The 131,544-nt window shown below is 38.4% G+C and overlaps 5 protein-coding genes across 5 annotated transcripts; 2 read left to right on the top strand and 3 right to left on the bottom strand.

Moving 5' to 3' along the window:
* Positions 1–2,858: 2,858 nt before the first annotated feature.
* psmb7 (proteasome 20S subunit beta 7) lies at positions 2,859–11,174 on the bottom strand. Its single transcript, XM_071541184.1, has 8 exons — positions 11,102–11,174; positions 8,797–8,890; positions 7,628–7,725; positions 7,318–7,458; positions 6,935–7,050; positions 6,007–6,065; positions 5,320–5,471; positions 2,859–3,094 (listed from the first exon to the last, which is right to left on the bottom strand). The coding sequence occupies exons 1-8, from the start codon at positions 11,161–11,163 to the stop codon at positions 2,983–2,985; spliced, it is 834 nt and encodes a 277-aa protein (XP_071397285.1). The 5' UTR covers positions 11,164–11,174; the 3' UTR covers positions 2,859–2,982.
* Positions 11,175–21,076: 9,902 nt separating this feature from the next.
* LOC139662496 (nuclear receptor subfamily 5 group A member 2-like) lies at positions 21,077–32,766 on the bottom strand. The gene is made up of 6 exons (XM_071541186.1): positions 32,665–32,766; positions 32,302–32,443; positions 28,895–29,532; positions 23,080–23,199; positions 22,137–22,284; positions 21,077–21,330 (listed from the first exon to the last, which is right to left on the bottom strand). The coding sequence occupies exons 1-6, from the start codon at positions 32,764–32,766 to the stop codon at positions 21,077–21,079; spliced, it is 1,404 nt and encodes a 467-aa protein (XP_071397287.1).
* A 4,054-nt stretch (positions 32,767–36,820) lies between these two features.
* slc27a6 (solute carrier family 27 member 6) lies at positions 36,821–76,647 on the bottom strand. Its single transcript, XM_071541189.1, has 10 exons — positions 76,161–76,647; positions 72,541–72,750; positions 68,990–69,148; positions 65,187–65,311; positions 61,045–61,239; positions 43,678–43,768; positions 43,350–43,548; positions 41,303–41,400; positions 40,980–41,110; positions 36,821–40,223 (listed from the first exon to the last, which is right to left on the bottom strand). Exons 1-10 carry the CDS (start codon positions 76,645–76,647, stop codon positions 40,047–40,049), a joined length of 1,872 nt encoding a protein of 623 aa, XP_071397290.1. The 3' UTR covers positions 36,821–40,046.
* A 10,913-nt stretch (positions 76,648–87,560) lies between these two features.
* LOC139662499 (long-chain fatty acid transport protein 6) lies at positions 87,561–103,706 on the top strand. Its single transcript, XM_071541190.1, has 10 exons — positions 87,561–88,079; positions 91,485–91,688; positions 92,043–92,201; positions 94,833–94,957; positions 96,821–97,015; positions 97,490–97,580; positions 97,871–98,069; positions 102,430–102,527; positions 102,614–102,744; positions 102,837–103,706. Exons 1-10 carry the CDS (start codon positions 87,602–87,604, stop codon positions 103,011–103,013), a joined length of 1,857 nt encoding a protein of 618 aa, XP_071397291.1. The 5' UTR covers positions 87,561–87,601; the 3' UTR covers positions 103,014–103,706.
* A 2,054-nt stretch (positions 103,707–105,760) lies between these two features.
* Positions 105,761–129,058, top strand: LOC139662500 (fibrillin-2-like; the record flags this gene model as incomplete). Its single annotated transcript, XM_071541191.1, has 6 exons — positions 105,761–105,876; positions 108,015–108,097; positions 111,350–111,448; positions 112,168–112,263; positions 119,015–119,110; positions 128,861–129,058. Coding segments are annotated over exons 1-6 (688 nt in total), but the record flags the coding sequence as incomplete, so codon positions are not given.
* Between the last annotated feature and the right edge of the window lie 2,486 nt (positions 129,059–131,544).

A 131,544-nucleotide genomic window follows, 5' to 3' on the forward strand; every position in this document is an offset into this window, starting at 1 on the left:
AAATACCATATGCACAGTTTTTGAGATCACTTTGATATGATACTACAGAACATGCATCTCAAGATTAACCACAATTTCTCCTATAATCCGTTCCCTTAATCTAGGAAAAGTGTGAGAAGCAGCATTTTACCCCCTCCCCAACCCCATGAACAGTTTTCAATCTGTCCTCCGTGCTCTGCTCCGCCAAAAACCAGCTCTGCTGTGTGTGCGCACGCGCTAACCTGTAGTCTGCGGGTGTCTAGCAACTGTTGCTAGACGTGAACAGGGCTAGTTAGTTGGTCAAATGCTTATGAGGCTGATAACGTTAATTGCAAATGTCGCCTATTTTTAATTACTGGCTCGTTTTAATTAGTAACGTTAATACGTGAAATGTTGGCTAATCAGAAAAATAGCTAACTAGCTAAAGTTAGCTGATATTATTAGCACCATGTACGAGTTAGCTAAGTTAGCTAACGTTAGTAGACTAGACGAAAATGTTTGCAATGATGGAATTATTGGATATCAACTGCACTAATAAAACATACGCACATTGGCAAGTTATATAGGATGAGTGCAGATGTAACTTACCGGTCACAATCCAGTCCGCGGGCTGCTCTGAGGTGAGATGGCAGACAGGTGGAGAGAATTCTGATGTCACTTCCGCTTGTAAACGCTTTCATTTCCCGAAATATATATGTAAACCAATCTCATACATTTTAACTAATTGAATCTTGCTTGTTCCACAGCTAGCCATATTTAAACAATGTTCATATGTTTTAACTGATTAAATTTAATTGTTTTCACAATTAACAGATTTATGCTTATTCTAAGGAATTTGAATAAATACATTTTGAAAATATCATTATTTAAATAAAATCAAATAGATGCAAATACTTAATAATAAACTATGCCATGATTCATTTTTTTGAGTGTAGTTTATTCGATTTATATACTTAGCGTATTCATACCACTCTGTTCATTCTGTTAATACTGTTCATACTGTATATACACCATACTGCATATACTATATATATTACTACATATATCTTACATACTCATATCCACTGTTCATACTGTTAATACTGTGCATACTGTATATATCTTAGCACATTCATACTACCCTTACAGCTTATTCTATTTATATATTATACATATGTACATTACATTGCACTGCACTTTTACTGCTTCTTTTGCACTTCTGGTTAGATGCTAAACTGCATTTTGTTGTTTTAGTACTTGTACTCTGTGCAATGACAATAAAGTTGAATCTAATCTAATTCTAACACTTTCATTTCGGTCCATATCTCCTTGCTCATTTGAGGTGGATTTTTCAAAATCTGGTGTAAACTTCTTACATCTGTCTGTTACAAAACTGAGGAGATTCAACATCTCCAAGGTACACAGAACAAGCACAGATCCTGTGCAGACGCATAGGCTGCCCTCTAGAGGCCACCTGACGAAGTGCAGGCTCCATGCAAACTGTCCCTGAGTGAGTGAGTGTCCGTGGGAAAAAAAAGAGTCATTCTGTCTCAAAGACAGGGAGAGAAATGTTACATTCCACCCCACATCCTGGGTTAGTTGTAACAACACTTGGGGTAAAATGTAAGGTAACACTTTATAATAACCATAATTAATAAATGGTAAATTGATAGTTAATTAAACATTAGTTAATAGTTATTTTACTGTTAACAAACAATGAAATGATCATTAATAATGTTTACTAATTATTAGTAATGCTATAATTTGTTATTTTATCATTCGTTTGTGTAATATAAAATCATTTGTTTATAAATTATATATTGTATCATAGGTTTTTACCCTTTTTACCGTCTCTTATCAGCTATGATACAATATATAATTTATAAACAAATGATTTTATATTACACAAACTAATGATAAAATAACATAAATTATAGCATTACTAATAATTAGTAAACATTATTAATGATTTGTTAACAGTAAAATAACTATTAACTAAAGTTTAATTAACTATCAATTTACCATTTATTAATGATGGTTATTATAAAGTGTTACCAAATGTAACTCCTTTTGTAAAACCATAAACTGGATCCAAACCACGTCATCAAAATGTGTCTTCTTTTCTTTTCATATATGGGCCTAGGAATTCAAAGTGTTGCAACTATACCCAGTCTACCCAAAATGGCTAAAATCTTCTTATGTAATGAACAGGGGCGGTCTTACCATTAGGCAAAGGTAGGCGACTGGCTTGGGCCCCGGCACCCAGAGGGTCCCCAAAAGAGACAAGAATAGAACTAATGTAAACTTATTTTTAATCAATATAAAATAAATGTACTTTTTGTTACAATAGGCTAAATTATTTCAATCTTCAGTCATGGTCACCCACCGTAATCAGTCAGGCTATAGTGGGTTATTCCACTTCTTTGCTACTTTTCTACTATTTTGTTACTATTTTGGTACTTCGGCAAATTTTTCTTGCCACTGCATCAGTAGCTGAGAGAGAAGTAATACCCAAAACATTACATTACATTTTCATCATAAAAAAAGTGCAACTCCCGCATTTTGTAATAACCACCGCAATATGTAATAATTTCTTACAAAATGCGAGGAAATTTACTACATATTGCGTTCAGGCTGTGTATTACAAAATGCGGGTGTTATTACATTATGAAGTGAAAATTTATTACATTTTGTCGAGTTATTACATAATGCGGTGTTAGTACATAATGTGTTGTTACACACCTCAACGACCCTTCCAGATAAATCTGACTCTGGGACAGGCAGCAAAAAGCTTTTTACAGAAGTGGTCCATTACCTTTTCCTGATTGAACTGTTGTATTCATAGACCAACATGTCAGTTTAAGGCGTCTTCAAACATAAAAATGGTCATTGACGAAACATGCTTACCAACTCAAACTGTTTATTGAAAACCATGGAAAAACATGCTAGTTCTGCTAAGGAATTATGGGGGAGCGGGGGAGGGGAAAGTTACAGCGAGAAAAAAACAAAACAAATGTAGTGCTTTTAGGAGGTATCCATGGTCTGTACAGTTTCCTCCACCACCTCCAGGTTCAATGGGGTTGTAGCCTTCGTCAAGACGGCGGTTGTTCCTCTTTTGTACTTGTAGTCACCGGTTCTGCATGGGGGAGAAATATAAGACATGAGACCATAAGTTTCAATTAAACTGAGAGTTACCCCGTGGGATTTAACAAGCCCTTGTTGGGTTAACGGATTCCAAACATCTAAGAGATTCAACTACATTTTCACAGCAAGCCAGTCTGGACACGTTTACAACAGAAACAGCCATGCAATCTAGGTAAGCTGTGTGGTGTGAAATTCAGCAGAAAGAAAACGCATCAGCCAAAATAACAGAAAACAACTGAGTGAAGTGGGTTAGTAGTCAAATAAGTCACACTGTCAAGAGGCGGCGGGTGGACACTGCTGTTAGGTCTGCATTCTACACACACACTTCTTTACTCACGGGTGCAAGGCTTCAAGCTCAGTTACTCTTCTATCAAAACAGGCAACAAGACCAAAAAAAAAAAAAAAAAATCATCATCCACCATGTCATTAATTGGTCATTCAGTCAATAAAGATAAGTAAATAAGTCTTTCCAAGTTTGAGATCGTGATCATGCCGTCACAACATGCACTGGAAAAACGTGAGATGAGATGGTGAACTCTGCTCCCGAAGACATGTCCTACTGCACTGTAATAGCTATGAAAAAAAAAAGAAGAGAAACCTATCTACTTCCATTCTTTATATTTACTAATTTCCCCAATTGCGAAATGACAATGTATTCTAGGAGAAACAGAGGGTGCCTCACTAGCAGCAAAGTATTAAGCGGTCACAACTTCAAACAGAGAGGACATTCACTAAAAAGATATAAGATGTATACTGTATGTCCTTCGCTAAACTTGTCTATTGATTTAGTGATAGTTTAGTACAGTGGTTCTCAACGTGGGGTCCGGGGACCACCAGGGGTCCTTAAGGGGGTTCCAGGGGGTCCCCAGCAAATTGATGAATTGTTAAACTTCACCATTATATATTTACAAGAAGTTAACACAATTACAGAATGTAGAAGAATTACTTTTTTTTTTAATCATAGTTTCTCTGTTATCTCTCTAACTACAGTATAGACAGTCATGGAATTCTGGACAAAATCATATCTGACAATAAAAATATTCTCAGATTTGGGTCCGAGAGACAAATGGGGGTCCATGGCCCTAATGTGGACTAACTTAGGGGTCCTTGATATGAAAAAGGTTGAGAATCACTGGTTTAGTATATTAAACAACTGTTTGTCATTTTTGTCACACTGGCATGGTTGATTTCTGAATCTGGTTATAATCTGTTATCATTCTGGCTTTGACAATAAGTACCTTTATATTTCATGCCAATAAAGCACCTCTGAATTGAGCTGAATTAGTTTTTAAACAAAAACAGGGATGGTTTCAGAGCATATGGCACTCTCTGGCGTTGCTGCAGAATGAAGCTCCGGCCCCAAATTATACAAAGCAATTTAACTGCTACGGCACTTGTAAATAGCACAAAAATGTTTAGTTAGTGCTTTTCTTTAAGAAGCTGTTAAAAACAGCTGCTCACATCAGCATTTAGCAAAGCTAAAAGATGGGAGTCAAACTCATTGGTAAGCAAGTCTGCCACTATGATTGGCATGTTAGGCGATGGATTTCCAAGAGCGGTGTGTACCAAATGTGGCAAGTCTTTTAATAAAATATTATGTAAGTACCAGATGATGGGACAGGATAAGAGCCTTAAAGTTTATTAATGAAAATGCGAATACAAATGTGGAAACTTGTTCCACATAGGTAGAAAATACAAAACTCAGAGCCAATCAGTACACTGTTTTACTTAGCAAGGTCTCCTTATTGCACGTTTTCTGATGAGAATTTCCCCAGACCTCTGCCGTTTGAGAGGGAGGTTTGACTATGTGAGATTATATGTCCATAAACGTTCAGTTGATCAAAATGTAATGTCCAACAAACTATTTTTTGTCATAATGAATATCGAAGTATTATTTAAACTTTGAAGGTTATTGTACTTAGGTCTGGAGATCTGTTATGGTTTAGAATATAGGCCAAAATCTGTTTAATCAACTAACATAAGGACTATTAATCCCTTTTGAGAAATATAGGTTAAAACACTGTGTGGTGGTTTGAAAACTGGCAAAGCTCTCATGCATTCTCTGCAAAACTCAGTAGATCACCATTTGGGCACCAAATCACGAGACACATTGAGACCGCTGGAACATGCTAGGAACCACAGCAAAACGTTGTGGAGCATTACGATCCGGCAAAAGAAGAAAACACTACTGCTAACGTCACTGGCTTAGTTCCTTACCTGACACCCTTCTTGTTGGCCTCGTCATGGGGCCTGAGGTAGTCCACCTTGCCCTTGGTGATAACACACAGGTCGATGTTGCTGCCAGAGCCCAGATCGTTGAAGATACCTGCCGCAATGGCGTCACGCACGAGCCGCTTGGCGTCTTCCTCCTTTGAGGAAAGAAACAAAGCGGTCATTGGCAAATTCCCACATGAAAAATACTGTTCTCACCTGGCCAAATGAACCCAACTATAAACCCTACAGAGTTAGAATAGGCTTCCCAAAGATGCTTGGTGTGAACGAGCCCTTAGTGTGACACAAGTGTTAGACCCGCAAACGTAACAACATCCCACAAACGTAATACAAATCTGCAGCTTTTAATATAATAATCCCACTAACGTAATAAGTTTCCCACGAACGTAATAGCAGTTGCCTACCACAAACGTTAACACGTCATTTCCCGCAAAGGTAATAACTATTACGTTTGCAGGGATTTGTCACGTTTGCGGGAAGGTGAAGATCTTCAGCTTTCAAAATTGTAATAACTTCCCACAAATGTAATAAATCACTAATATAATCAAAATCTGCAGCTTATACAGGTTGCTAACTCTAAATGTCTTCAACAGCCAATGACATTTTCTTCCCATACATTCTTGTCCTTTAGGTTCTTGCCTGTAATTGTATTTGAGTGGCAGGTAAACTCACCTCCATGTCAGGCTTGTAGCGGTCCTCAAACACCGCCATGGCAGCAAGGGACCCAGAGCCTTTACAAAAAAAAAAAAAAGAAAAAAAGAAAATAACTGGTTACTTGGATTATTGGCATTACATTAACACAGTGTTCCCTTTCAGTTAGGGGACACAACTTATGCACTTGGGTTCCTATTCAGAGATTTATCCGCAAAATTGTGCATGTCGGCATTCAGACTTCATCCTTGTCCGCACACCGCAGGTCTCGCTAGGCGCCTCTGGAGCAGCTGTGTGTGTGTGTGGGGCGGAGTTTCCCCCAAAAAGAGCTGTTCCCGACATCGCCAGGATTCTCACTTGTGTGTTTTTGATTAGGCTTGCATTCAGTACGCACTATAAAAAGACAACAGCTTCATTTTATTTAGTCTGATATTATATTCAATATAGGAAAAGTCTTAGGCCTCATGTCATTTCCAAATGACAGCACTTGATATTGAAACCATATTAGCTTTTAGACCCATTTGATCTATGCCATGCTTCTCTTTAGGTCTTCAGAGTTTAATTTCTCAACAATAAAGACGAGTGCTTCTCTTAAAGGGAATGTGACTGGCCTGGTGACATCATCAATCTTCAAAAACTCATTAAAACTAACTAATGTCAGAAACCTGACAACCCAGTAGGTAGGTAGTTTTTGTCTTGACTGAAGGACACATGACATGAGTGTGCCAAGTCAGAGCCAATGGGATTATATTAACTTTCTGTGATGTATTACAAACATGGCTGAAGGGCAGCTGTACACATCTCAATTTGTAGGCTTAAGAAACCTTAAATACTGCCATAGTCAAATCCATAATCAGTTGACCTCTAATTGAAATATGAGAAAGTTGTAGAAAACACTGATATGTAGAGAGATTTGTGTTGACTGTTTGGTGCGAGGCAGCGGACTCACCCATGGTGACGTAGGGCAACTTGTCAGTGGAGCCGTGGGGGTAAATGCTGTAAAGGTGCGGACCCACACAGTCCACTCCACCCAGAACCAGAGCAGCACCAATGTAGCCTTGGTACCTGAGGAAATACAGAGGACACTACTGTTAATTTACATTTTCACAATGTTTCATTGAAACATTACAACCAAATTAAAGAAACAAAGCTGGCAAAACCAGACCATTTCTGAATGAACCTAGGTAATAAAAGTTACTTATTGACTTTCCCCACCCACAGTTTCCCAGCCAGCCATTTGAACCTGTGTCCCTTTTATTCTCACACTGCGATAAGATGGGGCAGTCAGAAGTTTCTTGCATGAGGTCATACGGCTCACGAGGCGAGCCTTACCTGAAGAGCATCTGCTTGAGCATGCGGTTGGCGGTGGCCACACGGGGCAGTCTGCCCGTGGAGAGAGAGTGCAGCTCCAGGTTGGAGGAGATAATCTGAGTGGTCATCTCTGTATCTGCAGCTGTGCCTGCTCCACAACAACTGGAGACAGACAGATCACAGTAAAAGTGTTTTGAATCAGGCAACATCCTGGGTCTAACAAATAAAGCTTATTCAAGATATATGGTCTTATATATGGTCTGAATTGGCATGTAACTACCACCCTAAATAACTAAACAACTGCAGTAAAACCTGAGCAACTGTCACTTACTAAATGTTGGGGGAAATGTAGTGGATCTTGGAGCAGTTCTTGTCTGCCACGATCATGCCCTCAGTCGCTCTTGTGTCGGCTCCAAGGACGATGCCATCCTTCAGAAGGAAAGACAAAGACGATTAGAGTAAACGTACCATTTAAGCCCAACAAAATATATATATATTGACTAGGGCTGGGCATCAATGGTCAGTGCATTTCAGATACCGACCAAATTGCGTCAATACTACTGATAAATCTAAATACATTGAGTGCCAATACTCTCCTTTTTTCTGAAAAACAGATGAGAAATCCAGTTTTTCTTTCCTCTCACAGCCAATCACAGCCCCCATTTATGCAGTTAGCTATATTTGTGAATGGCAAAGCAGCAACATATGAGAGCTGTTGGGTTCAGGCCAGACACAACTCAACAGATCAAAACCACAATGTGTTTTTGTTTTGTTTTTTCCCCCCACAAAGAGGAGACCCCTCGGACCACACATTTTAGAACAGTTGATACACAAGAGAAAACAAATCAAAAAAGTTTGAGACAGCCCAATGTAGTTGACTTAAAATTGTAACCATTCTGCATAATGAATAGAATCCCCTCTTGGGATGGGTCATGAAAAAAATATTAGCAGGTCTTAAACTGCTGAGTAAGAGCTATGGCGTGGAGCAGCCACTAGAGGGCGTCTGGTGTCATTTAAAACCCCTCCATCTCTCTCTGGTGTTGTTTTGTTCTCATCCTCCACTAACTGCTTTCACTGGCAGTGTTATGTTTTTTATTAAAACACAAGCTTCTCCAAATGAAAGGCCAGCCTGGTTCAGTGGAAGGCAGCATGGCTCCATTCATCTTTTTCTACCAGCCAGGAAGATGGAGCGAGCCAAACTAGCATGACAACTTTTGAACTGAGACAAACTCTGCTCTCACTGATAACATGATGGGTAAAGATAGGAACCAAACAGAACCATAGACAGTGATGGAAGTGGAGCTTTTTTGTCCATAATCTGCTATAGCTTTTGGAAATTTCAGCACACACACACTATTCAAATATTAATTTAGACCACTCACTGAATAGTCGACCATGAGAAAATGGACTTGTGCACAACCCTAAGCCCCTCAGATGTTCACATCACAGTTTTTTCTCCCTCATTACTCCCAGTAGTTGGACTGAGTTTCAGCTACTTACCTTGAAAACAACGCCACAGATAGTGGTGCCTGTTTTGCGAGCTGCAGGCAAGCTGCATCCCAATTTGTTAACTTCAGCTTGCAAAGCTGCATTTCTGCAAAACAAAACAAAAAAAGCCACTTGTATAAGTGTAATTGAAAAAAAACAAAAAACAAAGTTGTGTTCTATAAACACAAATAATTTTTGGAACTTTACATATAGCCTATAACGGGGTTGCAATGAATTTTGATAAGATAAGATGATAAGATAAAGGAGAAACAGAAGTCAGCAGATAACTGTAAAACAGACTGTCAAACTGTTCAGTTCACAGTCATTTGTCTACAATTTAACAATATCCATATAATATGCAGGTGGTGTAGCTAATTCTATTATCAAAGAGTCAAATTCAGGTCAACCATTCAAGTGTCCTCTATACTTGCACTGTTCATTAGCCTAACTATGAAGTTTGTCCAGTGGAGAGGCAATATATCACCATGCAATACTGGAATGACAATACTTCTGTCTCATTTTCTTTTTGGCAATAAAAAGGTAGGCTAGTACTAATTATATCGTGAAATCAAGCAGATTGGTGCCTGTCTGTTTTTACCGCAATACATAGTAATACCAGTTATTGTCCCATCCCTAGTGTATAGGCAATGAATGCCTGCCTGTCATGATAATCTCATGTTCATGAAAGGGAAAACGATTAAAAGAATTCATAAATAAGCTTATTTTATTCTTGTTTGGCTAATTAGAGAGTTGTTGGGATTAACATCAGACTGTAAAAACAGGGTTTTCAGTGATATCCATGTTATTTTTATGAATAGATGACAGGGTTAGTATGCTATGATACATAATGATGGTGATTGCTCAAACATGATCATGTCTAAAAAATATAAAAGCATTTTAAAAGTTTTATTATTTATTTTTGTATGGGATACTTTATTAACCTAAAAAAATAACGTTTCGGCCTTTGTCACATCTTTTTAACAATAGGTCATGATCACATTTATCTTAACATTTGACTTATTACTATACTGCATTATGTAATTTGCCTCAATGCTATATGATGCACGATGTATTATTGGCCTAAAAATGTGCCTAATTAATAATTGGGCTGTCTCCCAACCTGATTGGAAGTTGCAGTGGTGGTGTATCGACTTAAAATGGTCCCTCATTTTGTCAAATAACTTGGTTTATTAATAAAAGTATCCTATGCAAGTGTAGAGAAAAATGTTCAGGAGTTTTTTTTCTTACCTACAGATTTCTCCTACATACCTGCCACCTGCTTCTCAGGTGTGTAGAAGCTTATTTTTTTATAAAACCCAAGAGTTTTTATAGAAATTGTGTCTTAAATGTTTATTCAGTTTTTTTTCTACATTAGTGTGTCAGTAGACTGCTCTTTATAGTACATTTCTTGATATTTAGAAACCTTTCATTTAATTCTTTTTGAAAGCATCTTCGCTTTACTTTTTTTCTTTTACATGTGCGGAAGACTTTTGCACAGTACTGTATGTGAGATATAGCCTACTCCAGACATTAAATATCCCACAATTAGAGAATTACCCACACGTTATTAGCACCAAATGAAAATATTAATGCCACCAGTGCCAGAACTCAATGGCAACAACAACCGTAAAGCCAAACTACTTCTGTTCACCAAGGCATAAGAATACAGTAACGGCTTTTACTTTATTAAGCTATTGTTGACTATATTGCAGAAAAAGAACTGGGAAACACACGTGTGTGTTGTTAGATACGATTGCAACATTAACATAGTCTTCATGCAATTTCACGTCACCATAGTTAGCAGTAATTAAATATGAATTACTGATAATGGTGACGTGCTAGAAAAATCTGAGTAGCTGTCATTATATGAGCTCGCGCAAATAAACAACAGTAACCGTTATTTTAAACGTCTACTCAGTGTAAATCCGTGCCATATATTCTTAGCAACAGCTAACGTTAACATGGCTAATTTAACTGTTAGCAGGCTCCTTTTCCAGCGGGGCACGGCTCCTTTGCTTTGTCGTTGCGTTTTCACCGTCAAAACTGATTTTAAACCTCCGTCTAGGTTAAAGAAAATAACAATTTCTTACAATATCAGAAGAAGCGAATTAGCTAACCGTTACATGCCCCATGCTCAATAACGATGCTGCTCTCTGCTAGCGTGGCTAAATCCCTGAGTCACTGTGTGGAAGCCGGCAGAGTTATCATCACCTGAACTACCGCAAAATACATTTATTTTAAATATTCCCCACGTTTGAAAGCTTGTTTCACGCAGAGGAGCATCTTGCCATGATTTAAATCCTCTCTGAGCGCTTACCTCTTGCAATTTTCGAAACTGAAACCCGCGACTGGTGGCTGGCTCACTGACAACGTCGCCATTTTGCCGAATGAAAGTTTGTTTTCCGGGAAGTGAGGCGACAAGCGCGTATATGGCAGAAGATGCTGCCTTCAAGTGCTCTTCGTAAATCCAATAAACTCCTAAATCGTATTGTAGCGCAGTGATTCTTACCTTTTTTTTTATATCAAGGACCCCAAATGTAGTACATATTAGAGCCACGGACCCCCATTTGATGAGATTTTGTCTCTCGGACTCAAATCTGAGAATATTTTTATTGTCAGATATGATTTTGTCCAGAATTCCACGACTATCTGTATTGTAGAGAGATAACAGTAAAGCTATGATCAAAACAGTCATTCTTCTACATTCTCTAATTGTGTTAACTTCTTGTAAATTAAATAATGCCGAAGTTTAACAATTCATCAATTTGCTGGGGGACCCCCTGGAACCCTCTCAAGTAGCTACCCCTGGTGGTCCTCGGACCCCAAGTTGAGAACCACTGTTGTAGCGCATTCAAATGCAAAAATGTAGATTCCCCCAACAAAAGTTACTTGAAGATGCTATGTTATTTTTACAAATATATGTGCTACAGCAGCAGATTTTATGTCATATCGCCATAACCTGTTGACAAGGGGTCCATGCCCTCCACCACACATCTCAGCAACTCTCCTACCTTATGCTGCATTCAAGTGACATGGGGAATACGCTCAATACGAGAAAATGACTGAATTCAGTGTAAAACATTTTTTACATGCATGGAGCTCTATTTCATTGTAGTGCTACCAGTTATGAAGCGTATGGGTCCCTATCAATATTAAATCACTCTGGGTTCTGAGTCCACAATGCCAATCTTCCATTCACTATCAATGGAGGAGCCTAAACAAAGGAGGCCTGAGAGGCTGCAATGCCTTAATGAAGCATCAGGGGGCGCTGTTGTCTTTGTTGCTATCAACCTCTTTCCCTTTGGAATATCCCACTACTATAATTGGAGAGGAGAGGAGAGGAGAGGAGACAAGGAGAGGAGAGGAGGAGAGGAGACAAGGAGAGGAGAGGAGGAGAGGAGACAAGGAGAGGAGAGGAGGAGAGGAGAGGAGAGAGGAGAGGAGACAAGGAGAGGAGAGGAGAGGAGACAAGGAGAGGAGAGGAGAGGAGAGGAGGAGAGGAGACAAGGAGAGGAGAGGAGAGGAGAGGAGGAGAGGAGAGAGGAGAGGAGAGGAGACAAGGAGAGGAGAGGAGGAGAGGAGACAAGGAGGAGAGGAGGAGGTTATAAATTCTAGTTTTAGTGAATGTGTATCCATCTCTATTTGTCTCTGTTGCTTTAATGGCATGATAAGACAAAGCAGTCTACAGCAGCATTCACACCAACACTAATAACACTGACATAAATGGCAGCTTAAATGGAATACTGTTAATATCAGTCAAAGCCATTTACCCTTATAGGAAGGAATTTAGGTCAGTTGAGGACTATTAATACTTACTGCTGCAAATTTCCCCACATGGATTATTAGCATTTCATCTATGGAAATATCATCCTTCAAGATTTAATTACTTGAGAGTCAGAGCACGGCAATTACATTTTTACAACATATGTGTATTAAATACACGTGTGTTTGCTTTTTCCTTTGTATGTTAAATGGTTGACATTCTGAGTCAAATCTAATTGAATCTCTCTATTTGTATCTTACCATATTGTATATTGTGTGCCGTGTCGTAGCCTATTGTTTTGTATCATATCCAATTGTATTGTTTTGTATCATATCGTGTTGCATATTGTATAATATTTTATTGCATCGTATTGTGTTGAAATTATACTGAGTAAAAAGATACTTTTACCGGACACATATTGGTGTGGGGTCATTTTATAAACCAAACTGACAAAAAAAATATTTCATGCTGTTGGAAGGTCTAGGTTTTACCCTTTAAGGCTTGGGAAGGTCCAAATTATAGAAGAGAGAGAGAGAGAGAATAAAGAAGAAGGGAGAATAAAGGCTCTATGACATCAGAGATGGATGCAGGGCAAAGGCCATCTGATGCATAGGCAGGGTCATATGTTGTATCGATATGGTTGAAATCGATATGGTTGAAATCAATATCACGATAATCATAAGGGTTTTTCTCTATATCAATATATATCACGATATGGTTCACGTATGCGAAATCACGTTAAATAATCAAATTCATGTTCATCTCATTGAACCGAATGGTGATGTTAGGTGTCAATATTTAGGTTAGGTGTCAAACAAAACAGAAATATTCAAATAATATTCCTACCATACCTCATTTTATGAGAGTTTTTAAGTAAAATTTGCTTGTCATCATCAATTCAGACAGCAGAAATGTGTGTCACGATATTAAAATATCTTCATATCATCACCATATGATTCCACTGAAAGACGATAAACGATAATATTGAATTATCGCCCAGCCCTACCTCTGACCTAGTCTTACATCTTAAAGTGCACCGGTTGTGTATGGCAGTCATTCTCAACCTTTTTCATATCAAGGACCCCTAATTTAGGACACATTCGGGCCACAGACCCTTATTTGATGAGATTTTCTCTCTTGAATCCAAATCTGAAAATATTTCTATTGTTAGATATGATTTTGTCCAGATTTTACTCAAATGAAATAATGGTGAAGTTTAACACTTCATCAGTTTGCTTGGGACCCCCTGGAACACCCTCAAGGACCCCCCGGTGGTCCCCGGCCCCCACGTTGAGAACCACTGGTGTACGGGATAGGGCCAACGTGACAGAGATAGAGAAAACCAAAGCAACTCAGTGTTGTCATAGAAAGAGAGTAGTCTTGTTGGCCTTGGCCAGGCTAGGAAGGCTGATGCTAGTTACAAGGCTGTTCTCTCTCTTGATGCATTGAAATCAATAAACTTCTTGATATGCAGTTGTTGTTGCCTACTCTTTAGTTCTGCACCTTCAAGACTTAAATAAATCGCGACAGAGAGAGTTTGGTCTGAGCAAAGAAATTATAATTCCATGTAAAAAATATCCTATGGAGGATATTTAAATGACAAAGTTAGTATTTGACAAGAACTGATATCGTCAAAGCTGTATTTACTCAGAGACTCACTGATATACAGACATACATTTCTAAAAATGAAAGAACAATTTGAATGTAAGTAGGACTAGGTGGGGTCCGGGGACCACCAGGGGTCCTTGATTTAAATTAAATTAAATTAAATTAAATTAAATTAAATTAAATTAAATTAAATTAAATTAAATTAAATTAAAGTGTTAAACTTCATCATTATTTCATTTACAAGAAGTTAACACAATTAGAGAATGTAGAAGAATGACTGTAGTTTCTCTGTTATCTCTCTACCTATAATACAGATAGTCATGGGATTCTGGACAAAATCATATCTAACAATAAAAATATTCTCAGATTTGGGTCCGAGAGACAAAATCTCATCAAACTGAATTAACGGTCCTGATTGCAGACTGATTACAGGGCATTGACCATATATCAACCAGTAATAACTACATGTACTCTATCAACGGCCTTTTGGCCATAAACACACTATAAAAAGCCCTAATAATCAGTATAACTCACTACATAAATATGTAGTATGTTGGGTTTTTCAAAGAGATTTGGAACACCCCTACTGCACCCTAATTATTTGTTCACATTTATATAAAATAAATATAATTCCTCAGCAGTGCACGAGAGATGATATGAAACAGTACATTATTTAATTTAGCCAAGCTGAAACAAATTTTCCCTCAATGCAACAAACTTTTAGACTCTGATTTCATGTGCTATTTACAATATATACCCTATGAAAATGAAGGCACCCAATAATAAAGTAAACTTGAGCTACTGATGATAAGCATAATTTGACTTAAGTTTTGACTAAAGTATTATAATAGAACAGAATGATTGCCAGAAAGTGAAAGCAGATGAAGTGTATGCAGTTGTCCTGGTTTAACTCTTGCCATGTTTTGGTCCTGGAATGGGACGGATGCCAACCTGATACCAGCTGGATGGCGAGGTCGAGCGGAGAAAAGGGCTCCGGCGAGGCAAACAAGATCAGATAGGGCTTCTCTGCAAAACAAGTCGAGTGCATTACGCTGATTAAGCAGTTCACTAAAGGCAGAGTGGGCAAAACAGATGGTTTAAGGTGTAATCGGCGGGATCTCCGCGTGGGATAAGAAAGGTTTTTTATCGTGTTCTGACTTCAACCGGGCAAGTCTCACCGAAGGGATGTTTTCCCAGCATCCCTTGTTTTTCGTGTATCCAGCGCATCATCTTATGCTCATTAGACGACGTTCAAGCATCAGAGCATGTATATTCTTACGTGATATGCCGCAGAGATTTGAGAGAGAGCGTGGAGTTTTGTTTCCAAAAAGCCAAAATGTGCCCGCTGACAATAGCACCTTCTCCTACGCTTTACTTCCATAATCCAGCTTTACTCCATTAATTGCGGTTGAGTAATGATTGCTTTTTGTTTATGGTGTTTCAGATGTGATGACTGGGCCCATGCGGGGGCGGTCTTACCATTAGGCAAAGGTAGGCGACTGGCTTGGGCCCCCGCAGCCAGAGGGCCCCCAAAAGAGACAAGAATAGAACTAATGTAAACTTATTTTTAATCAATATAAAATAAATGTACTTTTTGTTACAATAAATTATTTCAATCTTCAGTCATGGTCACCCACCCTAATCAGTCAGGCTATAATGGGTTATTCCACTTCTAGTGCAATTTTGCTACTTTTCCACTTTTTTGTTACTATTTCGGTACTTAAGCAAATTTTTCTTGCCACTGCATCAGTAGCTGAGATATAGAAGTAACGCCCAAAACAAAAAAAGCAAGCTACACAAATGTTGCAGAAAAACAACAAAAAGTGCCCTTGCATGCATAGTTTTCTCAGCCCCAACTTGATGGTAATATGTAGAAAGGATGGATTAAAAAGGGAGAGGGTTGGGATTCAGGGGGCCCCATGCTTGCCTTTGCCTAGGGCCCCCAAATCACTAAGTCCGCCCCTGGGCCCATGCATACATGTCTATTACACTGTGGTAGAAGTTGCTGGTTTCTCAGAAGTTAGAGAAATGTATAGTTTCAGTTAAATGGAAAATAGAAAAATAGTGTTTGGGCATTTTTTCCCATTATTAAACTCATTTTATAACTATGAAAAAGCAGAGAGCCACAAATAAAAAGGACTAAGAGAACAAAACAAGAACAAATCGTACAGCTTTGAATGTGTATTTATTTATTATTCATTTAAATAGCTTTGTTTGATTTCAAAATACAATTACTCACAGATAGATACACAGATAAAATATTACACAGTCCAGTGTGACACAATGCTATTATGATCTTTGGATCAACAATGAGGTTCAAAGATTCATCCTCTTGGCAAGAAAAAAATGAAGGAAAAATCAGTCCAGAAAATAAAACCAATATTGTAAAATTATAAAATATAATTCAAAATGAGAATGTAAAACCTGCTACTATTTCCATCTACAATAAGTGATGTTCATGTAGTGTAAACATGCGCATCAGGCACGTCCGGGTTCGTTTTGACCGCTAACTTAAAACTGGCATAAAAGCAAAATGACTTGAAAAATTTTGAGTTTGGGGTTGCAAATGGATTGGGATCCAGAATCCAGGCAAGAGTCCACAGAAAGAACAGGCAAAAAGCAGAGGTCTAGGTGAAAAAATTCAAGTGAGAATAGACCCAGAGCAATAAAGTGATGAGTTTGCTGAAGGGGCTGATTCATGTTGGAACTGGGAAAAGGCTAACCTGTAGATTAGAATCTGCAGAAGACAGTTTGATAATTAATAAGATAATCTACTGTTTCTCACAAATTGTAGCTGAGAGGAATGAGGAGAAATATGACTCACATTAGCTTCCATATTAACTGAATGCCACCTAACCTAATTTATATGGCTAGCTGACAAAACTTTTTAGTAGCCATCCATTTAGGTTAGATGCAGTGGTGGAAGAAGTACTCTGATCCTTTACTTAAGTAAAAGTACAGATACAGCAGTGTAAAAATCCTACTTAAGTAAAAGTACATAAGTATTAGCAGCAAAATGTAGTTAAAGTATTCAAGTAAAAGTAGTGGTTTGGTCCCTCTGACTGATATTTTATTATATATGACATCATTAGATTATTAATACTGAAGCATCAGTGTGTAAGCAGCATGTTACTGTTGTAGCTGCTGGAGGTGGAGCTAGTTTGAACTACTTTATATACAGTTAGCTAGTTTAGTCCAGTGGTTCCCAACCTCGGGGTCGGGCCCCTCCAAAGGGTCACCAGATAAATCTGAGGGGTCGTGAGATGATTAATGGGAGAGGAAAGAAGAAAAAACAAAGTTATATGATACACAAATCTGTTTTCAGTTTTTGGACTTTTTCTCTAATCTTTGATTTTTGCTGAAATATTGGATCATTTGAACATTTATTGAAATGAAACCATGTGAGGTTTAGAGGGAAAAATCACTATTTGGTGGAGCTGTTAACAACTCATAGACATCTGAAATGTGACCCGACTACACACTGCTTTTTGTAAGACGTCAAAAGCCAAAAAGGTTGGAAACCACTGGTTTCATCTTTAACAATGTGTTGTATTTTAAAAGCTTGTTATATTATCCATTGTGTCAAATCTCCATCTGAAAAGTAACTAAAGCTGTCAAATAAATGTAGTGGAGTAGAAAGTACAATATTTCCCTCTGAAATGTAGTGGAGTAGAAGTATAAAGTAGCATCAAATGGAAATACTCAAGTAAAGTACAAGTATCTCAAAATTACAAGTACAGTACTTGAGTAAATGTACTTAGTTATTTTCCACCACTAGTTGCCATTCATCTCTTCAACAAACTTAGCAAAGGAGCAGCAGCACCTTTGCTCCAGGTCCTCCTGTCCCTTTCATTTCTTCAGACTCAGAATCAGAATCCTTTTATTGGCCAAATATATTTGCCCATACACAGAATTTAGCTTAGTAGTTGCTTGTGTACTTGTTAAAGACAGAATGAATAAAACACAATATGAAGCAATAAAAACAGTATATAAAAAAGAGAAACCGTATATATATATACATATATATATATATGTACATATATATATATATATATATATATATATATATATGTATATAAATATATGAATGAAATAGTATGTAAACCACCCAAAAACAAATAGAACAGTAGAAGAAAGATTCTTCACTCTGGAGGTTTTTTTGACCAGTCAAACAACTTTCCTGATTGAAACCGGAAGAATCCCAATCTGTTTCCCCTTGTAAACCTTTGTTTGCACCCCCGAACTCAACATTTTGTTTAGTCATTTTGCTCCAAAATAGATTTATGTCGGTTTCAGATTTGCAATCAAAAAGAACCTGATAGTGCTTGATGCGCAGTTGTTTACAATACATGAACATCACATATACACAGTTCTGAGTCTATGGTACAATACTGTATCCCATGATAGGATATAGCTTAATCCTTTGTTGACAACATTACCCATAACAACAAAAATACAAATAGTTTACTTTTAAATCATAAAATAAGTGGAGGTACAACTTTCATGAAGGTGATGAGTCACATTTTTTTTGTTTTGGTTTTATCAGCTTCAGCAACAGCAGGGATCAGCTTGTACATGTAAAAAAAAAGTGCACCTGGGTCTGCACACACACACACACACACACACACACATAGATGCTTTATTTGAATCCACAAAAAAAAAATACTGTGTATAATTATAATGCTACAACTGTTAATGTAGTAACCCTCCCATGAGCATCATAAACCATTAATGTAATACACATTTTCAGCTAGTAGTGTAATAATCCTATTAACGTGATACATTTCCCCTTAATGTAATAAAGGTTACCTACCATTACTGTAATCAATTATTTTATTACATTAACAGGCAGGTTGAAATGTTTGAAATGTAATCCACTTGCAATAATCACAAAAACCTCTTCCATACATATGTATCCCTTTTTTATATGTAGCCATATAACCAAATACGTGAATGGGTGACAGCTGTGTATTGAATCTTGACTATTATTACATTATCAGTTAATTTATTACATTTTTGAAACGTGAAAATTTTAGCCTTGTGGGTAATGCAATAAAACCCAATAAGGTAATAATTAATACATTAACAGGAAAAAAGTTATTGCATTGTTAGGTAACTTACATTAATGGGAATTTATTACACTATTATCTACAGTAGGCTACAAGTTGTTATTACGTTAATGGTGTATTATGGTAACCCTAGAATGCATGACTGTCCCATAGGAATGTATTCAAAAACAGTGGAAGTCAATGGCAAAACTAAATACTTATTATTTTCTCTCTCTTTCACTCAGAAATGCAAAGCCCAAAACACATGAAAATTTGCACAGACATACTCACACATCCTAAGCACAAATAGTCAGTGTGTCCATATGACACAACACACACTAGCCATATATCTGGTGTTTTACAGTGTTGTACATTAAAATGAACGAGGATCATTTCAAAACTTGGGGTACTAATACAAAAACAATTTTCTGAAAATGTACTAAAGATAAATATAAAATTAAAAATATAACACACAACATTTTTGAGGAATACTCCATGTGGGTGAAATCAGCTTTCCTTCAAGTTTCCTTAAAAGCTGAAAAACTGTTGGCTACTGTATAAAAATACTGAAACAAATGTACACACACTTACACAAACACAAATTTTCAATTACCCTCGTACTGGACACACAATGGAACAATAAACAGCAGTGGCAAAAACAATTTTCGTTTTCAGTTTGCTTTGTGTTGGTTTGGTTTTATATTTTGTCCAGGTTTTCAGCAGATTCAGGTATGTCCCTTTCATTTAACTCATTTGTGCAACATAAGCTATATGTGATATGTACCTTCATGGACCACGTTGTTGTAATCTTATTACAAATGAGTATAGCAGGTCACGGGAGGTCCCACTTTTCCCCTGTTCATGTAACAAGCAAATAGTAAACATGTTGTCCCCCACCAGTGATGTAGTTCCACCCTTGGGTCAGTCAGTGATTGCTGATTGAACTTGAAATATGAGTGAAATTGTATAAGCATTTTCGTATGGGACAATGAAAGGACAGACTGACCATATATTTCTGTTGCCTACTCTCCTCAGAATTAGGCTTACAAGTTATATCTTGAAATTTAGTAACTGTAATTGCCCTGTTTTTACTCAATACAGCACAAAATATAAGAACTACAATACGCAATAAATACAATCCCTACATTACACAATGTACACTACAATACAATTTATGATACAATATACAATATAACATACAACACCAGGAGCGTGAGTGTTATGAATAATATAAATGCTAAATGATAAGTGATATATGGTATTGCACAGTAGGTAAGTGGTAATATGATATAAGTAGTCAACACTGACGGCACAGTGCTAGTGCAGTGATGAGTGCAATGACATTACAACAGTCCAACAACTGGACAATAACTACAGTGTCTTGTGGTTAGAGGTTTGCCCAAAAATTCTCCATTGACTCTCACTTCAACACATCAACCCAGACTGATGTCTAGCGTGTAGCATGTGTAGACTATTATGTTACCTGTGATAACTTTAACTGTATTGCTTTACCACTGAGTCCCCATTCACTGTCCCCCACATTGTATGATAACTTTAACTGTATGACCTGCTTTACCACTGAGTCCCCATTCGTTGTCAATGCCACCCACTAGTGGCACAAAGTCAACGTTACAGTGTGACTAACTAACGAACGAATGAACGAACGAAAGAACGAATGGATGGACGGAGACCGATCCATAGTCCCCCCTTTGGTGGGGGACAAAAATATGAAGTACTGGAACTCAAATAGATATTATGAACACCTGAAAAACAGCATCAGTTCTTGTTCAGGTACAACAAATGAGATTTAAACCAGGTTTCAAGTAAAATGTTACCAGTCAGAGTACTAGCAAAGTCGAAACCATCTCAGCCTTCACACGCGGGTGCGTTTGGCGTGCAGCATCTCGACGAGCAGGTTGCTGCGGGGAACCTCGTCGCTAAGGTGCTTGCAACACAGGTAGTCCTCGGCGACGGTGCTCAGAGAGCGCAGTTCAGACAAACACAGCAACAGGTGACCAAACCTGTCCAGGTACTGAGGATAAGTGCACAGCGTGTACTCCAGCAGGGCTCCATGAACTTGCTCTTGGACACTCTCCACGAATGGCTGGTTTTCAAGCAGTTTCACATCTGGAGAGTTAGGGTTGGGGTGGGGGGGTTAAAGAAACCAACGGAGTTACCATAGAGCACAGTTTGTCAAACCTTTTCACATCATGGACCAATAAACAGCTTTACTCTACTAATTGTAGTTGAGTAATGATTGCTTTTTGTTTATGGTGTTTCAGATGTGATGACTGCAACACATGCATACATGTCTATTACACTGTGGTAGAAGTTGCTGGTTTCTCAGAAGTTAGAGAAATTTATAGTTTCAGTTAAATGGAAAATAGAAAAATAGTGTTTGGTAGTAGTGTTTAATAGTGTTTATTAAACTAATTTGTTAACTATGAAAAAGCGGAGAGTCACAAATAAAAAGGACTAAGAGAACAAAACAAAAACAAATATTCAGCTTTGAATGTGTATTTATTTATTATTCATTTAAATAGCTTTCCTTGATTTAAAAATACAATTACTTACAGTGGGAAGCACTGTAATAAGAAAAGATATTGACAGAGAGATACACAGATAAAATATTTTTCTTACTGTGTCGGGAATTACACAGTCCAGTGTGACACAATGCTATTTCAATCTATGTATCAACAATGAGGTTCAAAGTTCATCCTCTTAGCAAGAAAAAAATGAGGGAAAAATCAGTCCAGAAAATAAAACCAATATTGTAAAATTATAAAATATAATTCAAAATGAGAATGTAAAACCGGCTACTATTTCCATCTACAATAAGTGATGTTCACATGTAAACATGCGCATCAGGCACTTCCGGGTTTGTTCTGACCGCTAACTTGAAACTGGCATTATCTTATCCATTTGCCACTCACCCGGGTTGAAGAGGACGAGGAACTTGATACAGGCAATCTCTTGGCGGTCTGCCTGTAGGCTCTGGAGCTTCTCCACCAGCTCCTGTCCTCTCTGGACCAGGTTGGCCAGAGTGGGACCTGCGTAGGAAGCTATGGCCGACAGCTCCACCTGTGCCAAAGAAAACCATGCTGACGTGAGGAACATACAGGGGTGTTCTTATGCACCCCAAAAGTTTCACATACATCTAGCATTTTTTCTATACTTTCTCCCTTTTTTGAGCAGTGGGATTTTGAAACTAATGAGCTTTGAAATAAACTGTGAAAAGGCTTGTCATACATGAACATGGACATTTAATAGACCTTGTATATTGTGGGATCAGCAGCCTATGATTTGTCATATGACTACATTCTTCCACTTATGTGAATACATGCATCAACCAGAATCCCCTTCCCTTGCCCTTAAAATGTATTTGGTAACACTTTACAATAATGGTACACTAAGTTAAGGGTTAGTTAATGCTTAATAAGGGTTAGTTAATGCTTAATAAGCATTAACTAACCCTTAATTAACAGTTAACTAATGTATAATTTACTAATGGTGTTCATGTTAACTAAGGTATTAATTTATACATTATTTAATAGTTTATAAAGATGACTATTAAATAATGTATAAAGTAATGCCTTAGTTAACATGAACACCATTAGTAAATGATTACCAGACACATTAGTTAACTGTTAATTAAGGGTTAGTTAAGATGATTAAGCATTAACTAACCCTTAATTATTGAAAAGTGTTACCATTTATTTTTGATTGAATTCACAATTCAGCCGAATCGAACTTATCCACCAGACACCCAAACAACCTGCACCTTCACAGATTCTGGTCAGTTCTCTATATCATGTAGTGGATTTCCACTGTGGAATAATAGGGACCTTGTGACTGAAGGGATACTGGATCACTCACCTCCTGTCCAGTGACCAGGAGCAGACTACCCTCTTTGCTGTGCTGGACCTGCCTGGAGACAATGTCCAGGACCAGCAGTTCACTCCAGCAGCTGTGAAGCAGCTTCATCTGGTCACTCACCTGGTAGCAGAAACCAAAAGGCAAAATCATCCAAATGCATGTTTAATCCCGCCCATCAATCTGCCAATTTGCATTTTAAGATTAGACCCTTTCACCTAATGAAATCTGAAATCTAAAAGCAATGATGAGTGTGCTTGTTGATGAGTTTTTGCCTGGGTCTTTGTTTATATTTGCTCTCTTGATGTGCATTTGCATATTGAATTTGTTTTATCCCCCATGCATGGACTATATTTGTCTTGTTCCTCCAGCATATGGTCACACCAGTATAATTTCTAATACTGGTAATCCAATGTTCATCAAGTGTGATGTAATCTGTGGTGAGTGTGGGTCTTGGGGACTACTACTGCATTTTCATCAGAAGCAGGTAGGACTATTTAAATTAACTCTGTACAACTGCCTTCATAAAAATTGTTATTATGCATGTCTTAAAAAAATAGTACCATTGCACAAAACAATTACCCAAGATTGTAGGAGTCTGTCTAAATTAGCCCATACTCCAAGAATAAACAAAAACACAATATAGGAAATATAGGTAACACTTTACAATAAGGGTCACTAAGTTAAGGGTTAGTTAATGCTTAATACATATTAACTAACCCTTAATTAACAGTTAACTAATGTGTAATTTACTAATAGTGTTCATGTTAACTAAGGTATTAATTTATACATTATTTAATAGTTTATAAAGATGACTATTAAATAATGTATAGATTAATACTTTAGTTAACATGAACACCATTAGTAAATGATCACCAGACACATTAGTTAACTGTTAATTAAGGGTTAGTGATGTACCCTTATTGTAAAGTGTTACCGAATTATATCATCTACAATTCATCACATCAAAGCACACTAGTAATAAATTGGCTAACATTGTCCAAAAGCTGGAGGTAAAATATCAGCAGTTAAATGGGCAGGCATCTTTTTATATTATTATATATATATATATATTATTATTATATTTTATTTACTTTATTTATATGTATTGTCCCGTATACTCACACACATATACAGTATATGAAACGCACATATGTATGATAATGCACATATACATTATCATACATATGTACCTGAAACACTTGCATATACATTGGTGAAACACTTGTGCATACTGTACATAACTGAAACTACTGCATATAAATACATAACACACCCCTGCATGCATAGGTTAAACACTTGTACATGAACGTGTAAATTAAAAGTATACATATATGTACAAGTATTTTATTTACGTATGAGTGTTATTATTGCATTATTTAAATTTTCTTGTCTATTCCTTTCATGATCGCAGTAACATAAAACAACTTCCTTAACGATTTAGCGTATTTTGTCTATGTAAACAGAGCTGTCATTATTACACCTGGGAAATGATGCATGTTGCTGGTTGCTTCCTGAACTCATTCGGAAGTGAAAGATGAACACACACCTGTCTGAAAAACAGAGACAAAAGCCTGGAAACTAGCCATCAACGAGTGTTGAAAAGAGTCAACAGAGTGTCCCATCCAGCGTTAAAACGTACATGTAATGTAAACATAACCCAGCTCATTGTCGACATGGATAAAAAAACGGCAACACACATGCATGTTGGAACTATATTTTGTTAGGGGATACCGTAAGTAGTGGTTGGGGGGTTGCATTGCACTCCTTAAAGGATTAGGCTGGTGTTTTTTAATACATTTCTTACCGTCAACAAATCCTATGAAAATAACAACATCAGCAATGATTTTGTTTTGCTAACAAGTCTCGTCCATGTAGCCGATGCCCAGTGCAGCCATGTCCCAGCAGCCATAGAACTCCATTGTATTAAAAAAACAATTAAAAACCCGTCACAGAGCCATGCTGCTGCTCTGGCAGTATATTTCATCATCGTGATGCCCCGGGCCGGCCGACTTTTTCCTCAAACAACTTAATAAGCCGGCTATAAACACGTTTGCGATCTCAGGAAAGTAGTTCCGTAGCACAGAAAATAGTCCCTGGCTTAATGAAGAATTTGTTCCCATTTGAATTTGATTTGGTAATAACTACAACAGCCTGACTTTTCATGGTAACAGTTAGCGATTTTTAAAATGGAAACTATGTCTTTGTGAGCTGTATTTAAAGGTTTTTAGCTTGATGGCTAAAAACGCTACGTGGGAAGTCAGAAAGTAACGGGAGTAGTGTTATTTTCATAGGATTTGTTGACGGTAAGCAATGCATTAAAAAACACCAGCCTTATCCTTTAAATGGAGTGCATGACGTGTGTGTGTGCCCGCATGTGTGTGTGTATAGGTGTGCAGGTGTGTCGTGTTCCTCTCTCCTGGCCTCCTGCCTGCTGTGTCTCTCTTAATCTCTCTCTGGGTCACATCCACGCATCGACTCACTGTTGACCCTATGACCAAACCCATAACACAGCCAGCGTCAGAAACAGCGGACCCTAGCTGGTCCCGTGCAGCCCGTGGCACCTAGCCCAGTTTGCGTGTGTGTCGAAGTCTGCATTGACACAGCTGCCATCAAGCTGAAAGGAGAAAATACAGGCCTCCCACACAAAAAGACACAGCCGATGAAAAGAAAGACATCCATTTCTTTGGCTATAGGGAGAGCGCCATGATGTAAAGACATAATGTAGAAGAGGAGTGCTGAGAATTTGCGTCTAAATTGAAACAAGAAAGAGATGTAGTGTGGCATTTCAAGCAGTCAACGCACATTACCACAATTCCTGTTGTCTGTGGGGTTTTGGGACATATTGCAGGTAAGGAGTCGCTATTTTGTGTGTGTAGTAACACCGCTTCCCCAGCACATAAATGGGCCAGTCCGTTAAAATTCGAGCTGTTTAGAGGATTATATACATGCTGGATTTACCAGAACACCCTACCGATTAGCAGAGGTGGAAAGTAACTAAGTACATACTTCCTAAGTACTTACTTTCCACTACTGCTAATCGGCAGGGTGTTCTGTTAACTAAGTACATTTGCTCAAGTACTGTACTTAAGTACAATTTTGAGATACTTGTACTTTACTTGAGTATTTCCATTTGATGCTACTTTATACTTCCACTCCACTACATTTCAGAGGGAAATATTGTACTTTCTACTCCACTACATTTATTTGACAGCTTTAGTTACTTTTCAGATGGAGATTTGACACAATGGATAATATAACAAGCTTTTAAAATACAACACATTGTTAAAGATTACTGATTTCTTGTGTGACTGTGTGTGTAAGAGATCACTGTGTGTGTGTGTGTGTGTGTGTGTATGTTGTGTGCGTGTACGTGTGCGTGCTCATATGTGTTTATAGCATTTAAAAGTTTCGTGGTATCTCGTTATAACAAGAACATTTTCTCATTATAATAAGATATGTTGATATGTCATTATAACGAGAAACCTTTCTCGTTCTCGAGAAACCTTTCTCGTTATAATGAGATAAGTTGGTATGTCGTAATCGTAATAACGAGAAAAGATGTCAGTATAACGAGAAAAAGATCTTGTTATAACGAGAAAGGTTTCTCGTTATAACGAGATACTGAGCCAAATTTTTTTTCCCACTGTGGCATCAATACGCTGTCGTAAGTTCTATCATAGACCCAAGCAGAAGGCCTCTTTGAGTTTACGAGGGAAATGACAAAAAAAACGTAAAGTTTTTTGATGACGGTAGATCTAGAGGTATGGCAGTAGCCTAGAGGTTAGAGAAGCAGGCTTGTGACCAGAAGGTTGCTTGTTTGAATTACTGGACCTTGGTCCAAAACAAAGATAAAAAAAAAAAAAAAGATAAGCTGTTTCTATTTTATTTTGAACAACTGCCATTTAAGCATCTTTTGCTGTAAATCAACCAAGTTGTACATTGCACTTTGACTACATTAGTGCTGCTACACTGGTAAGAAAATAGGGAATGTATTTGATTATGTACTACATAGTGTGTTTATTAATGGTCTATCATACAGTAAGTCTTGTCTACATTATAAGTGAGGTCCTGTTATGTTTTGTCCCATATAGTAAGTCAGTCCTGCATTATGTGTCTGCCAATTAACAAGGTCAAATTAATTGTGCATCCATTGTACTTGGTTAATTAAAATAATTCTGACTCTGACTTAGCATTCCTAGCTTTTACAAACATTCTGAATTTCCCCAAGTTAATATATAGAGACCTACCATAGAATATGCAGTCCAAAGTGTCAAGCCGTGATGATTATACCATGCTGAAATTTTATTTTAATGTGGGTAATATGGCAATATTTTAAATTATCCAGTATATTTAGTTGTTCAGGACATCTAAATTAGCTTGATTCTGGCAGCATAGTACAATAATAGCTTCCTGAAAAACAATGTCAGTCTTTCAGTCACTTCTCTCAGTCCTGGTTCTACTCATGTGAAACCTTACAGGTGTACTTTATCCTGTCAGCATGTCCTCATCACAGGGAACACTTTTGAGCTTGGAAGCGCAAAACAAACACAAGAGTGGTTGTTGCTACAACCAATGCTGTGTGTGGGTGTCTGTGTTTGTTTGTGTGCTTGTGTGTGCAGGTGCAAGTGAGCCCGTGCTCATGCTCATGTAGCTGAGAGTTGACACTGACCATTTTGCTATGTAGTGTTGAAACTATATTCATCCCCCTTTTCTCTAACATGTAAGCTAAGTTTCTATTGTACGCAGGCATATTCACCCCAGTGTAATAGTACATGGAATAGTTATAACAGATCCTTAGGATTTATAAATGTGTCATCCACCTTCATCTAGTGATTGTCATGAATTGGAGCAGGCTAGAAAGCTGGACTACGCTTTGTGGAAGTGTTATGAAGTTGCAGCCTCATCCACGATCAGTTTAGCCAGGGACTTAGGGATGCGTGGTCAGGGTTTAAGTCAGGCCATAATGTCAGTTTCAGCAGGAGCTAGCAGCCATTGGCTCTGGATGAAAACAGGACACTAGTTTGGGCTTGAATTGTGTCAAGCTATTTCATGACTAAGATAGGAGCCTCAATTCATTTCTAGAATGGCATAATTACAGTTGCAGAAGCAGATGGTCATGCAATGTCCACGGCCTTTTCAAGCCACAAAGGCCATCCGTTCCATCAGTCTATCAGTGTTGATATCAGTGGTGCGCTTTTGGTCTAGCAGACGTAATATGGAAGACACTGACACTGGAAGACTCACATGAAGGCATTCCTGATACATATGCACTGGATCACCTTCCTTACCTTCAAGGAACTGCGATTATATCCACAACCTTATGTCTTACAAAATAGAAAGTAGTGACACTAGAAAGACATGACAATAAGATATGTGCAATAAAATACAGAAGGACTAAATGAAACATTTAATGAACTAGTGCAGTGCCCGTTCAAAACATGCCTGTTCGGAACGGGCCTCCGCTATTGCTGCTTGCCATTTTCTCGAGAACCGCTCATCCGAACGACTTCACACTCGACACTGCGCTTCCAGTCGCTTGCTTTGAGCCCAGCTGCCGCACAGAGCACTGTTTGCTTGTTTATTCAAAGTTTACACTGCACATCCTCGGGTCCCCAGCAATACACCCGCCGAGTGCGAAGTAGATCGGACGAACGGTTCTCGAGATATGCGACGGACACACATACAGACAGAGATTCCTTGCTTTATAGTATGATTTGCATGTGCTATAAACCTGAAATGGGATGGTGGAATGAGTGACATGGTCTCCACTAGTTTGCAGGTGCACAAAAAGCACAAACAACGGATGGGGTCTTACCTTAAGCTCTTTGAAGAAGATGCACCTGCGAGCCCACTCCACGATGGAGAAGAGCGTCTGGTCCGCCATGAGGCACATGAGGCTAAACGTGGTGGGCTTCTCCTGCTTCCCCCAGCCACTCTGCTCCTGCTGGAGGTGGGCGACGATCTTTCTCCGCATCTGCAGCTCATCCGGATCACAGCGCAGGAACTCCATCACCAGCTGAGGCATCCGGGGAACTTGCGGAGAGAAAGGCCCCGAGTAAAGATCTTCGGAGCAGACGTAGCTCCCCGCGACGGAGGCCGGCGAACTTGCGTGGCGGTCCGTGTGCTCCGACTTGATGGCCCGGTTGGGGAAGGAGGCGTACTGGTACTGGGTGGATATAGGTGTGTTGGAGGACATCGGTGTGTTCAGCGATGGCGGTCCGTAGTGTGTTGCGCTTAGAGGGGCGGTTTGAATGATGGGAACCGGGTGGAGGCCGGGGAGGCTGCCGGTAAAAGCAGAGTCTGCTTGGTTTGAGGCGAGAAGAAACGGACTGGTCTCTATTTTGAATCCACCAGCCCTCATCAAAGCCTTTTTCTGCTGCTTGAGGGCCCGGTCACGCTTGTACATGGGGCCAAATTTGTTCCTGCCACCTCGCATCCGATCCGCTCGAACAGCTGAGGAGAATAGTGCAAGGAATGAGTGGAGTTTTTCTTTCTTATTATCATTTTATGCACACACCGATCTCGTTTTATGGGTCTATGAGAGAACTTTTCCCACTCAGATAAAATGAGTACCCCATCACTTTTGAATCCCTGGATCCCTACTAGCTATTTCACTCGTACACTTGCTGTAACGACCCCTTAGTTGAAATCTAAGCAGTGGCTGATCCCTATATGATCCCCGGGCGACACCCAAGACACATCTCCTGGTCCCTCAGATTATGAAGGGACCAGGCCTGGGTATAAACCTGGTATTGCCTCTTGGAATCTGCCCTTGCTGCTAGTTGCATTACGTGCAGCCTTGTTCAAGACTCAGAGGGCCTGGATATCTTGCTCTGTATCTTATTGTATATACCCTTGGCTTTCTTACCTATGGAAGCCCATTTCCGCCAGTGTGATGAAAAAAACGGTCCTGTAAGTCATTATAATGAGACATTTTCTCAAAATAATGAGAAACTTTCTCAAAATAATGACTTAGTATCTCAAAATAATGAGTTGCTTCTGTTGCTTTGGCACATAGGAAACAACACGTAGTTTCTTATTATTTTGAGATACTAACTCATTGTTTTGAGACACTAACTCATTATTTTGAGAAAGTTTCTCATTATTTTGAGATACTAACTCATTATTTTGCGAAAGTTTCTCATTATAATGACTTACAGGATGTTTTTTTTTCATCACACTGGCGGAAATGGGCTTCCATACTTACCGGCCAAAAAGGTAGGTGACTTACTGTACATGCACAATCAGTTCACCTCTCCTGTATCATCTTTGCTCCAGTCACTTTGTGCCCATACCCACTACATACTGCATTCCTGCAGTTCCCCACCTCTGTAGCAGTAAGGCGGCTTCATGCCCTACAGTATATACCATGTCCATGCTTTGTGCTTCTACACGGCCTACACCTTGGCTTTGTTCTTATACAACCATCTGCTTGTCTGCATTGCTAACCATGCACAGGGGCAAGCCACTTTCTTAGCAGTAGCCTATTCATCCCATTGAATTGTTGTGACTATTAGAAAAGTCAATAATGCAAAATGGGTTGAATTGCCCAGCATCATTGTGCCCATTTGACAAGGACAAGGGTCATTACTTTAAAGCCCTTAAAGCCAAAAATCGCACGCTGTATGCACAAAAAATTTAAATGAATGAATTAAATGTTTGCCTTTTAGGTTTTTGATGTATTATATTAATGGTAGCAAGGTGAAAACTGAACAATAATATAATGAAGATAGGGGATAAAGTGACACAAGAGTGGCATATTGGTTTGCACATTATAAAATATTTTGTACAAAGCATATATATTTCATTTTGTCTGTTTTTGTCCTTTTATAGCATAAATTTGTTGAAACCATGATTCAAATTTAAAGTCATGATAAATTACACCAAAATGTTTAATTAGAGGTCAGTTTGTTCCCAGTTCCCATGCTTTTAATGTTCTACAATATGAAAATATTAATTGCTGTTCAGAAGCGGGTATATTAACAATAAATTCCTCATGACTTTAAGAGATTTTAGCCTATTAATGTCCAAACTGTGTCAAAGAAAATGCAGTGCCTTTCCCATAATTTAGGAATTAAAAAAACATAAGGCAGTGGTTGCATATGTCTTAAACTTTATTTGGTTGGTGTTACAGGGGAATGAACAGTGATTTTAGGCCATTTGCCCTTAATTAGATTCAGGTTGACATTTTTGTTTTTAGCATTTTACAATTTTAAAATAATATTCTATTATTTATGTGGTTAATTAAGTTAGGTTGGTTAAGTTATATGCATTCTGGAAATCTGGATGAAGTTGGTGTTGCAACTTTGCCAACCAAGAAGTTAAAGGATAAGGCTGGTGTTTTTTGAAGCATAACAAAATCATTGCTGATTTTGTTATTTTCATAGGATTTGTTAACAGTAAGCAATGCATTAAAAAAACACCAGCCTTATCCTTTTAAGCTACCTTCTTAAAAAAACAAAAAAAAAACATAATTTGTCATGACTGTGTGTTTTCATTTTGTAAGAGTAGGAGTCACTTGGGCTCCTTTTGGGGAAAAACTCACAACCTAATGTATTAAAGCTGCAAGTATTAATATGTTATTTTTCTTAAATCAAGTGAAAAAGTCTGCCAGTGGAGTGAGATAATTCAACTTTTTTCCAAAGCAAATCAACTTGTTTCAACAATTTTCAGGAATGAATTGATACTAGTGGAGTGTCATGCCTTTTGCTTTGTTTCAAGATATTTACACCTTTATAATAGGCTATATAAAAAAAATAATAATAAATTGCTGAAACAAATACAACTGCATTCGAACTGCATTGGTTTTAATGCTGAACATGAGACTAAATGACTTTTTTAAGATATGTTTGCAGTGTATGAACACTTTTGAAATGTATGAAGCTGGCCATTCCCAGCAATGTAATTTTGGAGAAGATTTTATTTTTAATTTTTTTTTAAAAGAGGGAATTTATCATTACTGGCCTTTAGTATAGCCTACCAATGAAACTAAGACTGTTAGAATAGGGCTTTAAAATGCACGAAATTATACTTATTGGGTCGTTTGTTGCAGTCTATAAATGTGACATTAACAATAAATGTTAGTCTACAATTATTAGCCAATATGACCATGCAAGCTTTTCCTTCCATCCAAACAGCAATTCATTTCACTAACTGGCAAAAGATGAATTTACACCACTAGGTTAGAACAACAAACAGATTTTAAAAAATCGCCCTTCTTACCTTCCAGTCGCATCCCAACATTAAGACACTTCTGAAATCTGCAAAACGGACACCGTTTCCTGTGGGTTTTGTCGATTTTGCAATCCTGGTTTTCAGCACAAATATACTTCTTGTTGTTTTGAACCGTTCTTTTGAAAAATCCCTGTGTGTTAAAGGAGAGAAAGTATTAAAACTAATTAAGAAGCCAAACCGATTTTTGTCACTATTTAATTCTTGTGATAAAAGCAATTGGGTTGATAACGAGTCAATTTACAATATGAAATAGACCTAGAAGCTGTCCTATAAACAGCCAACAGACAATGCCGATATAACAACAATAATATTGCCAAAAAACAAAAAAAAAACACAAAAAAAAATCCATACCTTACAGCTTTCACACGTCAGTAGACCGTAGTGGTACCCAGACACTTTATCTCCACAAACGGGACAGAGCTCTTCCAAATCCACATCATATCTGCACTCCATCCTGGAGGGAAAAAAAGCAACATTAGGCTATAGCGGTTCTCTTTTTTTTTTTTATTAAATGTAAAGTGATAAATGAAATGAACACACTAACCCAGATAAATCAGCAAATAAATCATTGGCAAATATACCCGCTGAACTGAATCCACACACAGCTGGCAGCAAGCCTATCAAATGCTCAATGCTTATTTGGTGCATAACTTAAAAAAAATACATACAGGCCTAAAAAACACAATAGTAATATATAGTTTCTTAGAAGTTGCCTAGTTTTGTTCATTGTTTTGTTTTCGATCTAGATAATAGAAATCCATAATAAATTCACACATACACACCTATTGCTTCATTCAGAAACCCATACAATGCGCTGCTGAATCCTACCTGGATCACTGTATTTCCCCTTTGGTGAATGCTGTATACTGTCCGGCTGAATATGCATCCATAAAAACTGAGTAAAAAAAAAAAGGCTGAATAACTCTTAGCGTTACTCTTGGAGTCTGTTGTCGGTTGTCTGTTGATGTGAAGGGGACTCCGCTGATCCAGGCTCCCAGTGTAGGAGGTACAGACATGAGTCGGAGGGTGTGGAGAGCAGGACCGGTGAGTGATGGGAGAGGAACCTACATGGGTGTCAACTGGGTGGTACTGTCGATAACTTAATTAGCCTCATATTGTCTGACTCGCTGATCATTTAAAAAAAAAAAAAACCGTCTTAAGACTTATTTGTATTCCCTTGCTTTCAATGGCTCATGGTATTTTTGCTGTTATGTTGTCTCAAAATTGTGTCTTTTTTTGTCTATGTGATCTTATGTTTTTAATTCTTGTTTTTATTGTGACGCGCTTTGTAACCTTGGTTTTAAAAGGTCTAGGCTATATAAATAAAGTAACTGAGATCAAATTTGATCTTGTTTTATCATTATGATGGAGAGCAGAGATCAAACAAAAATCACTAGATGTCTATTTGGAAAAACAGATCTAAAATAAATCACACAAGGGACTGGAGCAATCAGGTCCAAGGTGCTATCCGAGCCAGGGATGGGAGGATATACGATTTTATATTTATCGCGATAAAAACACTCAAGATAATTTTATCTTGGTGAATTTCCATTATCGGGATAATCGTGAATATCCTCACATGAGCGTGAATATCCTCAAAACAAGTTATTCATTTACTGTGCATTTACAACACATAACTAATTGAACCATGTGAATGCTTGGATATCAAGTTGATTGGTAGATTATTTTTATTAATGGATTTTTTTCTCTCATTGTGATTACCTGCTGGGTAATCACAGATATGATGATATGTGTCCTATGATCCAATAAAAATATTTGTTTGTAAGGTAAAGTGATTTGAGTATGTTTTAGTGCCATTTTAAGCGTTTTAAGCACATTTTGATGATTATCGGGATAATATCGTGAATCGAAAATATTTAATATTATCCCATGCCTAATCTGAGTTGATAATTTGGTGACCTACTACTAAAAATCTTGGACTTTTTTTTTAATTATTATTTTTTTATTGTTTTGTTCCCCCACAAAAAAACAACAACATCCTATATTCCAACAATGTGCACAATATATTTACATTCAACACTTCTTTTCAACCCACCCAATCCAACCTTCCCGATACCCCAACCAGACATAATAGGCTATTTCAAATAAATAAATAAATAAATACAAACATACAGTACATAAATAAATCAATAAATCAATAAATCAACCAACAAAACCTAGAATAAGATGAATCAACACAATATTACAAAATAAAACATAAACAGAATAAGATCAAAAACACAGGTGTGCACGTGTGTGTCACACAACTAATGCACGTGCAATGGTTTCAGCATCAGCCATATTTCACATTTTTTGCGATATTGCGAAGGTGGAAAAATTCTATTTTTGTGATATCTTTAATGTGTGAGTCGGGCGAGACAGTTGAATCAAATGCAACGCCAGGACTTTTAGATGTCATAGTATGTCATTTTGAACAAAAGGAAGATGACAGAACAATTTTTGAAAGATGATGATGAGGAGAATTTATATGATTTATAATTGATAACTTTCCAGATTCTCCATATGACTTTTATGCAAGTGAGGCTGGATGTGCCCATCCAACACATTGCCCATCTCTTTCGTGTAGAAATAATAGTATAGTAATAGTAGTAGTAACACTATAGTATGTTTCACCAGTTTGTAATGGCATTTGTAGACAGTGCTGACGTCCTTATCAGTTGGATTCAAAGGATGTGGAGGAAACCACAAACAAATATCTCTCAACTTGTCTTGTAAATTGTGATCATACAATGATTTGTAGCCTACAAATGGATATATATGTGTGAGTTTTCCCTTTTGTACATACAGTGTAATAAGCATTCTCAAATGTGAGATTGTGATGTGAGAAATTGGCTTGCGAAGTGTTGAATCTGCATTTGTGGATCAAGTGACACACGACATTCAGTTTGAGACTTCCCTCTTTTATTTTATTTTTTTATTTTGAGGCTATCCTGCTCAATCCACACACAAATAGCTATTGATCCACACACAAATGTGGCTACCTCCTGTGTGTGCCCAACGCAAGCAAGCCAACCACAGCTAGGTGGCAGTCTTCCTCTTATTTATGGATGATTATACACAAATTTGTCAATAGTTTTGAGTCCCATCTCTCTCCATAGTGGTCTTGCTGGCACAGGCACTTGCTGGTCCTTATGCCAGACCTGTCGCCACTCAACAGTCTATCCAGTGTCTTCTTCTTGGCAGCAGCAGAAGTGTAGTCAAGCCCATATACCCCATCTCTGCATGTACCTTGTCTACATTGCTTGGTATCATCCAGTATGCAGGTATGGAATCCAGGAAATCATCTGCCTCGGCTGCCAAAAGGGCCAGAACTGCCACTGTCCTAAGCAGTAGATGGCGATAGTGAGTGAGGTTTTTACTACCCCATAGCACAAAATGACCATAATATTTCTGTGGGGCTTGATAGGATTGTTGATCAGTACCAATGACTTGGGCAGGTGCTGAGATTTCTGGCTTTCAAAACTCACTTTCTGGCCCGTATACTTTGTTCTTCTATGACCACAGTACTCCCCAAAGGTTAGAGAAAGACATATTTTGCTATTGAAAATGGGTGGCATTCCCCTTTAACCCTCATCCTACCAACATATTTAACATACAAGGACTAGCGACTGGCGTCCCTGGGGACCCCAAGAATAAACTACTGAAAGAAACAACCATCGTAGCAAAATGTTAACTTATTGTTTCTCAAAACATTATTAGTTATGTAATTAATGTCATCTGAAAAAAAAAATTATGTATTGTATTTGTGACTTTGAACATCATCTTACCTCAGGAAGAACAGTATTTAGGGTCGTCACAGAGCACATGAGGAAATCTGTGTCTGCTGCATCTGTGTCTGTCTCCTTCAAAATGACTGACAGAGGGCCCCTACCCCCCCTGATAGTGTGTGATACTTTAAATTAGGACCCATGGCAAACATGAACTCAATAAATAGTTCCATCTATTAAAACTGCGTAGGCGGAATTAGGTGCTTTTGACTGGGGTCCCCCAGGACCCCAATACATTGGTATTTTTAAAAAGCACTAACTAAAACAGAAACAGAAAACAATGATATGAAGTCATTAGGAACAAATTGATTGACAAAGTCATGAAAAATTGGAATGATAGAATAAAGCACCTGTGAGATATGACAAAAAGTATAGCTCTGGGGTCTGCGGGTACCCCAGTCGGTAGGATGAGGGTTAAGGGGACAGGAGGGGTAGGAGATTGGTTCTATCAATGTTGTTGCAATTCCTATTGGTCCCCAATAGATTTTCCCCTTTACAAGTGCACTCACAAGGGGTTTGGTTTTTGGTTTATGTCTGAGTTGTTATACCATAAACTTTTCTCAGTACTTTTATTAATGGTAGTGCAGTGACCTGTATTGCATGTATGTTTTGCCTTGGCTTGGCTGGGTTAGTCATGTAATTGTTCTTCTTTTTCCCAAAATCATAACCCATTTAAATGAAATTAAAGAATCCAAGTTATCAATTCCAACATCATTTATTCGTTCTGGTATTTATTGTTCACAATGGCATTGGACTACATCCAGATCGGTCAGGCTAGACACCGTTAGAGACTGGTTTAATGATAACAGTGGAGGAAAACAGAAACATACCATGTGATAGCAGTGTGCAAAGTCCTGCCAGTGCATTAAGGTTAAATACCCAGAGAGACTAACTGCAATAGTCGGAAGACATTGAGTATGTACTGCAACTATCGCCTCAGTAATTACCAGAGGAAAATGTACTAACGTATTCCATTACAGATCTGCTTTAGGGTGATAAGGAAAAATTTTAAGAAAAAAATGTCCCGTTAACTGCTGAAATTTGCATATTTGAGATTCTGTAAATATCCAACATTTGTGAAATTTGTGAAAACAAATCAAAACCAATTAACAATTAACTGCTGTTGACATATGGATGGATATTACACCTTTCCAAGTAAAAAGAAATAAAAAAATTAAAATAGGCTAAGAAAAAAAAAAAAGGGGGGGGGGGGGGAGCAGAGCATGAGGCTTTAATAAACCATGACACATTATTCTGACATTTCTCTAACACAAAAAATGACCGATTCAATAAGCATTTGATGCTGAGAATTTGTTTTAAAAAATGACTATCGAAGAATCCTTCATAATGCTAGCAAAACATGAGGTGAAATTGACATTGACCGTAACATTTCTCACATTGTATAGTGCATTCTTCAAATAATCAAATCATAGCTGAATAAATGTCAAAATAATGACATTTGCGACAAAGGCCTAACTTCAATCACAACTGTTGATGTAGTATCTGTAGTGCAGCTACAGTGAACCGAATTTTTGAAACAACAGTATTTACTGCTGACCACCAAAACATATTATAGTACCCAAACTTTGCGGTTTACTACACAGAAACTACAAATCTGTTCTTCAATAAAATGCTGACATGCTGCTTTGCTGTCAGTTGGCATAGTAAATATAATTCACATATTTGCATCACAAATCAACGTAAGATGGGAATAGTTTAACAGACTGTCCCCGCAAGATGCAACAATTAAATTAAAACTTCTTGTCAAGACACAACAGTGTCATGACTTCATTATTGCTACAAATCCACATTCAGTCATTCATAGCAAAGCATGGTACCATCAATCATCTGTTCTATTTCAAACATATGGACCATTGTTCTGTATTATATATATAGAACGGTCCATGCATATATAATACAGAACAATGTATTATATATATTTATTATTAGTGTATCTGTCAGATGTAATCTCAAATTGCATATTGAGACCACCTTGTCATAACCACCTTGTCATAATGTGTGATATCATAGGAATTTAAGGAGTAAACACTTGAGTCGTACATCGAACAAAAACATCAAACAAAACGAGTAACAGTGAAAGTGATAATTGTTGATAAGTGTTTTGTTTCTGGCTCAGCTTGGTCATCTCAGCTTCACACGCATGACAGTATAGACATTGGAGGAAAGTGAAACCCTTGTTTATATGTACCAAGTTTATAAAAGGCTGGTGAGTAGATCATGACAAAAACTTTTGGGGTGAACTATTCCTTTAAGTCCATGCCAGAGATCGGAGACATCAGTGAGAGAATCAAGTTTTTTGACAACACCACCTAATGCAAATGACCTGTGAGGAGGTGTCTATCCCTGGATCCAACTTGGCACTTTTGAAGGGCTTAACCAACACACCAGCACATCCTTCCACCAGGGAGCGCTGTTACGTCGCTTTACAAAATGACCATGTGTCTAATACCTGGCTGTGGGCAAATGTGGAGTTAGTATCTTATGGCAAATGTTCCCAGATGTATGTATGCTGTTTGACAATGAAGCAAAAAATGATGATATGAAGATGCCATGAATCAAGGAGGCACAGGACTTGGTGGTAGACAGAGAAACGGTATCTCCAAATGATTTTAGACTCTGAAAAAGTCAGATTGAAGATTTTGAAAGTTGGAAGAGAGAAATTCTTGGATGAAAAACGCTTTTCCTTTATTGCCTGAGTTGCTTGGGTCTGCTGCGCAAAATCTAACTTATCGCCACCAGATCTCATATGAGCTGATATTAAATATTAGTGAATTACCTCTAATATGCATGGCCTTTCCCGAGTCATCGTGTGTCCGAAAAAACCTAGATTTGCATATACATGAATATCACAGGGGCAACAGGGCTGTATTTTTCGGCCGGGGACAGAAAGTGGCAAAGTCAGGTCACTCAGTCACTCACTCAGTCACTCACTCATGGATGGTTTGCACGGAGCCTGCACTTCATCAGATGGCCTCTAGATGGCGCGCCGTGGGTCTGCACAGGATCTGTACTTGTTCTTCCAGCATTATTCAGTGATTTCCCCTCACGGTTGAGGAATAACATGGCATTCTAATTTGGTCATTTTAACAAAACGGCATGCAGCCCTGATTCATTGCTCCAGCCAGGTCATCAATGTGTTTACGTGCACACAGCATTCTGGCTAATAGTTATGTTTAAGGTCTTATTCAGCACTTCTGTTTGTATGCATCTTCATATCCCAGTCACAAATATCGCTATATGCACAAGTTAACAGAATATTCTGAATATTAGCAAATACAACTTGTGTAAACCCCAAAAACCAACAGTAAACGGTATAAGGTGCGTACATACTGTATATCCAAGTCATTACTGAGTGTGCTTACATGCACAGAGTATTACAGATGCTAGCTCATATCCCAGTTATGTCATAGCCAAGATATGCTGTTCATAACATCTCAAATAGCCCTGTGTACGCACATGAACCGAACATTCTGGATATTATGAAGGTGGTGGTAAAAGTGAGCTTATGACTGGATGATTGTGGTTGCCAGTTTGAATCCCAGTTTGGGAAATGTGGACAACAGAAGTGCATGAGATGTGCTCTCCCCTCTTTCTACATTTACTGTGAAGATGCTCTTGAAAAAAAAGCACTTAACCTCCAGTGTAGTCAACTGTAAAACACACTGGAACGCTCTGATATATAGTATATCTGTAGCTATCCTGCCTGGGCAAACAAAAGTAAAAAAAAATATATATCAAGGAATGAGAATTTACACAGACTAAAAAAAACACAGAATCCTCTGATTCATTATTAACTTGATTCTTGGCTCTCGGGTTTCCCCATCAAATATAAAACACTGCAAATAGGCGGACCCATTTTCTTCTTTAGAAAAGCACCATGATCTAGCTGTCTCATCACACCCATATTTGTGGTTTTGTTAGTGCCTATAGCTTCCGTTCCCCAGCAAGGATGCTCTGGTAGATACTGTCCGTCAGAGGAATGTAGCTCTTCTGTGAGTAGTCCAAACAATAGAGAGGCTCAGAGATTGTTGAGGGGTTGAAGCCACTCTGCACTAACTGGAATTTCTGCTGCTTAAAGGTGCCGGTCATATCCATGAACTCCTGCAAAAAAGACATGATGATATGAGTGATGGGATGCAATGTCATTTCAGGGTATCTGCAGATCTGCAGAGACTAATTTAAAAGACTTTTTAAAGGATAATTCCACTTATTTTCATCCTGGGCCTTACTCGTTTTTGCCATCATGACGAATAATTACTTCAAGAGCTTTCATACCACCAGTTTGCTGGTAGCGCTGCTGTCCAATACACATAGATAGGGAAATCTCCAATAGTTGAACCCAAAAAGTGATTAAAATATAATTGATTTTGGTTTGGTTACAGATGTAGACATTGTAGATGTCAGTCCTTTATCAAAAACTCAAAATGTTGTGCAGTTATTAACTTATTCAGTGAATACCTTAGCGTTCAAATTCAAATACAAAGCAAACATCTAACCTACAGTAACATAGCCAATAAAGTATAAAAATCAAATGTTCAAAATCAACAATCTCGGGAATACATTATACAGAAGCTAAGAAGAAAAGAGAACTGAGTACTGTACAATTTAAATTCCCCTTTAAACACTGTTGAACATTTGTGTTTGCTTATAGTGGTGCAAGCACACATTTCACCACTTGGGGGCAGTAGTGTCAAAGTGTTACAGCATTACTTCGGGAAAGCCTCCCTTTTAACTGGTCACTGATCTATTAAGCGTGATTACTCCCCTGCTGATTAAATGTGGACCCCACAGTCATCCTGGTAAGATCGTTGTTCATCTGAACAAATTAAAGCTGTAAATATACTTTGTGCTCCTTACCTGAAGCCTTATGAAGAGGGGGCGAGCATAAGCTGGTAGATTCTTCAACACGTGGTCAAACAGTTTCTTCCCATCAAACGCATGGCCTGGTCCTACAATTACAGCAGCCATTCCTGCTCTCCCCTCATTTCCTATAGACAAAATGGTTTCCAGTTACTTTTAACATCACTCTCCAGTTTCACTGCAGTTCATTACTGGGTGGTTCATTATCAAGATGACATGGAAAGGTATTCATTTTCTTGTGACTGAAAATCATTAATATATGGATTGTAGAGGCAAACATGTACAGACACACACACACACACACACACACACACAAGTACCTGGAATTTCCACACCATATACATTGGCCTCTTGGATGAAGTCCACCAGCCCGAGTGTTTCTGTCACCTCTGTCGTTGCCACATTTTCGCCCTTCCACCTGAAATCAGTGAATAATTTGCCTTCAATCAAACTGCCATTAACACTGCAATGAAGCCTGGAATAACATAAAAGTACCTTCACTGGATAGGATGTTGATTATAGGCCAATCTCTAACTTGTGTGCTACAGTAATTACAGAAATTGTCTTAAGACTGACATAATACCTTTTATGCTCATACATTTCACCTCCTATTCAGCAAGTGTCATTAATTTTCCTTGAGACACTGTCAAGTCTGTACGTTCATCATTGGATCATCATTGATAGTCTAATATGTACATCACATTATATTGATAACAAATTGAGTCAAAACGATTTAATTCAAAGGGATTTGAGGGAAATTTAAGGACATTTTAAATCCATTTAAAACATGAGTAATTTTGTTTAATGTATCGATACGAGGGGCTGGAAAATCGATACAGTATCATGGAAAAACATATTGCAATACTCAGCTGTATCGATTTTTTTGCACAGCCCTAGTTTCTATCCATAACTATGATGTTTCTACCTGTGGTGATGATGTTTCTACCCACAGCTATGATGTTTCTACCTGTGGTGATGATGTTTCTACCCACAGCTATGATGTTTCTACCTGTGGTAACGATGTTTCTACCCATAGATATGATGTTTCTATCTGTGGTAATGACGTTTCTACCGACAGCTATGATATTTCTACCTGTGGTGATGACATTTCTACCCATAGCTATGATGTTTCTACCCATAACTATGATGTTTCTATCCAGAGCTATGCCGTTTCTACCCACAGCTATGATGTTTCTACCTGTGGTGATGATGTTTCTACCCACAGCTATGATGTTTCTACCTGTGTTAACGATGTTTCTACCCATAGATATGATGTTTCTACCTGTGGTAATGACGTTTCTACCCACAGCTATGATATTTCTACCTGTGGTGATGATGTTTCTACCCATAGCTATGATGTTTCTACCCATAACTATGATGTTTCTACCCACAGCTATGATGTTTCTAACTGTGGTGATGTTTCTACCCATAGCTATGATGTTTCTACCTGTGGTGATGATGTTTCCACCCACAGCTATGATGTTTCTACCTGTGGTGATGACGTTTCTACCCACAGCTATGATGTTTCTACCTGTGGTAACGATGTTTCTACCCATAGATATGATGTTTCTACCTGTGGTAATGACGTTTCTACCCACAGCTATGATATTTCTACCTGTGGTGATGATGTTTCTACCCATAGCTATGATGTTTCTACCCATAACTATGATGTTTCTACCCACAGCTATGATGTTTCTAACTGTGGTGATGTTTCTACCCATAGCTATGATGTTTCTACCTGTGGTGATGATGTTTCCACCCACAGCTATGATGTTTCTACCTGTGGTGATGACGTTTCTACCCACAGCTATGATGTTTCTACCTGTGGTGATGACGTTTCTACCCACAGCTATGATGTTTCTACCCATAGCTGTGATGTTTCTACCTGTGGTGATGACGTTTCTACCCACAGCTATGCTGTTTCTACCCACAGCTATGATGTTTCTACCTGTGGTGATGATGTTTCTACCCATAGATATGATGTTTCTACCTGTGGTGATGACGTTTCTACCCACACCTATGATGTTTCTATCTGTGGTGATGACGTTTCTACCCACACCTATGATGTTTCTACCTGTGGTGATGACATTTCCACCCACAGCTATGATGTTTCTACCTGTGGTGATGTTTCTACTCAACATCTCTACTTGTGGGATGATATTTCTATCCTCAGGGATGACATTTCTACCTGTTGGAATGACAATTGTACCTGCAGCTGCAGCAATGGCGTTTCTACCCATGGAAGGACATGACCCCCATCAAGGGTGATGACGTTTCAACAAACTGGGGGTATCCTTTCTCACTAATACATTTTAATTGCAGGAGTAAATGGGGTCCCAGTGCTGTAAACATCTAATTCAGCTGTACCTAAAGGTGTCTCCCACTCTGTCTTTGAAAGAGATGAAGTCTTCCAGGTCTTCAGCCATCAGGTCACCTGTGTTGAAGTAGGCATCACCCTTCACAAATACATTTCTTATCAGCTTCTTCTCGGTCAACTGTTTGCTTCCGGCATAGCCAAAGAAAGGGCTGGTGGCGCTCACCTTGGACAGTAAAAGCCCTGTCTCACCTGAGGAGAAACATGAGAAGGGATGTGTGACATCTTTGCAAATGCTCTTTTCCATTCCAATAATGTAAAATACCTTTTACATCATTTACAGGTGAATACAAGAAAGAAATATTTGAGTCGTACTCTCACCCTTTTCCACTCGTTGACAGAAACCATGCTCATCTTTTACAGGTTCATCTTTCACCATGTCATACTTCACCAGATCATACTTGAAAAGGAGCTACACAAAAGGCAAAAACAGAAAGAAAGTCAACTTACATTTCAAACTACTTTAAATTGTAGACTCAACATTTTGTTTGACTCAGAAAAAATGTCACTGCGTTTTGAGCTATATTGCAAGGTTCTGTACACTTCATTGAAATAATTAATTGATTTGAGTGAATAAGCTACTGTATGTTCAATGGAGCTGTGTGTCTCCATACTGTGAATCAACACAGGGCCATTGCACAAGTCCATCTGCCTTAGAGAGGGAGTAGCTGCACTAGTTGGAGGGAGCTATTGCACAATGTGCTGTGGCAGCACATAGTGAGGCCTGTTTACATAGAACTGTTCATCATAAATCACTTCACTTAAGTGCACAGGGAATTACTGTATTATGTGGGAATGATCTCAATTAACTATTGAAACACCAGTGTGCAAACAAAACCCACCTAGAGTGACTGTTATACTAAAGACAATTAACGTAGACATCAAAGATTCAACAAAGACACTGCACACAAGTTGTCTGATCACACCAAAGTATGATGGCTGGGAAACAGCCTAAACCGGTTTAAATGTTTCACATTCAGAAAAACTGACAAGTAATTTACATGGAGTATGCTCAGATCCACTGACAAACTGCATCACCAGCCTGTCAGGGAACTATGTGCTGTCAACACTTTCCGGATAGGTGTCTTTGTGCATCTGCTGAATATACAGTATGTGGCCTCATTCTTACAGCAGCAACAGACTGGTGCAAATTACCACAGTATAACATGACCTCAAGTATGTTATTGCTTTTCTACAACATTTACAACATTTTAACAATAGTATCAAACATTAAACAAAGATACAAGCTTTGGGTTTTAATTTAATACTTTTATTTTGTCCGTTCAGCAACAGAAAATTTGTTCCCTGATGGAGAAGCAATAAACATCCTTGGTCGGAAACAAATGTTGCATAAATGCAAACAAGGCGGAGTGATACTGTCCAAGTTTTGATGTACAACTTGGTATACCGCAGCTATAAGCTGTCATGGAATGCCCCTCATCCAATCAATGGGTGCAAACAAATTGTTGAGACATACAGGGGACATTTGAACAAACTGTGTAGTGTAACCCTGTTTCAGAGCAGCAGCCCAGTGTGGAAAAACAAGGAAGAGATCCTCTAAGCTGACAGCAGTGAGAGACTTAATGTGGGGGTCTAAGTGACAGCAAGGTGATCACTTTATTTATTATTACCCCTTGAGATGTCATGGGGTTGCGATAGGTTGGGCTAAACAGGCAGACTCTATGACAGAGGCACTGGAGGCAGTCAATTGGGGAAACTCCACAGTCACACTCATAAGTGACTGTGGAGTTTCCCCAACTACCGTAGGCCGGCATGCACGTCAGGGGGAAAATGGAATTAATCTGTGGTTCCTAGCTGCATGACCCGTGATCCCTGTTGCTTCTGATGATAGTTAGGAAAAGCCCAGAGTCTTCATGGCTATAAGACATTTGGTTCATGCGTCACACGGAAACGAACATGACGGAGTGTGTGCTGCAAAAACGGACGCAATTGCAGCCAAAATGTTTGGCCGCATTGGAGTCACGCACAAGATCGTGCACCGCCTAAAATTTGAAACAACACAGATGGCACTGCACCTCCGTCCAGGATTGGCTGAACAAAGAGAAACCGGAACTACTGGCAGATTCCGGTTATTATTCTGGCTATTTTTTCATGTTGGGAGATGTGGAGAGTTGCATTTTCCTACAGCAACCCAAAAGAACTGGAGTTTTCAAGCATGGTTGGTTTTGTCATGATAAATGCAAGAAGCATGACTGCTGAAGGTACATGGAGGTTTGCGGCTCCCATGCATGTAGCCACACGGAAGACATGATCCAAGTCTGCTGTAGGTCTGTTTGCAGTCACTATGGAGAAGAAGTGGGTGTATAGTGCCTGCAAAAAGACCCCTCTTCCTCCACAGTGTCTCCTCCCTCGTGCCTGGAGGTGGGTCTTGTACACTACGCTCCGAACTCATCACTATCTGTATCCCGGGTTTTTCCATAGTTTCCAAGGATGAGGACAACAGGTCCATAATGCCCATAACGAGTTCCTGGTGCCATCGAAATGACTTTACCTCCACAGCAAAGGGGGTAGGGGAGAAGGATAAGGGGGTGTCAGAATACTGCAGCGGCCATATCTTCTGTGCAGTAGCAGCAATGGGAGCACTAGCCTAGAGGTTAAAGGAATAGTTCACCCAAAAATGAGCAAAAAACGAGCAAGCCAGGAATCCTAACCTTACTGTATTCTGACCTGAACTTGCTCCTAATATAAACGGACACATGATTATTTGAGGTTGCCAGCACAACTCCATAGCAGCCTTCTCCAAAACAACTGAAGTCAGCGGGGACCAGTTCTTCAGAGTTCCAAAAAGACCTACAGTATATTTACACCATCATTTAGTGCAAATCTTAACTACAGCTGATTGATTTGCAACAAATGGTGTATAGGTCTTTCTATTTACAGTGTGATTGTTTGGCTGTTTCTGCTTTGGAACTCTAAAGAACAGGTCCCCATTGACTTCAGTTGTTTTGGAGAAGGCTGCTACCAAGTTGTGCTGGCAACCTCCCTGTGTGTTATATGGACTAACAAATTTCACCTGTGTTTCATTTGGCATGAGGGTGAGTAGATGATGACAGAATTTTCATTTTTGGGTGAACTATTCCTTTAAAATAGGTGGCTAGTGACCAAAAGTTTGCTGATTTAAATCCCTGGACCGGCTGAGAAAATGTGGGTGGGGAAAGTGAATGAGTAATGCTACTACCTAAACTACTGTTACAGTGCTCTTGAGCAAGGCACTGAACCTCCAACTGTAGAACTGCTCAGTGGCCACCAGTAAAAGACTATGGTTGTACTGGGCAGCTCCCAGGTGTGAATATGTGTGAACTGCATGTGAAGCAGGCCAGGGTGTTGCTGGAAGAATATGGAGCTCAGGCTAAAAGGCTAAAGAGGCTGCAGAGAGCCATAAAGACAGTGTGTGTCATCATAGGAGTGGAATTTACATCCTTGCTGAGAACATACTTAGCTAACTAGTGACCTGGCTAGTGAAGCAAGACAAGTTACCTGATAGCTTAGCAGCCAACAATAGCCGGTAGTTTAGTGAAAACAAAACCCAACTAACAGAAAGTCTTTCCCAAGGTAAAGAAAATGTATTTCTATAAATGTGACACAAGGTCTGCAAAGCAAAGTGCATGAGAATGAGGGGAAATGAGAGCCAAAATGTCAAATACGACTAACGGAAAGGATGCACTCATTCACCCTTTGGTTGTACCATACCAGTGTTGCATGAGTGAAATAACAACTTACGCGGTTTGTTTGGCAGAAAAGTGGCAAAACGTAAAGACATAAAATGAACTTAGCAATGGTAACCTACAAACCACTGACCCTAATTAGTTCCTTGGAAGTCCAAATCAGATTAATCTAAGGCTTTTCCTCACAATAAGCCCATGAACAAACTGTATTTTGTAAAACTGAAAATCCTATCCTGTTCTCAGTGACTGTGTGCAAACAAGCTCACACCCACTGGATGGATACATAGAATACCAGAACACACACGCGCACACACACACACACACACACACACACACTTCAGGCATGCTGTATTTCCATGGGGCACAGACTACATGAAGTTGCTTCATTCTTGAATGCCATCAACCACTCAAACGACTCCAGAACAACCTCCTCCTGTGCTGTCTACGTCGTGCCAGATAATATAACATATTCATAGTTACTGTTTGTGTATTGTGCCTTGTTTCTCTTGCTCTGTTAAGCACTTTGTAAACTCTGTTTTTAGGAAAGTGAAAAAAGTTGTTTATTATTATTATTTTTTGCACTTGCTTCACACTTATGCACTGCTGCACTTCTTTTAAAATGTTGTATTTTACTTGATATTATGCATTCTATGTACTCTATTTCTTAACTTTATTTTTATTATTATTCAGCGGGTTTTATTTTCTATCTTATGTTATGCTCATTCTATGTCTATTTTCATGCATGTGATTTCTTTGTTGTAAAGCACTTTGAGCTGCATTTCTTGTATGAAAGGTGCTATACAAATAAAGTTTATTATTTTTATTATTATTATTATTATTATTATTATTATTACTTTTTTTTGTCAATTTGAGGTGTTCCTAACTACTGCAACTGCTATCTATTTTGGCTATAAAAGGAAATTAGAGAATTGCATTTTCATCCTTTTATTCATTCATTTATTTAGCCTATTTAGTTAGTTAATTCAAATCTTTTTTTTATAGCTTTTTTAACCCTCCACCTCCCTGTTTTTCTTTTATCCTGACTGCTGTGGAAGCCCGATGTATTACCATTGTATCCATCCGGCTCCCTACTGTAAATGTATTAAATGACACTGCAGATGTAGATATGGTAGTTTTATTGTAGTTCAACATCTAGCTATGTAAAGTAACTGGTAGCTTGTAAAACTATAGACTTTCAAAGTAGCTGTCGCAACACTGATGCCTGGACATCAACAGTTGGCTAGGAGCTGCAGTTTGCTGACATTAGACACTGTTATTAGATGCCAGCCGCAGATTCATTGAGATATTTATTTGGACTAAAAGTCATCAGAGCTCAAGTTCTTCCTCTTCTACAGCTGAAGACATTATATTACTAGCACTACTACTAGTAACATGCAAAAACTTTCAACGTCCACATTGTTCCAGTATAAATAAAATAAAATAAACTTAAATTAAAGTAAATTTAAAAGTTTTGATAACAAGCAAGTAGTGAACATGTTGTCCCCCACCAGTGATGTAGTTCAATGTAGTTTGTATAAGCATTTTTGTATGGGACAATGAAAGGACAGATTGACCATATATTTCTGTTGCCTACTCTCCTCAGAATTAAGCTTACAAGTTATATCTTGAAATGTAGTAACTGTAATTGTCCTGTTTTTACTCAATACAGTACAAAATATAAGAACTACAATACGCAATGAATACACTCCGTACATTACACAATGTACACTACAATACAAGTTATAATACAATATACAATATAACATACAACACCAGGAGCGTGAGTGTTATGAATAATATAAATACTAAATGATAAGTGATATATGGTATTGCACAGTAGGTAAGTGGTAATATGATATAAGTAGTGAACACTGAGGCACAGTGGTAGTGCAGTGATGATGCAATAACAGTACAACAGTCCAACAACTGGACAATAACTACAGTGTCTTGTGGTTAGAGGTTTGCCCAAAAATTCTCCATTGACTCTCACTTCAACACATCAACCCAGTCTGATGTCTCCAAGTGTGTAGCGTGTGTAGACTATGATGACTTTAACTGTATTGCTTTACCACTGAGTCCCCATTCATTGCCCCCCACATTGTATGATAACTTTAATTGTATTGCTTTACCACTGAGTCCCCATTCATTGTCCCCCACATTGTATGATAACTTTAACTGTATGACCTGCTTTACCACTGAGTCCCCATTCATTGTCAATGCTAAGTCAACATTACAGTGTGACTAACAAACGAACGAACGAGCTAACGGACGGAGACCGATCCATAGTCCCCCCTTTGGTGGGGGACAATTATGTGGAAGTTATGATTTAAGCACAATCGTCAAACTCTCTCCAACTTTTCATTTCCTCCTCTGACTGAGTTCAGGAGGGCAGAGAAACACCGCAGGCAAACAAACTCCGCAACACTTCCTCGGTCACAACAAAGACTACACTGTGCCATACACGTCTATTTTAATAGCCTTGCACCCCTCTGGGACTGTCCTGGGTTAGCTTACAAAAGCAAACAGCTAGTGAGCATACACTAGCCGTATACATTGCTTCAGCTGTTAATGGTAGCTGAGACTGCTAAGGCCCAGTTGCCACAAACATATTCTGTAGTGTATGTTTCTTGGTGGATATTTTCAGTTCCCAACAGATATCCTCTTGGTGACAGCGCCTTATAGGCAGTTAAAAAGTTGGGTAGATGCAGCACTACTGAAATTGTGATGACCTCTTGTGTCTGGTATAGCTCACAGGAAGTGATGCATTTTATGTTTCTGGTTTGTTTGGAATAAACAGAAGTGGTATAAATAGAACGGGGTAGTTAGTGTGAGCAGCGATAGCCACCATGGCTGAACAGACAGAGAAAAGAGAAACTTCGTTTTGACTTTTTTGTTTTCAATTTCAGTTTAGTTTTAATTAGTTTTTAAAGCGGGTTTGCTAGTTTAGTTTTTATTTTTTGAAAATGCTTAGTTTTAGTTTAGTTTTTATTAGTTTCAGTGTTAGTTTTAGTCTTTTTTTGTAATATGGGGTATTTGTTAGGGGCGAGATTCAAAAATTCAAAACACTAGGCTTATGTATGAAATAAATTGACAAAGACGAAAACTAAAGACATTTTCTCTATAATTTTTGTTTATTTTAGTTAGATTTGTAAACACACAATACAGTTTCAGTTAGTTATCATTTTTTTGTAAAGCCTCGTTATTATTTTTATTTCAGTTAACGAAAATGTTTTTTCACACCTAGTTTTCGTTATTTCGTTGGTTTTCCTTAACGATAATAACCTTGTGCTGGACACGCTGTTTGATTGACAGGTGATCTCTGGGAAGACACGCAATAACGCTTAGCACCAAAGATGGAGACAAAATAAAACGACAACAAAAAAAAGCACATCATGGGCACAAACATGGGCATTTAATTCAGTCATTTGTTTCAGTTAATTTTCTTCGCTAAGCACTCAGAACATGAGGAAATTTCTGAAAATGTCCATGGCCTGCTATCTGCAAACTAACACTGAGTGCCATGTTTCATTCCAACCACACACTATAGCAGCTGATTTCACTGATTAGCACACTTTCAACCAGAGAGGAGGAACTAATGCGTGTTTGGTTGGAATGCAAACCTGCAGACTAAAATGTAAAATTCCCTTTAACTGTTCACAAGAAGCTGATTATACTACTGTCTGTGACTTGTTAGAGTAGGATAGCTGTTGGAAATGTGAGTGGACTTGGTGAGTTGGGAGACTCTATGAACCAGTAATCCCTTAAAATAACCTTACATTTTCATTCATCACATTAATTCGCCCCTTAATTCATGCAAAATCCACTTACAATTAATTAAGGGAGTGATTTATGTAGGAGATCCCATCAAACTCTCTTTAAACACCCCCTTAATCTTGACTCTTTACTTTCTAATTTAATGAAAAATTCAGAGACAGGAAGTTTTCCATTAATTTCCACTTCATAACCCTGTAAACCTGCACAAAAGACATGAAAAATCCCTTAATTACTAGTGTCTCTGTGAATCAACCCATGAATAAATCCCTTATAAACCCATCATACTACCCTTACTTTATTAAAGCTATGTTATTTTTAATGGATAATTAATGTTTATGTAATGGAGAAATTAAGGACATTTCAGGGATAAAATGAAGGGTTTTGGTCTCATAGTGAGATGGAGGCATAAGTCATTATATTAAAGCACAAGATTTTGGTTGGGTCGTTTATACATGCCAAGCTATAATCACCTATCTCTCTATTTTTACTGAATAAAGACAGTCATGTAACAAATCTGCCTCACCACTTCAGAGTCGACACCTTGTGTAATGATCATGACCTTGTATAATGATGTTAAAATGAAAGGCATAGTGAAAATAATCAAACACAATAGCATAAATCACAACTATATCCAAGAAGACCCCATTTCCTGTGGGTTTTTTTGTTTTTTTTTACCGAACAGACAATCTTGTTAGATAAATTAGGATATGTCACTAGGTCACATCATCATGTTCAATGTTTTACAACTTCTGTTTCTGGGCCAGGAGGCTTTAGCAGCAAGACATGTCTAAGAATAGCTAAGGTAAGAGATTATGCCTAAATACTCTTACCCACTCTTTTCTAACCCCACTGATTAACAGCAACTTCAGAGACTACTATTAGGATGGCTGATACCTGCTGCAGCCACAAAGGAGACCCACTTTAGTATTGACATTCAGTCCTTATCCTCCCTGACTGTCTAAATTGCTTTACAATTTAGTCATTAGTACTAATTATGCAGGTTGGCATTCTTGGCCCTACTCGTTTCAAGTTCAAGCAGCAGAATAAAGTTAATATCCTAATATTGATTACCCTAACAAGCACTTAGGTTTAGTCCCTGCTTGCAGATCCCGGTATTAACCCTGCACAGATCACTGTACTGTGCATCAGCTCAACTGTGTTTTAATGTCTTTCTGACGATCATCCATCAAGTTGTAGATATTAGAAAACAGGCACCTGGTGTTCTTATTCACTCACAAATACCTGGGTTAGTCAAAGTCTGATATAGCTTGACCCCGTGACCCCGTGACCTGTGAGATGGAGGAAACTTACTATAGCAGCCCGGCTAATGCGTGACCTCACGTTGCTCCAGCCGGTCAGCTATTCTAAGCCGTCTCCCCCTCCCCACTCCACTCAGGCAATCAGTTAAGTAGCCAGGTGCTCTTCTCTTAGCGGTGGTCCTTGGTCACTGCTTCTGCTGCAGCTGACCGGAAGAGTCTAGGGATTTAGATTCAGTGGCAGTGCTACAACATGTGAGGCAAATGTTTGGATGGGTTGCTACTGCTTAAAGGAATAGTTCACCCAAAAATGAAAATTCTGTCATCATCTACTCACCCTCATGCCAAATGAAACGCAGGTGAAATTAGTTAGTCCATATAACACACAGGGAGGCTGCCAGCACAACTTGGTAGCAGCCTTCTCCAAAACAACTGAAGTCAATGGGGACCTGTTCCCTTTCCTTCATTTTCAACAGTGATACTAAGTAATATAATAGTATACTGTAATAATATAATTGTGATTACTGATTTGTAATGATTTCCGCCTTAAAAAGAAGACAGTAGCGTTTCTGATTGGTGGAAACTCGCTAAAGCTTGTGGGTAGTGCAGTTAGATAAAAATAAAAGTTTGATAAAAATGATTTCTTAACACTGAAGCTGAAATCAGATTGACATCTTCTGCAGGAACATATAGTCGTTTCACAATCCGATCGCAAATTACATAAAGTCATGGTGAATCATCAAATTCCCTCTGGGTAAAATATAACAGAAAATATGCTTATACTTCTTACTTCTTAGCTCTGTTGGCGGTCAAAAACTAAATTGATCTATGTTAGTGTCGGACCCATTTCAGGCCAGGCTCAAGGGGAAATGCTGCAAAAGTGAAGGGACACATTACATGACTGTGTCTGCCTGGTGAAGTCATTCAGAAGGCTCTCTGTCTCCGCTGGCACTACAAGGAATTAAGGCAGCTTTGAGAGGTTAGGAATGATGTCAAGCATTGACTCTGGGTAACCTCCGGGTAAACTGTGATCCCAGTTGGACTCATTTCAAGATGACATTGCTGAAACGCTCTCACGAGTATATGCTTAGAAACAACACTGCGCACTTGCAGACAGAGATACACAGACACGCCCTGATCTAAATAGGATAGAGCCAGAGGCACACTAAATATAACTCCATTAGAGAGATGTATTTGAATAGATTTCAGGTTTGGATTCCTGGCTTTTCTGCTCTCACCCAAGAAGAAAAGCAACACGATGCGCTTGGAGAAGATGATAAAACTGCAACTCTTTCCGCTACATTTGTAACTGCTTGCCACATGACTAGAGAAATAAGTTCAGTCAATTAAAGACATTATACTGTACAGAGCCCCTAAAGTCCCGACAAGTTATTATCTTGTGCGCACACAAGGTGATATTTTTTTTATCTTGTGCGCACAAGATAGTAACTTGTCGGGACTTTAGGGGCTCTGTACAGTATAATGTCTTTATAAATAGATAAAAAATGTGCACAAGATAATAACTTGTTCCCACAAGATAATTAACTTGTGCGCACAAGATAAAAAAATATCACCTTTCGGGACTTTAGGGGCTCCATAATACTGCAATTTGTCACATACCCTGTCTTTAATGAATATTATTTAGTATCTGATAATTCTATGTGTTCAATATGTATGTGTATATGGATATGTGTATGTACAGACTTATGCTTTGTTGTATGTAATATGTCCATAGTATGTACATGTATGTCATGCCAATAAAAGCTCATTGAATTGAAATTGATATACTTTTTTACACTTAGTCTCAGTCTCTCTCTCTCTCTCTCTCTATCTCTCTCTCTCTTTTTTTTTTTTTAAACATCTCTTTATTGAATTTTCAAAGGGTTCTGGTATACATAATACAAGATCATCATATAAAATACAAAATATAAAACTGCCCTCCCCTTTCCCAACCCCCTGATCTCTCCTACTCATCCTCCCAATCCACCCCACCACCCAGTCCTACCCCCAGTCCCAACCCAGTGGGCTACAACTGTCCACTACTGACATAAAAATAAAATAAAATAAATAAAATAATAATAATAATAACAATGGCAATAATAAAGGAAATTACACAGATGTATAAGATGTATAACTAGAGAGAAAAAAAAAAAGAAAGAGAATGGAATCATGCATACAGCTACACACAGTGATCCACACGTTCTTGCATTACTACATAAAGAGAGCACTATGAGTCATTCCAATTTGATATCCCAGTAACAGTAGTGAAATAAGACATAAATGGGGTCCACGTTTTCCTGAACTCAGCCTTTTTCCCCCTTAGGGTAAATTTAATCTTTTCTAGTTTTAAATGGAACATAACGTCCTTCAGCCACCTGGCATGGGAAGGGGGTTTAGGATCTTTCCAGTTAAACAGGATAATTCGGCGAGCTAGCAAGCAAGTAAAGGCTACTACATCATAAATATGTCTTGACCAGGTAGCATTCTCTGGTTTCACACTAAAAATGGCGGTCAGAGGATCTGGTTCAATTAATATGTTATAGGCTTCACTCAGGGACTTAAAAATTGAATCCCAAAATGCATGCAGACAAAGGCATGACCAAAACATGTGAATTAAAGTGGCCGGCGCAGATTTACATTTATCACAGGTGGGGTCCAGATTTGGATAAATTTTAGCTAATTTGGCCTTTGTAAAGTGGATACGATGCACAATCTTAAATTGTATGAGCCCATGTCTGCTGCAAGGAGATGAAGCATGTATCTGCTCAAGAATTGCATTCCAAGTCTCGTTTAGAAGTGGAGGGCCTAAGTCCTGTTCCCATTGTGTTCTAAGTATATCTACTGACTGGGGGTTCATCTCACCAATGATTCCATAAATCCGGGAGATTATTCCCTTTTTATCCGTGTCGAGAGACAGCAAATTATCAACTGGGGTAGTTGGAGGCTTGTTGGGAAAGGAAGTATATTGTTTCTTAACAAAGTTCCTCAATTGTAAATATCGAAAGAAGTGGGCACGTCGTAGTTCATATTTCGTTGCTAGCTGTTCGAAGGATGCAAATATTCCATCCACATAAAGATCCTTAATAAACCGTATCCCGTTCCCATGCCAGGCGCGAAAGGCCATATCTATCATAGCTGGTGTAAAGAGGTGGTTAGACATAATAGGTGCCATAACAGAAGGGCTTTGCAAACCAAAATGCTTCCTGAATTGCAACCAGATTTTAAGTGTATGGGATGTCACAGGATTGTTGGCTGAGCTGCCTGTAGAGACTTGTAAGGCAGAGGAGACTAGGGAGTGAATAGGAAGGTTATAAGACTCTGCTGCAACCCAGTCTGGCATATTGTCATCAGAGCGACCCTTGACCCAAAAGATAACTTTTTGGATATTACTTGCCCAATAATAATGCAAAAGGTTGGGCATGGCCATTCCTCCCTCCATCTTGTGTCTCTCCAAGAAGCGCCTGCTGACGCGCGGCTGTTTATTGTTCCATATAAATTTTGAGAGAACTCTATCAATTAGGGCAAATTGTTTCTTTGGAATAAATATCGGAATGGTTTGGAAGAGATATAGGAATCTAGGAACTATGTTCATTTTAATCAAATTGATGCGACCTGCCATTGATAAGGGTAGGGTGCGCCATCGTTCTAAATCCTGTTTACATTTATCTATCAAAGGTGTTAGGTTAAGTTTAAGAAGACGGTTAAAGGATCTAGGAACCACTATGCCGAGGTACTTAAAGTGAGAGCTCACTCTCCTGAAAGGGAAGGCAGAATAAGGCATATTTTGAGCAGCAGAGTTGACAGGGTATAATTCGCTTTTCTCCAGATTCAATTTGTAGCCAGACAATTTCCCAAATTGATCTAATTTAGACAGGATGGACGGTATTGATGACATTGGATTGCTGACGAACAGAAGAAGGTCATCTGCATATAACGCTATCTTATATACAGTATTCCCTCGATTTATCCCCTCAAACGTATGGCACTGTCGCAGTGAAATAGCAAGCGGTTCGATTGCCAGATCGAAAAGCAACGGGGAGAGGGGGCATCCCTGTCTTGTTCCTCTTTGAAGAGGGAAATACTTTGATTGCACATCATTTGTGCGAACGCATGCCAAAGGAGCCGTGTACAGCAGTTTCACCCAGGAAATAAAATTTTGGCCGAAGCCGAATTTCTCCAGAGTCTTAAAGAGGAAGCCCCACTCTACCCGATCGAACGCTTTTTCTGCGTCCAAGGATAGGATAAGTTCAGGGACAGCTCGTTGAAGGTCAGTATATACGATATTAAAAAGCTTGCGAGTATTAAAAAAGGAGTATCTCCCTTGGACGAATCCTGTCTGATCTGGGGATATAATGCGTGGAAGCACTTTTTCTAAACGTTTAGCAAGACATTTTGCCAGAACTTTGTAATCTCCGTTGAGGAGTGAAATTGGCCTATGTGACTCACGGAGCAACAGGTCCTTGCCTTTTTTAGGTAGAAGACATATTGAGGCTTGTCTCAAAGTGGGAGGTAACTGACCTTCTGATAGTGCCTCCGAGTACATAGCGAGGAGCAAGGGCGCAAGGTCATTCGAAAACGTCTTATAAAATTCTGTTACAAATCCGTCAGGGCCGGGGGTCTTGCCTGATTGCATACTTCTTATAGCTTCTTGAACCTCCTCAATCGATAGGGGACTATCAAGGTTGGCTATTTCAGCTTCATCTAATTGAGGTATATTTAGACCTTCAAAAAAGGAATCAGTCATGCTTAAATTGTTTTCACATTCTGAGGTATACAGTTTCGTGTAAAATTCAGAGAATGCATCATTAATCTGTTCATGGTCAGAGACTATGAAACCCGAAGAGGTCTTAATTTGCATTATTTGCCTTGAGACAAAGGACTGGCGTGCCTGATGAGCAAGCAGTTTGCCGGATTTATCACCATGTTCATAAATCAGATGGCGAGCCTTAAGGATTAGTTGCTCTGCTTTAGCTGTAGAGGCCAAATCAAATTCTGTTTGAAGGCTGATTCTTTTTTGATGGAGCTCGGCGGTTGGGGATGTAGCATACTGTCTATCTACCTCTGCTATACCATCAGAGAGCTCCTTCAGTTTAGCAGTACTCTCTTTTTTACTATTTGCTCCGTAGCTGATAGCATGGCCACGCAAGAATGCTTTCAGAGTTTCCCATAAGACACTCTGGGACATTTCTGGAGAGGCATTAGTTTCAATAAAAAGCTTGATTTGACTGCTCATAAATTTAACAAATGTAGGTTCTGAAAGTAGAAGAGGGTTCAAGCGCCATGATCTAAAAGGGGTGGGCTGGTTAGGAAAAATCAATTCAAGGGACAGGGGTGCATGATCAGATATTACTATGCTGTGGTATGTAACCTGATTGATGAGGGGAATAAATCTAATGTCAATGAGGAAATAATCAATTCGGGAGAACGTGTGGTGTACAGGAGAGAAGAAGGAATAAGCCCTACTATTTGGATATTTGAACCTCCAGGGGTCACACAAGCCAAACTGTGCAGTGAAACTGTTTAAGGCAGTGGCCATTTTTAATGGTTGGGCAGGTCTGGTCGACGAGCGATCCAGTTCAGGATTTAGAGTACAGTTTATATCTCCCCCAATTATAAGTGAGTGGCTGTCTACATTTGGTAGGGTGGAGAACAAGGAATAAATAAAAGCTTCATCATCCCAGTTGGGAGCGTAGATACTTGCCAGAGTCACAGGTTTGTTAAAAAGTTGCCCTGAGGCAATGATATATCTACCATTTGAATCTGCAATAGTTTCACTAATTTCAAAGGGAATGTCTTTATGGATAAGTATTGCTGTGCCTCTGGCTTTAGAATCAAATCTAGAATGAAAGATTTTCCCTACCCAACTCCTATGAATCTTGTTGACATCTGCATTGCGAAGATGCGTTTCTTGTAAAAACGCTATGCCTACATTAAGCTGCGAAAGGTGAGCTAAAATTTGGTTCCGTTTACGAGGATGATTTGCCCCTTTCACGTTCCACGATATATAGGTTACTTTTCTGTTATTAAGCCTATTCATGAGTAAGAAAGGTGGAGTAGTATAAGGCAAATGTCAAGTTTTGTATTACTATCTGCTTAAATAAAAAGTGAATGTGAACGTTGTAGCTGCAATAAGCAAGAAACGTAGTTAAACAAAAAAAACACTGACAAATACGCCAGAAAAACATTGATGTAGCCCTCCCACCCCTCAATCCCCCGCACTTACCCAAACTAAGTGCAACATAGCCCAACCGTTTACAAAAGCGCGAAGGGTGCATTAATCCTCAAACTCACACGCCTTGGCGTTCCTCTTTGACTCAAAAGGATAGAGGTATTCAATTAGTAAAGAAAATAACAATATTTGTGGAATTACACTCAAAAGTAGGCCTAGATAAATTAGAAAGAAAAGAAAAGAAGAAAAAAAATATTTTAAGGAAACTGAACATGGTATTATCCGTCCCGAAAACATGGGGTTTAAAAGAAGAGTGGAGACAACAGAATAGTGCAAAAAAAAAAAAAAAGGGTATTAATTCACCTTGTATGGGTTACACAATATCCTGAGTCTCGCCCCCTGTCTGACTGGCAGATATACTCCAGGGCCAAATTTAGTACCCATATGTTATAGCAAGAGCAGCTGTAATCCAAGCATGGGTTTCTCTATTATACGTCCATCCGACAGACAATGGGAGAGAAGTCAACTTTTAAACTTGGTTAATATCCCCGAGTGCAGAGCAGCAGTTTACCAGCATGTTGGCAGAGCCAACTAGTAGAATCTTACTCCTCCACGGTCACTCCTCCAATGGCGGCATACCTTCAGGCTCGGTATCCGTTGTGGGAGCTGCTGCTGCCGCTGCTGCTGCTGTGGCATGTAGCGAGTAACAAAGGCAGACGCATCCTCCGGGGACTTGAACTCGTGTCTGGATTCATTGAAGGAGAAGCGGAGCGTAGCAGGATGGGCGAGAGAAAACTTCACACCGGCCTGGTGAAGTTGCTTCTTCACTGGGTTGAATTCAGTTCTTCTCCGCAGTAGATCGGCGCTGAGATCAGGGAAGAAACTGACCTTGTATCCTCTGTAGGTAAGCTGACCCGCTCGCTCATAAGACAGCTTCAGAACCAATTCCCTCGTCTTGTAGTGATGCAGGCGAGCTATCATGGCTCTCGGGGGGGCGTTTGGTGGCGGCGGTGGGCGCAGAGTACGATGTGCGCGATCAACCTCTGGTTTGCGGGGGAAACTGCCCTCTCCAAAAACCTCAAGAAGAACGGATTCCATGAAAATAGTAGGATTGCCTTTTTCAAGTTTTTCTGGAAGTCCCACCACCCTTATGTTCTGACGCCTAGACCTATTTTCCTGATCATCCACGCGAGCTTGTAAACGTGTTTTCTCGGCTTGCAGCGAGGCTACTGCCCCCCGGAGCTCTGATACCGTAGTATCAAGCGTAGTCAGAGATGATTCCATCTCCTCAATTTTCTGTTCGTTGTTAGACACTTTGGTCTGCAGTTGGGTAATGGAACTCTGTAACTCGGCCAAAATCTCTTTGCGCATAGATGAGACATCAGAACGGATACCGTCAATCAACTCTTTCATATAGCCTGGGGTGACCACGTCGGAGCTAGCATGATCTTGAGGGCTAACGTTACTTTGGCTAGCTGTCTCTTTCGGTTTAGCATTTCTAGACGACTTGCTGGCCATCTTTCGAGACTGGCGGTATAAAAACTCAAACACGTAATATTTAGATGCTGTAAGAGTGTATTCCTTATAAGTTACCTCACACTTAAATTATATAAATCTTTGATAATACGAGGAGCGCATGTGGAAACGTCCTCACACCGCCATGACACCGGAAGCCTCTATCTCTCTCTCTCTTAACATGGATTTTAATATATCGTTGTTATGGCTGGTCGTGGTATTACTGTCTTATCTGCTTTCTTTCTTTCTAGATGTTCGGTAAGGCTTGAAGAATGGCATGAGAAATATGTACAAGTCATAATTTTCTTCACTAAAATCAACAACAATCAACAATCAAAAATAGAAGTGGTTGTTGGGGTTTTTATTTATCAAAAATAACACAGATAACACAGACTCACCCAGGTTAATGGTGAAGAATGAATGAGTCATGCATTGAATGTAATTAACGGATGTATATTGGAGTGATAAGAAAAACTTGTAGTTGAGCCATGATGAGCCTTTTTCTTTTTTACTATTCTTAGTATAAAATGCTGGGTCATTGGCATAGAAGGTCATTCCTGTGCTGGACTTTTTTGGTTTTTGAAATTTAATGTACTTTTTAATGTAACTTTATGTAATGGTTTTAACCATTTTATTGCTTAATCAACCTATTTTATGTAACACACTTTGAGTTGCAGGGTTAGAACAGGGTTAGTTTTAAAACTACTATTATCACCATTATCATTACCACAAAAAAATATTGTACTGTACACTGTAATGCTGAAGCGTTCTGTTGCTTGTCTCTATTCACTATCATTCTCACATGTAGTTGTGATGCATCATATTAGGGCTGGGCGATAATTCAATATTATCGTTTATCAGTCTTTCAGTGGAATCATATTGTGATGATATGAAGATATTTTAATATCGTGACACACATTTCTGCTGTCTAAATTGATGATGACAAGCAAATATTACTTAAAAACTCTCATAAAATGAGGTTTGACACCACACCTAACATTACCATTTGGTTCAATGAGATGAACATTAATTTGATTATTTAACATGATTTACATTAACCGTATCGTGATATATAGTGATATCGAGAAAAATCCTTATGATTATCATGATATTGCTTTCAACCATATCGCCCAGCCCTACATCATATACACTTGGCGTTTTAACATCAGTTAACTGCCTATATCCATGTGTACATTCTGTGTGGAATTCCAAAAATGTTCATGATTTTCATGAAAAAAAAGGTTGCAATTTTTGGCAACATTTTGATACAAGGATACCAGACGCTCACCTTGTAGAAGAAGTTGGAGCGCCCCACAGCTCCAATCTTGCCAATGTGGTTCATGAAGCAAAGGTTGCCCTCGGTCGAACCGTAGATCTCGCACATGCTCACTTCGCCGAAACGATTATGAAACTCCCGCCAGACGTCCTGCCGTAGCCCGTTCCCGACGCCCATGCGGACCTTGTGAACCTTGTCCACCTCCGCCTGTTGGAAAGAGTTGTGATGTGTTAGACGCCAGCAGAAAATTAGGTGTGACATGAGTGATTGCTTGCTTATGATCATTTTTCAGTGATAGGCTGTCTAAATGCTTATCCTTTAAAAAAAATATGAATGTAAATGAATTAAGCACATACAGTAGGGTGACACACTGGACATACAGAAAAGTTTCAGTGATGCAATGTGTTTTGAACCAGCAACCACAGTGGGCAAACAGACCAGTTTCACCACTCATTGTCAAAAATAGTTTGATAGTGTGTGTGTGTGTGTGTGTATGTCACAAAGAAAGAAAGGAATACTGTGAATGCATATGGGTGTGAATGTACTGACAGAGTAAATGTGTCCCAACAAAGGCAGCCTTTTACACCATCACATTCATACAAACACGTAGGCACACACACACACACACACACACTATTGCACACACAATATTTCCTCCAGACTCCAGACTGGGGAAACACTTAAGAGGACTGAATAATATGACATTAATCATTTGTATCATTTGTAGTAAACTAAACCCAAATATGACAATATAGCCGCAAGTAGCCATTGTGTGGTGCATGGCATTTTAGACCAGTTTGAGCTGCATTGCATTCACGCCCCTTGTGTAGTTCATTTGCTGCTGGTGGCCATAATGTTTATCCGATTTTGCTGAAAAATGGTTGCAAAGTGTATCTCACTGCTCTTTGGCTGTATACCAAGTTTGGTAGCGATAGGTCAAAAATGCAAAAAAAAATATTTCTTTGTTCCACAATATTCAAATGGCGGAAAATTTTCATGCTGGATTTCGGTGGTCCCAAGGCAGATTCATAAAGCTAGGACAAGTGGATAATTTTACCAAGTTTGGTGTAAACCGGACTTAAATTCTGTGACATGCAGCCTTTTTAAATTTCAATATGTCACTACAGCGCCCCCTTTTGGCCGATTTGCATGAAGTTTGGTACGCCTGTTTGAAATACCTTTCCACATAATACTGCCAAGTTTGGTATTGATTGTCCAAATTTACTTTGATTTACAAGGTATTACATGGTTATTACATCATAGGCCATCTAATTTCACCAAAGGGATTAGGAGATACAGTTTTTTGGCCTTTGTGGCGCCCCCTATTGTTTGATTTGAAAATGCCATTGTAGACATGCTTCTTGTCCTCCCATGAATAAATTCACCAAGTTTTGTGTTGGGCCACGGCCATTGCGAAGTTCATTTGCTCATGGCAACCATATTGGTTGTCAGATCTCGCTGAAAAATGGTTACCAAGTGTATCTCAAGGCTCTTTAACTATGTACCAAGTTTGGTGTTGATAGGTGAAAAACTGAAAAAGCCTTAAGGAAAAAAGATTTTGACCTTTAATTATTGCGCCCCCTTCAGGGCGATGTTGAAAAGCATTTGATAAGATAAGATAAGATAAGATAAGATAAGATAAGATAAGATAAGATAAGATAAGATAAGATAAGATAAGATAAGATAAGATAAGATAAGATAAGATAAGATAAGATAGCACTTTATTAATCCCCTTGGGTAAATTCAGGTGCCACAGCAGCAACTGGCAGAACAGAACCAAGGAAAACAAGTACAGGAAGATAATAAAAGAGAAGAGGTAATAAGATAAAATAAAATGCACACCATTTCCAATCACTGTGCCAAATTTCAAGTTTGTACCATGTAGCATCTCATGGTAAATTGTGACACGGATGAAGGAAAAACAATAGTGGTTCAGCACTATGTGCTGAACGTGCTTGAACCACTAATTAAATACATAAAAATGGGAACATCCACAGAAAATGTCTGTGTCAGTGTGCCAAGTGCATGTGTGTGTGTCCTCAGTTTGTATAACTTCATGTTTCTGATCAATTGTGCAATGAACTGATGCCAATGTGTTATGAGTGCGCACACGTCTCCAGTGAGTCATACTGTGTATGAACATTGTACATTATGCAATCTATATGCCCATAGATAGCGCACATAATTAGGGCTCAAGCCTGTGCGCACATACTGGACTTCTGAATAAGTGCTTGTGTGCTATGTGCACATCTTTAATGAGTCAACCTTTGCCCATCAGTGGCGAGTGCTGTGCCACGGTCAGCCTTTCACCCGCATGCATTAGGGCGAGAGTAACGGAGGGAGAGTGGACAAAGAGTACTTTGAGTCCAGCCTCAGCAAGGGGATTGCTCTGCCCTCATACTGTGTATTTGTGTGTGCGTGTGTGTGTGTATTTGTGCCTACGTCCACCATGGCAAGACGCAAACACCAAAACAAAGGCCCTGCTTGTCTCTCAGCCATGAAAATGCAACACAGTTGTGCACAATGTTTTTTGGATGATTTGGACGTAGCTGTGACCGCAAAGGACTCTTTCCTCAGAGAAAAAAAGTCTGGTAGCTGGAACAATTTGTATGGGCTACAACACTTTTTTCCTTTGCTCGTTAAAGGAAAAATCCACCCTGAAACTCTTTAACACTGTTAAAAAAATCAGCTATTGGTAATATTTTTTGCATTTCTGGGTCCGTTTTGTTGTGGTATATTTTTCCTAATCCCATGGATAACTAGCTAAACATAGACGACGTGATGTCATGCTGAGATATAGCCTACCAAGGTTGAAGCCGTCAGAAGTCTGCGGCCATATTAGTATGCCCAATCAATAAGCTAATATTACAAGATGTGCAGCGTACGATTGCAAAACCACATGTGGCAAAACAATCCACAGGTGATAGCAATGTTAGGAAAAAGCTATATGAGATTGTAGGCTACATTAGTCTAAGTGGTGCTGTCAAACAGTAACGGTATCTTGCAGAATGTCTGATTCATTTATAAACCTAATTAAGCTAGCTTAATTTAGCTTGCTTGCTAACAGCTATTGGGCTGTTGCATTAAGATACTTTAGAATAGACTAGTTGTCAAAAACAGTGGTTATCATCTATCTCATTATCTGATAAAGGTTACAGATTGTCTGAATCTTAAAACAATCTTGCTATCTCATAGCATTAAGTTGGCAGCTAGTCTAGCTAGCTAGGCTAACAACCAATGAGCTTGTTTGTTTCATTTTTCCCTCCAGTAAGGCTCATACCTGACAGCCTGTCTGAATCATGATTAGGAAGTAATTTAAAGGGGAAAAGGTCAAGTTTAGTTGATAGAGCTAAAGATGAAAGATTTAATGATTTAGCGCCTCTATTATTAGTTATAAATTGTTACAATTTTACTACTACACAGAGGCTATGAGTAGATTATATCTTTCTCATTCTCTCATTTTTAAAGGCTTCTTTTTACCTTTTTGTTAAAAGTAAAAAGCCAGTTATACTTTTTAACTCTCATTCAAAGATATTTTAACCCAGGTGAACTCTTTTTAGCACTCAAGGAAATGAAATACACTCAAGTCTTCTGTTACAGTTCATTCCAGATCAGTTGGCCATTCTCGTTCTAAAGAAAAGATGGGCTTACGGGGGGGCTTTGCATATTATTACGTAATCGTCAATCCAGCTTTTATGATAGATCTGTGGTTCACGTCCTTTCTCTGGTGGCTGTCAAAAGGCATTCTGGGAAACGTAGTAAATCACTAACTGAAGTAAGTAGATGAGGCAGGTTGAGGGAAAGTGGGTTCACCAAAAAAGTAAATCACAACACTTCATCACAAAACAACTCCTAGAATCTCCTAGAGTACCTGGGGGTATTTTTCTAAGTCCTATTTGATGACAGTGTATTTTTGTATGTGACACATTGAGAAATAGTGATGAGACTTTCTTGGAGACAAACCAAAATTTTATATGATAACCAATTTATATCAAAATGTACAAGAAGTATGCATACTTTTTGTGCTGCAAATACCCTGACTTAAGACGTGCATTATCAGTATGCCCATGTACGGATATGCTTGATGTTATCTTTCCAGAAAATAGGCTCTGAATAAACCACTGCCAAATGCCATGATAAAACATGAAGATTACCTTAGGCTGGTTGCAGAGGTATCTGCAGAGTTCACCGATATACTGGAAGACGGTCACATCATATTTTCTACAGTCATTCCAGAACTGGGAGGCTGAGAACTTCTTCTTCAGGATGCAGGTCGCGCCTAGCATGGTACAGACAAAATCACATTCACACTTAAATATCCAAACATCAATAAATGAAGTGATGCAATGTATCCAATGTATCAAGCTTTTTAATACATTCTTTTACACAAATATTAAAAGGAGAAATCCCCCCTCAGATCCTCTGACATGGTTCTATCAATATGTTCAATATATCCCAGGAGTTATTTCATGATAAAGTGTTGTAATTGACTTTTTTTGGTGAACCCACTTTCCCTCAACCTGCCTCGTCCACTTCTACTTAAGTTTGTGATTTACTACATTTCCCAGAATGCCTTTCCACAACCTCCAGAGAAGGGCCGTGAACTTGTTGCCTTCAATCAATGGTGGATGCTTGGACAAATAAATAGCTACCATGCCCTATTACTCCAAAGACAACATGTCCTAACCCGCAGGCCAACATGTGCTGAAAAATATCTATATCGAGTTACAATGAAGAATAATGACAATATCTGGGACACATCTCATTTACTAAGTTCTCTGAATGGATGCACTAACTAACAGAGGAGGAATTAGGACAAAAGGCCATCTGAGTCCCTCATCTAGCCTTTGGTATGCCTGACCCAGAACACACAGTGCCTCGCTAAAGTCCTTTGTAGATCGACTGAGGTACAAACTATCAAGTGTTGCGTTCTCTTTGGCACACTACGCAAATGCAGTGCAAATAAAAACACGCAGATAAGTACTGTCTGTGTTATCAATTAAAAGAGCTGAAATCGTCGGTCCAATGACCTCCCCAAGGTTTGTTGATACAGCATGTCCAGTATGTTGGTCACTGACGCTACAGGACTTTGGCAACAGTTGGAACAATTGTGAGAACCCAAACATAAGATACACGTGTAGGACAGCTGATTGAAAATTGTTGCTTTTCCAAAGACATGTTCTGCAGGTACACTCTGTAACACGACTTGTACGTTTCTGTTACAGCTGGAAAGACACACCGGGTTCTAGGGCTGGGCGATATGGACAAAAAAATCATATCTCAGTATTTTTAGGCTGAATACACAATATATATCTCGGTATTTTCTACGAAGTGGGCTAAATGTTCAGTTGTAAGTAGGGCTGGGCAATATGGACAAAATCAAATATCACAATATTGTTGACCAAATACCTCGATATTGCGACAATATTGTAGGGATGACTATTGGTGCTTTCACAAAATATTTACACAATGAGATTTTTGATAAATAATCATCAGTAATGTGGATATAATGACTAAGTGGGTAGAGGCAAATAATAGAACAGCTAGAACAGTCTGGTAAGTTCAGAAAATGACATCACTTTACTGTAATGCAGCCTTTAAAACCAGGAAAAGACACTTATGCCATATCACCATATTACGATACTAAGACGATATCTAGTCTCATATCACGATATCGATATAATATTGATATATTGCCCAGCCCTACCAGGTTCAACTCAACTCCAACTCCAACTCCACTTTATTTATATAGCACCTTTCATTCATGACATAGCAAAATTACAACAATAAAACAATAAAATGTAAAAAAAAAAAAAAATCAATAAATAAGAGTCAATAAAATAAAATAAAAATACAATAAAATAAACCGGGGATAAAAATAAAGTAAAACCAATGAAACTAAGGCTATAACATTACTCCAAATTAAAAGCCAGATTAAAAAGATAGGTCTTTAATTTACTTTTAAAAATACAGAGAGAGCTTGCCATTGTAATATCCAGAGGCAGTGAGTTCCACAGTTTAGGGGCATAAAAACAGAAGGCACTCTCACCGGTACTTTTATGGGACACATAAGGAACATTTAAAAGAAAAGTGGTGGAGGACCTTAGTGATCTGGCTGGAACATAAAATGAAAGAACATCTCTGATGTAGGGAGGAGCAAGGTCATTTAAAGCTTTATAAACAAGTAAAAGAACTTTAAAATCAATTCTAAAAGATACAGGTAGCCAGTGCAGTGTCTTAAGCAGTGGGGTCATGTGATCCATTGTCTTTGTTTTGGTTAAGACCAAGGTTATTATCGTTAATGAAAACTAACAAAATATCGAAAACTAGGCGTGAAAAAACATTTTCGTTAACTGAAATAAAAATAAAAACGAGGCTTTACAAAAAAACGATAACTAACTGAAACTGTATTGTGTGTTTACAAAACAAACTAAAATAAACTAAAATTATAGAGAAAATGTCTAGTTTTCGTCTTTGTCAATTTATTTCATACATAAACCTAGTATTTTGGGTGGATATGAAATCTATCTTCCAATTTTTTTTTTTTTCAATTTTTTTTTACCTTTTTGAATCTCGCCCCTGACAAATACCCTATATTACAAAAAAAGACTAAAACTATCACTGAAACTAATAAAAACTAAACTAAAACTAAGCATTTTCAAAAAATAAAAACTAAACTAGCAAACCCGCTTTAAAAACGAATTAAAATTAAACTGAAATTGAAAACAAATAGTCAAAACAAAATAAAAATAAAAACTAATGAAAAATGCCAAACTATAATAACCTTGGTTAAGACTCTGGCCGCAGCATTCTGAACCAGCTGTAGTTATCTTATAGACTTTTTAGGTAATCCAGTAAAAAGGGAATTACAATAGTCTAAATGGCTAGTAATAAAAGCGTGAGTGAGGTTCAGTTGGACACTTCCAACCACTTACATAAAGTAGGGAGGGAGAGTGATGGGCAACAACATAATAATAATAATAATAATAGCCTCCAGTGTCATGTGCTTGCTCTTCCTGCTCTGAAGCCAGTAATTAAGCTGCTAACTGAAGTGAAACAAAGGGTCCACAAAGGGCTTGTTCTGTTTTCCAGCTACACTTGGGCCATTGAACGCTGTCTACAGTCCTGTTTGCTGACCCTTCCATTGATTCTATACCTACCAAAGCATAGGAATGGTATACGCATGTGCCTTTAGACCAAGACTGTGCTTTTAAATATGGACAAGCATATACTGGAAAGCACAGAGCATGAGAAAACTCTCTTGATGTAGAGATATTATTACTTACTAGCATCGGCATTCATGATGAGTGTGAGAACGAAATCAGTAACTGCACACCTTTGAATATAATGTATGTGATAAATACTTATAGAAGCAGTCATTCTGTTCTACTTGGGTTTCAGAGTTAGACATAGAAACACTTCCTGCAAAGGCAACAGAAGTAGATTAATGAAATATCCAATTGTAAATTGAAAAACGGCAAATTGATTTATCATACCAATGTTCAAATTTGAACAGCTCACATATATCTGGCACTGCTTGTTGTCTCAGTGTGTGGGGCCTCAAACTGTCTGAGTGCTGTCAGGGCACTGGTTGAGATACAGCTTTAATAAATAATTTCAGGAGCTGGTTATTGTTTTTATTGCTAAATTCATATCTTACTGACAGCCAAAGAGGATAGAAATAAATTTGACTTTGTTTCCTCCTACTTGTGACATGATGAGACTTTGGATGTGAGACGTGAGTTGAGCCTTTAACTTTTGGACTTGGGACTTGTTTGAGATTTGAATCCCATGACTTTTTGTTCACAGGAATTATACTAATGTCTTAAAATGAATGTGGTAATCATTTATTGATTTTAAAACGCTAAACATAGCACCTTTAAGCTAGGAGATAAAGGAGGTCCTTACAACATATACTACCAAAAAAATATTCACATAGTAATATTTTGAGGCCTACCCAACTCTATTGTTCCTCCGATACCAATCATGGAGCCCGCACTGTGGTAGAGTGGCAGAGGTATGTACACCACATCATCTTCTGTCCCACCAAAGGCCCAGAACCCTGCTGCTGCCTTCAAAGTCTGGAGGTGGGTAATCACTGCAGCCTTAGGGAGACCTGGAAAATTGTAAAAGAGATTGTAGAAATTGTAAAAAAAAAAATACGAAAAAAAAAATATCACACAGTCACCTGTTTAATAAGAACTCTTTTTGATGCACAACACACAACTTTCACTATTTATCCTTTAACACTACTGTACACATTAGGGCTGAACAATTAATCAAAATTTTATCGAAATCGCAATATGGCCTACTGCAATTTTCACATCGCAGGAGGCGCAATATTTGTTAAAGGTGAAATGTGTCAAAATAGCATTTTAAAGTAAATATTGTGGTGCTGCAGAGATGTCCTGGCCTACACATCATATTCTACAGACTCAAGAAAACATCTTTGTTTGGTACAGATCCCCGCAAAAATCACACCATAATCATTTGAATACGTTTTTCAATGAAAATGAGAAGAATGATGTAAAAATTATCATTCCCTCTAATATCGTGAATCATATCGCAATTGCAATATCAGTCAAAATAATCGCAATTAGATATTTTTTCAAAATCGTTCAGCCCTAGTACAAATTATTAAAGCCTTCCTGACCAAGCATATCCCAACTTGAGATAAGATGAGATCTCAGTGAAGAATACAATTATTGCCATTTTCACCTAGTCATAGCAGTCGATTACATACCCAACCATACCATCTTGGCAAAAACAACAGATGTTAAATGTTAATAGCGATGTGCCACATTCTTGCTGTATCCTACAATCTTTCTGGATGATTTTGTGTTCTTCAAAAAACTAAATATGATTATCAGTTTAAATAAAGAAATGATATCTCATGCGCAGCACAGAATAACAAAACAGGTCACTGCTTTTGTAGTTGGACTACTGTCTCTCAGACAGTTACTGTAGGCTTATTAAGAGAGATATAGATGGTGACCAGTTGGGAAATGGCTCTTTCTCTTTCTCCTACCGTCTTCTCATATTCTACTTTTTATAACCACAGTTTTTTGGGGGTTTTTTAACTTCCATTTGAATTTTTTTTTTCCCACTTTTTCTAAGGAGCTGAATGACGTCTCTCCAGACTGACAGGAAGCTGTCTGTACAAAGCTCTTCAAACAAGGCTAACACCAGTAGCATCAGCTGAGAGTGGCGAGCTAGCATAATCAATTCACCCTTGGAGAAGAGAACAAGGAGAAGCTTTATTCAGAAAGATTTTAACACTTGAGCTGCCTATGTCCTGCCATAATCATGATATATTAAACATAACCAGTTGTGCTAACTGAACTAATTAATGCATTCATTAGTAAATGTTTCATTGTTAACATACTTGTCTTCACATAACATGCATTAATATGAATCCTGTCTGGACAGGGAACTTGTCACGTAAATATGAAGTTTCTGTCATGGATTGTCCTTGACTTATTTTGTTCTCAAGAATGTGTCTATACACAGATAGGCAGACAGATGTCACCATGACAAAATAATGTCCCACATACCATGTACCATGGTGGAAGGGCATAGAAAATGGAGACATTTGTCACAACAGACATCGTAACTTAAAACAAACTGTTTTTGGTTAGCTCCCTAAAGCCATCAAAAATACTGGCAAGCTGGTTTCTATTGAGACTACACCCCGTCTTCATCCTCTTAGACCTATCTGCTGTTTTCTTCAGTCTTCTCGTAAGTCCTCATCCTCTTAGACCTATCAGTTACCTTTGACACTGAACCACCAGATGCTCCCAACTACCCTTGCTGACCTGGGAATCCCTGGATTTGCCTCCTTGGGGTTTACCTCCTACGTGACTGACCACTCCTATTGTTTTTGCTGAATACCCTCTACACTGGGGTTCCCCAGGGCTCAGTACTGGGCCACCTGTTTTTGTGGATTTGGGGCTACCTGGGACTGATTTTTTGTCATTTATTGTACAGTTCAAAGTAGAGAGAGGTGGTCTCATGTCTCACTAAAAGAAGCTAGCAAATGAGACAACTACACTTAATAGGCCTCTAGCCAAAAGGTAATAACCAATGTCTGAGCCTTTTCCTATACTTACTGTTACTTATTTTACTAAGCCATAAATATAGCCACTCTAAATAATAGTTTCAAATTGTGTTCTAGATCAGTGGTTCTCAACGTGGGGTCTGGGGACCACCAGGGGTCCCTGAGGGGCTTCCAGGGGGTCCCCAGCAAATTGATGAATTGATGAATTGTTAACCTTCACCATTATTTAATTAACAAGAAGTGAACACAATTAGAGAATGTAGAAGAATGACTATATGATCATAGCTTCACTGTCATCTCTCTACCTACAATACAGACAGTCATGGGATTCTGGACAAAATCATATCTAACAATAAAAATATTCTCAGATTTGGGTCCGAGAGATAAAATCTCATCAAATGGGGGTCCATGGCTCTAATGTGGACTAAATTAAGTCCTTGATATGAAAAAGGTTGAGAATCACTGTTCTAGATGGTACTATGTACTAGGTAGTACCATGGATTGCAACTAGGGAGGAAAATCACCCTTTTATGCTTGTTTACATTGCGTTGCTAGGTAGACCCTATTGAAAAGTTCGTAAATAAGAAATCAAGAGAAGTTCATAAGGCACTAATCTTAACAAAATATCGGGGAATTGCACTTAAGAGCCTTCTTAAGAACTAAACTTTTCTAAAGTAATTTCTTAAGATCTATCTGAATCTGGCCCCTGGACATCTTTCACCATTATCCAGCCATCTCACCTCCTCTCTTCTGTTTTCTGTCTCTGAGACAGAGCCAGCACCAGGAAGTACCTTAGATTCAGTAACTACTTCTACCCCTTCCTTGTACATTTTAATAAAAAATGATCTTTGTTTCAAACTCTGGGTCAATGTATAAAACAATGTATAAAACCTCTCAAAATGTTGCTTAAATTTGGTCTCAAACTTAGACTTAAGAGTAAAAACAAATCTCACCTAAAACTAGTTGGTAAAGTTGGTAAACAGTGAAGAGTAAGCATGATTCTGACCTACGGATGAGGGATTTAGGACACCTGTGAAAGCCTTAAATGACTGACTACATTGGCGTTTCAGTGAACTGACCCCTGCTGCTTGTGAGTGCTAAAAAACAATGTTAAGCAAAGTGTGATTTAGGATGATAAGATGGCTGGATTTGTCTATTATATTTTTGTATGAAAGCCTATAATTCACAAAAAACACAAATTTAGCTAAATCTAAACAAAGAATAACATCACCAAAATACAGCTACTACTTTACAGCTACTACAACAATACACATTTGTCACTTCTGGTGCTATACACATCACATTGCATATTCCATTTGGGGTTGGATGCTCTAAGAATAGGCTACATGAACAGGCATGCATTTGTAGTATGGGTGGTCCCATACTAAAAATGGGACCCCTAACTCTTAAAATGGCATTCCCCATTGAGCTTTAGAGGGCAACAGACTCACCAGTTGTTCCAGAAGTGAAGATGTAAAGGGTGGGAGTCTTGAGGGAGGTGGCGGCGCGTAACGCTGCTGGTACAGGCCGGTTGGAGGCAGCATCAATCTTATCCAACAGGGTGTGGATGTCTGTCCGGTCACTCTGGCTCTTCAGGGCCCATACCTGAATATTGTCTTCCTGCAGGTTGGTCGAGATGTCGTCTAGACATTCCACCAGATCTGGGAGATGAAAAAGAAATCCAAACCACATTTTATGAAATGGACACGTTGATAATTTACATTTTACTTGCTTTTCTTCACCAAAAAGTTTCTACATGTTCTTCAGTTTCTAGAAATAGCTTGCACAAGCTAAGTATTCAAAATACCAAGGCATTCCTTATTCACTGAAGAGGTTAACAAGCGCTGACACATTTCCCATTTGCAAATAACGGTGTGTGCGAGATTCATATTCGACATAGATAGTGATTGTCCCCCACCAAAGGGGGTCCGTTAGTTCGTTCGTTCGTTAGTCACACTGTAACGTTGACTTTGTGCCACTAGGGGGCGGCATTGACAATGGTAAAGCAGGTCATACAGTTAAAGTTATCATACAATGTGGGGGACAATGAATGAGGACTCAGTGGTAAAGCAGGTCATACAGTTAAAGTTATCATACAATGTGGGGGACATTGAATGGGGACTCAGTGGTAAAGCAGGTCATACAGTTAAAGTTATCATACAATGTGGGGGACAATGAATGAGGACTCAGTGGTAAAGCAGGTCATACAGTTAAAGTTATCATACAATGTGGGGGACATTGAATGGGGACTCAGTGGTAAAGCAGGTCATACAGTCAAAGTTATCACACAATGTGGGGGACAATGAATGGGGACTCAGTGGTAAAGCAATACAGTTAAAGTCATCATAGTCTACACACGCTACACACTTGGAGACATCAGTCTGGGTTGATGTGTTGAAGTGAGAGTCAATGGAGAATTTTTGGGCAAACCTCTAAACACAAGACACTGTAGTTATTGTCCAGTTGTTGGACTGTTGTACTGTTATTGCATCATCACTGCACTACCACTGTGCCTCAGTGTTGACTACTTATATCATATTACCACTTACCTACTGTGCAATACCATATATCACTTATCATTTAGCATTTATATTATTCATAACACTCACGCTCCTGGTGTTGCATGTTATATTGTATATTGTATTATAAATTGTATTGTAGTGTACATTGTGTAATGTAGGGATTGTATTTATTGCGTATTGTAGTTCTTATATTTTGTACTGTATTGAGTAAAAACAGGACAATTACAGTTACTACATTTCAAGATATAACTTGTAAGCCTAATTCTGAAGAGAGTAGGCAACAGAAATATATGGTCAATCTGTCCTTTCATTGTCCCATACCAAAATGCTTATACAATTTCACTCATATTTCAAGTTCACTCAGCAATCACTGACTGACCCAAGGGTGGAACTACATCACTGGTGGAGGACAACATGTTTACTATTTTCTTGTTTTGAACTAGAGCTTTGTCATCTTTTCTCAGTAGACTGGAGTAGATCTCCACTGAATGCATTAAAGTGTCATTTTGAAGACAAAGGTTTTACATGCGTTTCCTATTTCCTCCTAGCCGTAAATTACCATTTACTTCCTCGAGGATTGTGCAACTAGTATTGGCATGTCATGGTGACCTCATGGTGCTGTTGACTGTGGACATTTCAAGAATGGGATTGTAATCAGTGTGTGCAAATAAGTTTCTCAATGGCCGAAACTACACCATGCAACTATAAACCAGGCAGAAACATCTTGATTCAAAGATTGCATTGGATGGTCAATGCAATGATGCATCATAAAATAACAAAATATGGTATCGCAGTAATGCTAGAATTTTGCTAATGCTGATCGCCTCACCTCTACTCACAGTTCAACAGAGCTCATATTGAAAAGACAGCTGTAAATGCAGGCTGCAAAGTGACATTGTGACTTCTTGGACAATATCCTGAACCAGCTAAGCACTGATAGTTCATCTCTCCTGGATAATATAGCCATTACCCAAGCAGACTGCAATGTATACTGCACTGACTCCAACTCCATGGAAACTCACCTGTATACCAAACAAACAAAATCCCCATGGAGTCACTACCAGCGTCCTCAAGGAATTGAGGTGCATAGGCATAATGAGGATAAATAGCATGGAAAAGTGATAAAACAGCCATGCTTTTGGCTAAATGGTTGCACAACATGGCTAAATTGACAGATAATCTTCTGTACTTTCTCTACCTCGTCAATCTTCTTAACTGTCCTGGTGCTATTTGTAAATACGCCTTTCCTTATATGTATGAAACAGTGTTATAAATCAGTGATTCTCAACCTTTTTCATATCAAGGACCCCTAATTTAGTCCACATTAGGGGCCACGGACCCCCATTTGATGAGATTTTGTCCAGAATCCCATGACTATCTGTACTGTAGGTAGAGAGATAACAGTGAATTTAAAATCTACATTTCTCTAATTGTGTTCACTTCTTGTAAATGAAATAACGGTGAAGTTCAACAATTCATCAATTTACTGGGGACCCCCCGGAACCCCCTCAAGGACCCCTGGCGGTCCCTGGACCCCACGTTGAAAACCACTGATAAATGATACTGTGAGTCGCAAGTTATTCCGCATTTTATCAAAACTATACTCCAATATTGATAATAATGATTGATAATGATGGTTTTACAAATTGATCAGTCATATCTACAGCATTTGTGATATTAGGATAATTGAATTGTTTTTGACTTTTTCTATTTAGTAAATACTAACAGATTTATTTATTTATTTACTTATTTATTTATTTACTTATTTAGCCTGTTTATTTCAGATCTTCACGACCCTCAAGGACTCCACTTCTGTCCAACAACTGCTACAAATCTTCATTAACAAATGCAAAATTATAACTATTAATATCCATCTCCTGCTCCATGGCCATGGGGTTGTAGTGAGGGCAACGTCTCTGAGGCGCATCACGCTTGTTTGGTTGATCAATCTGTGAGAACCCGCCAACGGTTGGGTCTGTCGTCCTGTCACATGGGGCCGACACAGTGAAACCTATTAGCTGTAAAAACATGTTTATCCTGTGAGACATGGGCGTCGATGAATAGGCTGTGTCAAAGTATGGCAAGTGCCCAAGTGAGTCCAGATCTAACATCTGTTTTTTTTTTTTTTTTTTTTTTTTTTTTAAATCCTTATAATAACGAGCAAAGACCAAGCAAAAAAGAAAAAAAGAAAAGTATTCATCAGGGAGAATTCAGGGCAGGATGTTTCCTGTAAGCTGATAGTTTGGTAACATAAACCGTCTAATGATTTATCACATCGACCAAATGATAATATCTTGCCATTAGGCTACTCTGACATTTAGTGGACATAAGCAGTTTTGGATGTTTTGGTGATAGGCCACATGATATTAGATGCAGGGATTGCGCAACCCCGTGAAATCTGTGGAATCGGTTGAGGATTTGACATGGGAGGAGGTCAAATGGTAGACGAACAACTTTTCTGAACCATGATAATAATCAAATAATCCCCCCAAAAAGTGCATTAAACACATTGACAACATGCCAAAGATGTTTTTTTTTTTTTTTTTTACCTGCGCCGACAATAAGAGTTTTTGCCCCGCAGCAGTTGAAGCAGTGCAGCAAAGACCTGGACTTGATGTTCGTGTTGAGAAAAGCCACGGAGCAGCCGAGCTTGATCAACCCGAACCAAACGCAAACGAAGTCGGGCTCGTTGCTCATCAGCAGCGCCACGGAGTCTCCTTTCCTCAAGTTGCCTCGCTCCAGGAAAACGTTGGCGATGCGGTTGCTGCGCCGGTCGACGTCCCGGTACGTGTAGGTCGTCCCGTCGTAAATGAGAAAGGGCTTGTCGGGGATGCGCCGCGCCTGCTGGACGAACCTGTCGATCAGCGTGAACACCCGGGACGTCCACTTGAACACCTCCAGCTTCACGCCGTACCTGAGGATTTTCATCAGAAAGAAGACGTCCCTCCAGAAGTACGGGAAACACAGTCTCTGCAGAACGTGCGCGGAGAAAACACCCGCGGCCAGAGCGGAGAGCCACCCGAGGGAGAGAGACATGACGTGCCGCTCCCGAGGACAGCTAGGAGGAGACGCTCTGGGGAGGAGGACAAGGCGGAGGAGACATGCGAGATGCCTCCGACTATACGGACGGCGGCATCTTTTCAGGTGATAAATACTCACGTACGTGCGCGCTGTGTGATGTCAAGCCAATAACAGCCCAGATGAGTCAAGCTAGATATAATGAGACCGGATGACAAGAGATGCTGCCTTCAAAATAAAAGCGTAAACTCTGTCGTTTAGAAGCTGGGTTGTAGAATAACAAGATGCTCAATCACCAACTAAATTATGGCTAAGATTTAATAAGAAGTGAAACTACAACTGAATAGATAAAGAGACTGTGTTAGGGTGCATATGTAGCCTATAGCCTATATATCTATATATGTTGTTTTTTTTTTGGGGGGGCGGGGTTTATAAAGAAAGGATAGGCCTACCTTCTGAATGAGTAATTATAAGGCATGTTAAATATAAATATAAAAATAAATAAATAAATAAATAAATAAATAAATAAATAAATAAATACATACATACATACATACATACATACATACATACATACATACATAAATAAATAATAAAAATAAATGAATAAATAAATAAATACAAATGAATAAATATACTGTTAAATATATGCTGTGAAATTAACATTTTGGACAAAAAGAAACAACAATGGTATTTTCATTCACTGCAGATCCCTCCTTAATTATAATTTAATACAATTCACTTAGGTGCTTTGTATTGCTCCGCAAAAGTTACATGACATGAACACATGATTTTGAAGGGCAAACTCGCTACACTTCCTGTAAGATTGTGGCTGACTTGACGCAGAATTACAGTCTGGCTCGGGACATGGAATCATGTGACTCTTGTTGTAGAGACCAGTGGGAGGGTCTCTGTGAAAGCGCCTTTCTTCACTCCTTTAAAAAGTTAAGCCTGTGACAGTATTATGGCAGATAGCAGGGGGGGATGGAGTAGATATCACACTCCAATAGTAGGCTAGTACTGTTGCTTTGCTGAGGTTTTACTAAAATTACATACAGAAAAATCTACTCAAGTAAAAGTTAAAAAAAAAAGTATCTAATTTAAAATGTACTGTCAGGTAAAAGTTACTCAAAAGATACTAAGTAATTTTTTTAAAGTACATTGGTAGTTAGCCTACATGTGATTTTCTCTTCTAATGTAAAAAAGGATGAGAGGAGAGAAGAGAGAGTTATATTGGTTATTTTAGCTATAAAAAAATAAAGTGCTTAAACAAAGTAAAGCCTGAATCAACACAATTCAAGGATGTTAGTCATGTTTTCTGTACAGATTATCCCTCTGTTTTTTCCAACATAGTGAAAGAGTGTTTAAATCTAACCAGTTGCAGTTGATAGTATAGTATAGTATAGTATAGTGAAGTACAGTATAGTACAGTGTAGTATAGTATAGTATAGTATAGTGAAGTAGTACAGTATAATATAGTATAGTATAGTGAAGTACAGTATAGTACAGTGTAGTATAGTATAGTGAAGTAGTGTAGTCCAGTGTAGTATGGTATAGTATAGTGAAGTACAGTATAGTACAGTGTAGTGTAGTATAGTATAGTGAAGTACAGTATAGTACAGTATAGTACAGTGTAGTATAGTATAGTATAGTGAAGTACAGTATACTACAGTGTAGTATAGTATAGTATAGTGAAGTACAGTATAGTACAGTGTAGTATAGTATAGTATAGTGAAGTACAGTATAGTACAGTGTAGTATAGTATAGTATAGTGAAGTACAGTATAGTACAGTATAGTACAGTGTAGTATAGTATAGTGAAGTACAGTATAGTACAGTGTAGTATAGTATAGTGAAGTACAGTATAGTAGAGTGTAGTATAGTATAGTATAGTGAAGTACAGTATAGTACAGTGTAGTATAGTATAGTGAAGTACAGTATAGTACAGTGTAGTATAGTATAGTGAAGTACAGTATAGTACAGTGTAGTATAGTATAGTATAGTGAAGTACAGTATAGTACAGTGTAGTATAGTATAGTGAAGTACAGTATAGTACAGTGTAGTATAGTATAGTATAGTATAGTGTAGTGTTGTGTAGTATAGTATTGTACAGTATTGTATAGTACACTAAAGTATAGTATAGTATAGTATAGTATAGTATAGTATAATATAGTGTTTGTTGTATTTTAAAATGAAAATAAAATGAAATGAAATACTTCAGTACTTAAAAAAAACTTCAATGAATGTAAAATTATTCACTTTAAAGGATTCTTTAAAAAAAAAGAAAAAAGGACATGCTCAACTTAAGCAACTTAATTCTAGTAACATGGGTATTTGTAATTGACTACTGCCACCGTTGGCTGATAAATAGGTCAACAACATGGTCACCACCCATCGTCTTATCAGCATTAGCCACTCCTGGACATTTGTGCAGAACTGAGGGAGAGGAAGCCCACATGGCCTCATAACCATAAAGCTTATCCAAACTGTTGTTAACAGTGCTGAAAGCCATAGTGTAGAGAAGTGGGTGTTAACTGTGTCTGGCAAACTGTGCCACTCTGCCAGTCATTATAATGGAGAGCAAAGATCAAGCAGACATCACCAGAAATCTAATTGGAAGCCAGATCTAAAAAAAAAAAAAAAGTCACATCAAGGAACCATTCAGTACCAATGTTCCCTCTAAGCTGATAGTTTGGTTACCTACGTCTAATAATTTATCACATTGACCAAATAATAAGATCTTGTCAGTCATCAGTCATTTGCTCTACTTTTCCCCCAGAAATTGAGCCTATTTATAGAAGGAGAATTGAAAGTTTTGGTGGTAAATGATATTAGATGCAGGGACTTTGCCATATTGAACTGATGTCCCTGCCTGATAACCCAACTTGAGCCTCACAACCATCCAAACAATTGAGGGGGTTGATGTTGACGATTTCCCCTACTGCAATATATACTGTTATGCAAGTCTGTTGGCCTGATTAAAGAAGGCTCCATGAATGGGCTTAGGGTTAGTTTTTTTTATGGTTTCGGATGGGGTAAGTTAAAAACAAAACAAAAAAAAAACAAAAAAAAAAACAATGTCACATGACCATGTCACATTGCACTAATTCCAGCTGTCCAGCAGACTGTAATTCAGTTTGCTGGCATGTGTCTATCTCCATTCAGTAGGCCTATACACACAGACACTGATTATTTTGCGAGATTTGAGTTCACTCACAAACCATAGCTGCTATTCTTGTGGCAAAAACCGAACGAAGCCTGAGTATTAACATACAATATATATAACAACATACAATATATACTGTATGTGTATATGGCCTGTATATTCACATTATAGTATATCTTCATGGTTTATCCACACCAACATTCAAAGCAAGCAAAATGTCGTGAGCACAAAGTCTCCACGTCCTGAGAACTCTGTCTTTACAACAGGGCTCTGTCACCAGATGCGAGCTAAACAGGTTTCAGTTACCTACCACACAAGTTTGTATTCATTACAAATGTCAGCACCTCTGGGAAATCACTGCAAGTGGCCAGATGAATCGCTATTGTACGTTTGATTCTAAAGTACCTGTAACCCTGACCTCCACTGGCTTTACTGTATCAACTTGTTGATTCACAACTTACAATCTGTGATGTTTACTCTGAAATAATATATCTATAATCTTCAAAGCACAGAGCAAGAATTGGAGGAGATTTTGACCATTGCAATGTGCATGCTATAGGCAAAGATCTTGCATCTAATGGACCCAGCAATGAAAAAAAGGATAAAATTGGACCTAGCATCTGTTGTAATTTACCTAATGTGAGTCAGTTAGCCACTGCATTACATATTACCGAACACTGTGAGGACGTGAGTCAAGGCTTTGTCCCTCTGTGGAACCAGTAAGAGCAGTCAAACAGGTGGGAGAAGTGGCTCACTGGTTAGTTCCCTTTCACTGAAAAAGGCTTTCTCTTAGTGATGTGGCGTTAAAACAAAATGAAACAAACCAACACCCAAGGCATTTCATGTTTCAGTTTTTCAGATAAAAATGTCATTTTTCAATGCCAAACTGATAGGTGAACATGAACTGAAAGTACCTACCACAGTAGTTACATAATAACCAACCTAGCAGGACACAAGAAAAAAAACACTGAGATGTTAGTTTGTCTCCTCTGCAAGCAGTACTGCACATTTTGTCTTTATCAGAATCAGAATCGGGTTTATTGCCAAGTAAGTTTTCACAATACAAGGAATTTGCCTTGGTATGAAGGTGCATACAATAAACAGAAACATGGAGAAAAATAATAGGAAAATAATAGGGGTAGGTTAAGAGGAAGTACTGCAAGTCAAAAAGTCAATAAACATAAATAATACAGAATATGGAAAAAAAAAAAAAAAAAAAAATTCCTATTCAGGGTCGCAAGCCTGGACACACTCTCAACCAGGAGAACACAGGGAGAGCAGAAAGGAGCGGGAATCAAACCAGCAACCTTCTAGCACTGATGACACAGTGATAAAGTCTAGAAAATGCAGAAACACCGTCCTCAGAAGCATCTTGTTATAAATTACATGATGACTTTTTTCACACATGCCAGTTACTTACAAAATAGAAAATAGCAAATGAAATGTGTATTTTTAATTGCAAAATTAACAACCAGTTTGCAACTTGTAGTTTCCAATGGATTGTACTCTACTGCCACCGTCTGTTTAACAGAGGAACTACATGAACATTACAATTGGATCAGAATTGCTCTTGAAAGGAAGGAGCAGCAGACAGGACACATAGGAGTAACAATTTTGATCAAAAATGTCAAATAATTTTTTTTTAAAACCATATTTAGTTAGTTAAGTTATTTCTCCTGTTCTTGTGTCCCTCTGTGATGTTAGTTATATTGTTTCTGTCATTGGCTGTTTAACTATAACTGTGTTTGTAAAGCACTGTTGTATGAAATACGCTATAGAAATAAAATTTAATTTGAAAAAAAAAAAGGAAAAAGCAATAAAGCGACATAATAAAAATGCAGCGACACAAACAGAAAGAACAGATGCGGTTAATAATAATGTAATAATGTCATTTGTTTATATGTGATAAAAAAAACCTCAACATGGCTTAAGTGTAGGAACAAACAAAAATATATCAAAATGAACAATACAACAAATGAACAAAAAAAGTCACAACTGGATTGATTAATAGAATCTAGATGGCAACAAAATAGCACGGTAGAAAAAAAAAAAAATACAAATATACAAAATACAAAAATACAAAAATACAAATAAATTGAAATGCTCTGTACTCCAAATTTTTTTTTTTTGAAACAATATAGACTTAACAATCATTATCACATTACACATCTTCTCCAACTGGCAGCTCTAACATCCTGAACCTGAATCTCATTTTCCCCTCCTACTGCAAGCAAAGTGTAGCAAACATCAGAAGAAAATACAGTCACAAGACGGAGGTCTGAGTTGTCCAGATTAAACATCACAGGAAAACTTGAAAACCTCACTTCAATAAACACCAGCAAGCCGAGATACCAAAACAAATCTTCACACTAACCAGAGAAGAAACAAATACATATACTGAGCCAGTCACATTCAAGAAATACAAACCTGCCTGTACCTGAGGGCCTGAGGACATCAGTGAAACCTCGGTGATTGTACAAACACCTACAATCTACCTACCTATGACAATCAGGCATATGGGAATGTTCTCAGTTCTCTTAAAAAGGTTTGGAGCATTGAACTCTACATGTATACCAATTTTGGTGCTTTTGGTGCCTATTTCTGGCCTGTTTCGTCTGGACAAATATTTTTTATAACGATTATTTAATTAGATAGACATTGGTGAAGAGGGACAGGAAAGATTGGGACAGAGAGGAGGATGATGACATGTGGATTCTAATCCAGGATGTCGCGCTCACAAGGTACGTGCCTAAAACCACTGAGCCACCTTCTGGGTCTGCAATTTCTAAATAACATCCTAGAAAGCAACTGTTTTTTTTTAACAAATATATTTATTGCAACAGAGATCATGACAAAAAAAACCCAAACAGATAATACAGCACACGTCACCTCACCTCCCACATCCAACCCCTGCCTAAATAAAAAACACAGAACTAGGAAAAAAAACAAAAAAAACATTTAAATTGTACATGACATAAAAGACAAAGTCATTACGTTCTAAGGATGTACAAGAGCTGAAGATACGCTTAGCTAGTTAATACAGGTCCCAAAGGATTATTATCCATAAAATGTAGGAAATGTCCCCATATTTCTTGAAAGACATCAGGTTTGCCTTTGATAGCATAAGTCCATTTCTCTAAAGCAAGACAATTAGATCTCTCTCTTAGGTCTCTGAACCATTGACTGATATCTGGTTTGTCTGGGTTTTTCCAAAATAGTGCAATTGTGTGTTTAGCTTGGAGAAGACAACATGTAATAATTTTCTTCTTGGTCTTATTAATATTCAGTCCCTCAGGGAACAGACAGGATACACAGCTGTGGACATACTGGTAGCTTTTCAGATACTATTTGTGATAATATAGCAAGTACACCATTCCAAAAGTCCATGATTCTTAGGCACTCCCATAAGCAGTGAAACAACGTGCCTTTCTCCACATTACATTTTACACATTGGTCTGGAATATCGGCATCAAAACGATGGAGTAGAGATGGGGTAATATATGTACGCATAATTCCACTTGTAAGAAAGCAACTGTTAATTTCTTAGGAAGTTTCCTGGAAAGAACCATGAAATTATGTACTACTTATAGGGAAAATACTAGGTAAGAGTTCAGTGGTAGAGTCGGTAAGTACCTGGTAATGGAAGGAGTGTCCAAGACAGAACCATGAAATTAGTTATATAGAAAATTACAAATTAGAGGAAGGAATTCAACAAATAACTGTATGAGTAATGACTTGGGTTACCAAATCGACCTCTGCCTCTGAAACTGATCACTTCCCTTTTCTTTATAACTACTACATAATGTCATGGTTCTTCCCAGGAAAATTTCCCAAGAAATGAACAGCTCCTTTCTTGGAAATTATTAGGAAATTGTGGAGCCAGAAAAAAAAGCGTTACCAAAGCCTTGAGAAGATGTGGCACAGTAGACTTAAGTTTGAACTAAAGGACTGAAATCTCAGACTCAGTACATCATGGCAAGGTTCATTAGTAATCATCAAAGAGCTTATCAAGACCTCATCGGCCATCTCTCCACTCAGGTGTCCCTCAGGGTTCAGTACCGGGCCCCCCTGTGTTATCGCATACACATCTCGGATATCGATGACCCTCCACCCAAACCTTGTCAAAGTGATGATCTCTGCCACTTGTCCAGCTACAAACATTCTTCAACAGCTGCCAAGAAATTCTCCACTTGCATACAAGAAATAAAACAAAGGTTAAACGTGTCGAGTCATGCAAAACCACAATAAAACACAAACAAAACCCGAACCTGAAGCCTTATTTCCTCTTCGAAGCCTCACGGTCAAAAGCAAACACATAGTAGGAAAGGCTTGGAACTTCAGGAGTATATGCTAGAGCGTAAGGTGGCCTTAGTCACATCAGGGGCAAAAATGACAGGCATTACTCTTAAATGATGTGCACCCTTCATGAGCATGTTTGGGGGTATATCCTCCCACAGAGTTGCTGAGATATCAGGTTGAAAAGCTCAGATTTCTAGCAAAAATGCAGCAATAAGGGTTAGTTAATGCTTAATAAGCATTAACTAACCCTTAATTAACAGTTAACTAATGTGTCTGGTAGTAATTTACTAATGGTGTTCATGTTAAAGGTATAATATGTAACATTTCCGCATTAAAATATCTAAAAACGACTAGACCTGTGTTATATATTTTGTTGAGTTGTGTACTTACATTATCCCAAATGTTTCCAACAATGTTCAAACCCAGAGAAATTTGTCATTTTATTCAAGGTAACGGTGCGTTTCATTTGGTCACCTGTCAATGGCGTCATATCCCCTTTACCCCCTAACTTCCTGTCATGGCGTCATATCCCCTTTACCCCCTAACTTCCTGTCATGGCGTCATATCCCCTTTACCCCCTAACTTCCTGTCAATGGCGTCATATCCCCTTTACCCCCTAACTTCCTGTCATGGCGTCATATCCCCTTTACCCCCTAACTTCCTGTCATGGCGTCATATCCCCTTTACCCCCTAACTTCCTGTCATGGCGTCATATCCCCTTTACCCCCTAACTTCCTGTCAATGGCGTCATATCCCCTTTACCCCCTAACTTCCGGGGAAACACGGGAAACACCAGATGATACGTCAGAGAGTGAGGAAGGAAGTCGGCCAACTAGCTAGCTAGCCGCTCTAGCCACTCTTGTTGTCCCCCACCAAAGGGGGGACTATGGATCGGTCACCGTCCGTTAGTTCGTTTGTTTGTTAGTCACACTGTAACGTTGACTTTGTGCCGCTAGGGGGCGGCATTGACAATGAATGGGACTGACCCAAGGGTGGAACTACATCACTGGTGGGGGACTATTTTTTACTATTTGCTTGTTCTTTTTTTCATTCTATTGTTTTTATTGCTCACTCATGACGGATCACGAGTATTCATTCCCGTTTGCTGCGTGTTCTATCGCCGAAGCTGTCCCCGTAAAAAAACTCCCATGATCCCACGCTACTTCACGACGTCATCAAACTACGTCTTTTGTTATTGTTTTGATTGAGAGACCCCTAGCGGCAGAAATTACATACTGTGCATTTAACTAAGGTATTAATTTATACATTATTTTTATAAAGATGACTACTAAATAATGTATAAATTAATACCTTAGTTAACATGAACACCATTAGTAAATTATTACCAGACACATTAGTTAACTGTTAATTAAGGGTTAGTTAATGCTTATTAAGCATTAACTAACCCTTAATTAATGTACCCTTATTGTAAAGTGTAAGTGTAAAGAAAATAATATCCTTAGCCTCACACCATTTAGGAAAAACACTGACCAACTACCATATGCAAAAATACACCATCAGTGAAGTTTTCATGTCTGATTCTGCAATGGATGTCAATGGGGATATTTTTTAGAAATACCTTATTCATCCCACAAGGGGGCAATTGTCTTTCTTTCCCTGTGGTTTGGGGGCAGGGTCAGCGAGCTTGGAGCAGGTGTAGCATCCTGTTCGAACCCGGGTCGTCCTTACCAAAAAGTCACATGTGAAAACCTACATGTGAATTCAAAGCACACGTGTGTTTCGGACACATGTTGGTTTTCATACTGTATGTGAACAAATTTGTTTCACATTGTATTCTGACATCACGTGACCGTTTTTACTTCAGATGTGAACATTTATATTCATATCTTTGTGTGGACATTTCCCCCCCCCCCGTTTTCACCTGCCATTCCATGTGACAATATTTGTTCCACATGTGAAAACTTAATTACACATGCAAAGAGACACTTCACAGGTGCAAGTGTCATCTTCACGTGGGGAAACATCTGAAAACCGTGTCCAAAAAGCACATGTGCTCTGGGTTCACATGGGTTTTCACATGTGACTTTTTTGTAAGGGAAAACCTAAGTACCAGGCCATCCACCATATTCCACCTGAAGGCACACTGACCATATTTTTGACAGTGATCGTTGATTTCTTCTTTGAAACCTAAGTGACTGGACTCATGGCACACTGTCTATCCTACTGAAGAGACTTGACACCCACTCTGTTAGCAAAAAGGCTGAACTGGAACTACAAATCACATATGAAGTTTCAGTCACATATGATTCAAAATGTTGACAGATAGCAGACATCAGTGTGTTGCACAATTGGAATTTGGCTTTCTTGATCAAAAGCAATAGATAGGACTCTGAGCTATGGGAAAGCTACTCCATCTAATATAATATGTGCTAAACTATTAGAGCTGACAAGATCTTATTTGATCAAGTGATAAATTATTAGTCATAGGTCATGAATCAGCTTAGAGGGAACATTGTGATTTTTTTTCTTTTTTTTTCCTTTCTTTTTTTTTTTTTTTACTTTTTTACATATAGCTTCCAAATCTCTGGCAGTTTATACTTGATCTTTGCTCTGTTATAATGGTAACAACTGTAAGATCACGTTTGGATTCATTTGGGCTAGATATGGACAGTGGCCATGAATAGAAAATAAAATGATTAAAAGAGAAGTGCAAAACAACTGTTTTTAGACACATGCTCTTTTCCCCATTTTCTCAATGTAGCCTATACATATTTATTATAGCTGTATATAGAGTGATTTATTTAAAAAAAAAAAAAAAAAAAAAAAAGGTAACACTTTACAATAAGGGTACATTAATTAAGGGTTAGTTAATGCTTAGTAAGCATTAACTGACCCTTAATTAACAGTTAACTAACGTGTCTGGTAATAATTTACTAATGGTGTTCATGTTAACTAAGGTATTAATTTATACATTATTTAATAGTTTATAAAGATGACTATTAAATAATGTATAAATTAATACCTTAGTTAACATGAACACCATTAGTAAATGATCACCAGACACATTAGTTAACTGTTAATTAAGGGTTCGTTAATGCTTAACTAACCATAATTAATGTACCCGTACTGTAAAGTGTTACCAAAAAAAGTAAAAGTAAAGTAAAACAAATTAAAATGTATATAGTGTACTGTATATATAGTGCTATAGTATTTTAATGCCACTAACTAAACCATCTTCATCATCCATTTGTCTCTGAATTGTTTACAACTGATTCTACTATCTAGCTAGGCTACTTCAATATTTAAGCCCCACATCTCCTCCCCTTTCTTTCATCCTTACATTCCTTTCTTTCTGTGGGTTTTTTTTTCTTTTTTTCTGGCCATAGCTCATTGGCTGTTAGTATGCTGCTGTGAAATTGCATAATAAGTGTCTATCATGTTGGCCGCAGGTTTCCTAAGGGCATGCGCGAGCAGCCCGCTATTTAAAGTTTTTGAAGTAACGAGCCCAGAAAGTCCTGGAAAGTGAAGCGCGCCGTCGTGCTTGAAAATGATAACATGGCTAGTCACCAGCGTTTCAGCGGGACTGCTGGCCCTACTTCTCTACCAAAGGACGACCTATCCCTTCTTTTGGGAGGATTTGATTTATTACTTGAAGCTTCGGAGGTACGGAAAGGCGCTGAGGTCTCGTATGCGGAAAGGAGTAATCACATACCTCGACTGCTTTCTCCACCAGGCGAGGAAGACCCCTAACAAAGCCTTCCTGCTCTTCGAAAACCAGACCCTCACCTACCGGGACGTGGACAGGAGAAGCAACAAGTTCGCCGAAGTGTTCAGGACCGAGGCGGCTTTGAAACGGGGCGATATCGTTGCGCTCTTGATGTGCAACGAGCCCGATTTTATCTGTGCCTGGTTTGGACTCTGCAAACTGGGCTGTGAAGTCGCCTTTCTCAACTTCAACATCAAATCCAAATCTCTCCTCCACTGTTTTCAGAGCTGTGGAGCCAAGTCGCTTGTCGTCGGCGCAGGTAACTGTTATTATTGCACGTTTTTTTCTGTGAAGTCTGCGCGGTTTTGACATGCGTTGACTTGCATTGGGGGTAAACTCTGTCAAGCTGCTTTGATTTATTATGAAGCCCGTCGGACCTGCGTTGTTTTCAGTGGCATGTATCTATAGTGTTAATGTTCCTTTAGCCACTCCCCATCTCTGTAAGTACAGCAATGGGAGTGCCTCTGACTTAGGATAGCCTATATGTTAAATTCTGTTGCTTTGCTAAAAAAAAAAAAACAAAAACAAAAAAAAAAAAAGACAATACTAATCTCTACGAACTAGTAACCCCTTAAAATAACCTTACATTTTCTTTTACATTACAGGAACTTTTCCATTAATTTCCACTTAATAACCATGTAAACCATGCACAAAAAGCATGAAAAACCCCTCACCCGTGAAGAAATTCCTTATAAATGATAGGCTACTACAGTGATTCTCAACCTTTTTCATATCGAGGACCCCTAATTTAGTCCACATTAGGGCCACGGACCCCCATTTGATGAGATTTTGTCTCTCGGACCCAAATCTGAGAATACTTTTATTGTCAGATATGATTTTGTCCAGAATCCCATGACTGTCTGTATTATAGGTAGAGAGATAACAGAGAATCTATGATCAAAACAGTCATTCTTCTACATTCTCTACTTGTGCTAATTTCTTGTAAATGAAATAATGGTGAAGTTTAACAATTCATGAATTTGCTGGGGACCCCCTGGAACCCCCTCAAGGACCCCTGGTGGTCCCCGGACCCCACGTTGAGAACCACTGGGCCACAAACCTTATTTTAAACCTATGTTATTTTTAATGGATAATTAATATTTATGTAATGGAGAAATTAAGGACATTTCAGGGTGATGGTTTGGTTTCATATAATGTATATGCATTTGCCTAAGGGTGTCCTTCTGGCAAGTTGTGATGCATTTCTTTGTTGGTATCGTGGAATTATAGTAGAAGTAAAAGGTCCTCCAAGGGGTCCAGGGGTCTTTGAACGGGTCCCGGGGTTCCTTGTAGGGCTTCCAGGTTTCCTTGGATGGGCTCCAGAGGTCCCAGCAAAATGAGGAATAGTTTAATTGCACTACAATTTAATTCACTTGAAATCATCCCAACTAGAGAATATCGTACATCAGTGGTTCTCAACGTGGGGTCCGGGGACCACCAGGGGTCCTTGAGGTGGTTCCAGGGGGTCCCCAGCAAATTGATGAATTGTTAAACTTCAGCATTATTTCATTTACAAGAAGTGAACACAATTAGAGAATGTAGAAGAATGACTGTTTTGGTCATAGTTTCACTCTACCTACAATACAGATAGTCATGGAATTCCGGACAAAATCATTTCTAACAATAAAAAATATTCTCAGATTTGGGTCTGAGAGACAAAATCTCGTCAATTAGGGGTCCTTGATATGAAAAAGGTTGAGAATCACTGTCCTACATAAGAATAAGATAAGATCATTCTTATCATAGGTTTCTCTCTCACATTATCTCCCCATGTACAGTGTAGACAGTTCTGCACTGCAATATTAAATCAACAACAACTAAAATCTTCCCATATGGGACCCTGGCACTAAATCTGAACAAACAGGGGCCCATGTCCCTAATGTGCGTCTTTTTGGAGGTCTGAGACATGGTGGGTATACCAGTGTCCGGGAGATTGCAGCTGTTGTGAAAGAACTGATATCACGGCATTGACTGATAACACTACTATCTTTGCCATATCGTCTACCAAGTAAGCAATCGTAAACATTTTAAAGACACGCCCTTCGTGAGATCTAAAGTGCTGCGTTATATGTTTAAGAATGGAGAAATATGGCAGTTATTTTCTTAAATGATGAATGAAAAGTGACATGGCATGAGAAGAGAAAAGGCAAATGAAATGTTATGAGGAGTAGTTTCAGAGCATGTTTTAATACTGGACCTTAAAACCCTTTCACTTGGCACATAATGATACAAAAGCTAATGATATCTGCTAAGTATTTACCATATTGTTGCTACTTTTGTTTGGGTACTTGAATGCTTTCATTTCTTGGTAGATTTTCTGTCAAAATGAAGTATTATTAGTGATTCAATTGGGGAAAAGCACAGACCATACAGTGATTTACATTCAGCGTTATCAATGTTATTGATATCAGGCATGAATGGCAGGGAGCAAAGTACCACTCGGCCACTTCATATTTGCATGGTATGCAGCCCTGGATCTGTAGGGTATGATTACACTGACTGTTCACCCATATTCTTTCAGTGTCATGGTGTGTAAATGATCGAGCGTGGCCTTTCACTGATGTGATCACGTCTGTTCTGTATACACTCCTTCCTCCTTTATGTACCTACATTCTGGTTTACTGGCTTCAGTGGGGGAGAGCAGGGCATGTTGTCACACTTTTTACTTATTGGCGTATTTCTCAGGAGTGCCTAACTACTGAGATATGATACATATCTCTTACATATACTTACAAAAAGCAGTGTGTAGTCGGGGTCACATTTCAGATGTCTATGAGTTGTTAACAGCTCCACCAAATAGTGATTTTTCCCTCTAAACCTCACATGGTTTCATTTCAATAAATGTTCAAATGATCCAAGATTTGTGTATCAGAACTTTGTTTTTTCTTCTTTCCTCTCCCATGAATCATCTCACGACCCCTCAGATTTATCCGGTGACCCTTTGGAGGGGCCCGACCCCTAGGTTGGGAACCACTGGACTAAACTAGCTAACTGTATATAAAGTAGTTCAAACTAGCTCCACCTCCAGCAGCTACAACAGTAACATGCTGCTTCCACACTGATGCTTCAGTATTAATAATCTAATGATGTCATATATAATAAAATATCAGTCAGAGGGACCAAACCACTACTTTTACTTTAATACTTTAACTACATTTTGCTGCTAATACTTATGTACTTTTACTTAAGTAGGATTTTTCATGCAGGACTTTTACTTGTAATGGAGTATTTTTACATTGCTGTATTGGTACTTTTACTTAAGTAAAGGATCAGAGTACTTCTTCCACCACTGGAACTTACCCCATGTCAAGGCATGTTGTCACACATGACAGGGCAAGTTATTGCTTAAACAAATGTGCTGTGTTTGTGCACACAATTCCATTTCCATTTGCATTATTTACTTTCAGGTATACAAATTGCTTTCATGTTGGAGTGTTTACCTATGTTGAAAACTGTCATTTTCAACATAGGTAACCTCTTATTAAGAAAGTAAACATTTGTGTCAATGGACTTTTGGCTCTAAAATATTTAGTTTCAGAAATAAAGCCTCTGAGACAACGTACCCAAGTGACAACTCGTGTTCCCCGCGCTCCCTTGCTATTTGATGAAGTGACAGAGTGATAACCCATAACCCAACCAATCCATTTTTTTTCTCCTTGTACAGATTTGGTAAATTCGCTAGAGGAGGTGCTGCCCGACCTGCAGGCCAACAACATTGCTCTGTGGGTGGTGGACCACAGATCGCCCTGTGAGGGGGTTAACAGTTTACTGGATAAGGTGGAGCAGATGTCTGGAGAAACCTTAAATGACCTCCCTAAAGTTGACATCATGTCCAACTTCCTCTTCATCTTTACCTCAGGCACTACTGGTACTGTGTCACCATTTTATTCCCTTATTTAGGACCAACTGTTTGTACATACCTTACAAAAAGTTAGATTTGTACAATAGCTGGGTGTGCCAAAATCACATCAAAACTAATTCGGTTCCGCCAAAATCAAAGAAAAGTTTGAGGTTAGACATCGAAGAAAAAATGGTCATGATGAGCAGGTGAAAATGGCGTGTCCAGTTTTTGCTATTGCCACAGAATCCAACATACTGTTCACATGTCCACAGCATATAATCTGTGTCCCAGAGTGTGTGCTGTACATCTAAATGTATATGCGCAAAGACCTGTTGCAGATTTTTCCATACAGCCTGAGTGACCAATACCATTCTCTTCTAGGTCTTTCTAAGGCAGCTCGCGTCGGTCATCTGAAAGCCATTATGAGTATGAGCTTCCTTCAGTTTTGTGGAGCCAGATCTGACGACAACATCTACATCGCTCTTCCTCTTTACCACATGTCAGCCTCCTTGTTGGGAATTGGAGGATGCATACAGCTTGGTAATGAATAGACATATTCCAGAGGATATATAGTAGAATGGAGCCAGTTGCATAACCTTAAAAGACTGATCTAACCCTTAGACTGGTCTACTGTATAATATATATTCCCCGATTTATAATGTTAGACTGTCAGCTGCATAAAAATTAAGACGGATTTTGACCCAGAAAAGTTACAGAAACTCAAATCTACTGTCATGAAATGCCATGAACAGCATATCACACTATTTTCAAATTTTTTGCTTCGACACTGTTGCTATGTTCTGCGACCAGAGGTGGGGATTCGAGTCACATGACTTGGACTCAAGTCAGACCCGAGTCACAGTTTTAATTGCTTGAGACCTGACTTGTTGCATGAAGAGAAGACTTGAGACTTGACTTGACTTGGGTTCTGGTGACTTGGGACTTGACTCTGACTTGTACTCTGATGACTTGAAAAGGTTTCTAAAGTCTTGACTTGAGATCTTGTGTTTGTGTAAATGACTTAGATTGAAAGTGATGAGATTTGTTCCAGCAGACGACTGAATTTAAATTCTGTTTTCTGAATTTGTATGGAATGATTGAATTTAAGTTAGAAATCAAACTCATGATGCACTTAACCAAGTTGCATTGAAAAGCCCTAGATAATTAGTTTTCTTTAAGATATGAAATTGATACTGGACTCTTGATTTGTTCTGACTTGACTTTGTGTTCTACATTTAGACTTGAGACTTGAGGTGGGAATCTACATGTAGACTTGAGGCTTGACTTGAGACTTGTGCCTCAAGACTTGAGACTTGGAGCTCAGGCAAGGTTGACTTGGTCACACCTCTGTCTGCGACAGATCTATAATGACACTAGCTAATTGGTAACACTTTACAATAAGGGTCACTAAGTTAAGGGTTAGTTAATGCTTAATAAGCATTAACTAACCCTTAATTAACAGTTAGCTAATGTGTGATTTACTAATGGTGTTCATGTTAACTAAGGTATTAATTTATACATTATTTAATAGTTTATAAAGATGACTATTAAATAATGTATAAATGAATACCTTAGTTAACATGAACACCATTAGTAAATGATTACCAGACACATTAGTTAACTGTTAATTAAGGGTTAGTTAATGCTTATTAAGCATTAACTAACCCTTAACTTAGTGACCCTTATTGTAAAGTGTTACCAGCTAATTTTGACAATCAATCAGGGCGAACTCCCTAGTCAGTCACACAAGAAATGTAGTTAGTAGTCCTTAAATGTATTTTTCGTGAACAGCATTTGAGTGTTATTTTCTCGACACAGTTACAATATTTTGTTAATGGATCTACAGTGACACTTGCAAACTTTCTTGATCAGACTCATCAGTAATGGCCATCAATGAGTCTAGCTTATTAGCTAGCATAAATCACTATTGTCTCCCTATAAATCAAATTTTGAGTTGATCAATTTGAAGAAAATAATAAGTAGATATCATAGACTACATTCCGTGTGCACTACAGTGAATTTATATGGTAGACAATGCTTTATGCTCTTATTTGTGCTTGCTCATGCTTTCAAAATGCCATCTGTAAAAGCAGCCATTCTCATTCAAATTTCACATAACTCAGAGCAAATCTACATAAGCCAGTCTTAGGTTAGCAACCAGTCATTTTTATACAACAGGTATATTTAGCTGTCTACAGCAAGTCTGACTAAATGTTAAATTAAGTCTATCTCTATGCAACTGGCCCCTGGACTAGGCTAAATATATTTTGCAGAAATTGTTCACACCTTTTGAAATACTGTATCGCTGAGCTACTTCAAATGTGAAAAAGTCTCATTGAGCATTATGCAGAGGTAGACTACATATTCAAATTACCCCTGAATGAGGTGCTTCCAACTAGGGCAAACGGTGGTAAGTCTGGTTCTCAGGCAGAGCTGCTTGTGTGTAGAGTGGAAATCCCGCCCCGTCCCTTTGCCACAGCCCACAAAACTGTGAGATTACAGGGAACTAGTCCCAAAAAACCTACAGAGCCACTTCCTGCCCGGCGGCTGGGTCACCAGTCTCGGCTCATAAACAAGGAAATTGTTTTCGTTGGCCGCGTCGAGCCCGACTGTGTGAATCAGAGCGACAACAAAGATCAGATAACTTTTGTTGCAGCGGGCCTCCTGTGTTGCTGGGGACCCTTTAGACTTATTGGCTTTGTTTGACTGTCTTCCAGCCAGCTGGCTTTTTCCCACAGAGTAATTGCAGCTTAGAGAAAAAACGCCGTTGGCACCGTAAGACCCTGACGAGCGTCACACAATTCCTGGAAGAGTACCCATTCATATTCTGTACATTATGAGGTCTTAGGCAGGGGCTGCAGGAAACCAAAATGACCATGGATATCCTTTCTGTCCTCGCACTCTCACCTCAACAATACCAGGAAAAGCCCAAACCAGAGGCCCTATTGAAATAGCTCATTGTAGCTTCAGCTATAAATAATCTGTATTAACACTGAGTTACATATTGAGTTATGGGAGCGTGCACTAATACAGTTGAAAAACATTCAAAGTCAAACAAGTACAATGCATTATTGCCGTATGTTGTCTTCAGCTGGTCTAAAACATTCTTTACCCTTTCTTTTCTCTTTTTTTCTTTTACTCTTTTTTTTGGCCGGGCCTTTTGGATCACAGGAGCAACTTGTGTGTTAAAAAAGAAGTTTTCTGCTAGTCAATTTTGGAAGGACTGTGTGAAATACAATGTCACTGTGTTCCAATACATAGGAGAGCTCTGTCGATACTTGGTCAACCAGCCCACGGTAAGATGACGGCACTTCAAACAGAAGTCAGTTTCTGCTTCCTGTCCTAAATTGTAAACGTTAAAGAGAGGTGTTGTATAGTGACTACCCCCTTTTTCCCCCAACTTGGCAGTCGTATACTGTATTGGTTTAGGTGTATATATGCACTTATTTCTTTTACCATTCCGACTTGATCCCATTTCATCTATCCTCTTTTCTCAAACAACTGAAATGTGCTCATCCCCTTTGTCAGTGGCCCTGCTTCTGGAAGTAAATTTCCCTTTCATTTTCCCCATAGACATTTCAGAAAATCCCAATATACAGCATGGCGAGCGATGTAATCCAGTGATTCTCAACGTGGGGCCCGGGGACCACCAGGGGTCCTTGAGGGGGTTCCAGGGGGTCCCCAGCAAACTGATATATTGTTAAACTTCAGCATTATTTCATTGCAAGAAGTTAACACAATTAGAGAATGTAAAGGAATTACTGTTTTGATCATAGTTTCACTGTTGTCTCTCTACTTACAACACAGATAGTCATAGAATTCTGGACAAATCATATCTAACAATAAAAATATTCTCAGATTTGGGTCTGAGAGACAAAATCTCATCAAATGGGGTCCATGGCTCTAATGTGGACTAAATTAGGGGTCCTTGTAATGAAAAAGTTGAGAATCACTGATGTAATCAATTCCCTTTCCCTCATTTTCAACAGTGATACTAAATTATATATAGAAGAATATAATAATATAATAGTGATTACTGATTTGTAATGATTTTCGCCCTAAAAAAAAGACATCATGTCTGACAGTAAAACCATAGTAGAGCGACTCCAATCACCAATACAGGTTGCTAGCTGACTTAAGTTACTTTGCCCTAGTCTGGTTACTAACCATTCACAACTTTAGAGCTGGTAACGTTTCTATGGTTACAGTAACGTCTCTGATTGGTGGGAACTCACTAAAACTTGTGGGTAGTGTAGTATTTCAAGGCACTCAGGAATGAGAAGAGAGAGTTCCCGCACACTATCCTTTTACTTGCAATACTGATACAACGTTCGGTCCTTAGACCTTCATCAGGTAAAAGTGAGGGACAAAGAACATTCCAGACAGATATAGCCAACAGCTCCTCAGGTGAGGCCAATCAGGGACCATGAGCTGTCAGGCAATCAGTCCCACAGTCTGTAGGCATTTAGCCAATTAGAAGCCATCAAAAATGGACATTCCACAATCTATGATGGACGGCAACTGCATCAGTTTATATACAAACATTGAATCATATACTTAAAGTTAAAAACAATTTATCCAAAAATAATATTAGGCTAATGGTAAATCAATTGTGAAATTGTGAAATTCAATTTTCAATTTTTTTTTTCCAATTTTCTATTTCTACTATTATATGATTGAATGTGGCTATTTCAATTTTGTATTGTGGTAACCTACTGCCTATTTAGAGGTATATTTATGGGGTAGCCTAAACAGTGAAATTATGACAATGTTACCCTGAGATTTACCATTAGCCTAATATTCTTTTTGGATAAATTGTTTTTAACTTTAATTACATGATGTCAAAGTTGAAATAAGATTGACTGATGGCAGGAACATGTATAGTCATTCCACAATCTGATAGGTCATAGGAAGTCTACCTTACACCGTTAAAAGCTTATGACTAATAATCAAATTTCCTATGGGAAAACTGAACGGGAAATTTACCCCTGGAACCCAGTGTTTGAGCTCTATTCTGCCTCCCTCTTACTTTAAACCTGGCCCAATGATTATAGACTCCAAGCATTTTTCTTTAGTTCAATGAATTTTAAACTGGTCAACATTGAGAATGCTGCTTCTTTTATCGATGCATGTTAATCCAAGTGCTGGACTCCTTCCAGGTTCCAGAGGAGAGAGCCCACAGTGTTCGTCTGGCAGCGGGAAGTGGTCTTAGATCAGATGTGTGGAGAGAGTTTGCCAAACGCTTTGGGAGTATCAGGATTAGGGAGGGTTACGGCTTGACTGAAGCCAGCATCGGCTTCCTCAACTACACCGATGAGATTGGACCAATCGGGAGGGCGAGCTATTTTAACAAGGTCAGGAAAAAAAACTCATACCCCCACTGGAAATGTCTTGAATCACTCTGCATTTCATTCTATCCTACATCTGTGGCGATATATTAGAAAATACAAATTTTCATAAAATATAAACAAGGCAAACAAATCATTTTAAGTTATTATTGCAATAATACTATGCAGTAAAATAAATGATCTTCATGTGTAACCAACTTGTTGCTTAATAAATACAATAATAAAAATGAATAAAATAAGAAGCGACCATAAGAATGTAGCTTTTAAAATTGAAAATAAAGAATATAAGCTGCCATGAAAATGAATTCATGTGAACAAATGTGAGTAAATCAAATCTGCAAAAAAGATTCAAGTAAATTAAACATCTCAACAACTATATTCTGTGACTTTTCTATTTTTTTTTTTTTTTTTATTGTTGGAAAGCTTGTATCTCCAGTGACATAATGAGCTTCCATTGAGTTTGTTGTATTTCTCTTACAGCTTACTATGCCTTTTGAGCTCTTGAAATGTGATCCCCAAACATATGATGCAATCCGAGCAGACTCTGGAAGATGTATACGAGCACAAATTGGTAACATCAACATGAATATTATTCAATTTGTAGTACATACAGTAATGTTCAAAAGTCTTAGGCACATGTAAAAAAAAAAAAACATAAAGCAAAGATGCTTTCAAAAAAATGTAAAAATATGCTATAAAGAGCAGTCTACTGACACTCTAATGCAGAAAACAAATAAACATCTAAGACAAAATTTATATAAAAAATCTAAGGTGCCTCAGACTTTTGCGAGAACTAAATGTACTTTATGAGAATACTAAATGGACCTATATGATGATACTAAATGTACTTTATGTGTACAGGAGAGACTGGCATCCTAGTGGCTCCATTGTCAGCAATGAACCAGTTCCTGGGCTATGCTGGTAACAAGGTCCAGTCTGAAAAGAAGCTCCTCAGGGACGTGTTTAAGGAGGGGGATGTCTACTTCAACACTGGAGACCTCCTGCTCCACGACCACAAGGACTTCCTCTACTTCCGTGACCGCATCGGAGACACCTTCAGGTACAGCTGTGCACAATTACGAATGTACTAATGTCATATTGTTTGCAAATGTATTCATATTTCAGTAGGCTAGTTTGAATTCTTTGGGTACTTTCTCGGAAGAGAGGAACCAAATACACAGTTGAAAGGTTTTGTTGGTAAGTATACAATTACGACCTTTTACAATACCAATGCTTTACAACTTCAGGTGACAAGCATGTTGGCAAAAGCCCAAACTTGTCACAAATCTTGGCAGAAAAAGAATATTGCCTATGGCTATCATTTAGTTAGTGTCTCTTATTTCCTTGTAGGCTTGGGTGATATCCAAAATGTATTATCGTGATACTGTCCTGCCAAAATATCGCGATATACGATATTATCGCAGGGGTGGGGTAGTTTTTTCATTTTTTCCCCCCGTTTTGTTTTTTTGTTGTTTTTTTTTTGGGGGGGGGGGAGGTATTTTATTTTATTTCTTCCAGATTACATCAAATTTCTAGGCAATAATTATTATTATTATTAACACAAACAAACAACAAAAAACAATGGCCATTTGGTATAATTTTCTGCTATTTCCTGCTATTTCCAGAAAAACCGAATTAAAAAGACAAATTTGTATGATTACTTTCGTTTTTTACTATCCTACCACTAGCAGAGTATAGCATGGCAGGATATCACAGTGCAGCGATGTTCACGAAATACCGCGATATTTGATAATATCGAATATCGACCCAAGCCTATTTCCTTGTGCTGATTTCACAGGAATCTGCTCCCATTTTGTTTCTGGATCGCAGTGTGAGCAACCATTACGAGGTTGCTGCGCCAAAGCATTCACCGCTTGGTGACTGATTGCGGGAGCATCCATCATGTGGACAGCCCTGCTTGTCTTCCCACTGAAGCCTGTTGATGCCTCCCACCTTGTCGCCAAATGAGCTTGCAGGCCAACTGAATCCGCACAAAGAACTCTCCTAATTCCTTTCTTTCGCTCTTGGCCGCACCTCTTCATCATTTCAGCATGGCAGGATGTCACAGTACAGCGCCAAGAGCAAGACCCCCTCCCCCCCCTCCCCCTCACCTTCCCATTCATTCATAAAAAGGGTGAAAAAAAAAAAAACTATCTCTGAACTTGCCCCCGCTGTGGCTACGCCTGTCAAAACGCGCTCACGCCAATCTACATTCGTAATGCGATGTGGGGAACTTCTCCTCTGGTAAATGTCCCTTTCTATCCCGTCCAGCTCTCCCCGATCCTCGGACCCCGAATCCATGGTTTCTGATGGGCCTCTGTGTTCAGGGCTGCTTTTATGGGACGCCATTACCGTGACGAAGGAAATTAACCACCAAAGAGGCTTGGTAGCGGGCATGTCAGCGGATCAATTGCTTGCGATTGGGGGGAAATGTTCAGGGAGCGTTCAGGGTCACAATGCCACTATTTGTCTGCCTGTTCCGAGTCCTGGCAGGGTAAGAGGCGCCCCAAGTAGTGTCGCAGGATTGTTTAATGAGCCATGCCGCTGGTTTTATTTTTTTCACAGAGAATAGTGAATGTTTGTATCTTCTTTTATACGAATGCTTTTAACAAGCTGACAAAATGAAAACATGGCCCAAAGCTCGGTAGGTGACTGTTCTGGATCTAAGATAATACCATGTCTTATTCCTCACTGTGAATATTTCTTGGCTTGTTGAAAGATAATGAGAATGGGGGAAATATTCGTCTCAGAAGTAAGAACAGCATCGAGTTAAGTGAAGGCATGACTGCTGTAACCCAAGAATTAGAGAAAATGAATGGATTGCCAGAATATATGCCAGGAGAAGATATATAATGACTACCTAACAGATTTGCCTTCATCAACGTTATTGGTGAAGGGGATCTGATTAAAATGTCTAACAAAAAAAAAAAAAAAACATGTCCAAAAGTACGGAAGAGGATTAGAAACTCAGAATAATCCTCTTCCGTAATTTTCTGTCCATGGAGGATTTGAGTACAACGGACTGAGCTGCAACATTAGTATTCCCTAATTTGCACTGTTCTTGTCTTCATATAATTGTGACTAAAATATTTGTTAGCAATTGAATATCAAAGAGGTTATATCCTGTGCAGTTGGTGGATCTCTGCTCAGCAGCAGAGGTGCAGTCAGTTAGGTCAGTTCAGTTCAGTTCAGTTTTATTGTCCATGAGGGCAATGTAGCTTGCAGCAGGGCACAGTGAAACACAATGGCACCACAGACATAAAGCACATACAAAAAGGCTGATACAATTACAATACAATTTAAAGGAGGAATGGTGGCAGATACAATAGGTGTGCAAGCAGAGAACAAAGGTATTTGTGCAAAAAAAAAGGCAACATTTTTATGTAGTGTGCAAATTAAACATACTTATTGCACATGGGATAAAGGTGTGTTGGCATCTGTTGCACTTTGCCCTTTGGAGCCTGAACCTCCGGCCTGAAGAGAGAGAGGAAAACTCAGAGATGGAGGTCTGGATGATCCAAAACCGGCCTTGCCCTCCCCAAGACCTGGTGAGCAAAAATGTCTAATAGGGGGGTGCTGCTCACCAATGATCTTGAGGTGCCACCTATCAACATTGCACAGTTCTTGTTACGTTCTTGTTAAGTTGCCATACCAAGAAACAGAAGAAAGGGTTAATATCACTAACGCGGTAAGACATTTGTAAAATAATACCATCAACTTGCTGTCAAAACTTTAAGACTCCACAGCAGAGGTGGGGACTCGAGTCACATGACTTGGACTCTTGTCAGACTCAAGTCACAGTTTGTATTGCTTTAGACTTGACTTGATCCACGAAGAGAAGACTTGAGACTTGACTTGACTTGGGTTCTGGTGACTTGGGACTTGACTGACTTGTACTCTGATGACTTGAAAAGGTTTCTAAAGTCTTGACTTGAGATCTTGTGTTTGTGTAAATGACTTAGATTGAAAGTGATGAGATTTGTTCCAGCAGACGACTGAATTTGTTTTCTGAATTTGTATGGAATGGTTGAATTTATTGAAGTTGAAACTGATTCTAGAAATCAAACTCATGATGCTCTTACCAAGTTTTTATCCTATTAAAACCATATTGCATTGAAAAGTCCTAGATATTTAGTTTTCTTTAAGATATTAAATTGATACTGGACTCTTGATTTGTTCTGACTTGACTTGCTGTTCTACATTTAGACTTGACATTAATGACATGGACTTGACTTGGTAAACTACATTCATACTTGGGACTTGACTTGAGACTTGTGCCTCAAGACTTGAGACTGACTCGGGACAAAGTTGACTCGGTCACACCTCTGCTCCACAGAAAATATAGTCTCCGATGGCTCTTCTTACAAATTGTGTCTGTGTCGCTTTCAAAGTTCAATTTCCAGTCAATAACAGTGCCAAGATACTTGTAGCTCTGAACAAGTTCCACTGCCTAACATTTAATAATTGTCCAGCAGGGTGGATGTGACGTCTAAAATCAATGACCATGTCCTTTGTTTTTGAGAAAGTGATCACCACACCACTGGACAAACTTGCCTCCCACAGGCCCAGTACAATGCATGTTTGGGCCCTGCATATTGAGAATCCACAATCCACAATTACAATATTGAAATCAAGATTAAAAAAGCACAGCAGTATGTTGCCTAAAATATGCAGCAGAAAAGTCAAGTTGGCCACAATTTCAGGACCTTTCCTGCTTTGGTCATACAGGCTCCCTCTCCTTCAGGCTTTATTCATTGCTTATTTCTGTCTTTCTAATCTAATGTCTGTGTTAAGTAATGTCATATGACACATACATTCATTTATTCTAGTCCAAATCAGTGATTCTCAACCTTTTTGATATCAAGGATATTTAGTCCACATTAGAGCCACGGAGCCCCATTTGATGAGATTTTGTCTCTCTGACCCAAATCTGAGAATATTTTTATTGTTCGGTATGATTTTATCCAGAATTCCATGACTGTCTGTATTGTAGGTAGAGAGATAACAGTGAAAGTATGATCAAAATAGTCATTCCTTTACATTCTCTAATAGTGTTAACTTCTTGTAAATTAAATAGTGGTGAAGTTGAATAATTTGTCAATTTGCTGGGGACCCACTGGAACCCCCTCAAGGACCCTTGGTGGTCCCCGGACCCCACGTTGAGAACCACTGGTCTAAATGGTCCTAAATGCTGAGCTGAAGTCATGAATCCATAAACCAGTTCAATGGTGCCCCCTAGTGTTCAGTGCAATCAATGGTGGAAGAAAGTAAATGTTGAATGAAATGGTTGCAGATGTTAAATTTGGACTTTCTTAATAATTATCGGGCACATTGATTAGTGTCCTTTGCCAATATCCAACCAATAATGTTTGTAAAGTTGAAAGATTTAATTTAATTGCATCTAAAATTGTGTCCTATAGGTGGAAAGGAGAGAATGTAGCCACCACAGAAGTCTCAGAGATTTTAGGCAACCTGGATTTTATCCAGGAGGTCAACGTCTACGGAGTGACCATTCCAGGTCTGTGGTGAATGATCACTTTGGAATGACTTAGAATACTGCATAGTCATATATCGTTAGTGACTTTTCCCAATCTGTCTTAACAGGGTATGAGGGGCGAGCGGGTATGGCAGCTATCGTCTTGAAACAGGATCACAAATTAAATGGTCCAAAACTGTACAACCATTTAGTGAAGAGATTTCCCGCATATGCTTGGCCATGGTTTCTCAGAATACAGGTAAGGCACACGTGTTCGTTCTTCATGTGTCACTGAAATGGACAGTGGAGAGATGTGTTTTCGACTTTCTCTCCCTCCCCTTTTCCTCTCAGACATCTCTGGACGTGACGGAGACCTTCAAGCAGCAGAAGGGGAAGTTGGTCCAGGAGGGCTTTGACCCAGAAGTCGTGCAGGATCCTCTGTATTTCCTGGATCTGTCTCAGAAGGGCTACACCCCCCTCACCCCGTCTCTGTATGAAGACATTGTCTCTGGAAAGATCCATCTGTAGACATTACAGGACAACTGGGCAGAGAACTCAGGTGGACTGAAAAGACAAACTCATATCTGAACAAAGATATGACCAAGAAATTTGTCAAGAGGCATGGCCGGCGTATATTTTGTTTTTCTGTTATGTGGCATTCCTTGTGAAAGACATGATTCCATACATCTGGATCTGGTTAACCCTTCACTGTTGTCAAGCAAAAATGGTGGAAACTTAATGTAAATGACTCCATCTTTTGCTTCTTATAGGGTCTGTCTAGAAGGAAAACTTGAAAAAACAGGGTTGCAGAATTTGAATTTTCAACAATCTGGTCATTCATACTCCCTGATAGATACTTAGATAGATAAATATTTAGTTACTTCCATATTTAACTTATTAATGTCTGGGGGGGAAATTGTGTTAGCAGCATAGGATACAGAATAGTAAATGTAAAGAGATAACATCACTAAAATAATACAGAAGCAGTACAAAAATATGGGTTTTATTCTGTTTATGATATTAAAATATTGTATAGGTTTGGGTTAATTATAGGCTTATTTGTTTAAGATGAAGAAGACTGTTAACCACCAGCAGGTTACAAGATTGAGCTGTATTTTAAATAATGATATGTGATTTTCTGACACTGATACAAAGTATGTACAACATGCAGCTTTGACACTGACAGTATGTATATTAAGGGTTTCATTCCCAAATGTAATATGGCCATGTAATATGTCAATTTTAATTAAAAAAAAAAAAAAAAAAAAAAAAAATCTAAATGATTCAATATTTCAATATATTACCTAAGATGTTACCATTTTGTAAGCAAAGGTCTTAATATGTATCAGTTCTTGCTATTAAATTGGGGTGAATCTCTTCTTAGAAAATGTGGTTTGGATCTGAAAAATAGGATGGATCTCATCACATCACATTTCAACCAATCATTTCCACACATCATCTATTAATGGGACGGTTGAACCTTTAAAACAGCCCAGTCAGCAGTTCAGAAACCAAAGTGTACCAGTATAATAATGTATTAATAAATTATTTAATGATAAGGCAGGGGTTGCTAAAGTCAACAGGTTTCAAATTCTACTGGTAGCAGCTTTAATACTATGACTAAGCCTGTGCCCTGCCACGTACATACCACATTTCATGACCTTCTGTTCATTTGTTGTTTATGAATGAATAAGTTCATAAATAAAACAACCCAGCAACAACAAAAAAAAAACATTTGCTAGCATTGTACCACTCCTTTTGAAATCAGTGAGTACCTGCGAGCTAATGAGGCAGGTTAATAAGAAAATATAAATATGGCAACAAGCCATTGGTGGAAAGTATAGAATCTTTTATTCCATAATGTAACATGCATAGTAAAAAAAAATATATATATACAGTATAAATATACATATACAGTACTGTGCAAAAGTATTAGGCACCCTAGATTTCTTAGAAGTCTTAGATGTTTATTTATTTTCTGCATTAGTGTGTCAGTAGACTGCTGTTTATTGTACATTTTTGATATTCAGAAACTTTTCATGTCATTAGTTTTGAAAGCATCTTTATGCTTTATGCAGCTTTATGGATTTCTTTGACACATGCCTAAGACTTTTGCACAGTACTGTATTTATATATATTTGGCATTTGTTTGTTCAAAACCGCCTGGCATTCATCAATGGCAGGCAGTGTTGAAACTAATCCACTTAAAAAAAAAGAAAAAATCTGTGAACAGTGTTAATATAGATCAAATAAAATTGTAACCTACTGCACCTGACATTTGTTTCCCCCTCAAAAGAGGGCAAACTCAGACCTATAGCCTACCCAATGCACTCATATGTCAATCCAGTTTATGAATGTAATCTGGTCACTGTGCTGTTGGTTGCCGTCCATGAAAACTGGGGAAATATTCCACTACACTTACACTTAATTTCCATGACAAGCGCTTTGCACATACTGACATTTCAAATACAGGCGGACTGACCTTTCCACATTGCAACTACTGTGTATAACAATATGGAAAAAAAAAAAGTTTGGTTTGCAATGACATTTTGTTAAAAACATTAGATTTTCTGATCACACAAAAAACAAAAATCATTAATATTTTCAGAAAAGCATTGATTCATGGTTTGGAAAATACCCTATATTGTGTATGCCTACTATAATGGTTCCTAGTTTTTTTTTTTTAGTTTTTTTTTTTTTATTAACATCATGAAGAAAGGTGAGTAAACTCTATGTGCCTGTATCATCACTAACATTTATTTCCAGACTAGTGATTTCTGCCTGTTGGCTGCTCAAGCAGAAAGTTGAACACCAGTCATCCTTTTTTTTTTTTTTTTTTTAAATGAAGGTTTTCACCAGTCGTGCCGCTCTCCGCCCACTTTCGCTCCTCCCCATAGACAATGTATGGAATCTCGTGCCTGTGCCTCTGTTCGCAGCTGTCAGAGAAAAGCAAGCGTTACTCAGGGGCGAGTTTTAGCGACAGAACAGGCTCCGAGGCTGCGGCTGGATTCTATAGGAGCGCTCTGCAGAGACCTCCTCTCTCGTTATTTTTTCCCCCCTCTGGACCATATCTTCATTCTATCTCTACTTTTCTACCGACTCAGAGCATTCTAAAGGTAGAAAGGAACTCCTGCAGAAAGTTTTTTTTGGGATCTGGATCACCTGCAGCTAAGCAGTTTGCTCAGAGGGTAGAAGTTTATAATCCGACAAAAAAAATGCGGACTAATGGGATTTTCCCGTGGCTGGTTGGACTGGTGACACTGACTGGCTTTGCGATGGAAGAGGTCGCGGGACAGAGTCTTGGGAGTGATGGAGGAAGTTCCAAGGTGGATGAAGTTCATTCCCCTGCAGGTCGGGGGAGGAGAAGAGGAAAGCAGGAGTCCTTAAGGGGGTAAGAGAGTTGCAAGACCCGTGTCACTTAATTAGTTCATTAGTACAGCCGGCATGGGGCCATGTATGGTGTTTCTTTTTTTTTTTTTTTTTTTTTTTTAATTCATTTTAATAAATGAATTAAAAAAAAAAAAAAAAAAAAAAAAAAACATAAACAGATGAAGCCAGGGGATCAGAACTCTGACATAAATCATAAATCAGTTCACAAAAATGTTATACAGGGTACATAAATGTATGGTTTTAATAGCTTTCCTATTTTTAGAATATAGGATTGTTGTAATGTATTGTTTGATTTCATTTTCAAAAATTAAAAAAGATGGTTTATGACTGGAAAACTTCGATTTATGACTATGTGATTTTGCAAGTAATAGAATCAAATTGATGATATAGTTTTGATTTGCTTTGGTAGAAGTGTAAGTAAAAAAAGCCAAACAATACATTTTCATAGGAAAGGGAAAATTCAGAATCAATATATTGGGAAATGAATACAGACATCTTACCAAAAAATGCAAGAGTGGGGACAAGACCAGAATAAATGACATAAATCTTCTGGTACCAGTTGACAAAATGAGCAGTCCATCATCAATGTCCTTTTTATAGCCATGTATGGTGTTGATGCATGATGAAACAGAGTTATTTGTGTGATGATGTGAAATATAGGGGAGAGCGGGGCAAGTTGTCACGTGGGTAAGTTGTGTCAGTGGCTGTATTTTTGAAACTAAATATTTTAGAGTCAAAAGGCTACACAAATGTTTACTGTCTTAATAATCAAAATAATTCTACATTGTGACAAATAAAAGCAAGGGTCAGCTATAACCTGATAATAGATCTGAATGGTTTAGTGAAGCCATGTGCTCAGGGAAGGGACCTTTGTCAGGAATGCCTGGCTGGGGCATGTTGTCATATTGATTTTGGAGCATGTTTTCATAACTATCCAAATTGTTTTTTGGTTGTAAATATCCCTACATTAATTCTTTTCTGAATAAATATGATTTTGGTACCCACAAACCTTTTGCTTGTGTAGCAAGTGGCACAGAGGCAGACTACTATTATTACTGTTTTCTTTAAGTGACTATAAGAAGCCATTTTACATAATAAAACATCAAATTAAATATGTGTATATTACATCTACATTAATATATCATACTATTAGAAATTGTATCAGAACTCGTGTTTGTGCATCCCAGGATGGGTGAGAGAGGGGTTATTTTACCTGGTGTGTGGTGGGTGTTGATTTCTGAGATGAAGTATGTTGTTTTCAATACAAGAGTATGTTTTTCATGTTATTATTATCAGTGGTGGAAAGTAACTAAGTACATTTACTCAAGTACTGTACTTAAGTACAATTTTGAGGTACTTGTACTTTACTTGAGTATTTCCATTTTATGCTACTTTGTACTTGTACTCCACTACATTTCAGAGGGAAATATTGTACTTTTTACTCCATTACATTTATTTCACAGCTATAGTTACTAGTTACTTTTCAGATCAATATTTTATATTTAAAACATTTGATCATCTTTATAAAATAACTATAAAATAGCATTGTTAGAGATTAGACTACCCAAAATAGCTAAATTGTTAAGATTAGCTTCACGTTGACAACTTTAAAATGCTGCTTACATGTACATAAATCAGTATTAATATTCCAATAATTTATGAAAAACATAACTCTCTAAATGGGGACAGTTTGCATAATGAGTATGTTTACTTTGATACTCTAAGTACATTTTGCTGCCAATACTTATGTACTTTTACTTAAGTAAGATTTTGAATGCAGGACTTTTACTTGTAATGGAGTATCTTTACATTGTTGTATTGCTACTTTTACTGAAGTAAAAGATCTCAGTACTTCTTCCACCACTGGTTATTATATATATCAGAGGAAATGGAATTGTGTGCACAAACACAGTACACTCTATGGGACAACATGCCCCGTGAGATGTATTTATATTCCTAAATATCAGTTCAAGATGTGAGGAATGCATGCTCTTTCCATGTCTTAATGTGTAGTTCTTCATTTCTGTTTTCTTTGTTGCAATGAGCCAGTTCACCCTCAGGATCGATAATCATCTTATATTTTATGTCTTCGGTCTCATTCTCTTCTGTTTTTTATTCACACACGTTTCTCCTTAACAGGCCAAATGTATGTGGATCTCGTTTCCACTCTTACTGTTGTCCAGGCTGGAAGACCCTGCCCGGAGGCAACCAGTGTGTTGTGCGTAAGTAGCCTCTAATGCAGATATAGATATACTGTAGATATAATAATTTACATAAAATAAACTGTTACTTATGCCTGTTCTCTCTGGTAGGCTATGTTGAGTTGGTCAGTAAGTTTTGTTGGTCCTTGTCAGACACAAGGTATAATAATAATAATAATGCGTAATAACAATAATAATAATAATAATAATAATAACACTTTACAATAAGGGTCACTAAGTTAAGGGTTAGTTAATGCTTAATAAGCATTAACTAACCCTTAATTAACAGTTAACTAATGTGTCTGGTAATCATTTACTAATGGTGTTCATGTTAACTAAGGTATTAATTTATACATTATTTAATAGTCATCTTTATAAACTATTAAATAATATTACTTAATACTATTAAACACATTACTTAACTGTTAATTAAGGGTTAGTTAATGCTTATTAAGCATTAACTAACCCTTAACTTAGTGACCCTTATTGTAAAGTGTTACCATAATAATAGTAATGACTAAACAATAACTTCAAAAAAGATTTACAGAGAATAGAAAATAATAAATAAAACCATTAGTATAAGCAAACTCAGCAATGAATTAAGTTCAAACTGTTGTAATAAAACAGGTAAGACAAAAACAAATACACAAAAGCCTTTCAAATTTTGTTTTTTCCTGGACAAAAATGGTTCAAATAAAAAAAAAAAAGCCAGAGTAACAAAGTGCTTTACATACAATGAAACAATAAAAATAAAATGCGGAAAGGAATAATAAAGCATGTAACAACAGCTGGAATAAAAATAAACCAATGTGAAGATACGAGAAAGTGATCTAACAGCCCACGACATCACAGGGGTAAAGCTATTGCATCAGCTGCTCCAAAACAAGCCTCAGCATGCCCTGCCTTGGCACATAACTGGACCATCAAGGTAGTTTCCCAGTAGGTTTAGGATCCAATGTCATTTCTGTCAAATTGTTTTCGGTCCAATGGGAGTCGGCCTGGACGGAGCCAGCGGTATTAGATGTCCTTTTGGCTTCAACAGAACTCTAATAAAGTGCTTAATCTTAATCCTGATTGTTTGGATCAACATCTAACTCTTCTTATTAAATGTGTTGATCGTTGCACAGTCGATCTTTTAGCTGTCACGACTTTCATTTCATTTCATTTAGGAATTCATCATATTTTGAGTCTTTGGTGTTTTTCGGGAACACTTTACAATAAGGGTACACTAAGTTAAGGCAGTGGTTCTCAACCTTTTTCATATCAAGGACCCCTAATTTAGTCCACATTAGGGCCACGGACCCCCATTTGATGAGATTTTGTCCCTCGGACCTAAATCTGAGAATATTTTTATTGTTAGATATGATTTTGTCCAGAACTCCATGACTATCTGTATTGTAGGGAGAGAGATAACAGAGAAACTATGATCAAAAAGTCAGTCATTCTATTTTGTTCTATAACATTGTTCAAGAACATTCTATAATTGTTCTTGTAAATGAAATAATGAAGTTTAAGGCTTCATCAATTTTCTGGGGACCCCCTGGGATGCCCTCAAGGACCCCTGGTGGTCCCCGGACCCCACGTTGAGAACCACTGAGTTAAGGGTTAGTTAATGCTTAATAAGGGTTAGTTAATGCTTAATTAACAGTTAACTAATGTGTAATTTACTAATGGTGTTCATGTTAAGTAAGGTATTAATCTATACATTATTTAATAGCTTATAAAGATGACTATTAAATAATGTAGAGATCCAGAATAGATTCCAGACAAGGTTTCTCAGATCTATGTCAGTTAGGCATCAGTCCCAGTTAGTTCTCAATTTAGTTGTGTTCCTTTTGTGAGAGGAGTTTAAAGGAATAGTTCACCCAAAACTGAAAATTGTGTCATCATCTACTCCCCCTCATGCCAGTTGAAACACAGGTGAAGTTTGTCCATATAACACACAGGGAGGCTGCAGCACAACTCCATAGCAGCCTTCTCCAAAACAACTGAAGTCAGTGGGGACCAGTTCTTCAGAGTTCCAAAAAGACCTAAAGTATATTTACCCATTATTTAGTGCAAATCTTAACTACAGCTGATTGATTTGCAACAAATAATGGTGTATAGGTCTTTCTATTCAGTGTGATTGTTTGGCTGTTTTTGTTTTGGAACTCTAAAGAACAGGTCCCCATTGACTTCAGTTGTTTTGGAGAAGGCTGCTACCAAGTTGTGCTGCCAACCTCCCTGTGTGTTATCTGGACTAACAAATTTCACCTGTGTTTCATTTTCCATGAGGGTGAGTAGATGATGACAGAATTTTCATTTTAGGGTGAACTATTCCTTTAAGGGTGTGATCACGCCTAGAGTTAATTGGCTGCATTTTTGTAGTTTGTTTTGATTCACTCTGCCAGTTACAAGCAAACCAGGGCTTGTAAACAAAAGTCACGTGGACTCACGAGTAGCTTGTTTACTGGACAGAGTTTTGGTGAGCGGTCATCCCACCAGGTTAGAGATTTTGGTGAAAACAAATCTGATTCCAGTCCTGTAACTTCAGCGAAGCATGATGGACTTGTCTGTTCTCTTTGTGTGTGAATGCACCCTTGCTGCTATTATTACTATTACTCCAATTCAGGGCATTGCTCCAATTTGAGACTGAGAAATTCTGCACTTTAAGGGACCGGGACCTGAGTGACTCATTTCATGTACAACATGCTCTGGAATGACAATAAAACATCCTTATCCTTACCCTTAGTTTCCTGGGGATCTCTTTCTTAAACACCCTTTGCAAAAGGTTAAATACATTTAATTCCTTGCATTTGCTGTTGATAAAAGACACCTAAAATATTACATGTGCTTTTATTAGTCAGTCATACCATTGCATTGCTCAAATTGTCCCTGACTGGTTGTCCCTGGCTGTTTCCATGTCTCCTCTAAGTCAGTGATATTCAACTTTTTTTATATCAAGGACCCCAAATGTAGTCCACATTAGAACCACTGACCCCCATTTGATGAGATTTTGTCTCTCTGAGAATATTTTTATTGTTAGATATGATTTTGTCCAGAATTCCATGACTATCTGTATTGTAGGTAGAGAGATAACAGTGGAACTATGATCAAAACAGTCATTCTTCTGCATTCTCTAATTGTATTAACTTCTTGTAAATGAAATAATGGTGAAGTTTAACAATTCATCAATTTGCTGGGGACCCCCTGGAACCCCCTCAAGGACCCCTGGTGGTCCCCGGACCCCATGTTGAGAACCACTGCTCTAAGTGATTCCTTCTCCTCCCACAGCCATATGCAGGAACAGCTGCGGAGATGGATTCTGCTCACGTCCCAACATGTGCACGTGTCCTAGTGGTCAAATTGCCCCATCATGCAGGACCAAACCCAGTAAGTCTTCTCCCATGTCTTTGCCCTTTGTGGTAGTTCCATTTAAATCATTCCTGGTATGATTGAACAACTTTTGTCTTTATATCTATATCTTTATCTCTGTATGATAGAATGCAGGAGTGGAGGGTAACCCCACACTCAGCTTGGCTACCTTTAAATTTGCAGAATACACTGACATAAATCTATATGACACAAATTCATATTACATCAAAGCAATACTTTAATTAAAATGTAATTGTTTTTTCTTTTTTGTTACCACTACATCACTGATCGGATGTATTACTACCCATCAAAAGTTTGGACACACCACATTTTCCCTTATTTTTTACTATGTTCCACATTTTAGAATAACAGTAAAGACATCAAAATTATGAAAAAACACAAATGGAATTATGCAGTGACCAAAAAAGTGTTAAACAAATCCAAACTATCTTATATTTTAGATTCTTTAAAGTAGCCGCCCTTTGCCTTGATGGAAAGGCAAAGGCTTTGGAGAGAAATTCACACATAGGATCAACTTCACTATTTATATTTGTCTAAGAAACACATTTCAAGCATTTAAGCAGAAGCCTTTAGATCAAAATGGCTTTAAGAGAATGAGAAACAGAACATTCAATGAGGTGTCCCCAAACTTTTGACGGGCGGTGTATTTGTATGGGATTTTTGACATGTATTTCCCAGCTGAAGGATTTTGCCTGTTAACCGCTTAATCTCTCCAGCTCAGCACTGTAGCATCAGATGTATGAACGGAGGCGTCTGCAATGAGGACAACTGTGAGTGTTCAAAAGGCTACACCGGCACCTACTGTGGACAGCGTGAGTATGCATCACTTTCCTCCTTAATGCACTAGTGTCATGGTACAGCTACAGCATAGTTCCTCTTTTGCATCCCACAATATTACAGATTTTTTTTATAATTTTGCAGATGCCTAGTTATCTATGAGATCCACGTGGCAGTTTTCCTGAAATTTCAAATTGCAGAAATTAGTTGGTAACGCTTTATTTTCCAGGTTCACAATTTCCTAATAATTTCCTAGAAAGGAATTGTTAATTTCTCAGGAAGTTTCCTATTATTATTATAATTAATAATATTATGTATTAATTATAGGGAAAATAGAGAAAGAGTTCAATGGTAGTTGGTAGTTGGTAAATTCCTCCAATTTCTTCTGTTGTTTCCAAGACAGAACCATGAAATTGTGTAGTAGTTATATAGAAAATTAGAGGAAGAAATTCAACAAATAACTATATTATATAATTATATGAATAATGACTTGACCAAATTGACCTCTGTCTAGTACTTTTCCAATAGTTTATAGTTTTGCAGTTCTTTCCAGGAAACTTTCCAAGTAATTAACAGTTCCTTTCTAGGAAATTATTAGGAAATTGTGGACCCAGAAAATTCTCATAGATCCAATACAGGACTCTGTAGCTTAAAGGAGGGGTTCCAGCCAACACTGAGTTTATACACTGTTAGAAGAAAGTGTTTTGAAACCCAAAAAGTGGTGGCAACTCTGCTGCCACCAATATAGTGGAGTTAAAACCTTGTTTACACTGGCATTTCAAGACAACATAGAGTGTTACCAAACACCCTCTCATGACTGTTTTGAGATCCAAAAATGGTGCTTTGAAGCACTCAGGTCACAGAGTTTTCAAACCTGACATGGAGCATGGACACACCAGTGAGAGAAGTGGTTTGAAACATATTTCAGAGATTCAAACTTTTTTTCAAGGATTGGAGACACCCCTGAGTATAGAGATTTGAAAGCCTTCACAGTGTTTTGAGGTCTGTAAAACCTGGAACTCTAAACACCTAGTAAGGTGTGAGACGTCCTGGATCTTCTAAACATTTGTGCTTGGGAAAAAGGAAGGCTCCAACAAGGCACACAAGTAGTTTGTCTAAAATATGGAAGGACCCGGGGCTCAGACTTGACTGTACTTGAAACTTAGATATCATGAATTTTGAGACGTGTCAGTTGTGCAAAAATGTAGGAAGAGATTCTTATGATTTTACTCAGCCAGCAAGCTTATAGCTGAAGAGGATGGCAGGGGGAATGAGGAGGAGGAAGAAGATGAAAAGGATGATATGCCCCTTTTTCATTGCAGCTGACAAGGCCGATTGTAAACTTATTGGCTCAGTATAAAATTTATTGTAGAACATATAACTTGTCTTAATTTATTGCCTTTTATATTAAGTATGCCAGACGTTTACAATAAAAAAAAACTGAGCACATTCCATTTTTATTATTTTACCACAAATCAGGGAAAAATTGCCTTAAGCAAAATAGAACGAAACAAAACTTCTGTATTCGTTTACCTGACAAAAATATTTGTGTAAATTAGGCATTATTAGGCACATTAGGCATGTTATTAAACATGTGTACTTGTAACATGTACCTGCAAGTATTATTTCATTTTTTTCCTTCAATCTGATGCCATGTTTCAACCACAATTCAAGTCCCAGATTGCATCTAAATATCATAGGTATTAATAAATAGGGCACAGAATTGTACACAAACCATAGTCTCATTCCTTGTTAGTAGAGCCGAGCCTAATTTTTTTTTTTTTTTTTTTTTTTTGCAGAATAGCAATTTAAAAGTGATTTTTTGTACAATTTTCATTAAAGCTGCACTGGGCAATTTTGCACGTTTGCACGGCTCCAAATAGCAGCAACAGGAAACTGAAAAATATTAACTTCAATGCTCTGAAATTATGAAAATTTTGATTTACTTATATACTTACTTATACCTAAGGTAAGGAGCCCCTCTGGGTCATATGGTAGAAAAAAAAACTTGATGTGTAAATCCGTGCGAACGGATTTGTAAACTGTGCGCACGGATTTGTAAACCGTGCATTCAGATTCACAATCCGTGCAAATGGATTTGTAAACTGTGTGAACGGATTTGTAAACCGTTTCACAATTCATTCGCATAAATGCTAAATTACACATAAAAGCTGTGAAACTCCAAAAACACAAAGCTAAATCAATTTAACTAATTTCACTCTTGTTAAATCTGCCGTTAAATCTAGATAATATTGAACTTACTTGGTGGATGTGGTCACCGCAGTCCATGCAAGGCAGGTCCATTCGCTGTGTAACCGTGCGCACGGATTTGTAAACTGTGAACGGATTTGTAAACCATTTCACAATCCGTTCGCACGGTTTACAAATCTGTTCGCACAGTTTACAAATCCGTTCGCATGGATTGTGAATCTGAGGGCACGGTTTACAAATTCGTTCACACAGTTTACAAATCCGTTCGCACGGATTTACAAATCCGTTCGTACGGTTTACAAATCCGTTCGCACATTTTACAAATCTGTTCGCACAGTTTACAAATCCGTTCGCACGGATTTACACCAAGTTTTTTTTTCTACCATGTGACCCCAGAGGGGCTCCATACTAAGGAAACCAAAGAGACGAAACAGGCAACAGGTTGGTGTGTCCAGTTTTCTCTGGACAGATTGCTCGCTCACTGCTGTTTAGGAGACAGTTCACTCTGAAGTTCCATACGACACCAGAGGTTCATGAGGACAAATAGGATGAATGGAGTCTCAATTAGTAGGAATGGGACACTCTTCTCTATTGCAGCCCCACACAACTGACAAGACAGGAGCATTTTTACATAAAGGTATTGCGTAGTGCAGCTTAAGAGAAGGTAAAGCTTGCATTGGGACAAACAGACTTATATTGACTTTGACTCATGGACAGGGCCTGGTCATAAGCACACTACGCAACCCGGTGTCACGGAAGTTTGTGAAATAGTCACGAAATTTAATCTATTGATTCGTGTACATGGACACGATTTTTCCATTTTTTTCGCGACACTCAGCACGACTTTCAAACCAATGTATTTCAATTGGAAGTATCTTTCGTGCCTGCAACACGTTTTTTTTTCTGTCAGTCGGGATTCAGGAAGTAGTGTAACATTGAAATAAAATAGTGGCGGATGGGCGAATATGTTTGCCTTCGATGCTGACGACTGGGGTTCGATTCCCAGTGTGTTCAAAGTACATTTCAACCGTAAACCACATTTACATTTTTAACGAACGTTTTTCTTATTTAACCATGACCAAACCATTTCTCTAACCTTAACCAAGTTGTTTTAGTTGCCTAACCATAACCGTAACACAAGTAGTTTTATTTGCCAAAACTTGTCTTGGTGGAGGCACGTTTTTTAAGTCCTGTTCATTTCACGAAAAAAATGGCAAAATCGTGTCCATGTACACAAATCAACGGATTAAATTTTCGTGACTATTTCACGAACTGCCGTGAGACCATGTTGCACTACTACAGGTCCACTCCTCAGAGGTGAAAGGGCTGATGTTGGTGACCTTTGACCTCAAAGCCAGCTGCCCTCACTTGTAACATTCATTCTGAACATTCTGCAGATTTCTGGTTTCTGTGCTTCTTTTTGTGCATAAATCACAGATCATAGCCACTATTAAAGTGATGTTTGATTTATGCTTCAAAGCAGAGGCTGGCAGGAATCATGGAGAGTTTAATGTAGTATATAGTAAGTGGGCAGTGGAAGGTTTGAAAAATATGGAGGGTCTGATATTTATGTTCTTTGTCGGTTGAGCCTTCTGTTATTGCAAATCACATTATCACAGCAATAAATGAAGGAAGCACAGGCTATGCATGATCAGCAGTTTAAACAGCTATATTTCTCTCTCTGTGATTTAGTGTAGGGGAGAGCGGGGCAAGTTGTCACGTGGGTAAGTTGTCTCAGTGGCTTTATTTCTGAAACTAATAATTTTAGAAAAGTCCAATTACAAAAATGTTTACTTTCTTAATAAGAGGTTACCTATGTTGAATACAACAGTCAAAGTCAAAACACTTTAACATAAAAGCAATTTGTATAAAAGTGAAAGTAAATAATGAAAATCTTAGTGTTTTCCTTCTGATTTTTTTCTTGTAAAGGAATATAAATAATTATACATTGTGACACATAAAAGCAAGGGTCAGCTATAACCTGATAATACATTTTAATAGTTTAGTGAAGTAATTGTGCAGGCACCTCTAGACCAGTGATTCTCAACCTTTTTCATATCGAGGAACCCTAATTTAGTCCACATTAGGGCCACGGACCCCCATTTGATGAGATTCTGTCACTCAAACCCAAATCTGAGAATATTTTTATTGTTAGATATGATTTTGTCAATAATTCCATGACTATCTGTATTGTAGGTAGAGAGATAACAGTGAAACTATGATCAAAACAGTCATACTTCTACATTCATACTTCAACTTCTTGTAAATGAAATAATGGTGAAGTTTAACAATTCATCAATTTGCTGGGGACCCCCTGGAACCCCCTCAAGGACCCCTGGTGGCCCCCGGACCCCACGTTGAGAACCACTGCTCTAGACCCCTAGACCACATAGACCCCTCCAAAATCACATAAACCATCCCATCAAACATCATTAATTTGAATTCCTCAACCAGCAGACATGTTTAGATGCACATTAAAAATGTTATGTTAATGCAATTAATGCAATATCTGTCATCCACAGCTGCTTGTAGTATGTGTGAGGGCCTTCCCATTCCTATAGCCGTCTGAAGGCGGCTGGACCGGTATGCCGTTCTATCTGCAGCCTCTATTTTGACGGATGTGGTGCACATTTTTAAAGCACTTACACACGCAATTACACACGCTTTTTTCCATTGTGGGCACCGAGATTAAACCATGCGTGACCAGCAGCATGCTCTGCAAAATAAGCACACACACTTCTGTGCTTTTCATGTTTGGCTATAACTCGGTATAGGCTATTATTATTAAGTTTACACAGTGCAAAGTAGATCGTACATGTCCATTCTAAACTTCTGTCTCCACTCTACATCACTGAACTCCCTCAGTTCATTCCCACCGATCCCACAAACCACCTCGCTGCCGGTGGTGGGACAAGTGCGTGCCTCGCAAAAATTAGCACCCGAAGCGTTGCATTTTTAAATGGTAATAAAGAAAAGTCTGCGGCTGCGATGAAGACAACATGATGTGGTAGAGCAGAATCATGCAATTGTTTTGGTGAACTCTTGAGAGTGGCGGGACAAACACGTTTTCCACAACTTTCTCTGGATGATCAAAATAAATCATAAGTCATGTAAACGGGATTATTCTGGGGAGTTGTCATTTTATGCAATCATGTAAACAACTTAAAAAAGACTATTGCCTTACTCGCAGTATTGGCAATAGTGGCATTATTGTGTGCATGTTTAAATAACTGGGTAACACTTTACAATAAGGGTCACTAAGTTAAGGGTTAGTTAATGCTTAATAAGCATTAACTAACCCTTAATTAACAGTTAACTAATGTGTCTGGTAATCATTTACTAATGGTGTTCATGTTAACTAAGGTATTAATTTATACATTATTTAATAGTCATCTTTATAAACTATTAAATATTGTATAAATTAATACCTTAGTTAACATGAACACCATTAGTAAATTACACATTAGTTAACTGTTAATTAAGCATTATTAAATACAAATTTTATACAAATGTTTTAAATACAAATTTTATATTGAAATATTATTACTTATTAAGCATTAACTAACCCTTAACTTAGTGTACCCTTATTGTAAAGTGTTACCAATAACGGAATGCAACCTTTTTAATCATTTAAGTAAAACTAAGCATAAGGCAAAATAATAGAAACACATTTTATTGTTCTACAGAGTTTGTATCTGCACATGTGGTTATTGTATGAATGATTGTCTTCCAAAATAACTGTTAGTGCAGCATCATTATACAAGGAAAACATTGGATGCAGCTGGACGAGTTTGTAGTGTTTTAACGAGGCCAAGAAACGATCCTAAAAAAAACGTACATGAACAGATTCAACAACATATTCAGCTTTTAAGACAACAAAGTAGTCGTGGGTCTGTTGTCATTTTGCATTTCTAGTCTTGGTTTACACTAAAAATTTGTATTTAAAAATAAAAAGAAGATCCGGTCTCACAAAGAGGAACCATGTCTCCTAAATGGTATCCCTCCACTGTGTCCTCTTCTATCAACAAAAATTATATTTGGCGAAGTTATGTTCTAAAACGTCGGACCCACAGTCAGTTGAAAATCACAGCAGCAGGATCTGTTGTTGAATCTGTTCACCAACGTGTTCAATGTCAGTTTTCAGTCTATTTTCTGGCCTCATTCAAATGAATGGGAAGTAAAAATCCTAATGCTACAAACTCGTCCAGCTGCATCTGATCTTGGTGATTAGTTTATATTCTGGTTTCCATGGTGGTCAAGAGCCGAATCGTCCCCCTGTTAAAACTAAGTGGAATATTGCATTAAGATTCTCTGTCGCAACCCCATTTTGTTATTCAGGCTGATCTTGCCTAGTGCAGCTTTAAATAGCCTGGCATTGGTCTGAAAGGGGGAGAAAATACACGGCTGTAAACTGGAGGAATCTGACCCACCTCTGTAATCACAGTCTGACGATGCGTATGGAAAAAGAAGGGTCTGCTAGGTTGATGGGCTTTTGGCCTGTGTGTGTGCAACCGAGTGTGTGTGTTTGTGTGTCTAAATTGCAATTACAGTGTTGTGCTTCTAACTCTCTTTTAGCCATCTGTGAGAATAAGTGCCAGAATGGCGGCCGATGTATTGGACCCAACCGGTGTGCCTGTGTTTACGGATTCACCGGTCCTCAATGTGAAAGAGGTAAATGCTTTGTACACCGTTACACCTCCTCCTCCTCTCTCTCTTTAACTGCACTGGTAACACTTTACAATAAGGGTACATTAATTAAGGGTTACTTAATGCTTAATAAGCATTAACTAACCCTTAATTAACAGTCAACTAATGTGTCTGGTAATCATTTACTAATGGTGTTCATGTTAACTAAGGTATTAATTTATACATTATTTAATAGTCATCTTTATAAACTATTAAATAATGTATAAATTAATACCTTAGTTAACATGAACACCATTAGTAAATTACACACTAGTTAACTGCTAATTAAGGGTTATTTAATGCTTATTAAGCATTAACTAACCCTTAACTTAGTGTACCCTTATTGTAAAGTGTTACCACTGCACTTAGAATGGGACTATTGCATCAAATGAGAAGTAAGTCCATTTCTCTATCTCACCTTTCCTCTCTTGGATATCTAATATCACTTCTCGGATTGTCTTTTTGCTCTTTGTGTTTGCATTTCTAACTCTCCCTCTGTCTCTCTCTCTCTCTCTCTCTCTCTCTCTCTCTCGTTTTTTCTCTTTCTCCATGGGTTCGTAGAAAGAATTACAAATGTTAAATTGAAGGCTTTCCATTAATAGTCTTCAATACAACTGGGAAGAAAAGCTTTCAAGTCGTAAATTATGTTATCAGCGTGTTTAAAAATCACTAATGAGAAGTTAATTGAGATTCTGTAGGAAGCCTGGAGTTTTTCCTCCTAGTCTCCCTTGTCGCTTTTTTTTTTTTAGCAATAAAACATTTGTTGCATGTCCACGCTTGCCAAATCTATCTATCTTTTGCAAAATTGGTCTTAAATTTCATCCCTAGAAGGTATTACACTTACTAGAGTCTGCAGATACCATCTCTCTATATCTTCCACTCTCTGCTCTGTATAATCTTTCTTCTCTCTGTTGTTTTCCTCTTTGCCCTCCTTCTGAAACATCTGTTTTCAAGGTGTGAACAGACCTGTATCTGAACTTGTGCTTTGACCTAGCTGGGTGCCTGTCTAACCAACTGTAGGAACAGACCAGCTACGGACTGAATACTAATGCTACTCTTACTCAGTGGTGGAAGAAGTACTGAGATCTTTTACTTCAGTAAAAGTAGCAATACAACAATGTAAAGATACTCCATTACAAGTAAAAGTCCTGCATTCAAAATCTTACTTAAGTAAAAGTACATAAGTATTGGCAGCAAAATGTACTTAGAGTATCAAAGTAAACATACTCATTATGCAAACTGTCCCCATTTAGAGAGTTATATTTTTCATAAATTATTGGAATATTAATACTGATTTATTGACATACATGTACATGTAAGCAGCATTTTAAAGTTGTCAATGTGAAGCTAATCTTAACAATTTATCTATACTTTTGGGTAGTCTAATCTATAACAATGCTATTTTATAGTTATTTTATAAAGATGATCAAATGTTTTAAATATAAAATATTGATCTGAAAAGTAACTAGTAACTATAGCTGTTAAATAAATGTAATGGAGTAAAAAGTACAATATTTCCCTCTAAAATGTAATGGAGTATAAGTACAAAGTAGCATAAAATGGAAATACTGAAGTAAAGTACAAGTACCTCAAAATTGTACTTAAGTACAGTACAGTACTTGAGAAAATGTACTTAGTTACTTTCCACCACTGCTCTTACTAAATTTAAGCCAAATGCCACTAGTACCATACTAATCTTGTATTGACCAATATAGCCAGTATAATAATATAATACATATGAACCCTTTCCCTTGTTTCCCCAAGCATCCTCAACACAATAGTTTGATTCACACCTTTATTGGACACTTTGTTCAAGGAAATATTTTGACATGTTTAGCGAAGCTGTCTTTAATAAAAACAAATAGATTAACATGCTCGCATCTACACAAAGTATCAGAAAAAAAGTATTGTTCTGTATTGTTTTCAAATTTCCAGTACCGCTACCAGCGTCATTACAAATGAAATTCAATTTTCCATAGTAATAGTGAATAGGAGCTTCAGGTGATCCGACAAGTGATGAAAACATTGCCCTGATGTGACTTGTAACCCCACACATGGGGATAATGCATCAATGCTGAAGGATGATTCACTGTGTATGACTGCTCTGGGAAAGACATTAAAGGTGTGTGTGTGTGTGTGTGTGTGTGATCCTCCATTGACTCCTCTAGAGGTCTGGAAGGGATTCAGTGTCACTTGAGCACTCTGGGTTGAATGACGGTCAAACATCCAAGCCAACCATCCACCAATGTAAACAAAAATCAAAATCTTCAGAAAAACATGAATTTATATATTTTTTCACCGTAAAACGCCCTACCTTTGTACAGCTTACATCAGTTTGATACAACCTATTAAGATACAAAGAATTTTTAGTCCTAAAGATGTCAGATTTTGCGAATAAAAAGGTGGGTAAACTGATGGTTTAGGTGGGTTTACCCTCCACTACTTCCCTAGCTGTAATAGTACCGAAGTTGACTTGTGAGCATTATTCACTATCTTTTACTCAGCCATTCTTCACAGCTTCTCATTAGACCAATGGGTGGTCAGACACAAACCTTGATACACCTTAAGTTCACCACGGTGGCCATTTTGAACACTCAGGGTGGGAAACTCTTCCTGGAAGAGCAAGTCCAGCTCTGTCCTACTGCTGTGAACCAAGATCATACAAACATTTGTCATTTCACAGATTCCCCACACTGAAGCGAATGGATCTCAAGAAAGATATAGGTTCACATTGTAATATGTTTGGCCCATTATCATTAGTTGCCAGAGTCTAACCTAGCTAGCTAACATCAGGGTATCCAATTCCGGACCGCATATGACCAAAAAATCACAATCATATACCAATATATTTCATCCTGTACTGTTTTCGCTGAAGTTTCTCATAAATTAACAATCCTCCATCTGTCCTTTAGTGGTCTTAAAGTTTAATATCGATTTTACCTTAACTTGTAATTAATTTTCTTCCAGTCCCAGCAAATGGATGATAGCGCACCTATTTTTGAGATTCAAAATTCGTATCCAATTCCGGACGCTTACTTTCGTCCATGTCGGTGTATTCATATACTCGATATTAACCCTTTATTAACCCTTCCTGTACCTTCACAATGTTACAGATACTTGTAAGAAGTGCAGGCTATGTACTCAAAGCTCTTATTTTTCCATTTATCAGCCAATACCGATTCTCTACATGAAGTAACTGTCGCCCAAAGTGGGATTTAAGGCTTCCCGCTTCTTGTTCGTGACTAAGTTCGTAACTTAGTGTTTTATATGCTTAAATGTGTATAGATATTTATGAAATTTGATACCTAGCTTCTGAAATGTGTATGAATTTACGTGACTTAGCTTTCGGTTGTGAACTCTGTATAAAAATGCCGGTAAACACCGGAAATTACGCGAGTGACAGAGTGGCCGGAATTGGATACAATTCCGTTAGTTAGCTAGCCAACTAACTTCCTTGCTAACTTCCATCATTTGTTATGGTTGTTCTACCTGAGATAATTTAATAACTCTTTGGTCTAGCTTCAGGCTTCACATATGTGTTGAAGTAGTTGCTAAAGTAAAAAAAAGTTACGCTAATCTGTTTCCCACCTTGAGTGTTCAAAATGGCTGCTGTGTGAATAAGGTCAATGAAGGGATACTACTAGCCTATGTAGCATGCTCCAAATAGAAGCCTTTAAAAATGAACAAGCAATGAATGCCTGAGGCCTCTTCCATCTGTCATCAAATCCCTTTTAATCAGTCAAGGAGGAATGCCTTCTAACTCCAGGCTGGTGCAGTGCTGATTAAAAGTGGCTGGGGTTAAGGCCTGCTCTGGTGTTTTTACTGGCTCGACAACTTGAAACAGCCCTCTGAGCAGTGCAGAAACAAATTGTACCAACAAACAGTAAGCTTAATTATGTAAGTTCCTTATGTCCCAACGCAGTGTGGACATGGCTGCAAATCCACGGAAACTTCCACAGGGTTCAATGTCAGTTTCTAACTGTATCTCAGTTTATACCCCTCTTCAACTCCATCTTCTCATGGTACAATGAGGAATGGAATCTATGAAGTAAACAGCCCACTGAGTATTGGACCACAATACTGGGTCACATCTTAGACTGGTGCTGACTACCTCTTTCAGGACTGTAACTTGCTGGCATATCTTTGCTCACATTTCCCAATCACTAGCTTCCCCCTAACTTCTGCCTTGACAATAACACATTGTTCCTGACTTGCTCACCTTCATGTACAAATCAAATTTGATGTATAGGGCTCTCTCTTCTAACAGGACTTTCTGCTTGTGTACTCTTTGGTCTGGGCATTGCTATTTCTGACCATTGAGGAGATGTTGGCCCAGGTGGTGTAGTTCCAAGTTATCATTATTTACATACCAAAAAGCTATGTTTTGTCAATGGGTTTCAGTGCTGTCCTTGAGAACAGCTGTCAGTGGTTTATAACTTTTTCCACTCTTCTCTTATTTCTGCTCGAGTTTTATTTTGTCTTTCTGACATATCTAGTTTGTGATCCACTGTGCTTGTGCGTGTGCATGGATGATCAGGGGGTTGTTTAATATACAGCACTTCTTTTACATATGGATTTTCATTGGCTTTCACCTGGACCACAATAACGACACGGTAAAGTGTCTCCAGTAGCAACTGCCATGGTAACTTTATCTCACCTCAAATTGCCGCGCCACAGATTTTGCCTCCATGCCTCCTGTCTAATTTTTCCCAGTCCATCCATTATCCATTACCAGACTCTTTGACTCTTTGACCCAAAAGAGCCTGGGGGATTTCTTTGATGCTGCCTACTGCGATAGCCGAGGAAGCGAATATTGTTGTGACTGTACCATTGTCTTTCAGATTCATCTTGTTATTGAGACAAAATGTCCACAGGTGCAAACGTTACTGCTGATTTAGTTTGTAAGGCAAGGCAAGGCAAGTTTATTTATATAGCACATTTCAGCAACAAGGCAATTCAAAGTGCTTTACATAAAACATTAAAAGCATCGAGACAAAATGAAAACGATAAAATTCAAATAAAAGACCAAGAAAAATAAAGTTCATTAAAGAGCTAAGAGAATAAAAAAAACCAAAAATAGGCTAAAATAGAATAGGACAGGTGTAAAATAAAAGAATAAAGGTTACAGTGCAGTGTGAGAGTTGACTAGTTATTTGATGTCATAAAAGGCAGCGGCAAACAGAAAAGTCTTCAGCCTTGATTTAAAAGAACTGAGAGTTGCAGCAGACCTGCAGTTTTCTGGGAGTTTGTTCCAGATATGTGGAGCATAAAAACTGAACGCTGCTTCTCCATGTTTAGTTTTGACTCTGGGGACAGAAAGCAGACCTGTCCCAGACGACCTGAGAGGTCTGGATGGTTCATAACATAGCAGAAGATCAGAAATGTATTTTGGCCCTAAACCATTCAGTGCTTTATAAACCAACAGTAGTATTTTGAAATCAATTCTTTGACAGACAGGAAGCCAGTGTAAAGACCTCAGAACTGGAGTGATGTGATCCACTTTCTTGGTCTTAGTGAGGATTCGAGCAGCAGCGTTCTGAATCAGCTGCAGCTGTCTGATCGATTTTTTAGGGAGACCTGTAAAGACTCCGTTACAGTAGTCCAGTCTACTGAAGATAAATGCATGGACAAGTTTTTCCAAATCCTGCTGAGACATAAGTCCTTTAATCCTTGATATATTCTTAAGGTGATAGTAGGCTGACTTAGTAATTGTCTTAATGTGACTGTTGAAATTCAAGTCTGAGTCCATGACTACTCCAAGATTTCTGGCTTGGTTTGTGGTTTTTAACATTACCGATTGAAGCTGTGCACTGACTTTTAATCGTTCTTCCTTGGCTCCAAAAACAATTACTTCAGTTTTATCTTTGTTTAATTGAAGAAAATTCTGACACATCCAGTCACTGATTTGTTCAATGCACTTACTCAGCGTTTGTATGGGATTATAGTCCCCTGGTGATATGGTTATGTAAATTTGTGTGTCGTCTGCATAATTATGGTAACATATTTTGTTGTTTTCCATAATCTGAGCCAGTGGAAGCATGTAGATGTTGAATAGAAGAGGCCCCAGAATGGAGCCTTGGGGAACTCTGCATGTCATTTTTGTCCGCTCAGATGTGTAATTACTTATAGACACAAAGTAGTCCCTGTCCTTTAAATAGGATTCAAACCAATTTAGTACTGTGCCGGAAAGTCCCACCCAGTTTTCCAGTCGGTCCAGTAATATGTTGTGGTCGACCGTGTCGAATGCAGCACTGAGATCCAGTAATACTAAGACTGAAATTCTGCCACTGTCTGTGTTTAAGTGGATGTCATTGAAGACCTTAACAAGGGCAGTCTCAGTGCTGTGGTGTGGTCGAAATCCTGACTGGAAGACATCAAAACAGTTGTTTAGTGCCAAGAAGTTGTTCAGCTGTTGAAAAACGGCTTTTTCAATGATTTTACTTAAAAACGGGAGGTTTGATATGGGCCTATAATTGTTCATTAGTGACGTGTCCAGGTTGTTCTTTTTTAAGAGTGGCTTGATGACTGCAGTTTTCAGGGCCTGTGGAAAGACACCTGAGAGAAGAGACATGTTTACAATTTGTAGAAGGTCTGAGGCCATACAATTTGAAACATTTTTGAAAAAGCCTGTTGGCAGAATATCAAGGCAGCAGGAGGAGGATTTCAGATGTTGTATAATGTCCTCCAGGTTTTTATGGTTGATCGGATAAAATTGTGTCATGGTATTTGAATTGATTTGAAGTGGACACAGGGACAACACATATCCTGTACCTGATATGGAGGCACTGACTGCTTGTCTAATTTTCTGAATTTTGTCAGTGAAGAAGGAGGCAAATTCATTGCAGGCCCTGGTGGATAGAAGTTCAGAGGCTACTGACACAGGAGGGTTTGTTAGCCTGTCAACAGTAGCAAACAAGGCGCGTGCGTTATTATTGTTTCTGGTGATGATGTCAGAGAAAAAGGACCGCCTTGCATTTCTCAGTTCCAAATTATAAATGCGAAGTTGTAAAAGTTAATGTGGTTCCCCGGTGGTGGAACGAGTTACCAAACTCCATTCAATCCGCAGAGTCCCTCTCAATCCTTAAGAAAAGGCTAAAGACCCAGCTCTTTAGCGAATACCTTCTCACATAAAAAAAAAAAAAAATTTGCTTCTATGCACTCTATGCATTGCCTCATAGCACTGCCTTGTAGCACTGCCTCATAGCACCTATGTCCTGTTGGACCAGAACTTAGCTTTATAGCACTGCCTCGTAGCACCTATGTCCTGTTGGACCAGAACTTAGCTTTATAGCACTTACTCTCGTTGTTCTCTCCTAACTAGAACCTTGCTTGTGTTGTATAAAAATCTCATGTGTAAGTCGCTTTGGATAAAAGCGTCTGCCAAATGTGAAATTGTAAATTGTAATGTAGGCTGTGCAGGCTGAACTTGAAAATAAAGGGCACTTTACAACATGTAAAAAAATCTGTTTTAAAGGTAATATACACAACCTGTTGATCTTTCAAAATAAGGTCAAGCTCGCTTACGGCTGTGCCCGCTGGTTGGTTTGATGTCCTGGTGACAGCAAGAGAACATGCTGTATAATCTCTAGAAATCAAGTACATACTACTAATAGTTCTATGCTAAAATTATATTTGAAACTTGTGTGACTTAAAATCACCCACTGACTCAAACGTGACTCCTGGAAAACACAACACAGGGATTTAAGTGGAAAACTGCACAGTAGTACATAACCTCTACAGAAAATTATTTAATTTCTGAAAATTTTGGGGTCATATAGTTTGAGAAATTAGTTTAAAACAGGACAGCTTTTCCTGTGGTCGTAGTTTCAGTCCTGATAGATAAAACTAAGATTGTACTGTACCTGGCCCATGTCACAAACAATAACACAAGCAAAAAAACAAAAACAATAGAAACAAAATCCACTTAAAATGAAGAGTTGAAGATGTTTTACCGCTCATCTGAGAGGCTTCTTCAGTTCTACTGAGTAGTGGGGAGTTTCCAATTCACACTAATTCATTAGAACACTGCAAAGAGAGAGGGGATCAAATTCACATAATGAAACATTTTAGACAAGCTGGAGGACGCTTTGTGTTGGCAAAAACTATGGAGACTACAGACCAATACATGGTTTCCGAAATATGGGGCCAGTATTGACCTTTTATTAAATTTCAGATATCAGCCAGTTAGTGTGGTCCACCTCTGATATGATGGAGGCTCCTCCTGACCACAGCTACAGTAAAACAATCTGCAAAAACCGGACATCATGACATTGAATTTTCATTACCCATTTTATTCATTCTTTTAATTGTTCAATAACATTTTTGTTAAATGAATTGATTTAAAGGCAGTAATGCATCCCAGAATTCCCCTACCAGTGAATGGGGGGGGGGGGGTGTCACCCTGTCTTAAAGAGCTACTAACTAAAAGAATTTCATTAGTCTGGGTTTCAGTGGAGAGTTTTAATGTCCCATGATGGACTAAATGCTGTTTCAGAGGCTTTTCCACCCTGACAAGAATAATATTCTGGGGGAAACACTGAATACTTGGAATTTTTGGGCTTTTTTGGCACAACAATATTGGCACGAAACCGGCAACCTCATACCAGGTTCAGCTTCAAAAACCTATATCGGTCAAACCCTACTGTAGATGCTGAACTGTGAAGTGTATCAGGCTATAATTCAGAACATATGTATTGCCTGGAGCAGGACTAGAGAGCCACTGAGCCAAGGGAGTAGATAGAAGGCAGGTGGAAGGCCTGGCTGGTCCGGTAAGCCCACTACATTCTCATTTCCTTTCTCTTGGATCAGCCGACTGGAAACGCTTAGGGTCACCTAGAGCCAGACTCGCTGGGACTGCCTACAAGTCACCTGGAAAAAACATGGCTACCACTCCCGCATTTCAGTTTTTCAGCACTTAAAACTGGTTCAGACCAGATGATTCTAACACCGATTCTAATTCTAATTAGATTATCCTGTAGTGTGAACAGGCTGCAGACTGCAGACTCTGGCCGTTTGGCCCGATGCAAGTTTTTCAAACATGTTTGATTTTGTGGGTGCATTCTGGTCATTCTGGTCTGTCTAGTGTGAAGTGGTACAAGACTCACCAAGACTGCAATCTGAGAGTGACATTGACAACAGCCAATGGGAATTCAGATACACAGAAGAAAAACAAAATGAAGAAGAGAAGTCACATTTATGGCTAAGAATATGATGACATGGATTATTTCCTATCTCTACAAAAGTCCAAAATATAAAAGGTCATTTCATATTTTGCAGAATGCTCAAAATTTTCAAATTTTAATCTCGGTCTTACTTTAAGATCAACGTACAAAAGTAATTTTTGTTTTCTTTACTGCTTGATAGTTGCCTCTTAATTTTGCATTTACTGGCGTTTATTATTCTTAGGTATTTTAGATATTTACTCCTATGACAACTTGAGGTAAGTATCTACAATGCCCTTTTCAGAGAGGAGATTAGAACATTAGGACTGTACATGAAAACTTAATGACAAGCAATGGTATATTGTATGATTGCATTGTTATTTTTGATATCAACATACTTCGGGTCCCATAATGCTTCTTTTAAAATCACTTGAAGACCAAAAGCAAACCGTCTTTGTCGGGTGAAAACCTTGTGATTTTCATGTTTTAACTTCATTTGAGGGATTACATGGTCGTCTGTGTGTATGGTTGTCTGTGGGTTGGCTTATGAAAACCTCTTCTCTGTCCCATCCAGACTACAGAACAGGCCCCTGCTTCACCCAGGTGAATAACGAGATGTGCCAGGGCCAAGTGAGTGGCATCGTTTGTACCAAGACCTTATGTTGTACCACAGTGGGGCGAGCCTGGGGTCACCCGTGTGAGGTTTGCCCCTCCCAGCCCCAACCCTGTCGGCGAGGCTTCATCCCAAACAGCCGCACTGGAGCCTGTCAGGGTGAGTGAGTCCTTCTAGTTACATTGTTACAATTAAAACCTTTTAAGATAATGTATTGTAATTCTTGTAAAAACATGTCATTCTTGTAAAAGCATTTCTTTCTGACAATGCAATGTGATTGGACAAGAGGCGTTTCATGAGCACTTACAACTACAATGCATGAACTGGTACCACAGAACTTGAATGGATAGAACGGTCCTTCCACTGGTTGCTGTGGTAATTTGGCTGGTACGCCATAAAATGGTGACTATCGCATTTTAAGTGTTAGTTGCTATGGTGACAAAGCAGGCCGTAAAGTGTGTCACACTTGGTTGAGAACTGTGCAGACGTGTCTTGTGACTTGTAGGAGCAACTGTCAAAACTCAATGGACAACTGACGTTAGCGTAGCATTATCAAATACTGTGCTTCTCTTGCTAACTCTTCTCCGCAAAATCAGCATATTAGCAAACCTAGCTGGTTAGCATCATCAACTTAAGCCCCTTAAATTATATAAACTATCACAGCTTAGCCTACCTTTAGTGGAGAAGAAAAGATAGCATTCACTAACTTCAAACAGCTAGCAGACATCGGCAGAAACAGATTAACTATAATCAATTCCACTAACTGCACAGATGTCAAAACTTTTGAGCTACTTAAAAAGACAGCAGCAGCTTGTAAAAGCTGCTTCAGCTGCAAAGTTAGTTTTCCACTGCTTTGGTTCTTGTCACTACCCGATCTGAGTCATTACCCGATCTGAGTCACTACCCGATCTGAGTCATTATCTGAGTCATTACCCGATCTGAGTCACTACCCGATCTGAGTCACTACCCGATCTGAGTCATTAACCGTTCTGAGTCATTACCCGATCTGAGTCACTACCCGATCTGAGTCATTACCCGATCTGAGTCACTACCCGATCTGAGTCATTAACCGATCTGAGTCATTACCCGATCTGAGTCACTACCCGATCTGAGTCATTAACCGATCTGAGTGGCACATGCACACTGTCGCTGCCCGATCTAAGTCAACTGTAGATGTGAGTTGCGCATGCGCGATCATAAACGCTTTACGGCACAGACCCCCATTTAAATTTTGGCCATTAGCTCTGTCACTACCACAGATTAATGTGTATCTTCAATTGGAAAGACAAATGTAATCGTCTCGCACTTGAATAGCATTAAGGTTGATGCGGACTCACTAGCAAGCTATAGCTTTTATGTTGCCATGGCCATTTTATATTAATCGCTAATGTTACCGAGTTGGCTAGTTAACTGATGTAGTACAAACCCATCATGTTTCACATCACATCAGCCGAAGTGGTGATAAATATAATTCCATAACTGGATACTACTTTGTTTCCAATCATATGTTCACCAACGCTAGCTAGCTAACTTGCTTACTTACTTATAAAATGTCGTAAAATGGCGCATGTGTGACTCACATCTACAGTTGACTTAGATCAGGCAGCGACAGCGCGCATGCACGACTCAGATCGAGTAGTGACAGTTCTTGCTGCAAAACCTCTCGCCTCAGCGACTTGCCGTAAGTCAGTTTATACAGAAGCTGGCCCAATGATGCACATAAAAATGGCCACTGCTCCGACCATCCAGGAACGTTGATTTGAATGGGAAAGACCGTTCTGTCCATTCAAGTTCTTTGACTGGTACCTTATAACTCCAGTATGGCATCACTGCACCTTGTTTACATCTGAAGAATGAAACAACCAAGGATGTGTATTGCTTAGCAATGGCAAATGGCCAAAATAAAATTTAAATCTAATTGCATAAACTTCGATCTTTGTGCAATATTTGACACTATTTTTATAATGTTATACAAACAATAACCACAATATAGCACAAACTCCAAATGTTATTGCTTAAATAAATCTGTTTTCTTACATTAACTTATATTAGGGTAACATTTTACAATAAGGGTACACTAAGTTAAGGGTTAGTTAATGCTTAATAAGGGTTAGTTAATGCTTAATAAGTTAACTAACCCTTAATTAACAGTTAACTAATGTGTAATTTACTAATGGTCTTCATGTTAACTAAGGTATTAATTTATAAATGTTTTAATCGTTTATAAAGATGACTATTAAATAATGTATAAATTAATACCTTAGTTAACATGAACACCATTAGTAAATGATTACCAGACACATTAGTTAACTGTTAATTAAGGGTTAGTTAATGCTTATTAAGTATTAACTAACCCTTAATTAATGTGCCCTTATTGTAAAGTGTTATATATTAGATTATATTAGATTATGCTTTCATAATAGCATAAATGGATGTTCTCCTCCACAACATCTGCCTTCGCTCCCTACACCCCAGCTCTAATACTCATAATGCAGGTTCCTCCTTCACAGAGATTTTGTGTAAACTGTTTTGGGAAGTACTGGGAGATATTGCCTCGAGGTTAGAAAAGTGAGGTTGTGACTGGAAGATTGTTGTTTCGAAAACCTGGACTGGAATCAGGAAAGTGGGTGGAAAAAGTTAATGAG

Source organism: Centroberyx affinis, unplaced genomic scaffold (genome assembly GCF_046629955.1).
Source record: "Centroberyx affinis isolate AG114_WGS23_722 - 3 ecotype Tasmania unplaced genomic scaffold, CSIRO-AGI_Caff_v1 ptg003816l_1, whole genome shotgun sequence".
NCBI lineage: Eukaryota > Metazoa > Chordata > Actinopteri > Beryciformes > Berycidae > Centroberyx > Centroberyx affinis.

Bases quoted from the DNA above. Each gene is read 5' to 3' on its own strand.
- slc27a6 (XM_071541189.1), bottom strand. From the start codon at position 76,647: ATGTCTCTCTCCCTCGGGTGGCTCTCCGCTCTGGCCGCGGGTGTTTTC. The intron at 72,751-76,160 runs GTAAAAAAAAAA...TTCATCTCCCAG, and splicing joins AACTCTTATTGTCGGCGCAG to ATCTGGTGGAATGTCTAGAC. The intron at 41,401-43,349 runs GTACAGCTGAAT...CACTGATTTCAG, and splicing joins AGAGTGGGAGACACCTTTAG to GTGGAAGGGCGAAAATGTGG.
- psmb7 (XM_071541184.1), bottom strand. From the start codon at position 11,163: ATGGCGACGTTGTCAGTGAGCCAGCCACCAGTCGCGGGTTTCAGTTTC. The intron at 6,066-6,934 runs GTGAGTCCGCTG...TTTTTTGTAAAG, and splicing joins GTTGCCCTACGTCACCATGG to GCTCTGGGTCCCTTGCTGCC. The intron at 3,095-5,319 runs GTAAGGAACTAA...TCCCCCATGCAG, and splicing joins GCCAACAAGAAGGGTGTCAG to AACCGGTGACTACAAGTACA.
- LOC139662496 (XM_071541186.1), bottom strand. From the start codon at position 32,766: ATGGAGTGCAGATATGATGTGGATTTGGAAGAGCTCTGTCCCGTTTGT. The intron at 32,444-32,664 runs GTATGGATTTTT...TTTAACACACAG, and splicing joins TGACGTGTGAAAGCTGTAAG to GGATTTTTCAAAAGAACGGT. The intron at 21,331-22,136 runs GTGAGTGGCAAA...CTAACTCTCCAG, and splicing joins CCTCGTCCTCTTCAACCCGG to ATGTGAAACTGCTTGAAAAC.
- LOC139662499 (XM_071541190.1), top strand. From the start codon at position 87,602: ATGATAACATGGCTAGTCACCAGCGTTTCAGCGGGACTGCTGGCCCTA. The intron at 98,070-102,429 runs GTACAGCTGTGC...TGTGTCCTATAG, and splicing joins CGCATCGGAGACACCTTCAG to GTGGAAAGGAGAGAATGTAG. The intron at 102,528-102,613 runs GTCTGTGGTGAA...CTGTCTTAACAG, and splicing joins CTACGGAGTGACCATTCCAG to GGTATGAGGGGCGAGCGGGT.